Source organism: Haliotis rubra, unplaced genomic scaffold (assembly GCF_003918875.1).
Source record: "Haliotis rubra isolate DU_JTF1 unplaced genomic scaffold, ASM391887v1 Scf19, whole genome shotgun sequence".
Taxonomy (NCBI): Eukaryota; Metazoa; Mollusca; class Gastropoda; order Lepetellida; family Haliotidae; genus Haliotis; species Haliotis rubra.
This window is the reverse complement of record NW_025765891.1, coordinates 1,505,905-1,632,832: the sequence shown is the minus strand read 5'-3', so window position 1 is coordinate 1,632,832 and position 126,928 is coordinate 1,505,905. Positions and strand designations below refer to the sequence as shown.

General features: G+C 41.5%; 6 protein-coding genes and 1 pseudogene across 6 annotated transcripts in view; 4 read left to right on the top strand and 3 right to left on the bottom strand.

The window, feature by feature from the left end:
- The first annotated feature begins 5,456 nt into the window (after positions 1-5,456).
- Positions 5,457-32,735, top strand: LOC124274354 (annotated as a pseudogene).
- Positions 32,736-37,621: 4,886 nt separating this feature from the next.
- LOC124274353 lies at positions 37,622-50,366 on the top strand. The gene is made up of 9 exons (XM_046709717.1): positions 37,622-37,702; positions 39,010-39,124; positions 39,785-39,859; positions 40,275-40,391; positions 42,485-42,569; positions 43,112-43,201; positions 43,879-44,023; positions 45,067-47,619; positions 49,366-50,366. The coding sequence occupies exons 1-9, from the start codon at positions 37,635-37,637 to the stop codon at positions 50,312-50,314; spliced, it is 4,197 nt and encodes a 1,398-aa protein (XP_046565673.1). The 5' UTR covers positions 37,622-37,634; the 3' UTR covers positions 50,315-50,366.
- A 598-nt stretch (positions 50,367-50,964) lies between these two features.
- Positions 50,965-52,716, top strand: LOC124274295 (glutaredoxin 3-like). Its single transcript, XM_046709637.1, has 4 exons — positions 50,965-51,035; positions 51,315-51,425; positions 52,176-52,308; positions 52,705-52,716. Exons 1-4 carry the CDS (start codon positions 50,965-50,967, stop codon positions 52,714-52,716), a joined length of 327 nt encoding a protein of 108 aa, XP_046565593.1.
- A 17,069-nt stretch (positions 52,717-69,785) lies between these two features.
- Positions 69,786-70,991, top strand: LOC124274294 (pollen-specific leucine-rich repeat extensin-like protein 2). The gene has a single exon (XM_046709636.1). The coding sequence runs from the start codon at positions 69,786-69,788 to the stop codon at positions 70,989-70,991; it is 1,206 nt and encodes a 401-aa protein (XP_046565592.1).
- Positions 70,992-108,723: 37,732 nt separating this feature from the next.
- Positions 108,724-109,926, bottom strand: LOC124274292 (keratinocyte proline-rich protein-like). The gene has a single exon (XM_046709635.1). It carries the CDS (start codon positions 109,924-109,926, stop codon positions 108,724-108,726), a length of 1,203 nt encoding a protein of 400 aa, XP_046565591.1.
- Positions 109,927-120,288: 10,362 nt separating this feature from the next.
- Positions 120,289-123,020, bottom strand: LOC124274352 (glycine, alanine and asparagine-rich protein-like). The gene is made up of 3 exons (XM_046709716.1): positions 122,909-123,020; positions 121,789-121,854; positions 120,289-121,531 (listed from the first exon to the last, which is right to left on the bottom strand). The coding sequence occupies exons 2-3, from the start codon at positions 121,847-121,849 to the stop codon at positions 120,345-120,347; spliced, it is 1,248 nt and encodes a 415-aa protein (XP_046565672.1). The 5' UTR covers positions 121,850-121,854; positions 122,909-123,020; the 3' UTR covers positions 120,289-120,344.
- A 3,114-nt stretch (positions 123,021-126,134) lies between these two features.
- LOC124274351 (mucin-5AC-like) overlaps positions 126,135-126,928 on the bottom strand; it is a 7,145-nt gene continuing 6,351 nt past the window's right edge. Inside the window, exon 3 of the mRNA XM_046709714.1 lies at positions 126,135-126,928. This exon is cut by the window's right edge and continues 400 nt beyond it. The gene's annotated coding sequence lies outside the window, so the exon portion shown is untranslated.

Here is a 126,928-nt window from a genome sequence, read left to right as displayed (position 1 = left end):
TATCTGCTTGTTTGGTAATTGAAACATAATCTGTAAAACAGTGTTTAAAGTCAGTGTCATTACACCAAGTTTCAGTAAAGCCAACAAAGTCAAATGTTTTAATGTATTCCATGAAGTCATTATCAATTAGGTTTTGTTTCAAGCCGGATACATTCCAAAATATTAAATTAGCAGACTTGTCCAAGTATGTATGATTGTCATTTTTGTCATTTGAGTTCGTTTTTGTTGATGCGTCCTAAAATCATTTAGACCCTGGCCACGCCCTTATCTGCGCTGAGTCCTGCTGGAGCGACGAAGGCCTGATCTGAGTTCACGTCTCTGGTCCCGACTCGGTCGAGAGTTGGTCTGTGCATTGTCGGTCTCCGAGGGTCTCTCTGAATCTTGCTCGGTGCTGGCCTCACTAATGGCCTGTTTAGGCTCATTCATCAGCTTGTTCCCCTTGTAAAAGAATCTCCTGTCAGGATGCTCTGTGCGTTGTCTGTGCAACTCTTGTCTCTGTGTTGCTGTCAAATCGTTGGCAATACCAACTCCCTGGTCCCTGAGAATATATTCCTGTATTGTATTCTATGACCACACGTTATTTTAAGAATGAACTGTAAACTAACTACCATCGAGTAAGTGATTCAGTATACATACGTTAGTATATATTTGGTCAAGTGGCCAGTCTATTAGTCGGGATTATCTACTGACACAACATGCGTACACTTTCTGCGAACACTCGGTTTCATGGCTGAGTTTCAGTGAGTTTCATATGTTTTACGCCCAATTGGTTCTAGATGTCCAGACTGGTTATTACAGTGCGTTAACGTGTATATTTTAGAAACAGACCTCCCTCATCATCATCAGGTTAGGATTAAGGGTACGTGGTTACTGGAGGGGGTTAAAAATATGTAGTATTACATCCATTGATTGCTCGAATCAACTGGATTTTGTTCAGATCTCACAATGGCAGCTGACAAAGGTGACATATGAGGGTTCTTTTAGAAAACTGATTTATCAATGTTCAAACATTTGTACATACCGATATTTATTGAATTAACAGAATTAAGTCCTCGCGTTGAGAACACTCATAAGAACCTTTCACAGACTACTTCTCACTGTAATAAGGTTTTTACTAAAGAAACAAATTTATCGGGGAAAAGTAATATGTGTTCCCTCCTCCCAAAGAAGCAGTGACTATAACTATTCTGTACCTGACCAGAAAACCCAGGTTCAAAGGTGGGTACATAATTAGTATTAACTTTACACTTAATGGGGATTAAACATTTCCCTTTAAAGACATTTAAGGCTTAAGCAGTCAATCCCCCTTCAGTATGATCATACAGCTTCATACAAACAGCTGAGTGAAGGTTCAGATTGTAGTCAGCAGTCCAGGACTCAACACTGAATGGTATAGTCGCTGTTATCTTGCCCCTGATTGTGCTGTAAATCAGTTTGCTATGTGATCAAATTAAGTGTAACTAACTGCTACATATAAATTGTATCTTTGACAGCATGGATATACTTTCATTGTTTTGTTACGTAGTGGGCATATTTGATAACGTTTATAGTCAGATCTGATTCCCTGGAAAAGTTGCATTTGAGTCTAAATAATAATCAAAGTAGTCGAAGGAAGCATAAAACCCGATACACGTGGCCAGTGCCAGGAAGCACTTAATTTAACACAAACACGTCAGTTGTCAGTTGGGTGGTAGGAGTATCAGTCTTGTCAGTTGGGTGGTAGGAGTATCAGTTTTGTCAGTTGGGTGGTAGGAGTATCAGTCTTGTCAGTTGGGTGGTAGGAGTATCAGTTTTGTCAGTTGGGTGGTAGGAGTATCAGTCTTGTCAGTTGTCAGTTGGGTGGTAGGAGTATCAGTTTTGTCAGTTGGGTGGTAGGAGTATCAGTCTTGTCAGTTGTCAGTTGGGTGGTAGGAGTATCAGTTTTGTCAGTTAGGTGGTAGCAGTATCAGTCTTGTCAGTTGTCAGTTGGGTGGTAGGAGTATCAGTTTTGTCAGTTGGGTGGTAGGAGTATCAGTCTTGTCAGTTGTCAGTAGGGTGAATTGGGTGGTGGGTGGATCGCTATTCTGTCAATTGTGAGTTGTGTCTTGTCAGTTGTGAACTCAGTGGTGGGATAGTTCGTCTGTAACTTATGAGTTCGTTGTACCCTAGGTGTAGGTTTAGTGCTCTTTGTGTACTTCCCTGACCCATCAACGTTTCCAGAACACACAGCTCAGTCGTACCTTGTTTGCCTCTGGCTTACATGCCACTACAATCCCCCACGTCATAAATGATGATTTCTGATTGGTCCTGTAAATCAAACAAGCAAGTGTCTGGGTGTCGGGATGAAAACCACTGCACTCGAAGTGTTGAAATATTGAAGTTATAATTGCACTAATCACTCCAGGAAGATTCCCTCCCTGGCTCGAATGACAGGACAATTACATGCGTGATAACATATCTCCCGCGAATACCCAGTCTCAGGTTGACTCAGGGGTAAAGGGGGACGCTGTGCATGTCTCCAGGAGATTGTAGCAGTCTAGAGGAGATCACGGACATTCTGAGGACCTGTCAACATCCTGCAGGGTGAATATGAAATACTGATGACAAAGTTATTCTCCATTATTATTTTAATATAATCAGAAAGAAAATAACATGACAAGACGAGCAGCTGTGGAATTTTGGTTCGGTTGGTTGTTGTTTTACGCCGCAATATTCCAGCTATATCACGGCGGACTGTAAATAATCGAGTCTGGACCAGACAATCCAGTGATCAACAACACGAGCATCGTTCTACGCAATTAGGTTACGATGACATGTGTCAACCAAGTCAGCTAGCCTGACCACTCGATCCCGTTAGTCGGCTCTTACTACAAGCATGGGTTGTTGAAGATCAATTCTAACCCGGATCTTCACGGCTCAGCTGAGGAATTATTCGTGGTGATTACATATGATGAATACAGTTTTAAATCTTTGAAGGGCATTTAGTAGTGGAATGCATAAAAAAACAAGATTTATGAATGTCAACTTCTTTATTGTGAATAACACGACGTTTCGGAGCGTATGCTTGCTCCTTCATCGGTTTTAGACCATCAGTTGCGAGAGGTTTTTTAGGGAATATATGTAATATCTGATTCACTCAGCTAATATATTTAATTACTAAAACATTCAGTTTTTCCCTAATTTAACAACATGTTTTAGATATATTGCCTGAAACTGCTTCATGCATGGAAGATTCAAGAATTTTTCTCTCTATTATCATAAAGCAATGTTAATGACAAACGGTAACATACATGAGTTAATTTCACAAAGAGTGTTATTATCAAAGGAAGAAACACTAGAAACATTTGAGGGGATAATGATGGTTGTGTTATTGATAAAGTTGATAGGAAAATGTGTTGGAATCGACTGGCTGATCGCTTTGTACAACGGTACCATGGACATTACTGACATCTCAGTTTTGTATTGTAAACTCAAACAGGAAAGCAGTTGCTAGAATAATAATGCCGATGTGACGTTAAATTTAACTCACTCACTGGACTCAAAGGATAGAAAACTGAAAACAACTGTACCACAAACATGTAGAAATAGCATTGAACATAGAATACTTGGTCACAATGCTCAAGGTACTGATACATACAGTATTCATTGAATACTTGGTCACAATGCTCAAGGTACTGATACATACAGTATTCATTGAATACTTGGTCACAATGCTCAAGGTACTGATACATACAGTATTGCCTTGAGCATTAAACACTAAGGGCCTGTTCGATTCTTGCAAAACTGGTTTTGGTTTCTGAAACTGGTTTCTCCTGTTATAAACGAGTGTCTAGTTTCGGAGACATGGTTTCAAATTGAAACTAGTTTCTAGCTTTATAAACGAGTGGATGGTTTCACCATCCGGTTTCAAAATCGATACAAACTAAATGTCTCAGCTATTATATATGAGGAACGAATTGAATGACAGCATTGCCAAAGGTAATATATTCCTAGTTCTCAGTTGATTTTTATCATTTTGGTTACAGAAACTGCTGCTCTATTTTGTCACCAAGATCGTTTCCGCCATGTTTGTTGTGAGAGAACGCGAAACCGAAACTGCGAAACCTGCCTCGGAGATGGTTTCGAAGTTTCAGAACCCAGTGTTAGGTTTCGACATAAACGAGTGCATGGTTTTCCAGAAACCAAAACCGGTTTAGCATAATCGAATAGGCCCTTACACGTGTGTATATGCATGCATCTAAACCAGTGGTTTCTCCAAGTGCATAAGCATTATGTATATGTACACGCACGCACGCACGCACGCACGCACACACACATTTCGGTTTTTGTAGGGTACAGTCTGTCAAATCATCTCACCATGAGCATCCTCATATCCGAAGGCGTAACGTGAAACGTTCTCAGATATGGGAGATAAATAACATCTTGTTGTCCCTGTAGTAGAAAATGAACACCTTGTTTCTCCTATTCATCTCTTTCATGAAAGTATCAGACAACATTAAACCATCTCTCTAAAATCCCCGGGGAGCAAAGTTTATCCCAAAGTCAAGTTCAGCAAACATTCGTGTCATCTCTGTCTGTTTTCCTAACTTTATAAAGTGCAACCAGCTCCTGCTGGTGAGAGACGTTGAGAACTGCAATGCCTAGTGAAAGAAGTATTACCCTAATGCTTTGACCGTACCCCGTAGGGTGGGATGTAATACTGTAATTGTGCAATGAGTCAAAAGTCCCTTTCTTTAACAACACATTCATTAATTAACGACCTAATCTTCAAGAAACCAGGAACAGGAGGATCTACATGCGTTCTTTCTTATCTTAGCAACAAACACTACCGTGTGGTGATAACCTCAAGTCTGATAATATCGTAGGTCAGTATATGACCAGGCAAGATTACATTAACCGGGACATAACTCCGTGGCCACTCCGAAACAATAAACACAACAGTCTTCTTTCAAACTTCCTGTATATAGTTAATGGTTTCCAATTCATGTTAAATGGTTTATGAAGTCATACACGGAACTGGCCAGCTGTTGAGACTAGGGCCATGAAACGTCGTTACACCTCTGAAGAATCCGTCACGATTATCTGATGAATAGATTCCATTTGGTCGTTAAAGAAAAAAGGGGAAAATTCCATGATTATTCAGAATCAGTGATGACACTAGGTGCTTATCTAAAAGGATAAGGATGTCCTGTCCTACAGGTGGGGAAGTTGATGCTAGTTCCCAGTTTTATACCTTGGTGCTCTTCCAGCTTTGAATACCTGCCAAAGACCTTAGAAATACTTAAGTTCTAAAACTGATATAACGGACTTACATGCATGCATAATGTAACAAGTGGCCCGGTTGTAAAACTATTAAAAAAGACCATTATTTGACCCAACCGAATTCGTTGACATGTTGTAATATTTGACAAGTTCATATCTCGCCTGCTGTCGGTTATCGCGAACTCTGATCCTTTGGATAAAACATATTTCAGGAAGTTACGTCACAATGTCTGGAGGCTTTCTGACACCGCAGATGGGCATGCGCAACCCGCTAGGCCGACGAGGAACAAGGTAGGTGCCAGAAACTAGGTGGTCACCTGGTAGTGGTCTGTCGTAAAATTGTTTGTTGTTTTCCATTTCTTCTGATGTTACCATGATGTTTTTGCAGAGTGCTGTATTAGTTGTGGAAATTCGTGTGCTGTTTAGATAGAAAACGAACATTTATTTTCAACTCGAGTATGATATGTGCTGCGTCTGCTTGTACGTTTAGAAATTGTCATTTTATGCCCCAAAGTTAACAAAAATAATCAAAGCACGATTAGTGGGGCAACATTATGTCAAACTGCAACAATGTTCTATGAGTCTGTGCTAAGTAACCTGTGTTTAGACACTAGTCTCTGAAATGAACATATTTTACAAAAACAAACAAGCCCGGTACCTAAATTTACAATCATATAATGTAATGAATGAAAGATTTTTTCTTAGTTTTCAGAACTGTGGTAATCTAGATTTGTCACATAGTCTAGACTTGAATGGGCTTTGTTGATTTTGTTTCAGGATCATTTTTTCTAAATTGCTATACACCCATGTTTGATAGGGCCTAGTAAGAACCGACAAATTAGTTGTTTGATGTCAATATTTGAAGCGGGTATCATGGTCACGTTTTCTGTTTTCGGCTTGTGTTTTAACCATAGTAACATGACGTTTATCTACGGTTCAGTTATGTTATTTGGGGTTCAAATCCAGTTGCCACGTAGGTACTTTCTTTTGTAGTGTAGTATTCTTTATATGGTCGAATAAGGTGAACGTGAACGTTACATTGGAAAATCATGACATTGTATTTACTTACAAACATAAGGAGTGGAAATGTAGAACTGGTTCGTCAACTGTTTTTGTAAGCTATACTTTTCATTTACATGTGGTACATGCCATAGCCTGTACATGTATTCCCATTACATGCGTGTGTTGTACATGGGAGTAAACGTTTCGTAGAAATCTAAACTTAGATATGACAAAATATTTACAGGATAGGTGTTTGTTATCCTAAACACCCCACTGTACTTGAAGTTGAAAACTATCGTAATAATCATAATTGTGTATGTTCACGAGCTCATGTCTTTGACATGATCTTTTTACGTTCCTTGTACATAAGGGGCGGTGGGGTAGCCTCATGGTTAAAGCGTTGGCTCGTCACGCCGAAGACCTGGGTTCGATTCCCCACATGGGCACAATGTGTGAAGCCCATTTCTGGAATATTGCTAAAAGCGGCGTAAAACTAAACTCAGCCAGTCAGTCCTTGTACATAAATACGACTTTGTTAATATAATTGACAAGACAGCGAGCCACCATACCTTCATATTGATGCACTAAAAGACATTGTGTACACTTTTCAAAAAGTAGCTCAGAAAATACGTTTTCTTAATTCAGCTGACGTCTGAATAAATTACGCAATGGTAATACATAAACGTTATCGGCCTTTCCTATTTTGCTTCACTAATGTATAGTTTTAAAGGAGATTACTCTTGAAATATCTGTACTATATGTAGTTTGATGAAATTAAGCTCAACTTCAACAATTACAAAATGTAAGGTACATTTAGCAAGTATTTTACAAATTGAGTGTTGCAAGAGAAAGCAAACGAATGTTGTTTCGCTGTCGACGAAGGCATCACAGTTTACGTCTTATCGGTTCAGCAAAATAAATTATTAGGTTTTCATTCGTTCTGTAAAGTGAGCTTCAGTACTCTGGTCGTAGCCTAAGGGAGGGTAAGCTATTCTTATTTTTAAGCTAATGAAATTGAAACATTTGTTGTCACGTTTCCAACACAAATAACAGGATTTTTGTCCTAAAACGCAGTTGGTTTTCAGAATGAACTGTTTGTTTTCATTAGGTATGATTTTATTCTGAGGGCGCCCTCTTACCGTTTTAAGAGGTGGCATTAACTCATCAAGGATACAGTGACAGGCACCATGCATCATTAATGTGGATCAGGCGAGCGGGTGATCAGCCGATCGTGTATCACAGTGTTCCCCACGGCATTAGCCGTTGCTCATGTAGTCAACCACTGGCTTAAGGATCCTTGATTCGATCATTTGCAGACCCATTCACCGACGGTCTATTGCTAAATACGCGAAAGACCCACATCCATTCATTATTATACCATTGCAGCCCTGCTATCATTGACACTCTGAGAAGTATTCCATCCTCGCAACCGGATCTATCCAAGTTTTTTAAGGGAGAGGAAATCCAGATGGCAGAACAGCCTGGCAGATACAGGAGGTAAGGTTGATCCAAGGTAGAACCAAAGTCGAAATTGTATTAAGGCTTAAGGATGCCAAGTCGTAAACTATTGTGGATGTCCACTGTCTAGCGAAGGCTAACATAAACAGAACCCTCCACACCCATTCCGAATCTCAGTCAAAAGCAGAGTTGACTGTACAGGATAGGATACAGTTCTTCAGAACACAGATTCACAGAAGTTTTCAATGACTTTAGTATTGAAGTACCGTCAGGAAGTAGAGAGAAGTATATTCAAATTTAGGGTAGTTGTACTTGATATTGTACACGCATTCTCACTAATCATATGCATTTGAATGGTTACCCCTGATAAAGGCTAGCTAGATTGGCTTGACATAATTTACAAGATAAAAGCTACTGACGAATCACGGGAGGTTCTTCAGATTGCAGCAGAGAAACAACGAGGTCAGACAATGGCCGGGTGAGTCGCTATCAACACCCGGAAATACATAGTATAATGTGACAGCAGCATGTTCAGTTTCCGGACGTATAGGATTCACACTTTGCTAAGCATCAAATCATGGGTTCAACAGAAAACTATGATGTGGGGTCTAATTTGGTTTAAAGATCTAAGCTTATTGTAAGCATGAATCCCAGGTTTCAGTTTGTCATTTCATCTTGCGGATCCCATACCTGCTACTGACAGGTGTTGTGTACTTGTCAGTTGTCACTGACTCGTTCCATGATTTGCAAAATGGTTGATTGGTACCATGAAAACCATTTTTTATGGTTACTCATGTATCAAGTGCATAAGGTTAGATTAAAGTGACTGTTTGCCTAAAGATGGGTTACCATATGGTTATTTATCCAGTTTTAAATGGATACAATTTCAAATTAAGAATCTACTTTAAGAAAAGTTGTGAATTTTTTTGATCCTTAGCAAAGTGTGAGTAGTATATATTAATATGTTGTGAAGATGTTAGTATCAGTATCTAGAAACAACGTATGCTGTGAAGGTGTTAGTGTCAGTACCTGGAAATACATAGTATGCTGTGAAGGTGTTAGTGTCAGTACCTGGAAATACATAGTATGCTGTAAAGGTGTTAGTGTCAGTACCTGGAAATACATAGTATGCTGTAAAGGTGTTAGTGTCAGTACCTGGAAATACATAGTATGCTGTGAAGGTGTTAGTGTCAGTACCTGGAAATACATAGTATGCTGTGAAGGTGTTAGTGTCAGTACCTGGAAATACATAGTAAAAGGTGTTAGTGTCATACCTGAAAATACATAGTATGCTGTGAAGGTGTTAGTGTCAGTACCTGGAAATACATAGTATGCTGTGAAGGTGTTAGTGTCAGTACCTGGAAATACACAAGGTGTTAGTGTCAGTACCTGGAAATACATAGTATGCTGTGAAGGTGTTAGTGTCAGTACCTGGAAATACATAGTATGCTGTGAAGGTGTTAGTGTCAGTGGACATACCTATGCTGTGAAGTGTCAGTAGTACATAGTGCTGTGAAGGTGTTAGTGTCAGTACCTGGAAATACACAGTATGCTGTGAAGGTGTTAGTGTCAGTACCTGGAAATACACAGTATGCTGTGAAGGTGTTAGTATCAGTACCTGAAAATACACAGTATGCTGTGAAGGTGTTAGTGTCAGTACCTGAAAATACATAGTATGCTGTGAAGGTGTTAGTGTCAGTACCTGAAAATACATGCCGTGAAGGTGTTAGTGTCACAGTAGGTGCTTGCATAGTATGCTGTGAAGGTGGAAGTAGTACCTGGAAATACATAGAATTAGTGTCAGTACCTGGAAATACATAGTATGCTGTAAAGGTGTTAGTGTCAGCACCCTGGAAATACATAGTATGCTGTAAAGGTGTTAGTGTTAGTGCCATCAGTACCTGGAAATACATAGTATGCTGTGAAGGTGTTAGTATCAGTACCTGAAAATACATAGTATGCTGTGAAGGTGTTAGTGTCAGTACCTGAAAATACATAGTATGCTGTGAAGGTGTTAGTGTCAGTACCTGGAAATACATAGTATGCTGTGAAGGTGTTAGTGTCAGTACCTGGAAAATACACAGTATGCTGTGAAGGTGTTAGTGTCAGTACCTGGAAATACATAGTATGCTGTGAAGGTGTTAGTGTCAGTACCTGAAAATACATAGTATGCTGTGAAGGTGTTAGTGTCAGTACCTGAAAATACATAGTAAGCTGTGAAGGTGTTAGTGTCAGTACCTTAAAATACACAGTTTGCTGTAAAGGTGTTAGTGTCAGTACCTGGAAATACACAGTATGCTGTGAAGGTGTTAGTATGAGTAGCTGGACATACATAGTATGCTGTGAAGGTGTTAGTATCAGTACCTGAAAATATATAGTAAGCTGTGAAGGTGTTAGTGTCAGTACCTTAAAATACATAGTATGCTGTAAAGGTGTTAGTGTCAGTACCTGGAAATACACAGTATGCTGTAAAGGTGTTAGTGTCAGTAACTGGGAATACATAGTATGCTGTGAAGGTGTTAGTATGAGTAGCTCGACATACATAGTACGCTGTGAGTGTTAGTATCAGTACCTGAAAATACATAGTATGCTGTGAAGGTGTTAGTGTCAGTACCTGGAAAATACATAGTATGCTGTGAAGGTGTTAGTGTCAGTACCTGGAAATACATAGTATGATGTGAAGGTGTTAGTGTCAGTACCTGGAAATACATAGTATGCTGTGAAGGTGTTAGTGTCAGTACCTGGAAATACATAGTATGCATGTGGTGTTAGTGTCAGTACCTGGAAATACATAGTATGCTGTGAAGGTGTTAGCATCAGTACCTGGAAATACAGCATGAAGGTGTTAGTGTCAGTTAGTATCAGTACCTGGAAATACATAGTATGCTGTGAAAGGTGTTAGTGTCAGTACCTGGAAAGGTACATAGTATATGCTGTGAAGGTGTTAGTGTCAGTACCTGAAGAAGCACCTACATAGTATGCTGTGAAGGTGTTAGTGTCAGTACCCGGAAATACATAGTATGCTGTGAAGGTGTTAGTGTCAGTACCTGGAAATACATAGTATGTATGTGAAGGTGTTAGTGTCAGTATCACACCCGGAAATACATAGTATGCTGGTCAAAAAATACACAGTATGTTGTTAGTGTCAGTACCTGGAATACATAGTATGCTGTGAAGGTGTTAGTATCAGTACCTGGAAATACATAGTATGCTGTGAAGGTGTTAGTACCTGTCAGTACCCGGAAATACATAGTATGCTGTGAAGGTGTTAGTATCAGTACCTGGAAATACATAGTATGCTGTGAAGGTGTTAGTATCAGTACCTGGAAATACATAGTATGCTGTGAAGGTGTTAGTATCAGTACCTGGAAATACATAGTATGCTGTGAAGGTGTTAGTGTCAGTACCTGGAAATACATAGTATGCTGTGAAGGTGTTAGTATCAGTACCTGGAAAAACATAGTATGCTGTGAAGGTGTTAGTATCAGTACCTGGAAATACATAGTATGCTGTGAAGGTGTTAGTGTCAGTACCTGGAAATACATAGTATGCTGTGAAGGTGTTAGTGTCAGTACCTGGAAATACATAGTATGATGTGAAGGTGTTAGTGTCAGTACCTGGAAATACATAGTATGATGTGAAGATGTTAGTGTCAGTACCTGGAAATACATAGTATGATGTGAAGATGTTAGTGTCAGTACCTGGAAATACATAGTATGCTGTGAAGGTGTTAGTGTCAGTACCTGGAAATACATAGTATGCTGTGAAGGTGTTAGTGTCAGTACCTGGAAATACATAGTATGCTGTAAAAGGTGTTAGTGTCAGTACCTGGAAATACACAGTATGTTGTGAAGGTGTAAGTGTCAGTACCTGGAAATACATAGTATGCTGTGAAGATGTTAATATCAGTACCTGGAAATACATAGTATGCTTTGAAGGTGTTAGTATCAGTACCTGGAAAAACATAGTATGCTGCGAAGGTGTTAGTATCAGTACCTGGAAATACATAGTATGCTGTGAAGGTGTTAGTATCATTACCTGGAAATGCATAGTATCACGGTATGCTGTGACAGGCAAATTGATGTGTCTACAATTTTCCAAATGCATAAATAATTAGAAAGTAAACAGGGTGCCATATTAACCGATATATAACAGGCGTTTACTATACTCTTAAACTTTAGCATGTGCATTTCTTCTTTGTTTGATTTTAGTTCAGTGGGTTTGAACCCTGAGTAAAGTCTTCCTGTTCTCCTTATCTAAGGAGCACTGCTTTCCATCTTGACAACAAAAACTGCTGCTGAAATTTTCAAACTGACAACCATTTATCAACAACCACGTGAAATCTGTTTCGTCGAGACACATCACCTCCACCGTAGTGAATGAGGCGAAGGCTTGTAAATATGCGTGTTTGTGTACAGTGTGTATTGTATATACATGCTCCATATAGAAGATAATGGCAGAGACACGAACACGACCTCTAGACACACGAGCACGCACGTACGCACACACGCACACGCTACGACTGTCGTAACTCCTGTACTGTAACTTACGACTGTCGTAACTCCTGTACTGTAACTTACGACAGTCGTAGCGCTGCCATAGCTTTGTGAAACGGGTCATCTGTGTTTTGATCCAGACGCAAGGTCTCCGGCAACAACAGTTGGACCAGCATCCCAATGAATGAGATCAACAATGGAAGAGTTCCTTCCCAGCGGCCTCAAGGGTATGTCTCCACTCTACACTCAATAGACACCACTGGTTGTGTGTGACACCGCTAGTGAAAAATACAACTGTAAAGCACTACTTGCATCTTGGTGTGTAGAGGATGTACTTGCATTTGTTTGTAGAGAAGTTCTACTGTACTTTCATTTTGTTGCTAAGAAGACGTAAGCATTAGTTTGAAGAGAAAATCTACACTATTTGCATTTTGTTGTATAGTGAGTGAGTGAGTTTATTTGTACGCCGCACTCAACTATATTCCAGCTACATGGCGGCAGTCTATAAATAATCGAATCTGGACCAGACAATCCAGTGATGAGTATCAGGAGTTTCGATCTATGCATTTGGGAACCGATGACATGTGTCAACCAAGTCAGATAGCCTGACCACCCGATTCCTTTATAGAAGTTGTAAATTTCTAGCATTGGTCTGTAGAGAATATATACACTACTTGCATTTTCTCGCCAACATGCACGTTGAATATTATAAGGAAGAATATTTGTGCATCAACAGGGGCTACAGCAACCCCATGTTCCACGGTGACGGAGTACAAGCCCCTCCCTTCCCGTCACAGCACAATTCCCCCTTGCCCAGGTGTGTACCGTTCTCAATACAATAACTGAATACGACTGGTTCCCCAACTGTCTGGTTTGAGACTTGGTTGTGTCAGGGTGATTGGATATCATTGTATATGTGCATGAATGTACGAGAGCGTGGGTGAATGTACGCGCGTGTGGGGGTCAATGTACGAGTATGTGAATGTAGGTTGTGTATGAATGTTCGAGAGTGTGGGTGAGTGTACGCGCGTGTGGGGGTCAACGTACGAGCATATGGGTGAATGTACGAGTATTTGAATGTACGAGTATGTGAATGTAGGTTGTGTATGAATGTAAGAATGCGTGAGCGAATATACGAGTGTATGGATGAATGTACATCTTTGTGAGTGAATGTACGAGTGTGTGAATGTACGAGCGTACGGGTGACTGTACGAGTATGTGAATGTAGGTTGTGCATGAATGTAAGAGTGCGTGAGCGAATATACGAGTGTATGAATGAATGTACGTCTTTGTGAGTAAATGCACGAGAGTATGAATGCACGAGTGTGTGGGTGAATGTACGAGTATGTGAATCTAGGTTGTGTATGAATGTTAGAGTGCGTGAGCGAATATACGAGTGTATCGATGAATGTACGTCTTTGTGAGTGAATGTACGAGAGTGTGTGAATGTACGAGTGTATGGGTGAATGCACGAGTATATGAATGTACGAGTATTAGAATGTACGAGAGTGTGTGAATGTAGGAGGGTATGGGTGAATGTAGGAGGGTATGGGTGACTGTAGATTGTGCATGAATGTTAGAGTGCCTGACCGAATATACGAGTGTATGGATGTACGAGTATGTGAATGTACGCGTGTGTGTGAATGTACGCGTGTATGAGTTAACATGAGTAATTGTACGCGTGTGTGAGTGAAGGTACGCATGTGTGAGTGAAGGTACGCGTGTGTGAGTGAAGGTACGCGTGTGTGAGTGAAGGTACGCGTGTGTGAGTGAAGGTACGCGTGTGTGAGTGAAGGTACGCGTGTGTGAGTGAAGGTACGCATGTGTGAATAAATGTGTGAATGTGTGGGTGAATTTACGAGCTTGGGGATGTTTAGTTTAATGTGTGATTCAGTCAAATAGTGGGTCATTTTGTCGGGCTGACTAAGAGGGAGCGTGTGATAGAATCAAATCGTTCAACATCCACTTTCTGGCTGATAGGGGATCACGCGCCTAACGCTCGCTTTGAGTAGTGTAGCACCCTGCAAACCCCGCCCACTTGAGCCGCCCGGAGAAATGTTTGGATCATTCATTTCCAAGCAGGTAACTATTGCGGTTGCTAAGAAGTCCCAGTGTGTCTTATTACTCCTGGGTTGAGTTGTTAGCGAGCTGAGATCTCCCATTTATTTACTGCGGAGTCAGTTAGTGATTGCGGAGACATGGATGTTGTCATGACCTCAGACACAACTACTCGTGATGTAGAAATTTAGAAGAATTCACTTTAACATCACATGCCGATAGGAGTGGTAATTATCTATACACTTGAAATTTAAGCACGCAGATTTGATTTTATAAAAAACACCCCTTAAGCTCTTTATTTTCTTAACAAGTTCGTGTTTGCCATGGTATGCCAGAAGGGTGTATATGGTCATAGGACTTCACCTGTTAACATACACTGACTCATCTCTGGAGGTGCGTGCGGCTAACTACGCCTGGCAGGATGAGTCTTTAATCAACATATGCATATGCCTAATTTACTGCAGTTGTGATTAATTTCACAAAGGCTAATAATTCAATAATTTGCCTTCATTCTGTCGTAAAAATCGTCAGGGCATATGGCACGTTTCGGATTTACTTTTTCTGACCACTTTACGCCCGAATGTGTTTCGGCAGATAATCGAGATAATTATTTTTTGGCTTTGACGTTTTATTTTACAGAGGAGTGTGAACGTGTTTGCCGACATCGCGGTGATGTTTTTCTGTGATTGTGATCTATATTTTGTTTGGCGATGTTTTTCTATGATTGTGATCTATATTTTGTTTGGTGATGTTTTTCTATGATTGTGATCTATATTTTGTTTGGTGATGTTTTTCTATGATTGTGATATATGTTTTTTTTGGTGTTGTTATTTTGTGTCTGACAAAGTCTATTATTTGAACGTAGTCCATCGTCAAGTACTCGTCACTATGACAACGCATCACGACGTGGTAGTTCCCAGCCCTCTTCATCCTACTATCCCCCTCCCAATGACTACCCTCCAGACTACCCACACACGGGACACGCAGCCAACGACATGGAACCAGACTACGATAATTACAAGCCCGAAAGACGGTAACGTATAGCATTTGACTATTCGATGGTCATGGTGAACTCTATAAACCTTTCTACATCAACTTGTTCAGTGATCATTACTGTACCACAACAGGTAATCGTCACCTGGTGGATGGCACAGTGCTGTAGGGTGCTGGTGGATGGCACTGTAATCCTCTGTAACACTGATAGAGGCCAAGAGTATGGTCCTTATCAGAATCTGATCATTAATGAGGCGATTCCAGGATTCGAACCCATGCTCTGCGGATCCGGAAATGGAAACTTTTGCTAAACGAGTTCCGTGTTACCACATGAGTTGTGACGCGTTATATATTGTTCCTAGGGATATCCCCCATGTAGAGATCGTCCCCCCACCAGACACAGCGAACAGTGGTCGGACATCTCGACGAAGCTCTCCCACCGCCAGGTCAGTACCAGATTATAGCAGCGAATCATCAGCCATCTCACTATTGCACCACCGTGTGGATTTCAGGGCTGAAAGATCCACAGTATGCCACGCATGCCGTATTGTGGATCGACTGGTTAAAATGAGATCCATAACTACCGATGACGTGGGTCGTAAATCGTATTGTCAGCAGATGGTTTGTCAAGACTCTGGTATTAAGAGGATAGTGGTGGTGGCGTAGCCTAGTGGTTAAAGCGTCCGCTCGTCACGCTGAAGACCCGGGGTTCGATTCCCCACATGGGTACAATGTGTGAAGCCTAAAGAAGGTAGTGTTTTGAGAGGAAGGTAGTGTATTAATGGAAGAAGGTGTATTGGTGAAGAAAGTAGTGTATTGATGGAAGATGGTAGTGTACTGATGGAAGGTGGTAGTGTATTGATGGAAGATGGTAGTGTATTGATGGAAGATGGTAGTGTATTGATGGCAGATGGTAGTGTTGCAATAAAGAAAAGAAAGTAGTGTGTTGGTGGTTGATAGAAGTGTACTGATTACGAACCGGGGAGGTAGGGTAGCCTAGTGTCCGCTCGACACGCCGAAGACCCGGGTTCGATTCCCCACCTGGGTACAATGTGTGAAGCCTATTTCAGGTGACCCCCGCCGTGATGTTGCTGGAATATTGCATAAACCGGAGTAACACCATACCGTGCCCATATACCGTGCCCATATACACAAAGAAATCTAGACTACCAGTTTTCAGACTTCCATTCAGAAAGAAGCCACTGCGGCTGAGTTCGTTAGACCGCTGACTTAGTGGTTTGACGATTTGGAGCCTCACCCTGACAGTATGTGTCCTATGCTGGATGGGACTCAACCCCCAAAAGTACTTTAATATAGTCTTGACTGAGAATGATCCAGCTTTGCTGTGTCGGCTGCGTGTTGCTGCGTATACATATGTCACTAACGAACCACATATACAAAAACGAACCCAAATGTCACCAAATTGAGACTCACGAAGAGGCAGGCACCTCCGGGCCCGACATCTGAATGTGGGTAACACCCAAATCAGTGGCGGTATAGGATATGAGCATAGATATAACACTCATACAGAAAACCGATGCATGTGTAACATGTTGTATGTCCGTCCTTCATACACTCACACCAGCCAAAGAACGGAGAAGACGGATCTGGCACATGACGAAATCGATAGCGGAGCCGGGAGTCTCGGCCGGTCCTCGGTTGCAGACGCGTCAAAAAAGGACGAGTAAGTGGTGCTTTTGCATACCTACGTCATATACGTACCGTGTAAAGTAATTTGACAACACTGCTGTGTCCGACTCTGAACCACAAGACATATTTTGATCAGAGGTAATTTAACCCTGGATGTATTTTCACGTAAAATCCAACATTAATTCTTAGACAGAATTGTTGTTAACTGTAAGATATCTATCGCGGGAAAAAGATCTTTCCACCGATATGGGTTAACTTTCTGGACTTGGAGTTAGTTGTGTTTGGAGTCGTAAACCCATTGCCTTAAGACTGAGGGTAAATATGGCAGATTTATGTCAATGACTATGAGTATCATCCTTACCAAGGCTATAACAGTAAACATTGTTTTGCATACAAGCCATTTCTCATTGCTTCATTTTCAGGAACGAGGCGTTGCTAGGAGACAGATGGGATATATTCAGGGACCGGCCCCTCACTACTGGGGATTCCTGTTTGAAAGGCCTTGGGACTAAGGCCATCAAGGTCAGCAAGGTGCTCGTGGTGATATTGCTGGTGATAGGGGTGATGGGATGTGCAGTCCTCAGCAAGCTCAATTTCTTCTTCATCTCCACGCAAATTGGCAAACTTCGAATCCCCACGGTCAAGGTACCACAGTTATCACTGATCATTCTGAGATATATCTCTTTGTTCTTGTTGACTCCACGGTAAAGTATCGGGTACCTATGTAACGCCATTTCACCGTTCGTTTCACTGGCGTTGAAGTTAGGTCTTTCTGTTGCCGCTTGTTATCATATTAATGTATGGGTAGGATAGCCCAGCTTTAACTCGCATCACGTCGAGGACCGGGTTCGATTTCCCCCACAAGGGTACAATGTACGGGTCCACTCCAGCTGACACCCGAAGTGATGTCGCTTGAATAAATACACATTGGCTATGCCTTTTCATTGCAACCGATATAGCATTATTTACGTAGATGTTGAAAAGCTTTTAGACTGTGGACCTAATACTCTTCCATAACATAGGAACCGGTGAAGATCCCGGTCAGAATTGATCTCCAACAACCCATGCTTGTCGTAAGAGGCGACTAACGGAATAGGGTGGTCAGGGTCGCTGACTTGGTTGACACATGTCATCGTAGCCCATTTAAGTAGATCGATGCTCATGCTGTTGATCACTGGATTGTCTTGTCCAGACTCGATTATTTACAGACCGCCACCCAACCAGCCATAACAGAGGAAATGGTTACATGGATGTGAAGTATGGTTCCTTTAAGCCAAACACCTCAAACAAGTGCCCGTACGTTCTCACTGTTGTTTCCGTGCAGGAGACATTGCTGCTGAACCACTACGCATGGTTGTTGATGATCTGCCTCAGTCTGCCGGATGTCCTGAAGATCTTTCAGACCTCCTGGAGGATCATGTTTGGCACGAAGGAGACGTCAGACACACCTGTATTCGTATTTGTAAGTGTCATACTATCATGGCTCGCATAAAGTCACATTCAAGCAATAAAGTCACATTCAAGCAACCGATTTATGTGTCGACATTGTTAATATATTCGATTATGTTGTAAGTTGGCCATATTTCATATTTATTCCTAATTTGTCTTCAGATTTGTGTGACGGAGGTTCTTCATGGTACTGCTTTGTATGGATTAGCATTTAAAGTGTTTCCCTTCCTCACCATATCGGAATCTTTAACCATCACCATGGCAACAGGGATATTGCCAGCCCTTACAGGGACTGTGGTGTCAGGGAAGAACAAGGAGTGGTTTCGGTTTGGAATGCGTTTGGTGGCTCTTGTCCTACAGTGCGGAGCAGCAGGTCTGTGCTCCATGTATATTATCTTTTCCGAGGTCAAGGTCGAGGGTGTGAAGGTGAAGGACACAGATGTTTTGGAACTGCGTATATGGGGGGTTGCTGGTCTAGTAATGCTGTCAATGAGGTGGTTGAGCAATTATTTCCCTGAACAGATTGGGAGCATCAAACTTGATCTTGAGAGACGAACGAAAGGAAGTAACAAGGCGTGTTTGATGTCGTCCATACTTCGTATTATTATTGCTGGGGCATTGCTGAAGTCATACTTGGTGCCTGAATTGACTGACCCTATACCAGCAATGTATGTATCACCCAAGACGATCAAAATACCACAGACTCCTGTAACAACAACTACAACAGCAACAACAATAACTACAACAGCAAAGTACAACAACAACCGTGCCAACATCAATGAGTCAATCAACGAATGTATTCAGCGTTACAACTGCTTCATTAACATCTAAAATGTCAGCAGCACCTACCGTACCAACATACACCAAATCCAGCACGTCATCCCCTACCAGCAATGTGACGTCATCAAAACCGATCCCCAAAGGTGCAGGTCCACATGCGATCAAGAAAGATCCCAGTCACAAGTCTATACTGATGACCCCGGTGCTGGAGTCGTTCTTCATCCACATCGGCACCACGTGGCTTTGTTTCTACTTCGCTATCACCGCGTGTAAGTTGTGCCTCCAGAGAATCGCCTTCTCCCTCCCACTCACCCTCGCGTCCCCAGTCCTCTTTCTGATTCTCCAGTTCGTGCCGGATATCGCCACCATTTTCTTCCTGGGAGGGGATCACAGGATCAAGGTGGACATCGCAGATATGGACATGAATTACGGTCTCTTGGTAGGAGCGTTCATTCTGGGCTGGGTCTCCCAGGTTATGATGTGTGTTCATGTATGGACAGTGACCCCGGTCAAGAGGCTTGCCTTCACTCCGCAGTAAGTATGGTCTCTATAAAGAATTAGTATGCTTAGGTTTCTGCAATTTTAAACTCCGTCTATAACGCCCAATACTCCATGTTATGATTCATCGCCAGTACCCAATGCTCGTCGTAGTTTCAACAAAATTGAGAATCGTTTCCCGAAGTTCCAACATGTACTGATGTAATGATGAAATATCATTATTAGTTTATCCTTGAAACACAGATATGATGTAATTTGTGTAAGGTCAATTTGGGAAACTGGGGCCTATTTGCAATGTGTCAATTTCTTACATAGGTCAGCGCATTTTGTTTCGTCTTCGTGCAAGGTACATATGTCATAGTCAATGCATAACACATGCATAGTCCATGCATACATCCATAGGATCTCCTGTTGAGCTGGGCTGTGCTGATACGTCATATTGTGTGCATTTGTTGAAATAACCAAAACAAGGTACCCTTAATGAACACGTTCGTTGTCATGTGCCACAAAACAACATGTGACCAGTAATCAGTCAGATCAACTGTCAAAATGAGAGTACTTATCCGTCAACAAAATCACGGAAACAAATGCTTTGTCAAAACAAAAGCTCAGAACATCGTACTTGCAGCGATCACAGCCTGACATCGTGATCTCATGCTGCTAAGTGGCTGCCAAGGCAACATTGTCCCACTCAATAGTAAGAACCTTACCAAGTTCCTGTAGTAATGCCGAAAGTAAATGGTGTCGCAAGAGGGCTATCTGCAGCTCCTTCAACATGTGTATTATAGGGTGAGGTTTGGTGATCGGACTGGCCAGTCCATGCGGACAATGGTCACCAGCTCTGAGCAGGCCTTGTAACGATGATGAGTGAGTGAGTGAGTTTGGTTTTATGCCGCGTTTAGCAATATTCCAGCAATATCCCGACACTAGAAATGGGCTTCTTCACATTGAACCAATGTGAGGAATCGAAACCGGGTCTTCGGCGTGACGAGCGAACGCTTTGACCACTAGTTTACCCCACCGCCCCTGTAACAATGATGCATACGCAGGTAAGGATGACGTCCAGTCCTACTGCACCAGCATACAACCTCGTGTACACAGCCGTGTTCCACTATGAAATCCTGAAATGGTCCTCCTTGTCTACACAACCGTTGGTCACGACGATATGTTAAACCGTGAAGATCCGGGTTAGACTTGGTCTTCAGTAACCCATGCTTGTCGTAAGAGGCGACTAACTGGATCAGTTGACACATATGCTGTGAGTGAGGCCTTAAATGACAGTGAGTGAGTGAGTTTAGTTGTACACCGCACTCAACAATATTCCATATAGAAGGCATCAGACTAGCCGTTAAGACGTTTACGCCTTGTCTGCACAGAAATGATAAAGGAAGCCACTGGCGTTCCGCAGGTCATTTCTGAGTGTGAATCACACGTTACAGTTAGGAAGGACAAACCTGAAGGCCTCCTGCCAGCTACTGGGTAGCTGATTTAAATGTCTAGTATCCACGCTCCGCTGATAACACTTTGAGGGAAACCAATGACGTTGAACGTTGTGTTGACCCGGTTTCAAGCATACATTTTGGTCGTCAAACGACGTCTTTCACGCTCAGTGGGTATTATTGGGTTCAGTCATTTCAAATCGCTGGAGCAAATATTGTGTCTTCTGATAATAATGTGCAACCAATCTGTCACAATAAATCCAAACAAAGGCTTCCAAGCACCTCGTGCCCATGACATCATGCCTCTGTCCGTTCATAAAAAGCGGAGGTACCATAGAAGCTATCCAATCATTATGTTCCCCGATATTTCAATCTACATAAACCCAATAATCATCTGGTCTAGACTAGATTAGACACACCCAACTGGAATACTGTCTATATTGTTTCTGTCACCAAGCAGATTGTACGACGACCCCGACACCTGCTAGTCATCATTATATGATGTCATTTCTTTGTCATACGCACTCATCGCATATTTGTCTTCTGATTTACTCGAGCAATGTTTGTGTATGAGATAGGAAGGGACAATACTTGTGACAACCATTTTTCATATGTTTTCATTCACTTAACTGTTTCCTTCAGTGACCAATGTCTACTGTACTGCTTGCCTAATTATCTGGGGCACTTAATATTTTATATAATACTGGCGAGTTTATGCTTGTTCATGTTGTTTCCTGAATTGAAACAGTAAATGTAATAAAATAATCCTTGTTTACAATAACCTTCACTGCATTACTATGAAGCGTACTCTTTCGCGAACACCCGGTGTCACCATTGATTTTCAGTGATCTAGTCGTATAATTCTCACCTATACACCTAATGGTATTCTTTCGGTAAGCGAGACTGGTTATTCTCTGGTATTGACCGAGCAATGGCAACAAGCTCCTGTATAGCCTTGTGGTACAGTTCCTTGGTTACCAGTCCACGTGTGTTGCAGGTTGTTTATACTGCCCCACTACTGCAGCCCCGTCGTCGACCTCGCCCTGCTCCACAGTCGCCGGCAACTGAAGGACGTGGTCGACACACCAGACTCCCAGAGTCACCCTATGATCTATATTTGTGCGACGATGTGGCACGAGAATGAGCAGGAGATGATGCAGATCCTGACGTCGCTGTTCAGGTAGGGTGCGATAGTGTATACAGCTGAGCCGACCCAAAGGTCCTGAAGTCCTGTTATCGTGCTTTGTATGGGTCCCTTCCATAGAGATTCTGCAGTATCAGATTTGCGATAGACGGCACTCTTTGGTCGCTTTACGGAGCGCCAAGTTCGTCATTTGTCATCCGCTTAGCAGGTTTTAACACTTTCCTCTATAATATCTGCCCCGAAATGCACTTAGAACTACGTGGACGTGTAACAACCTTGCGTCATTTTAACAATCGAGATCTTAGCACTATACAAAGGCCCCACCCTCACCCCACCCCCAATGAACGGGAATTCCAATTCCCCTGAGTAAGCCATGTTGGTCATAGAAAGATCGGGTGGTGGGCCGACTTGGATCGTTGTTCACGATATATGTTGGTCATAGAAAGATCGGGTGGTGGGCCGACTTGGATCGTTGTTCAATATATCAATCAGTGGAATGTCGTACGTATGTGTGATACTAAACTTATGAAGATACTCGCCGCCATGATGGTTCCCCTCTGTGTTTAGGTTAGACGCGGACCAGTGCGCCAAGAGGATTGCAAAGGACAAACTGAATGCGGATGTGGATTACTACGAGTTTGAAGGTCAGTAGTGGGTGAGTGAGTATGGTTTTACGCCGCTTTTAGCAATATTTCAGCAATATCACGGCGGGGGCTTCACACATTGTTCCCATGTGAGGAATCGAACCCGGGTCTTCAGCGAGCGAACGTTTCAACCTCTAGGCTACCCCACCGACCCTGATTTTCCAATTGCATCTTTCTGCATACTGCACCGCCTTCCTTATCTAGAGAGAAGCGGAAGTTCGGTAGTTCGAACCCTGACGACGTTTTATCGACGCCAAACGATGGTACTTGTTGTTACCCTGGCTGCTGCTCGGCGTGAAGGGCATAAAAAAGGGACTGATCGGCTTGCAGTCTTTGTGATGTGTCTCAATGGGAGATCCATGTTAAACTGTGTATGTAAGTGAGTGAGTTTAATTTTACGCCGCGATCAGCAATATTCCAGCTATATGGCGGCGGTCTGTAAATGATCGAGTCTGGACCAGACAATCCAGTGATCAACAACATGAGCATCGATCTGCGCCATTGGGAACCGATGATATGTCTCAACCAAGTCAGCGAGCCTGACCACCCGACCCCTTTACGACAGGCATGGGTTACGGAAGGCCAATATTCTAACCCGGACCTTCACCGGTCAAACTGTGTACGTGTGAATGTAAAGTATATTTTGTTCACGAATGAATTTTTGATTGATAGTATGGATTTGTTTGTTGTCTTACCCCGCACCCAGCAATATTCCAGCTATATGGCAGCGGTCTGTAAATAATCGGGACTGGACCAGGGCCCCGTTCCTCAAAGCGATCGTAGCGCTACGACAGTCGTAAGTCTATGTTAAAGTATGGGAGTTACGACTGTCGTAGCGCTACGATCGCTCTGAAGAACGGGTCCCAGACCAGACAATCCAGTGATCAGCATCATGAGTATCGATCTACGCAACTGGAATACGATGACATGTGTTTGTCAGTATGTGTGATAATGTATCTCTCACTATGTGAGTTGATTAGGATAGGTAGTTTTTCCACAACTGTTTCCACTGATTAATGATCACATCCTAATGAAAATGTAACCGACTTCGCGCAGTGCATATCCTGTTTGATGACGCCTTGTGTGATGAGATGGTGGAGGACGGACCGGAGAAGAAGAAGAAGAAAACAGGAAGACGAGCACCAAATGACTTTGTTCTTCTCCTCAACAGACTCCTGGACGAAGCAGCAAGGTAAGGAAAGCATGATGACACGACAGGATGTTGATAGGGGGCGTTACAGCGTTACAGTGAGGACATTAGGCATGCTGTCGTGTTGCCACTTAAGTTAAAATACTTTAATCTTGTATGATAAATCAGGGAAAGGAGAGTGTGTGAGTGAGTCTGGTTTGTTGACGCAGTTAACAATATTCCCTCAATATCACGATGGCGGACGCCAAAAATAGGCTTCACTTGCTACATGTGTGAGGAATCGAATCGGGGCGTTTGGTGTGAAGGGCAAGGACTACCTCGCCGGCCCTTGGTATTTTGTGAATGTCCGAGAATGTTGAAGACATATATACGTTCATGCATGAGTTGATATACAGTTTGTAGAAGCGTGTCTGACCTGACTGTGTAATGAACAATTACGTGAATGAGTGAGTTTAGTGTTACGGCACATTCAGCAATATTAGAGCTATGTGGCGGCGGTCTGTAAAAAAATCGAGTCCGGACCAGACAATCCAGTGTTCAACATCATGAGAATCGATGTGTGCAATTGGGAACCGATGCCATGTGTCAACCAAGTCAGCAAGTCTGACCACCCGATCCCGTTAGTCGCCTCTTTTGACAAGCATGGGTAACTGAAGATCAATTCTAGCCCGGATCTTCACGGGTGAACAATTACGATGTCCATACAGTGGGTACTCTATGAACCTTAAACATCTCAACACATGTATCCCGGGTTTGACCTGGTTCAAATCGATCTTGGTCCGTAGCCTTTAGAGATATATGAATAGTGACACCAGATTGCCATCTGAAGACGCCGCTGTTTTTTTTTCCCATAAGGTTATTCTCTGGATTGTCTGTCCATATTCGATTTATTACAGCCAGCTTCATATACCCGCTATATGGCAAAATGAGGCGTTTAACTTGAAACACACGGTCGCTTCTCGGTATAAGTCTGACAGTCTGAAAAGTCCACCTTGACAGTTCAATCGGACTTATACATATGCAAGCGTTTCAAAGCCACAGGACGGGGACACAAAAAAACATTATTTACTTTGATTTTGTGGATGTAAAGGTGAACCTTGATGTAGTTGTGGAGGCAGATGTTGCAACAATGAGTGTCGTTACAGGTGATGTACATGTACAACAACGTCATCTGTATGTGATAATGGAAGCTTGAAGTACCCACTTCAGCGTTACTCACAACGTTATCTGTATGTGATAATGGAAGCTTGAAGTACCAACTTCAGCATTACTCACAACGTGATCTGTATGTGATAATGGCAGTTTGAAAAACCCACTTCAGCGTTACTGAATACATCCGCGTGGCCGTTACAAAGGAAAATAAGATAACCCAAGCCGATTAAACACTATCTGCTAGAACGACAAGAACATATTTGTCCCTGATTGTGTCGTGTCCTTCAAATATCAAATTAGGAGGTGATAAATATCGACAGTGTTACATAACATCCTCATAACAATCGTCTCTGAAGAAGGATTTCACATCCCATTCGTAACAGCTATTGCTGAGTATGGGATTCGAACGAAATAATTAGACATTAAAGCCTTTTACCCTGAAGGTCCGTGTTTTAAATATTCTGGCCTCATCCTTACTGTAATATGAATACCGTAATCTTCCGATAAAACGACCTGCAACATATCTGTTGAATAACTTTGTGTCGGTTGATGTTCAGCATCAGCAAGAAATAGACGTTGATATCAAATATCATATCGATTCACCCAATGTCTTTATATCAGGACTTGACAGTGCATCATCGTTATAAGTATTTCTATATGGGAGATAGATTTATGTGACGATCCACAAGAATTATGAATATAGTAGAGCAGATATTCAATAGATATTAACGCAAACGGATAATATGTCTGAGTTTTGGTGCCACCGCCGTGATATCCCTGGCAAAATTGCAAAACGTACAGTAAATCTCCAATAAGAGGCCAATGAATTAATTTGCAAATTCTATGTTTACATATAGGTGAGCTACAAGACAATTATACACAAATATACTTGTTCTGTGTCCATCACACCCGATTCATTAGTTGCCCCTTTCAGCGAGTACCTCAACCGGCCTGTAAAGTTGAAGAAGGCGGTGAAGTGCAAGACGCCCTATGGTGCTCGGATAGAATGGATCTTCCCAGGGCAAAACAAGTTCATTGTCCACCTCAAAGACAAAGACAAGATCAGACACCGGAAGAGATGGTCACAGGTAACTCAGATTTGATCCTATCATCCACATCACTGCCTTGGATTCAGGAGTGAGTGAGGACTTATACATATGCAAGCGTTTCAAAGCCACATGACGGGGACACAAGAAAAGATTATTTACTTTGATCTGTGGATATAAAGGGGAATCTTGATGTAGTTGTGGAGGCAGATGTTGCAACAATGAGTGTCGTTACAGGTGATGTACATGTACTACCTCCTGGGCTTCAAGCTGACGGAGAGTCACGCCAAGACCATCAATCTGAATGAGGTGTCCTCGACTGGGGACTTCCTCCATGCCCTGCCAGACAACATGGCCCAAACTGTAAGTCGACACCCCTTATTCCCTGCCCGGCAACATGGCCCAAACTGTAAGTCGACACCCCTTATTCCCTTCCCGGCAACATGGTCCAAACTGTAAGTCGACACCACCTCTTCCCTGCCCGGCAACATGGCCCAAACTGTAAGTCGACACCCATTATTCCCTGCCAGACAAAAGGTCCAAACAAGTCGACACCCCCGAGAATGTTTCCGTCACTTTTCCCAAGGTAATATTAATAGTCTGCATTACGTGTCTCTGCTTGACATGATGATGTTGAAATTAAGGTGTCTCTTCGTGTGAGTGTAATATTCTCCGTACGTACATTGTCTCCTCGCGCGAGGGTAATATTCTCCGTACGTTGTCTCCTCGTGTGAGGGTAATATTCTCAGTACGGTATCTTCTCGTGTCAGTGTACTGCTCTCCGTCTGCACAGGCTAACAGCACCTTCTTGCTGGCCCTGGATGGCGATGTCGACTTCGAACCCGAGGCTGTCCATCTCCTGGTTGACCGGATGAAGAAGAACCCGGATGTAGCTGCAGCCTGTGGGAGAATTAAACCAAAAGGGTCAGGTGCGAATGACAATCATTTTAATAGATATTTACAAAACGGTCGATAGTCTCGCTTGATTCTTTTCTTTGTTTAAATACCGGACCATGGCGTAGCCTTGTGGTGTAAGTGTTCGTTCGTCACGTCGACAGCCTGGGTATCGATTTCCAACATGGGTACAAATACTACAATATGTGGAGAGTATATCTGGTTTCGCCATGATAATGCGGAAATATTGCCAACAGCGACAAAACTCAAACTCACTCCCTCCTTGGAGATCCGAATGAAACAGGAATCAGGTAACGATACTTAAAGTGGAAATTTTCCAGAAATATCCTCCGTCATGACCGGTACAACAATATGTCAGCCTGATCTCACAACCGACCATGTGGTGAGCGCTTTATCCTGAAGTTCGCTGCTCTAAACCCTGAAGATACGGGTTAGAATTTATCTTCAATAACCCATGGTTGTCTACGAGACGACTAACGGGATTGCGTGGTCAGGTTCGCTGACTTGGATGACATATGTCATCGAATCCCAATTGCGTAGATCGATGCGCATGCTGCTGATTACTGGATTGTCTGGTCAAGAATCGGTTATTTACAGACCGCCGCTATATAGTTGGCGTAAAACTAAACTCACTCACTCGCTCGCTCGCTGCACTAACTTGCATCGGTGAGACACACCAGAAACCTATGTGTAACGGTCGACGGGGTGGCTGGAGAGGTATTTACTACGACAATATGGGTATGTGGATCACTCTCTTCCAGCCACGGCAACACAACAGTTTTAACTAGTAAATGATTTCACAAGTCAAAAAAGTTACCAACAGCAAAATTTATTATAAACAATAGCAAACTTCTAACAGTAAAGACAATATGCAATCACGCCGCCCAAAGCGTTACTCTACAAGTTATAAGGTCCAGTACAATTATATATAGTTACAACAGTAGAAAGATTTTACATGCGCTTCATTGAGTAGAGTGCCTCCGGCAAGCCGGGTGTAAACTTACAGGTTATTCATGGTTTTCTTCCCTACGATGGAGATGCAACCATCCAACTCTCAGTGATTCGTCTATCTCTTTCAACCGTTAATCGAAGAATCCCTCGTCTCCGTTATTTCTATTGTGACGTAAAATCCTAGATACGAAACCTTCTAAAACACCTCGCTATAACGTCACAACATGGCGGCGCCCATGTCGAGACGTAGCTTACCTGAGGCAGCACAAGTCAACACCAAAGTCGCTACATACATTACGCCACATCAGGTAGACTGATGGAACGAGGTGAAGAGAAGGCTTGGATCTGTTTTACATACTAATTCCAACGGTATGAGCTCTCGTAATCTAAAGATCACGGTAAACTATATGTTGCAGTGCACTGGCACGGAACAACACTACATGGACAGTGTAACTGATACCGCGGGAATTAGTATACCCAAAATACGTCATAAGTAGTAAAGATATCTATATAGGGTAATTATTATTGATTACCCTGTACATTACACTATGGTTGTGGGTTCGAACGCCCTGATTGTGTTTCTAGGTTTTAGCACCATACCCGTGCTCCGTGATTTCATCAAAGAGGTTAAGATCTGAGACCGGCATCACTTCGGGCTTTCCTCACACACATTAAGTTGACAGGCCGTCATATATCGGGATCATTTCAAAATGTTCTCCGTTAAACCCCACTCACTTACTCACTCACTCGACCGTGGGTTGAATCCATCTCAACTATCCACTCCTTAGTACTTTCATTACTTTGTTTTGGAATCAGTTTCTAATCTCAAATAATGATCCACTTTCACTCAGGTCCAGTGGTGTGGTACCAGAAGTTCGAGTACGCCATTGGTCACTGGCTCCAGAAGTCTGCGGAGCACGTGTTCGGGTGTGTGCTGTGCAGTCCAGGCTGTTTTAGCCTGTTCCGAGCCCGCTGTGTCATGGACGACAACGTCATGAAGACGTACACCAAGAAGCCCGTGACGGCCAGACACCATCTCCAGTATGACCAGGGTATGTTGAGCTACCGTCACGTGCAATAGGAACACCTTTCCAGATCAGTCGAGTTCGTGTCCATGTATTCAGGCTCCACCTAATTACCTCCAAGAAGGCAGAGTTATAGGTCTTCTAGAAGAAATGTGTAGATTTGTAAGGGAGTATATATAAGCTTATAGAAGTTTGAAAAAAAAATTCCAAATTATTTGTCTTCCCAAAATGAACACGAAAGGAAACTGGACGTAATCATTGATTTTTAAGGCTTTTACGCTGTTTGCAACGCCAATATTTTCTGACTGACTGACTGACTGACTGACTGAGTTTGGTTTTACGCCGCTTTTAGCAATATTCCAGGTACATCACGGCGGGGAACACCAGAAATTGGCTTCACACATTGTACCCATGTGGGGATTCGAACCCGGGTCTTCGGCGTGACGAGCCAACGCTTTAACCACTAAGCTACCCCACCGCCCCACCAATATTCTGAAATGTGATAAGTCGACATATAGCGTTCTGGTGTGTTATGTATGTGTGTATGTTCATAGGCAACTCGCTACAATCTTGTAAAGCTTTGGTTTGTTTATTAAAAACACTTTGACGTTATATATGAGTTCAGAGTGATTCATCTGCTGTTTGGGAAGGGGGTAGCTTAGATAGTGAACAGGCTTGAATTCGCATAGCTACAACGTGTGATTTTTCTTTCGCTGACTGCAGAGTAGTCCGTAAGAACTCACTCATCCATGACTAAACGTATCCGAGATAGCACCAGTTACGTGTTTTGTTTCAGGGGAGGACCGATGGCTGTGCACCCTATTGCTCCAGCAGGGTTACAGAGTGGAGTACTGTGCTGCCAGCGAAGCCCTCACCTTTGCGCCTGAGGGGTTCAAGGAGTTCTTCAACCAGAGACGCCGGTGGCTTCCCTCAACCATGGCCAACGTCCTGGACCTCCTGCAGAGCCGCGGCACCACTGTCATGAAGAACAAGAACATCTCCAATCTGTACATCTTCTACCAAACAGTGCTCTTCGCGTCTTCTATACTTGGACCTGCAACTGTTCTCCTCGCCATCGAGTCCTCTGTGGAGGCTGTGTTCACCATCCCAAGCTGGGCTGCCTACTTGTGTTGCTACGGACCCAACATCCTATTTTCCTACGCCTGTCTTCGGTTCAAGGCCGACACTCAGCTGAACATAGCTATTGTTCTGAGTACTTTATTCGCTTTGGTGATGATGGCAGTAATGGTTGGAACTGTGGTGAACGTTGTCCAAGAAGGATGGCTCACTCCCAATGCCTTCTTCATATATGTGTTGATTGGTTCGTTCGTCCTCCCAGGTATAATGCATCCACACGAGTTCACTGATCTTATCTGGGGTGTGCTGTATTTTCTGTGTATTCCAGCTGGTTACCTGTTTCTTATTATATACAGCATTTGCAACCTCAACGTCATCTCTTGGGGAACCCGAGAGGTGAAGTCCATCAACGAGCAGCAAGACGAACATACAGTGAAGAATGAGACTGGGGACCAGGCTGTGGTGTATCTCGGAGAAGCCGCAAAACACCTCCGAAACCAGATTGCACAAGATGGCGAAGACAGCGGATGCTGTAGCTGCTTCACGGCATTGTTTCGACGCATGCGCAGTCAGCTGACAGTCAACGCCACGCTTCTGTTCATCCTTGAGGCTCTAACACGGATGGAACGAGGAAGTACGGATTCTATTGAAGCAAGGGAACAAGCCAAACCAAAAATATCACGTCAAAGAAAGATTTCAAGGAACAATCAGATTATTACAATTACAGAAACGATGTCCGTTGCTTCCAACGACGCAGATCCTACGTCAGACTGGATCCTGACTGACGACTACATCGAAGGTGAACTGACGACTCTGGACAAGAAAGAAGGCCAGTTCTGGACAAAGTTCATCCCTAAATACCTCGAACCGATCGACAAGAACCCCGCTGCGGAAGCTAAAATCAAAGATGACATGTTAGAACTGAGGAACAACTCAGCTTTTGCGTTTTTCTTCCTGAACGTACTTTGGCTGGTAATAATGACAGCTCTCCAACAGGTGAAACAGGAACTCAACATCGTCATCCACCAGGAACATGGCCCGCCGATCACAGTCCAACCTCTGGGGATGCTCTTCTTGGCTATCTTCGCTCTTCTCCTCGTGATGCAGATGATGGCGATGATGAAGCATCGTTACGGAACCTTTCTCCATGTTCTCGCATTCACCAATCTGAGATCAAAGAACCAGGAACGAGATAAGGTGGACGCTGCTTCCTACCTCCAGAACCCACATAGCATGCCTGAGGCGCCGGATGTTGTAATACAAGACTCACATGGCCAAGAAGATGATGAATTCCAAGCTGATTATTCCGATGAGGAAGAAACTCCATCCCCAGTCCAGATATCTTCAGACGATTCCTACAGACATACTCGTCGTGCTGGAAATCCGCCAGCTCGGGAGGATTCTTTTATGCTGCGGAGATATATTCAAAATCCCCCCGGTTCACGTCCGCCTGTTCGGTACAGGCGTGACATACACGTGTCACGTGATCAGCGGGAGGTCGTGGATTATCAAAGTACATTTAACCGCATGTACAGCACGATACGACAGGCTTCCAGGGGGAGACAACCGGCTTCAAACGTGTTTCCTAATCACGGAACAATTTACGAGTATTGATATTGCATCGTATTAATACGGCGCCGTTTTCTCAATATTCCAAAACGATGGAATGAAAATGTGCAATCTTGTACATACTATATAATCTTTATTTATGATTTCATTTTTTAAAGGAGCATGATACACTATTGCAGGTTACCTTCCAGTGGGGAAAAGGGTATGTGTGCACTCAAAGAGGATTTTTGTATGGAATCCACGTACCGCCTTTACACTGCTCCACAGACATTAAAAATTCCCTGAAGTGCACGTGAAACATATTTGCCCTGTGATCAGGGATATACATAGCCAATGAAGATCCTGACAGTAGCGTACCTGCCATTAGGCACTGTAGGCACGCGCCTACACTTAATTTTTTCGGCAATTTATTTTACATGTTGTACGTTATGGATTTATCTCCCTTTCTATGAAAGGGGGATAACTCCCATGCTACATTGATGCCGACATGGCGTGACATCAGCACCAAGCGAGAGATCGTTTAGTACAATGAGGAGGATCAAGAGGTAACATACCCCAAAACCACCCAAGAAGTCTCGCACTTCCAGTTGTGCCTACACTTCATTTCTTTCCTGGGTACGCCCTTGCCTGACATTCACTCACTCTTTGGAATTGGTACAAAATGTGCTGCAATACATGAACAACTGCAATGCTTATCGTGTACTTATGAAGCAGTTTACAACAGTATCCTCTACGGTTATGTGAGCTTATTAACGATGACATAATTCATGATGAATTGCTGGGAATGGATGAAAAAAGGAAAAAGTCTGAATTTGTGTGCGTATTTCTTGTGGTCTCATCATTAACACAATATGCACCTTGGTTGAAAAAAGGAATGTTTTGACTCAATATGATGCATTATTTTCGGTTTATTATATTGTCGTAATATTTTGTACCTGTTCAATGCCACTGGGTTCAATTACTTTGAAATGTAATTAATTAAATTACAATAACTTTGATTTTCCTCAATTACAATTACAAATACAATTACACCTTAAATTAAAATGTAATTAATTAAATTACAATTACATTACCAATGTAATTAATTACAATTACAAATTACTTTGTTAAAAAAAAAAAAACAAAAACAAATATATTTCTGTATTCCTTTAATCAACAAGATATCGATGTTGGTAAACAGTGGTCACTAAATCCAATTCATATTTTTGTCATCAAAAAGTGAAATGCAAAGTTAGATTTTATCTACAATGTACACTATTTGATCAAATTTGTATTTTGCATATTTCTTTGGGCTTATTATCAAATACACACCTCTATCATCTCTTGTTGCAAAAAACACTTTGTCCACCACTGTTACCTTAGGTGTACTGTATCATGACATCATTACAGGCCTACATTACAATATATAATCAGCCGGTCTCTCTATCTGACATAATCCACATTAACATACTAAAGGATTTGTCAACTTGGATTTATGGCTTATTACCTTTCATGATTATAAAAAAAGGACTACAGTTCAGTAAGATTTTGATTATCATATCCTATGAGAAATAAACAAAGAGGCCATTTTGATAGGAACTTGACTAATAGTACTGTTAATCCCCCATTTCCTCAAATACCAACCTACATTCAGTCATGCGTTACTGATTACCTTTGTTTCACAAATATGCAGATGGTGATAGTTACAAAGGCTTAGACATTCAAATCTCTTTCAAAACTTAACACCTGCTAGAGTATATACCGACAACAAGCATCTTATTGAAAAACACTCCTTTGTCCTCCTTTTTGTACAGAACATAATTGCAAGGGTTGCCTGATGACCACCAAAATAAAAAAGTGAGATGTAATTTGATGTAATTGAAAAATTCAATTACATTGAGATTTTAATTAATTAAATTACAATTTACATTTTAAACATTCAATTACAAAATACATGCAATTACATAGATTTTTGTAATTAATTACATTCAATTACAATTACAAATTACAATTACCCCATGTCTGCCTACAGGGGGGTATTGGCCCCCAAATCATACTGAAAACAACAAGTTATTAACTTTCAAGCCCATTACCATAGCACTACTATACAGAGGTAATGCTGTGGGAGATCATAGTTTTGTGGGGCGGTTGGGTAGCCTAGTGGTTAAAGCGTTCGCTCGTCTCGCCGAATGCCCGCGTTCGATTACCCACATGGGCACAATGTGTGAAGTCCATTTCTGGTGACCCCGCCGTGATATTGCTGGAATATTGCTAAAAGCGGCGTGAAACTAAACTCACTCACCATAGTTTTGTATTGTTGAACTGTAGAGAATCCGTCTGTGTTGATCTACTCGTTCACGAAGCTTGGAACTCTGTGAGTGTACCATTAGGCGTGTCAGAACCATGCACTATAGAGGATGTCACAAAGTTGCAAGATTCAGCACTAATCCTACGGTTAATGACACAATATCCGTAACACTGTTCAGAGCATCGTTACACTGTACACACCCGCTCACTCTAGAAGGTTCGTTCGTTATTCATAGCTGTGATAGTAAATTATGTTGGTTTTATTGTGAATAGTACTGTAACGAGGCACATACAAGATGTGGTGTAAGACAGACTGAACTTTTACCTGTTTACTTATATTTACAAGTGACGGTGGAACAAGATATAGAGTTACTTTCTTACCTTGTATATTCTACTTCATATTACTCCAACTCTTATTGGGGCGGTGGGGTAGCCTAGTGGTTAAAGCGATGGCTCGTCACGCCGAAGACCAGGGTTCGATTCCCGACATGGGTACAATGTGTGAAGCCCATTTCTGGTGTCCCCCGCCGTGATATTGCTGGAATATTGCTAAAAGCGGCGTAAAACCATACTCACTTACTCACTCCAACGCTTATTACATGCGTTTCAAACAGCCATCCTGAAAATAGACTGCGTTAATATCATAAAATTCTGTTATGCGTAAATGTGTCAAATAATCACAAGTCACCAACGTCCGAACGTGCGGTTTCGAATCTTTTTCCATGACAACCCAAACACGACAATGTCATGTAAATTATGAAGCCGGAGCCAAGGCCACGTTGATAACGAACAAAGAATGAGAATAACATCGTGTGCCGCGTCTTATCTCACATCCAGCTGAACAAAGCCAGCTAGTCTTCTCTGCCGGTAATATATATTTAAGAGTTGCGATACATAGTTATGCCAACATCCAGGGATCACAGGTTCGTCTGTGTTCCCCATGAATGCGTGTGGCAGCATACCCGTGATGCACTATATGCGAAACGCGTTAAACACAGCTCCTTCTTAGACTCGTATTACAAAGGTCTGTGTAAAGGTGTTATGTATGTTTTAGATACGTGTTTTGCGTGCCCCTCATTACAGTCTATTTGTTTCACCATTAATGCACTTATATATGTGACCGTGCCCCTTAAACTGACGTGGAAAAGAAAGTTTACACCTAAACATTGGAACACACAATGCAATGAAAATTGGAGTTACACAAAACGTAAGGTGATAGCGTTCAAGTCTGAAAACAATCGCCAAAACGCTGCAAACTAAAGGTCCAAAACTCAGGTATAATACAGGTTAATATTACAGTCCATGTTTGTTTCTTTTTTACCAGCATGATAAGGTATATTTTCTTACATGTCAATGTCAGTTTTGTATTTATATACTTTCACCCTCATCGATCTTGTCTAACAAGCGTACTGGTGATTGTTGTACACAAGTAGCCGTAGTGTTGTTACTCGTGTATGTTTGCAATGTATATTTGTCAAAAGGTTTTGGGATTAAAATGTTTTTAGAACTATGTTTCTTTCATCGTGACATAGATATTCTAATTGCCGTCCCGGATATATAGAGTGTAGACTTCGTCAGAGTGGTTTCAGTAGTGGAGGCAGTTGGAGGCTCTGAGTATCGCAGATGACTGACGATTCCACACGTTTGTTGCTTACAATATCAACGACGCAACCCAAACTATCAACGACGCAGCCCACACTGTCGAGGACGTTGCTCACACTGTCAGCGACAAAAATAATTACTTACACCTACAACGACGTTACTGTCACTTTCAACCACGTTGCATAACTTTATCAACGGCGCAATCCACACAAATCAACAACGCCGCTTACACTATCAAGGTGAGTGAGTGAGTTCAGTTTTACGCCGCACTCAGCAATATTCCAGCTATATGGCGGCGGTCTGTAATAATTGAGTCTGGACCAGACAACCCAGTGATCAACAGCATAAGCATTGATCTACGCAATTGGGAACCGATGACATGTGTCAACCAAGTCAGCGAGCCTGACCACCCGATCCCGTTAGTTGCCTCTAACGACAAGCATGGGTTACTGAGAGCCAATATTCTAACCCGGACCTTCACGGATATACACTATCAAGGACACCGCTAACACTGTTAACGTTTTCACTCACAATATCTACCATTTACACTACAATTCACTGACTGACGTTACGTGAGGTGAGGTGAAATTGGGTTTATCGTCGTGCTTGAGAATATTTCGCTCATATGACGACGTGCATGCGTATGTATGTGTATGTGCGGCTGCTTGTACTAGCCCAGACTTAAGCTGGTTTTATAGTGCTAGCCCACTGAGATACCATGCCGCAGTGAAGCATGAGTAACCCACTCAGACACATCATACTGACTCCGAGCCGACCAGTCCTTGTTGTACCAATTAATGCCGAGCGCCAGACAGGGACCAACAAGTACCATATTTTAACGTCTTTTGGTATGACGCGATCGGGGATCGAACCCGCGACCTTCCGCTCTCCGGGTGGACGCTCTAACCACTACACCACGGAGGCGGTCGACTGACGTTACGAGCGTTGATTCTACGACGACAGGCTCGCTGACCTGACTGAGCCATGTCATCGTATCCCAAATGTGTGGGTCGCTGCTCATGATTTCAGTCACAAGATTGTCTGGTCCAGACTAGATTATTTACAGAGCGCCGTCAAATAGCTGTAAAATTGCTGAATTTCGGCGTTAAACAACAAGCAAACAAACCATTACGATGCGGCTCCAATTATCAACAACACCGTGTTCACCATCAACTACAAGTTACGTGGACGCTCTCACTTTCTTATATGTAGCTAACGCCTTCATAGACGATACCCACACTATCAATGACAATTATTTCGCTATCAACGACGGCATTTACACCATTAACGACTTCGTTCGCATTATCAAAGCTTGGTTCACTCTCCCTGTCGCTATCGAATATATGTTTCCTTTCCTAAGCAGGAATCGTCTGCAAGCCAATCTCTCACTCGTGAGTAAATATTGTTTGCCCTTAGATGTTCCAGCCTCTTCATCTCTGCCGACGGAAAAGGATATAAAACTATAATTTGACAAGAAAGCTGCCCTACTTAGTTAGAGTACCTCAAGTCATGCAGCTCTGAAGCATAATAGTATCAAGTCAATAGATATTTTATATTGAGCAAAGTGTAATCCCAATAACAATATGTTGGCCACTTTCAGTGTCATTGTATATTCGTCGATACTTACTGTTCATTTCAAAGATGCGATTACGTGGTTGAACTCCTTCAAATGTAACAAAACTGGTTGTGTTAAATCAACATATTGAATCGACAATAGCGACATTCCCCAATAAGGAGAGGTATAACAAAACAACACAACGTCGTTCCCAGTTAAAGAATTCTTGCTTTTAACGATTTGTTCATAAATACCAAGAATTAGCATGTGGATCAAATATATCAGATGTGAACATGATGAATTAAAAGTTACTTCAGGTTATGTTTGTTTCAACTTAATGAGCACCAAGGAAGAAAAAAGATACAGAAAAATGCAAAACAGATAAACAGAGATAGTTGGAAAATCAGTATAGGGGAAGTAACTCCGACATGCCCACAGGAAGTGTATATTCAACATGGCCGCCGGTGTGAAAGAAGTAGATACGGTGGAAGATTTCAATAAATTGCTGACTGATGCCGGCGGGTAATTATATTTTTGAGTATCCATCGATAAACGTTTAGTTTCTAGTTCCTAGTGTCTGTTTACAGCGATCAAATCGAGGTGTGTAGCAGATGTTAGTGATGTGTGAAATCATTTTTTATGTCGGCTGGGCATTTTCACTGCATAATCAAACAGCTCACGTACAACAATAAATAAACAATAAACAGTGTCAGTAGGTTCATTCTTGAACAAGCGTCGCGGAAATCAAATGTGTAGACAACTTTTGTTGTTGGTATGCATTATTTCTTTGGGTTATGATCGATTTGTGAACTCACAAATATACCCGCATACTGATCGTGACATTCGGATTTTTGCTGATTCATATGATGCGGTTGTACATGGTTCAGGTTGTACTTGAAAATTATTCACGGGAATACAACCTGACTCAAAGGGTGCAAAAGTTTCATGATGATCAGTAACGAGATACTACTGCAGTTTACTGTGTTAGGAGTGGATCGTCATGGACATAACAACGTGGTGAAGCTCCTCATCACCAGCAGATCATGTGACATATCACAACTAATCATACTAATCAGTCCTCGTTTACATACATCAGCAAGTTCAGCTTGTTTATGATGGTAGTCATGCTTTATGGTCTCGGTCTCTTCTAAACTCACAATCTAAAATTAAAAAAATAGATAGATGTAAGCTTTCCTTGATTAACATTGCTCAAAGAGTTAGGATAGCTGACCCAGTCTCAGAACTAACCCAAATAAGACTGTGAATTAGAATGTTGTACCTGACCCTTGTGAAGATGTTTGAGTTGGAGGTAACCCAAAAATTAAAGAGCATGGTTTTCTTGTGAGCATGAACAAAAGACATTATAAACAACTCCCTTTGGTCATTATATTTCAGTCTAAATTACAACAAGTATATTAATCAATTGAATCTTTACATTCCCCATTCTAATTTTGACTGTTGACGCATATAGAGCATAGTTTCTGCACAAGATGAGCGATAAAGTGTTTGAGTACAGATACACTGGTGAAATAATGCACCAGAATTCTCCATGACACATTTTGTCCCATTTTGGACCACACCCTAGTAGTTGGTTTCATTCCCGTTGATTTGAATCCTGAGTGCAGTTATAGAGAGTAGCATTGACGTTTAGACAGACAGTGATAAACAAATAGTTAGCTTGCTTGTTGTGGCAAAGACCTTGTTCTGTTCCTGACATGAAGTGTTTACTTTCACTGCTGGTCAATATACTGCTGAAATACTGCTAAAACATGAGTTAGTCCAAATGTTTTACAAGTTGTGGTTAAGTCGACCCTTTTTTAACTTGACAGCAACCTGGTGGTGGTGCACTTCGCTGCCCCCTGGGCTCCGCAGTGCCAGCAGATGACGGATGTGATGGGGGTGCTGGCCAAAGACAACCAGCTCAGTCAAGTCAGGTTTGTGCAGGTGTGTATGGATGAGTACAATGACTGATGTATTGAGTGTTTGGGTTTAGGATAACATGCTCAAGTCAGGCTCAGGTAGCTGTGTGCAGATAAAAGTACATGATCATGCAGGAGAAGCACTGATGTAACAATGTGTAAGTGAGAGAAGAGGTAAGCATTGATTTACAGTTTTGGACCATTGGTTGATTTTGAGGTTGATTAAGTCAGTTGATTTCCATTCAGCTGACCTAATAAGACATTCATGATCTATTGAGCCAAACAGCATACAAGGAGTTTGTACAAAAAGATAACAATTTATATTTAGTATTTAGTATATTTATAAGCCACGGTGGCTGAGCAGTCTAGGCGTCTGACTTTGTGTGCTGGTGATTAGGTGCCTGACTCTGAGGGTGTCAGTTCGAATCCCCGAGGGGACTCAACCCAACAAAAGTACTAGAATCTGTACTTTACTAAGAAAGTGTAATCCCAAATATAACATATGTTACATTTGACCACTTTCTAAATGGCATTGTGTATTTCATATCAAGGTTGATTTAGTAATTATGGTAATAATAAAAGTTGTTGTCAGAACACAGTATCCTTTTACAATAGTCATTATATTCAAACTGCTTACCAGGAATGTATAAATATCCAAGCTGAAATTGTTATCGTTTCTTTCCAGCTTGAGGCAGAGAAATTAGCTGAAATTTCTGAAAAGAACAACATCATTGCTGTTCCAACATTCATATTTTTCAAGGTAGGCTTCAAAGATGTCAAATATTGTTTTCATTTATTATATGTTAGGAAGTTCTTACTCAGCAAGCATAATTCAGCTTTGTGGTTGTAAGTAGACATTAAGTTATGGTTGTTGTTTAGAGGACCAGTGATCCTAACATGTGATTTGGCTGATAGCTTGTTAATTCACGCTTTGTCCACCTTTCAGGTAGCCATGACTCAGTGGTCTTGTGCACCGCAGCTCATTTTGCAGAGTCGCCTCCCTTAGCAATGCCAGCCTCCCTGGCTCATTCTAGTAGCTCAACAACTATGCTCGTAATCTTCATTAAAAGTGTTAAATAAATTTTTTGTCTTCCAACTGACATACTGTGATAGAGAAGAGGTACTGTACGTTCATTGTGGCATGAGATCTAGTTCATTCTCTGTTTATTTTACAGGGTGGCAAATCGGTAGATAGGTTAGATGGTGCCAATACTGGAGATCTCACAAAGAAAGTACAGAGTTTATCAAAAGGTGGCGCTGTTGCCGCGCCTCCACCACAGCCACAGAAACAGGTGGGAATGTGGAACTGAGATGATGTTATTACCATGCTGTAAACTGGTTGTTGTTTTGACTGAAGTGTTGAGTGTGTAATCAATGTTAACATGGCTTGTAAAGCCTGGACTCCATGTACACCCTGCTGATAATAAGCATGTCTGAGTACTGGGATGAGGATGTAACAATATTTTCATGCACTTCTTCGTGGAAAAAATCTCGATGTTCCAATCTATAATACCGGTAGCATGAACTTGAAATTGTTTAAAAACATTTATAAAAAAAACTAGACAACTACAAAAATGAAATACCGATACTCAAACTCGATGAAGTGAATATCTCATTAGCTATACAGATTTAGACAGTTTGTCAACAGTGAACAATGCTTGTTGAAAGAGGCAGGATCTGGATCTGGTCGTCAGAATCGCTGACTTGGTTATTTCATGTCATCATGAAAACCCATGCATCAAGTGATGCTCCATTCTCTTCCCACAGAGGTTACTTGTCATATATTCCTACTAACCTCTGTTCTAATACGGCTATAATTCCCGGTTCTCGTAAAATCCCCTAGCGGCCAAAAATCGCAACACAAATTATCTCCCTTCTTTTTATCCAATCAGAACACGTGTTACATCGACTTAGATCAAACTTGACTAATGCAAGCAAATGTGGGGCCACACATATTCCTCCTCTGCCGGAGACTTGTGTTGATGTGACACACAAGACATTTAATGGCTAGCTTGTCCGTTTTCAACGAGGGTGATGGAGACGCCATTGATCCGCTATTACATGACTGAGTTCTGTCTAGAAGAAATGTTTGCGGGGGAAGAGATTCTAGTTTTCCCCGAAGCATACGGAAATTACCGAGTCCTTGCGAATGATCACTTTTGAAACAACGTTGCTGATTGCACAACTAAATCTGATTGCAACCAATCACGAATCCTGAACACTCGCACCATGAAAGGGTCGTATTAGAACAGAGGTTCGTTGGAAGATATGACAAGTAACCTCTGTGGGAAGAGAATCGTGTGATGCTCATGATGCCAGTCACTGAACTGTTTTATTGTGATTTGGTATTTACGGACTACTATCAGAAATCTGAAATATTGCTGATCACTGGATTGTCTGATCCAGACTCAATTATTTACAGACCGCCACCATATAGCTGGAATATTGCTGAGTGCAGCGTAAAACTAAAGTCACTCACTCCCTCACTCACTGAAATATTGCAGTGCATAACCAAGCCATCAGACTAGATTAGAATGAGTGCCCAGCAACCTATGATTGTCTTTGTATCAAGATTTATTATGAATTACTATTGGTTTATATTTTATGATGGATAATGATAAATTTGCTCAGAAAATTGTGATACAGAATCTAGCTGCACTGCCTCACTGCTTCAAGGTCAGCAGTTTCATAACGCCCAATACTATGCAGTGTCAGTAATATGCATGCATCATCATCATATCATATATACATTTGTATAGCGCCGATATCCAGCTCCGCTCAGCTGCTCAAAGGCGCTTTGTTTTTCCCTCGTTCACTGGATGTCAATCTCAACGGCACATCGTATTGTCAATCTCAACTCCCTGGGGAGCATACAAACTCTTGCAGCCACTAGGCGCACCGAGTTATTGTGGCATTCCCATCCTTACGAGGTACCCATTCACAGCTGGGTGCACTGGGACACATAGTCACAGTACTTTGTCCAAGTTCACTGCACGTTGCTGTACCCGCAACTGGGTGTTTGCACGTATTCATGTGGCCACCATCTGGTCATATACCTACGGATTCGTGGGTTCTTTTAAGTGCACAGGGTTGTGTACTGTACACTAGGGGTTGTGACAACACTGAAAGAGTCTGCACACAAAGTTGACTCCAAGGTTTTTACACCCGGTCACAGGTGGGCTCGATCCCGTCACCTCAAGCTCGCTGGATCACTAGCCTGGCGCTTTAGCCAGTTCGCCCACCGCGCATAACCGTGATAGTATGTATTTAATGCTTTATTGGTAGAAACTTCAGAGTTTCAAGGGTTTTATGTATTTAGCAAAGCATTAATTTAACCATCATTATTACTTTGTTCATGTAGAATACAATTTGTTGTTCTCTACAGGATCTAAACACACGTTTAAAGCAGTTGATCAACTCCGCCCCTGTCATGTTGTTTATGAAAGGGAATCGCCAGGAACCTCGATGTGGTAGGTCATCAAAATCTCACTTACATCTCAACCTATGTTAAGTACATTAACTTACGTTACACACTAGTCCTCTAGCCTGAGACAGCTATATTGTGCTGGACAAGCAGTGTTTGCCCTTAACCCTGCGCTGGACAAATGCAAGTCCATTAATGGCTGTCTTTCTTGACTTATAGCATTTGAGAGCTGTCATTCTGTTTGCATGATGGTTTTGCTACATATTGGAAGTGAATAAAACTGTCAGAAAGTGTCAACATGGAAAACATGTTCGTGCATGTGGCGGTTAGGTAGCCTAGTAGTTAAAGCATTCGCTCGTCAGGTCGAAGACCCGGGTTTGAATCCCCACATGGGTACAATGTGTGAAGCCCATTTCTAGGGTCCCTGACGTGATATTGCTGGAATATTGCTAAGAGCAGTGTAAAACTAAGTTCACTTTCTCAAACAGCTGCAAATGCTGAGGACTAGTGAATATGATTTGCATTATCTTAGACTGGATGCAGGAGCCGGTGTTGCCAGTGTATGATGCTAGCTTTCTGGTATTCCAGGGTTTAGTCGGCATATAGTCGGCATATTACAGGAGAAGAACATCAGTTTCAGCACCTTTGATATTCTATCAGATGAAGAAGTTAGACAAGGTATGTATGTCTTGTATTTCTGTTGCTGAAATGCTGGTCGTAAGAGAAAACTAAATGGGTTGGATGACTGATTGCATGTTGTTAGACAGTAAAGACATCTATCATGACTCATACAATTAATCATGGGATTGTCTGGTCCAGTCTTGGTCATTTACAGGATGCCACTATGTACCTGGATTGTTTTTTAGGGGTGCATTAAACAACAGACAAACCTGCAAATTTTCTCCTATTTTCATGGTTTTTTGTTTGGCTGAATTGATATCCAGTATTATATCTTTTCTACCTGTCTGTTCTGGGGGCTGAGTAGACTCCAGTAGACTTCCTGTGGACTCCTGGGTATTACCCCAGTAACTCATTCCCAACATTGTGGGAGATTCCCAGGCAGGCCTCAATACCACATGCTTGTCTTCAGGTGGGTTTTAGAGTCTATTCAGTGATTGATATTATGACCAACGATCCATGCCAGGAGGGTACAATAACACACAGTGAAGGTTGTCGTGTCTAATTAGCAGATTCATTTAGTCATACTATTTCAACTGTCATAAGTTTTTGGGGATCAGTGCACAGAAGGAACCCTCTATAGTGAGTTGGAAATATGACTGATATTGAAAGTAGGGTGTTTGTTACAGATGGTGATTTCAACTCACTCACTAGCATTTTGTCTTGTAATTCTTAAGGCCTGAAGACGTTCTCGAACTGGCCAACCTATCCCCAACTGTATGCCAATGGAGAGCTTCTGGGTGGCCTTGACATTGTGAAAGAACTGGTTGAATCAGGAGAGCTTGAATCTCAGCTGCCGGTTCAGGTCAAACTGGAAGACAGGTGAGTCACATGTTCTGACACAGAATTGCTGATGTGCTTGGTGGGGGGGTATATCCACAAGAAGGCTGTGTTGAACATTGCCAATACATCACAAATGTTCTACCCAATGGCTCTTGATCAGTACACTGCTATCAACCACCAATACACTACTTTTCTATATTGCTACACTACCATCTTCCATCAATACACTACCTTCTTCACCAAAACACCTTCTTCGAATAATACACTACCTTCCTCTATCAATACACTACTATCCTACACTTCTTCAATCTCCTACTAAGGCTGAACATGTATTTGACAGTCCATCATTTCTATTGCAGAAAACAGAAGTGATAAAGTATAACAGCCTGTTAATTGTTAAAACAGTTTAGTTTCATCAAACTTTGTGCTGTATGTTCACTAACACTAGATATCTGAAAACAAATTTGACTTAATGTATATGGTTTGATAGTCAATTTTCTCAGCTCCCAGAGATCTAATTGCAGCAAATATACAATGTCAAATTGAATAAAAAATATTCATCCAATGTTTTGATCTCTGTAGTAATTGCATTCTACCAAATTTCAGGGATGGTGAATGTAACAACTGAATTCAGAGAACGCCTTAAGCACCAAAAACATGTTATATAACACAACACAGTCTAAACTGTATTATACAAAAGTTCAGGTATTTGCATATTACGTAATGCTGTATGACATGTGGTATAGGCTTCAGGACCATGAAGATTTGAGGTATATCATGTATATCCACCATGTATCTATGTATTAAGCAGGCAATGGGAAACAAGTGCAATAAGTTCTTATAATTCCTGCTTTATTACTGCCACTGGCAGAGCTGCATGTAGAGTGGTAATTGTTAACTGAGACAACATATTTTTGTTCTAGATACGAACACAATAGGGTTTTGTCATATTGTGATACAAAAAAGTATCCCCCCAAAATATCCATAGTCCCACCATACTGTGTCAGTATAAGTAATGCATGCAATAAATGATGCAGTGCAACGTGAGATAAGTGAGCTTATTGCCTTGTTTCCCATTCCAGGTTGTCCCTACATGTGGACAAGTCCACCCAACCCCTTGCTCAGAGCACCTGTCAAAAACCCTCTCCCATGTGCTGTGAAAGTGTCAGCCCATCAGAAAGTTCGTCACAAAGACTCTCGTGTTCAGATGAGGACAGTTTCGGGGAATTTTACAGTGACATAAACAAAAAAAGTGATCTGAATGATGAAAACCTTAATGAAAGAGATTCTTCTGAGGACTCCTGTGAGGAGGAAGATGAAGAGGAGGATCAGTCTCTCCCTCTGTGGCTTCAGGATGAACTGAATGATACTAACACAACTGAAACGCCATCTAACCGGAGGGGGAGGGGAAAGAGAGGTAGAACTGCTGCTGCTCGGAGAAAGATCCAGAAACTGCACCAGAGAGAACGGAGAGCTCTGATCAGAAGTGATCCTTCTCTATTATCTGCACAAAGAGAGAAAGAACGTTTCCGACAAATGATGATTAGGCGTAGAGATTCGCTCATTTTGTCCCTACCTGTCGACCCAAGTATGTCCATTCATGAAGCTAACAAGATGTTGATGGAACAACAAAGGGCAGCTGGTGTTCCGGAAGAGGATATCACCTCCCTTCAGATTGGACGGGAAAATTTCCACACCATCGGTGAGCTGAAACGCAAGATCGAGGGAAAGAGGGCAGTAGATAGAGAGAGGACTCGAATGAAACGTGCTCAGCTGGATGAGAATATGAAAGAGGGCATGAAGAAGGCATGCAGAGAAAGGATGCGAGAGAAACGAGCACGTCTGAGAGAGTGTGACCCAGCTGCTGCAGCTGCTTATAGAGAAAGAGAGAAAATACGCAAAAGAATAGAAAGGCGGAGGAACGCCATGTTGCTGTCACTGCCAGATGAGAGTCTTCTGAACCCTGCCCAGGAAACCATGGAAGAATCTAGTGAACTCCCACCTGCTCTGCCCTTGCCACTGGCACCAGAGTTCTCATCAGCTTTGTTGGTTCTAAGAGGAAACCTAATGCGAAAGAGGCAGGAGCAGAAGGAGAGAGTCCGGCAGAGGAGAGCAGAGCTACGGGAGAAACATCCAGACCTTGCTGCTGCTTTGAGAGAGAAGGAGAGGATCAGGAAGAGAATAGAGAGGAGGAGGAACAATCTGTTGCTAAATCTTTCCCCTAATGCTCTCCTTCAGGCAACCCACTCCATTTTAGGGCAGACGGAGAATGGATGCATGGACAGATTACACTCTGTAATGAATTCTGGATTGGATGTTCCACAGTCTTCTCAGCAGACCTTGGAGCAGCACTCAACTCCTGGGTTGAAGGAAGCTTCAGAGAAGGACCTGCAATCAAGGTTGTCTGCAGATCCAACATCGCCTACATCTTCAGATGGCTCTTTCAATTCTTCTTTACAAGATTCTGTTTCCCCTGATGCAGGCAATATGAACTGGATATCAAACATAGAGAAACTGAAGAAGAATGCAGAACATAAGAAAGAATATAACAAAGAGAGAATGCGCCTGAAAAGGGCCAGAATAAAGGAAGATCCTGAAGCATTTGAAGCAATGAAAGAAAGAGAACGAATTAGAAAAAAACATGAAAGGTTAAAAAAGAGAGGCTTGCTCTCTGATATTAATGAACCCTTAACATTTAGCTATGATGTTCCCCAGTCTATGCCATTATCCACCGCAACAGTCTCCAGCTGCACAGACAATGAAGGGTGCCAGTCCGAGCAAGCAGCAGGAGAAGATGGTAGCTCTGATAGGCTGACAATCAAATTGGAGCCTTCAGATGTGTGGACCGACTCAAGCCCTGCTTTACAACAAAAACCAACCAGTCAGTGGCAGCAACATTCTTTGACCTTAAAACCCCCTGAGGACATTAGTATGATGAAGGAGGGTTATGTTGATAGGGAAACCCTCTCTGCTGATGGTGTGAAGGATGAAGTGGGTGCATGTCAGACAGATGAAGATGTCCAGCGGGTTGTATGTGATATGCCTCTAGCATCTGGATGTGATAATGTTCTGTCTTGTGAAAAGGGAGGTAATGACTGTGATAATGTTGTTGATACTGGTGTCATTTGTGATGAAAGACTCGTGAAAGTGGAGGCAGATTTAAGCTCTGAGATGAATCAAACTACCAGATCAGGTTCAAACCAAACGAGCAACTCCAACAGGATGGAAAGTCTAAAAGGCCATGCAAAAGCATTGGCACCTGCTGATCAAGGTGGAATCAATATGAAAGAGGATGAAATTGATGCAGCTCTTTCGAAAGAAACTCTAGGGACCAACAATGTCCTCCATCATACAGATCCTCCAAAGGAGCTGAACATACTATTTCAAAGATCTCAACAGCGTAAAAGTTGCACCCCTGTTAAGACTGATCAGAGCCCACTTTCCAACATTACCTGTACATCACAGACAGCTGACGATTGTGTGAGAGCTGAGGATTGTTTGGACCCTCATGGCAACAATGTGAAGTCCCATGGTGTCAGTGTCAGGCAGGATGGCACCATTGCCACACGAGAAGAGGTCATCAAGACAGAAGAGCATCAGATGGGACCAGCATCTGGTGAAGGAGCTCATTTGAGGTGAGATATAGTTAATCATTTGTGTTTCAAAGGTGATGTCATAACAGTTGATGCATGTCAAGTCTAATGATGGAACAGTATACACCTTTGCATTCTTAGATTATGAAAAATCTGTTTTTATAGTATGACCAGAAATTATTGAGAATTTTAGGAATATGTTTAATTGGATTTCTAGTATAAACAACCTTGACCAGCTATCAAGTGCTTGGTTTCATTCAAGGGAGACAACTCCGTTCATACTTTTTCATTAGTTTGTGAAGAGTTATCCCCCTTTGTTTACTTGCTAGCTGACGACATTTTCAGTGATCCTCAGTATGGATGATTTAGGGAAGAGGAAGTTGATTTTAGAGTATTATAACAAGGACATCAGATCAGCTAAAGTGATTTCAAGTAGAACAGGCATCCCTTTGTCCACTGTTTATCGTGTTTTGAAAAATATTGCAAATGGATATAGCATTGAGCAACAGGGAGGCGCAGGTAGGCCCAGAAAATTGACTGTTGGTGACAGGAGGTGGCTTGGTATTCTTGTTTCTAAAAACAAACGAAGGAGTTTAGAAAACTTAAGGCTGGATATGATTGATAGAGGAACTGTGGCTGTCTGTAAGGAGATAATTAAAACTGAGCTGGATGCAATGGGTTGGCAGAAAAGTCGAGGAATTCCATCCCCGATCATGAAACTTGAACAAAAGGAGCGAAGGTTGAACTGGTGCTTACAGCATAGAAATTTTAACTGGGACAATGTGATTTTCTCAGATGAAAGTTCTGTGTAGCTGTTTCCTAATACACTGAAATTCTGGACCAAACAAACTGAAAAACCTTTGTATCAGCGCCCAAAGTATAGTCCGAAATTTAACGTGGGGTGGCATATCTGTGTTAGGGGCAATGCCCCTCTGTGTATTTGAAGGGAATATGAACAGTGAGCGGTACACTGATATTCTCGAGGGACATTTACTTCCATCTGCTCACATGTTCTATGGAAATGTTTGGATTTTCCAGCAGGACAACGACCCAAAACATTGTTCAAAGCATTCACAGGCCTGGTTTTGGACCCAAAATATGACATTATTAGATTGGCCAAGCTATAGCCCTGACCTAACTTCAATAGAAAATGTTTGGGGACTTATGAAGGAAAGTGTCAATAAGAAAAATCTGACAAATATTGCTGAAATGAAAGAAGAGGTGGTCCGATATTGGGACAGCATGGACCACAACTTCTTTGATCAGTAGTATGCCCCTCCGCATTGAAGCCTGCATTGTTGCCCATGGTGACTTGACAAAAAATACTAACTGTTCACTTGTCTTTGAATCTGTAGTTATGTTCTGCTAATATTCACATTTAATATGTGAGTAATGAGTGAATTTTTTTTTTTTAAATACAATCTTTAAATTCTCAGTAATTTCTGGTTGTACTATAATATTGAATTAAGCTGTCTTTGATTATCATAATGATGAAATGAGGTGTGATCATGCAACTCTGGTTTGTTCTGATAAGTATGAGTATAAGTGAGTATGGTTTAACCTTGCTTTTAGCAATATGCCAACAATATCAGTGCAGGGGACACCAAAAATTAGCAGAGAATCAAACCAGGACCTTCAGTGTGACAAACAAACAGTTTAGTACCTTGGCTACACCACCAGTTGAACTGCATTCACTTACACACTCAAACCTATCAGCTTGACATTTTAAACAAGTCTTGATTGTCAGAGAATACATGTGCATTAACTGCAAGCTTTGCTTCTTTTCAGAACCAGTGGATCTGGTATCCCATCATTCTCCAGTGTGGAGGAGGAACGAGACTGGTTCCAGACTCAACTGTGCAGACTTCAGACTCGAGTTGCAGACACAGATTCTCAAGCACAAGTAAACCCTTCACCCATGCAAGGTCCACGAGGAATCAGTAACACCAGCAGTATACCTTTCGACTCTCCATCCATGGCATCCTACAACTTCTACAACAGTAACCTGGCCAGCTTTCCTACAAATCTTATACCCGATGTCCCGAAGGTGCCAGCTACGACTCCTCGATCCTTGGTACCCATGGATGACCACCTCTCGGGTATTGCTGAGGTGACTCTTAGAAGCTCCCTGGAACAAGTCACGGCTCTGGCAGGGCCAGAAGTGATGCAGGAAAGGCTTCAGCAGATGGTGTTCTCAGCCAAGCAGGCCAGAGAAAAGGCCAATGAACAAGCCAGGAGGAGGCGTGAGAAGCTGAGGAACGACCCGGCAATGAAACAGAAGTATGAACAGATTAAAGCCAGAGACATGGAACTCAAGAGACAACAACGTGCTAAAGAAGCTGAAATAAGAACAGTGTTCCCAAATTACAATGAAGAGAAGAGAATTAAAGATAGGGAAAGGAAGAAAGTGCTTCGAATGAGAAAAACTTCAGATGTCACAAACAATTCCGGCGACATACCGGTTGTGTCTCCATTTCCAGGGGAACCATACCCCAGAGAAGGATATCAAATATCTACCCAAGTGTCTGCACCATCTCTAGCAGGTATTGGGGACCCAGCACAGAAATGTGTGGCATCCATGTATGCCAGTTACGGGGTCAACTCTCAATATCCTCCCTCACTGCCCCACATCCGACCACACCAATACCTGTCTCTCCCTGATGGCGTCGAGTCAAGTCCAGATATCAAACCTGTCACAGAGAACCATAAACTTTCCAGCCAATGGGATTCTGTGTAAAACCATTCATACACTGATGTTAATAAATCTAATAAAGGAATATTTTACTTTACTGATGCATTTTGCTGATGTTTACTAGACCATTGTTTGAAATTAAGTCAAAGTGTTCTGAAATAAAGTTTTTGGTCCAGAGTTAAGATGCCTGAAGAACCCCTGGACCATCGTTGCTTGTGTACAAAGCTGACACATTGATCAGTCCTTGTGAATATGATACCACAGATACTTTCACTATCGTTCACAGGATTCCTGCTTGGATTGAGGGTGTTTGGACAGAAATATGATAGTTGAATTGTCACATTCAGAATACTTACACTGTCATTGACAGGCTTCCTGCTCGGATTGAGGGTGTTGGGACAGTCATGACGGTTGAATTGTTACATCTTTAGTACATACATACAAAGCATCCCTTTGTGCTTTTCTCCCACCTTCACCTGCTACACTCAGATAAACATTCAAATAGGCATCAATTTGCCTAAATGATTAAAGACCAAATCACACACTTTATGGCAAGGTTGTTCCAAATGACTGGATGCCATCAAAAAATAATAACTTCATGCATTTATCACACATGAAAATAATAAAGATGTCAGTTTATGATATCATATCAAACCATTCATTAGGACCGGCACTGAGAAGCGACAGGCATCACCATGCTGAGTTTGAGCAGAAGCTTTACGTGGCTGAGAGATCCTGAACATGTTCATAATATCATAAAGCTTTTGTATGTTCCACTGCCACCAAACTGCTGCACAGATTCTTAGATATAACGTCATGTTGTTGTTCCTGAATATGACACCACCAGAAATTCAAGATGGCCACCAAGAAGCCATGCTTAATTTTTCTACCAAGCTTCTCAAAAAAAACAAATGTCTTTGAGATTGACATATTCAGCCTACAGATATATTATTCTTAATTTGTTCAGGAATATCTAGTGTAAAACTACAGCAAGGGTGAGCTATGTGTGTTAGAGTGTTGGCCTTTACAGTATGTGATGTTGCAGACTGAAGCAGCTTGTCAGCAAGGCGCCGGTGATGCTGTTCATGAAGGGTCATCCAGATGCTCCACGCTGCGGCTTCAGCAAGAAGACAGTTGCCATTCTTGGAGAAACCGGGTAAGCTCTTCCAGCCCAGAACAACCTGTCCTGTTTATCGTCTGATCATATCATATAGGGGGCGGTGGGGTAGCCTAGTGGTTAAAGCATTCGCTCATCACTTCTAGGACACAGGTTCGATTCCCCACATGGGTACAATGTGTAAAGTCCATTTCTGGTGTCACCTCCAGGTGATATTGCTGGAATATTTTAAAAGCGGCGGAAAACTAAATTCGTAATCGCTCATTACACCTTTCATTTTGTTTTAGGTGAAGATTATGTGTGTCTGTATGTCCTGTTATCATATGATCATTTCATATATATGAATATCAAGTCATTGTAGGTGCCACAGTTCATGGTACAGAGAAATGTTTCTAGGTTTGTAGGAAGCATGACTGTTTCACCAAGGTAGTATACAAGTCCATCCAACATCTGTACCAGCTGATGTCCAGCTGATGTACATTGGGAAGATCAGCTGTTGCATGTGGTCAGGATGACATTATTTGTCTGTGTCTCCATCAACCACTTGTTTGTTACTTCTGGGATGCTGCACGTTACATTGCAAGGCTGTTAATAAAACATATTGCACAAAGTCCAAATTCTTTTATACTGCGTTTATCCCAGATGTTACAGATTCTATCCTTGTCATTAATTATATGCTCGTCATTACTCATATTAGAACAGTGCCATGCTGGTGTCACTCTTGTGAGTCTGAGCTGTTGTACGGTGATAGTTCTATCCTTTGTTTCGCATGTGGTGGTTGTGTTTCAGGGTGAAGTATGACACGTTCGATATCCTGTCAGATGACGAGGTGAGACAGGGGTTGAAGACATTCTCCAACTGGCCGACTTATCCCCAGTTGTATGTTAAGGGAGAACTTGTTGGGGGACTTGACATTATCAAGGTACAGTATGTTTTTTAAAGATATCTTCACTTTCTAATGTCATGTGCTTGTATGTTAGGTTCTGTCATTCACGTATGGAGTCTCACATTTTTAAACGAACAATGCTTGAATGGCTAAACTTTTTCCCTTTTATGAGGGCCTACTCTGTGTACATTTTTGAGGATTTATGTACGAATATCATGAATGAAGTTGTGTTGTTGTTTTTTATTTTATTAATAGAAAATGAATTTGGATAGGCTCTGCTTTTACCATTATAGCTATCAAGTATGAATTAACAGTTGACAATCATTAGTGTACAGTGAAGTGAAGTCTTATGCACTAAAGAAAATGTTTTTCGTAATGTTCCAGATGCAGTGTGCTTCGTACTTACTGTTGTGCACCTGTATATTATTTCAGATATTCGGATAAAGTAGACATGATTTTATCAAAAGACTTTATATTTCCATAGGAACTGCAAGAATCTGGCGAACTGGAAAGCACACTAAAGGGAGATAACTAAGACGATTATCTCCCTTCCTACATCCCAAGCAAGAGCCATCTTTGATCTGATAATAACCCTTTGAGGGTGTAAGTTACTTGTCAGTGAATATCAATGAGGATTATAACCTATTAGATTTTACACTTTTTTTATCACTTCATCACTAATTACATGTTTGTCTTTCATAAGCACGTTTAACTTTGTGCTCCAAATCTCTCACAACAAACTGGGCTATTGGTAAGACAAAGAAAGAAACATTTTGTGTTTTGAAAATTGGATCTGTTTATTATGATTTAACTACAGTTGTGGAATTTTCTCTACAGGTATGTATGAAAATAAAAGTGTGTACGTGTTAACAGTAGGGCAAATTACCATATACATATTCTCATCTGTGTGTCTTCTGATATCAGATATATTGACAAATGCTGATTATAGTTCATGTCAACACATGCAATGGTGAGAATTCTTTTATCTTCCAAAACACTTTTTGAAAGTTGTTTCTGTTGTTCAATAAGAACCATACCTTCAACAAGCTTATGTGGGAGCGAGATTAGTCACATAATTTGATTGAGATGTTATCATAATAGATGATGTCACAATGGTCTGCAAAGCATTGTGATGCAATTTGCTTTCTCTCCCAACTGACATTGTCTATAGAAGTTGCTTCTGGATGAGTAATTACTTTACTGCTAAATAGGCAGGTCGGGGAATGGGCACTGGTTATGAGTGTTGAGATAGTAAGGACAAGCAGCTTATAAATCAATCAAATGTTCGAAATGGTTGTTACCAGTCCAGTTATATGTGTTGTACACAAATCGTCTAGGGGGCATAAACAGACCAGCGGACACCAACATAGAAAACTGCTTGGCAGAGGCTTTAACTTTGACATGTCTGGTTATTCAGTGCATATTAAGATCAGGTTATCCTTGAATGAGAAAACTGTATTATCGGAACTTGTGCATGTATTTGTATATGACCAGAAGATGCCAGTTGTCCTGTACAGTTATTGATTCCATGTACCACAGGGCACCTGTAACCCATGTGTCCCTTCAACATGCCCCATTGTTGGAAACTGATTGGAGAATGGAAATAAACAGGGAAACAAACTGTGGTGATGTCTTTTTCTTGCAAAGATATGGCAACCAGCATCTATCTGAAGAGCTGTTTAGGGATTGGGTAGGTAAGAACCTGTTTTGTCCCACAGGACCGGAATAATATAATAACTGAGCAGACTTTCAGATGTTGTTTGAACGGTTTGAGATGTTCTGATAGGAATAAGATCTATAACTTTATTCATTTGAACTACTACAAGTTATAGATATTTAGGGCAACATATAATCCGGATTTGCTAAGTATGAGTATATTATCCAATAAAGGAAAAAACAGTGAAGTCGGTTCTTAAATAGAAAAATAAGCGGTTGTGTACATGTAAATTCCCTTTAATCAAGTGTAGGCATAGCTTTTTCGAAGTCAATTCATCTCAATAAATATGTTAATCATAATAACTTCACGGACTGTTTATTTAATCCCAGACACAAAAATGAAGACAATGATACCAACGACAGTTCAGCCTAATTCCCGCCCATCCAAGTATCAGCTATTCAGAAAACACAAGTGTGTAGGGGCGTGGCCTAATTAATAATTGATTGCTGAGCCAATATCTGTAAATGTTGACAGAAGCAAGCTGACCATGTGAATATTTGGATGACGAAAGTAAGTTGAATGAATAGAGACGTGTTTGTTCCCATGCTTTGCACACAAGTAATTTATCTTCACATGACACCAAATTCCATAGAACTGTCTCTTTTAAATTTCCTTCCAGCCTTACTGTTCACTTCTGTAAACTACATCAAAACTGAACAAGGCATGTATGAATGCTCGGAGCGTCTGTCCTGAGTCTGTGGTTCGATCCCCGGCTGCATCATACCAAAAGGCGTTAAAAAAATTGTATTTGTTGTTTCCCAGCCTTGCGCTCAGCGTTTAGACGTGAAAATAGGGAACGGCCACTCGGGGCCTGTATGCTATGTCTGACTGGGCCTGTATGCTATGTCTGACTGGGGTACATCCATTTAAACTGCGCCATGGTATCTAAGTGGGATAGTACTATAAAACAAAGTTCCTACAAGTACATGCAGGCTCACAACTAGACGTGCGTTCACTTCCATATGTGTTATTCTTAAACGTGACCTTAAACCCCATTTCACATCAGACCCCCGTTCCAACTTTATACATATTTTTGCATTTTGTTGGTTAATGATTGAGTTAAGACCTTTGACCTTTACTCATCCGTTTCGCTGGTGGTGTTGCATTTTCACCATTTCCTTTGACACAACGAGCTACCTTGACTGACAATAGGACCTCACCGTGACCCTCGGCAAGAACCCAGTCCGTGTCTCTGAACATTGGACACACGATTCCAATCTGACTTTTAATTATTGTTATGTCTTCCAGGTTTAGGTGAGCTACAGAGCCTTTGTGGTTCAATTGCATTGATCTAGTGTTTAGCAACCACCAAACGCTGATATACGGTCTGACTCCCACGTGACTGCTCATTATTCACATTGCTAAACCCAGAACACTTGGCACGTAACTGTCAACCCGACCTCTTCGTTGCCTTTCAAATGTAATACTGGATGAGATCTGGTTCATTTAGAAAAACTACAGACACTAATATGGTTCTGCGGGTGAGTATGCGATCGTTAGTGTGGCAGGAGGGCAATGGATTACGTGGACGATGCAAGGAGTGACACAACATTAATGTGTGCAGTAATAACGATGCCAGAGGGCGCTATCTCTCAACCACTGCCCCAGGACACACGGATGTCACGTGACACTAACAGACACAATGACAGGTGCGCGCCCTGGGGCTTACACGATGTCTGTGCGACAGAATGGATGACCCATCAGTGATGGTGCAATGTTAAGCATTGTCGACACTGGGACCTTTCACTACTGCTCTAGAGTTGGGTATTTTATGCTTTAAAGTCATTTTATTAGTTTGCATAGAGGGTAATAAGTACACTGTGGCCTTGATCTATATTCACTTAGAAGCTGCCAATAGCAATTAACGTCATTACGTGCCTATTTTTTCTCTAATAAACGCCGTTCCTTAATCCTTTGAAAGTTTTTTTAATATCACAATGTTTCTTTGTTAGAGTTAATTTAGGAGATTTCTGCTTGTTACAATTAACAGAGTCGGAGATGAAAGAATGAAGGAATCGAGTATCATAACATGGAACGGGGAGTGAGCATCCAAGGAGTCATGTCTGGCAGCCGTCTCCAGATTATCGCCAAATATTGTGGCAGCGGAAAGGCTTTGAAGCATGAGTTTTTAAATGTTGTGATCTCGATTTAAAGCTAATCCCAAACATTAAGCATATCAAGTTGATTGTTGTGCGTGGATAGGAAGTGGTGCATAGTGTTATAAGGCTCGTTCGGGGCGGCGGGGTAACCTACTGGTTAAAGCGTTCGCTCGTCACACCAAAGACCCGGGTTCGATTCCCCACATGGGTACAATGTGTGAAGCCCATTTCTGGTGTCCCCCGCCGTGATATTGCTGCAACATTGCTAAAAGCGGAGTAAAACCAAACTCACTCACTCACTCACTATAAGGCTCGTTCAGTCAGTTGGGTTTTCATCATAGATTAAAGGGGTCGGCTACATTCTCAAGTAATATTAAAAAATAATAAAAGAGATGTAAGGGAGATCAAAACTTGCTCATGTGACGCGATTCACCATGCACTTGGCTTGTCGCCTGTAAATTTAAAATACCAGGCAATCCCCCCAAACTGACGTGGAGTAACTGAAATACTATTCCAAGCGGTGTTCTTTCTTATCCAGGTACTATTCCTGAAACTAGCATAGCAATGTCACGAGGAAGAATCTAACAATATCACACATCAACCACGACCTGTCGTGTTTCACGAGGTATGTGATTTTTAAAAAAACACCAATTCAACACCCAACTCAGTAATATTCCAGTTATACGGCGGCGATCTGTAAATAATCAAGTTTGGACCAGAAAACCCAGTGATCAACCGCATGCGCATCGATCTACGTGACTGGAATACGATCACATGTGTCATCCAAGTCAGCGAGCCATCTTACGACAAGCTTAGTTGCTGAAGATTTTCACCTGGATTTTCACGGGTCTAGACTATTGTGACGTGACAGTGGTCACTGTCGTGTAAATCAGTCCAACAATGTCATGTAAATCGGTCCAACAATGTCATGTAAATCAGTTCATGTAAATCGGTCCAACAATGTCATGTAAATCGGTCCAACAATGTCATGTAAATCAGTCCAACAATGTCATGTAAATCGGCCCAACAATGTCATGTAAATCAGTCCAACAATGTCATGTAAATCGGTCCAACAATGTCATGTAAATCGGTCTAACAATGTCATGTAAATCAGTCCAACAATGTCATGTAAATCGGTCCAACAATGTCATGTAAATCAGTCCAACAATGTCATGTAAAAACAATGTCATGTAAATCAGTCCAACAATGTCATGTAAATCGGTCCAACAATGTCATGTAAATCAGTCCAACAATGTCATGTAAATCAGACCAACAATGTCACGTATGTGTTGGAAACAGAACATGTGATGCGATTAAGTTGAACGGATTATTAAAACAATGTTGCAAGCCCTTCACTCATTGTTAGCGATCATTCATTACGTCAGAACAGGCCATCATGCATATCCGTCATGACGTTCAAACAGGACCGGGAGGTAAATTAAATAAAGCCATCTATCTCAAATACAAAACGAAAATGTCACTCTGAATATGACATAATTTCCGGGCTGGATTGAACTGGTGGGACAAAAAAAAATCTAGTTCAGCAGCGTTTCATCTATCATTGACATTTCCAGACATGATTGAATCGAAGCAAGGATTAGAAACTACTCTCTGACTCTCTAATGTAGGACGATTCTGTAGGCTGGTTTCCCAGTGATATAACACAAGCTGTGTATAAAATAACACTCTCTTAAGAACATGGAATATATACATATGAGCATTAATCAAGCATCGATCGGGTTATTTTCATATGATAAGTACGAGAACTCTTGTTTATGCTTTGAAAAAAGGAATTCCGAACATTAAAATGTTAACTGCAACATATTTTATTGTGATTAAAACAACCCTTAAAGAGCCGGGTAAGAATTGGTCTTCAGTAACCCATGCTTGTCGTAAGAGGCGACTAACGGGATTGGGTGGTCAGGCTCGCTGACTTGGTTGACACATGTCATCGTATCCCAGTTGCCTAGATCGATGTTCATGATGTTGATCACTGGATCGTCTGGTCCAGAGTGCGGCGTTAAACAACAAACCAACCAACCAATCTGATTAACACGAAAACAAAATTGAAATTTGGCGACAATTAACTTGCACTCTGAAAAGAATACACAAAAACGTGAATGTCAGCAATGCCGGAAAGTATGGTCACCATGATTACGCCACCAATATGAGCGTCACACAAATCAAGATTGTAGTGATTACATGAAGCAGCACTGTAGACTACGTCAGTACCTGGTGTAGCCACTCCTCGCATGGGCACCATCTGCCAGTCTCCTTGTCTGCAGTTGCCCATGGGTACCAATGCTATCCCAAACATGATCAATTGGGTTCATACTGGGGCTTCTTGCGGGTCATGGTAATGTTTCGATGGTGTTACCCTGCACATGGGCGATAAGGTCTCGAGAACGATGGGGTCTATAGTTTGGCATGAAATGCATGTGGACCCGGTTTTTTGTAAATATCTCTTCATCCAATGACCCAATCGATCTCAAACTGTGCAAGTGGATGTTTTGTCAGACAACCTAATCACATTGTAAATCACCGATTTTATGCATTTGTATTAAAGAATCTGTCTATGTAACTGTCAACAAAATAAACAGCAGAACGCAGACTGCTTGCAGAGGGAGGGAGCCAATGACCTGTAACAGCGGCAGTGTTGGGTCATAAAGGTAAATGTACGTGCAGTTCATGATAGTTACCTGTGCACTGCACAGTGATAGACCGTTTGGATCATTCACATTGACTACTTCTAGCTGTCATCATGAAAGCCTTTTCAGATGATGCTAAACGTTTATTTAGAAATGTGTTGATTTTTTTTTTAAAAGAGAGCAAACGTAGCAAACCGATTTATAAGGTGTCGGATTACATGAAACGTACAACTTTTGTTCTTGGCATGAAAAAGAACATCGTGCTAAAAATTGTGAAAAATAGACCAACAACAAATAAACAAAACCTTGTACAAAAAGGTAGGCATCCAAAGTTAGATTCTTTTGACATCAGGGTCATCAGAGATGTCATTCGCCGGCTAGGTGTCAACCAAGTCAGCGAGCCTGATCACCCGATCCTGGTAGCCGCCTCTTACGACAAGCATGATCTTTGCATGGGTTACTGAAGATCAATACTAACCCGGATCTTCACGAGTCTTGACGGTAGAATGTAGAAGAAAGTTACTTTCATCAGATGAATGAACCCTACGCCGTGTCCTCCGGCTGCGATTATCCCACACCACGACATACGTTCCTCCCTGTGTGTGTATCTGTGAGGAAAGGACGTCAAATCGGACGACGATCCCACTGACCAGCAGCCCACAGCCTCCTTCGGGTGGGGTGCGGTGGGGTAGCCTTATGGTTAAAGCGTTGGCTCGTCACGCCGAAGACCCGGGTTCGAATCCCCACATGGGTACATTGTGTGAAGCCCGTTTCTGGTGTCCCCCGCCGTGATGTTGCTGGAATATTGCTAAAAAGCGGCGTAAAACCAAACTCAGTCAGTGAGTCAGTCCTTCGGGTGGTACTGGTTGAGAGTCCCACTCTCCATTACCGGCGCAGTTCTTCGGCATGGGTCATGGGATTGCGTCTTGCCAGACGAGTTAGAACCTCACGACCAAATATCATGTGAATAATGTTCAAGTTAGCACCGATTTGACTACAAGACATGAGTCATATATGCCAATAACTATCCATCGTGTATTTACTGAAAATATACATTTTCCCATGATAAAGTTTATACCCTGATGTGCTAGTGCCCTCGCAGCCCGGGAACATGCTTTCCGTAGCTTTTGCGATATTGTGTGAAGCACTTGCCTTAGTAGACTAACGCTTAAACTAATTATTATATATAATTTTGATAGTAACAAACAAACCCATATAAATTGAAAAGGAGCCCCAGGGAGACCAGTGATTCAGAACCTGAACCTGAGGAAAGCTAGACTTGCTTTATTTAGGGCTTTAGTGTTGCAGAGGGGGTTTGGCAGTAAGGAAAACAATGTGGTTCAGGGATTGTGAGACTAATGCTTTACCTGTGCTTCCTGTATAATAAGGTATAATAGCCTGTGTGGACCAAAATCTACAAAACGCTCTTGGTTTCCGTTGTGCTTAATTAATGCTGACGTGTAGATGTCACACTTATCAGACTTAACACATTGGACAAACAATGATAATATTAGCCATGACATAATCATGTTAAGGTGACGTTGAGATTGTTACCGCCAAAAAGAAACACCATATAGTCCTCGGGTTCGAACCCGAACTTATTCATATCAGGAATGCCTAGTCTACCACTTTCACAAGGACGGGGCAGATTACAGTTACTACAAAGTACCTCATTGTACCATACGTCCGGGGTGTTTGTGCTGTGTGCAATGTTACTCAGATGCATTAAGCATGGTACTTAAATACTAATATACACCCAGATATACCTACATATACACTCATCTGTACCTGATATTTGCATCTGTAATAGGATACTCTCATTAGGCCCGTGTTGCCCCTTTGTCTCATGTGCCTCTATTCCCTGTGCAGAGTTGGGTCAACTGGCACGTCAGAAACTCGTCAACCTGAGTTCGGATCTGGGTTTGCCCCTCACTCGTAGTCACGGGTTTTACCAGAGTGCTATACCGCTGAGATGACGTCACTTCCTCCCACAGTGAGCTGGAAGGCCGTCACATGACTGGATTGCTGTTAAAAGAAACTCAAAGCACTATTTCAGTTAATCTTTCTGAAAGGTTATAGTAAATATATCGAGGACATTTCCAAATCAGTAATCGAAATTATGTCCGATGCAGTTCACTATTTTGGTGGTATTTTCTGTAATCAAGGAATTACACTACTGACACATTTTCTATTATATATATTCTTACATTTTCAGTCATATTTTGTATGATGGACTGGTACAGTTTACCTTCTTATTGAAGACACTTGGGGCATTTTTACTGTGTCACAAGTATGATTCATTTTATATTGTATATTGTACAATGTTAAGGCAGTGTGTTGCTGGTTTCTTACAGGTCCCTTTGTCTTATCTCCAGTAGGCAGACATCTACGAAAAATACAATAATAGTGCATTTTGATTTAGTTTTGTTTAAATTCAGGTGAATTCAGTCCCCCGATTAAGCATATCATAGATGTGTACTATACGGTCTTTCCTTTAAGTATGCCTTTTGTATCAAATGTTGACTTTTCCCATTTTGCACATAGCGTAAAATTGTGATTTTATTCTATTCCGGAATTTTTACTAAATATGACACTTTTTTGGTAGACAATGAGAGGAATTTACTAAAGATGTCGCTTTTATGGAAGACAGTCAGAGGAATTTACTAAAGATGTCGCTTTTATGGTAGGCAATCAGAGGAAATTAATAAAGATGTCGCTTTTAAGGTAGACAATCAGAGGAAATTAATTAAGATATCGCTTTTATGGTAGACAATCAGAGGACATTAATAAAGATGTCGCATTTATGGTAGACAATGAGAGGAATTTACTAAAGAAGTCGTTTTTATGGAAGACAATGAGAGGAATTTACTAAATATGTCACTTTTATGGTAGACAGTCAGAGGAATTGACTAAAGATGTCGTTTTTATGGTAGACAATGATAGGAATTTACTAAAGATATCACTTTTATGGTAGACAGTCAGAGGAATTTACTAAAGATGTCGCTTTTATGGTAGGCAATCAGAGGAATTTACGAAATATGTCACTTTTGTGGTAGACAATCACAGGAATTTACTTAAGATATCACTTTTATGGTAGACAATGAGAGGAATTTACTAAAGATGTCGCTTTTTTGGTAGACAATGAGAGGAATTTACTAAAGATGTCTCTTTTTTGGTAGACAATGAGAGGAATTTACTAAATATGTCACTTTTATGGTAGACAATGAGAGGAATTTACTAAATATGTCACTTTTATGGTAGACAATCAGAGGAATTATTAAATATGTCACTTTTATGGTAGACAGTCAGAGGAATTTACTAAAGATGTCGCTTTTTTGGTAGACAATGAGAGGAATTTACTAAAGATGTCTCTTTTTTGGTAGACAATGAGAGGAATTTACTAAAGATGTCGCTTTTATGGAAGACAGTCAGAGGAATTTACTAAAGATGTCGCTTTTATGGTAGGCAATCAGAGGAAATTAATAAAGATGTCGCTTTTATGGTAGGCAATCAGAGGAAATTAATAAAGATGTCTCTTTTATGGTAGACAGTCAGAGGAATTTACTAAATATGTCACTTTTATGGTAGACAGTCAGAGGAATTTACTAAAGATGTCGCTTGTAAGGTAAACAATGATAGGAATTTACTTAAGTTGTCGCTTTTGTGGTAGACAATCAGAAGAATTTACTAAATATGTCACTTTTATGGTAGACAGTCAGAGGAATTTACTAAAGATGTCGCTTTTTTTGGTAGACAATCTGAGGAATTTACTAAATATGTCACTTTTATGGTAGACAGTCAGAGGAATTTACTAAAGATGTCGCTTGTAAGGTAAACAATCAGAGGAATTTACTAAAGTTGTCGCTTTTGTGGTAGACAATCAGAAGAATTTACTAAATATGTCGCTTTTGTGGTAGACAATCAGAAGAATTTACTTAATATGTCGCTTTTGTGGTAGACAATCAGAGGAATTTACTAAATATGTCGCTTTTCTTGTCTGCATGCTATCCCATACTATTGGCACCTAACTCACTCAGTGGATCAGGTAGTCATGCTCGGTGGCTGGGGCGACAGCATCAACAATACTACGAATCACTGGATTATCTATCTGGTCCAGACTGGCAGTATGGCAGGAGTGTTGCTTTGTTCGGCATTTGGCAAAAAACAAACACTTACTATTTTATGTAAACGGTGTGAGTGTCGATGAAGTCCTTCACGTTGACCATTTTTGCGAACACCTGATGTCATTTTTAACAGTGTGTATATACATTCACCACTATAATGCCGTTTACGCCCAGTGGGCTCTGTATCGGTAGATATTCGAATCTATTAGAACTGTTCTTAGTCCCTGGCGTTTCTAATTTAAGAAACCCCGAGGTTCAAATGAAACCTGAATCAAATGCAAAAGCCCCAAGCACAGACCATAAAGCACACCTGGAAGAATATAACACAAGTGACAACAATACACACCTGTTATACCTGGCACTCAGATCAAACCCGACGTAATGGAACATGATTACTCTGGCAATGCATCACCAGGACGTGTAAACGCTTCTCGGGGCATTTCTTACCGACCTGCAGGTACTCTGGTGTCTTGGGAAAAAACTTGAACTTAGCATTCAGATGGGTTGAGATCTGGGTCAGTGTCCATCAAATAGCCAAATGTGCCATGTACCCAACTGAACCTGGCCTAGAAATACAGGAGACCAGAGAGACCAGAGAGACCAGGGAGACCAGGGAGACCACCTCGTCTGTTATATATTTAGATCTTTGCATAAAGATGACAAAACACTTTCCATAAGAGGGGCGGCGGTCTCGTGGTTAAAGCGTTTGCTCGTCATGCCAAAGACCCGGGTTCGATTCCCCACATGGGTACAATGTGTGAAGCCCATTTCAGGTGTCTCCATCTATGATATTGCTGGAATATTGCTAAAAGCGGCGTAAAACTAAACTCACTCACTCATTTTCCATACGATTGTATGACAAGAGGGACGACTTTCCATTATTTTCCATCCCTGCAGTCCCAGCCTTTGGAGTCTATATTTCACAACATTTCACGCAGATGTCATGAATGTCATATAGCTGTTACTCTATAGTCTGTGAACAGTTGACTAGTCGGGATACTTATATCATGATAGTCTATCTGTACAAAAATAATTAAAAACCTTTTCCTTTACCGTTAAAAAAAAATGTTTTCACAGATTTGCTATGAACATACAGAACTCCATTAATAAAAAATGTATGTATCCGATTTCATTTTTGTATATTTTGCACATCTTAATCCCATTCACAGCAATGTACTCTGCATTTGGAGAGTTCTCTGAGTGAGTGAAGTACCGCGGGTTTTGTCAGGTTGTTCACGCACCTGCTGATGAACGGACATGGTGTCTCCTGGGCTGAAGGGACATAACTGTCAGTGTTCAAGTGCACCGTCATGTGACATATGCCAGCATGTAAGCCCTGGGGACTCAGGCAATGGGATTAGGTTCTAACAATGGGCAAATTAACATTGCAACATATTAACTGTATTTAAACAATGCCCCGATTAATACTTTTTTACTAACATTGCTAACTCATATATTGTACGTCTGAATATGTGTGGAATTATTTTGTGTTATAGCTTTATTGTTGCATATTTAAAGACCGACGCCATATAGCTGGAATGCTTCTGAGTGCGGCGTTAAACAACCAACCAACCAACATTCCTTTACATCATAGAAGGATAAAACAACCCTGGCATTTGTTACACTGTTCAAGGAATTCAACAGAGAGCAATTTAATGATGGATTTTGATTTATGCATATTTCATAAAGATGTATCTGTTGAACGTACAAGAAGAACATTATTCTCATCCCATACAGTGTATAAGTTATATAACACTTTCCTTCTTCGCTTCATGTGTTTCATCCATTTTCAACCAGACGCTTTATCGAAAACAATCGAAATCCAGTTAATGGTATGCGAAAATCTTTCACATTTACATCGATAAATAATGTTCAATGTATGCATACAATGTTTTAATTACTTTGATTGTATGTTGGAGTAATGTGTAATTGTGACCAACAAGTGAACTATATCCTCAAACTCTACCCCACAATACAGGAATAATCCACTACTCGAATACATGAAAAACGTTCGCAGGGAATTCTGTTTGATGAAATTGTAACGTTTTTTACTATATGTTATTATATGATTCCGAAACATGAATTTAATGATATTATCAATAGTTGCACATGTGTTACATTATTCCCAGTTAAGTGTGTCAGTACAGAAAGTACCAGCGTGTTTGACCTGAGCATGACACAGTGTGGGCGACAGGAGGGAGAGGAACACACATGACATTGCTGATATACTGTTAGTACTGGCTAAAATGATCGAAATATCGTCGAAATAGTGACATCGATAATATCGTACATGAACGATAATGGTAAGACCAGTTGTAACTGGGTTTCAAATGTCAGATCTTTGCTGTTTACTTTGGGTATTCTTTTGTTTGGATTGCGCAAGACTTTGGTGATGAAGAGTTATTTCTATTTTCATTAAAACAAAGATTACAAGATATGTATTATCAAACCTGGCACAATAGTATTTCATCTTCATCCTTTTTATGTCATTATAATTCGATTAAGTCAGCTATAGAACCAGAGAAGTATCATTAGAAAATAAGGATTTGATAAGAGCCATGTGTAAATTTAGACTTTCCCTACACAATTTTAATGTCAATTTTTCCCGAAGGTATAAACAAGACGATATAGACCTAATTAAATGTGCAAACTGTAAATTGGGTTTTATTGAAGATGAATTCCATGTATTATTAGTTTGTGATAAATATAAAAATCTGAGAGATAAATATTTTCCACATATTAAACATGTCCATAAAAACAATATGTTAATGGTAATTTATTAAACTCTCGAAATCCTCGTGTTACACATGCAGTTGCAACATTGTTAAAACATATATTTATTGCTAGATAACTATTTCAATTAGTGCTCACGTGACATTAAAACAATACATTATATATTAACTGTAAAATGGGCCATAAGGCCGTATATTACCGAATAGAGTGTCTGTCTGTCTGTACATAAACTGTGACAGAATCAAGATGTGATCTTTTCACACAATACACGAAGTTAGGTTTTTATTCATGGACTTCTTCCTAAATTATGTTAAGGATGCTATTTTGTCAGTAACCCATGCATAAGCGTGTCACCACTCACCAGTCATGTGAAATATATTCATTTCATTTAGATAGTTTTGCTCAAAGTTAGTTCTACGATATTTGTCGATAATCGATCGATATCCAGATAGCGATTATCAATCTCTATAAAATATATCGATAGCCAGCCCTATATAATATATTTGCATAAACTACTTTATGAAAGTGTTGACAACATGTGTACTTACGCAGAGGACATAGAGAAGTATTTCGTTTTAAATAACTGATTTGCGGATCTCTTGACATGTAATGTAATGTTTAGACATGTAATGTAATGTTTAGACATGTAATGTAATGTTTAGACATGTAATGTTTAGACATGTAATGTAACGTTTAGACATGTAATGTAATGTTTAGACATGTACTGTAATGTTTAGACATGTAATGTAATGTAATGTAATGTTTAGACATGTAATGTGATGTTCAGACATGTAATGTGATGTTTAGACATGTAATGTAATGTTTAGACATGTAATGTTTAGACATGTAATGTAATGTTTAGACATGTAATGTAATGTTTAGACATGTAATGTAATGTTTAGACATGTAATGTAATGTTTAGACATGTAATGTTTAGACATGCAATGTAATGTTTAGACATGTAATGTTTAGACATGTTATGTAACGTTTAGACATGTAAATGTAATGTTTAGACATGTAATGTAATGTTTAGACATGTAATGTTTAGACATGTAATGTGATGTTGAGACATGTAAAGAAACGTTTAGACATGTTATGTAATGTTTAGACATGTAATGTAATGTTTAGACATGTAATGTGATGTTCAGACATGTAATGTGATGTTTAGACATGTAATGTAATGTTTAGACATGTAATGTTTAGACATTTGATGTAACGTTTAGACATGTAATGTAATGTTTAGACATGTAATGTAATGTTTAGACATGTAATGTGATGTTCAGACATGTAATGTGATGTTCAGACATGTAATGTGATGTTTAGACATGTAATGTTTAGACATGTAATGTAACGTTTAGACATGTAATGTAATGTTTAAACATGTAATGTAATGTTTAGACATGTAATGTAATGTTTAGACATGTAATGTTTAGACATGTAATGTAATGTTTAGACATGTAATGTTTAGACATGTAATGTAACGTTTAGACATGTAAATGTAATGTTTAGACATGTAATGTAATGTTTAGACATGTAATGTTTAGACATGTAATGTGATGTTGAGACATGTAATGAAACGTTTAGACATGTTATGTAATGTTTAGACATGTAATGTAACGTTTAGACATGTAATGTGATGTTCAGACATGTAATGTGATGTTTAGACATGTAATGTAATGTTTAGACATGTAATGTTTAGACATGTAATGTAACGTTTAGACATGTAATGTAATGTTTAGACATGTAATGTAATGTTTAGACATGTAATGTAATGTTTAGACATGTAATGTGATGTTTAGACATGTAATGTTTAGACATGTAATGTTTAGACATGTAATGTAACGTTTAGACATGTAATGTAATGTTTAGACATGTAATGTAATGTTTAGACATGTAATGTTTAGACATGTAATGTGATGCTCAGACATGTAATGTGATGTTTAGACATGTAATGTAATGTTTAGACATGTAATGTAATGTTTAGACATGTAATGTTTAGACATGTAATGTGATGCTCAGACATGTAATGTGATGTTTAGACATGTAATGTTATGTTTAGACATGTAATGTTTAGACATGTAATGTGATGTTTAGACATGTAATGTTTAGACATGTAATGTGATGTTTAGACATGTAATGTAATGTTTAGACATGTAATGTAATGTTTAGACATGTAATGTAATGTTTAGACATGTAATGTAATGTTTAGACATGTAATGTTTAGACATGTAATGTAATGTTTAGACATGTAATGTTTAGACATGTAATGTAATGTTTAGACATGTAATGTTTAGACATGTAATGTAATGTTTAGACATGTAATGTCAAGATTAAAAGCTTAAGACAATGGTAATCATACAAGGATGTTTTTGTTTTGACTGAAACATAAAGAAATGAAAACTTTCTATAGCCTAGACTAAAACAAATTAGTTACATTTCAATTCAGATGACCACATCGACATAAAACTCGGAAAACGGCGACGAACGGGAATTTAACAGAACGATTGACTCCTGGTGATGTTTCACATTATTCTCTATATATTAAACACTTGAAAAACACAATTCCTTGGATCAATTTGTTTAAAAAAGATAGTGGTGATGGTGGACATTGGTGGAACAGTAGATGAAGATGACCAGTCAAGATACCAAGAATGGTAATTAAAGATGATATATTATATTTCAGCAACATGCTCCACATCATACACATAACTTGATAACAATGCTTGCATTGAAACGGGCATTACGTCACAGTGGTCAGTCTGATTTCTCAGCATGTGACGGCTGATCGATGCCCCTCCCTCTTCCTTTGTCCCGTCCATCACGATGGCCGTTGACGGGGGGACGGGAGGTTTATTAACCCCGACGGTCGTCATCAGTACCATACCTTCTCCACCTTCGTCGACAGCAGACAAACAGCAACTGGTGAGTTCAATGTTTGGTTATAGCCGCTTATCGCAATTACAGTTCAACAACATATGTTAGGTATTAGGATATCAATCACTTTGTACATATGGCCTTCTGAAATGCAAGACCGATTATACACAGAGAGAAGATACACGCAGAGAAAACTTATAAATTAGCGTTTCCTGGTTTGTAGCACCATATACATGCCCGAGAGTTTCCCTAAGGTGGTGAACATTGATGTTCCCTCCTCGGGGTGATAACACACTGAACGTGATGTAACTTACATCCTTGTCCCTCACATGTGGTGCAGAGTTGCGTCCCCTTGGGCTCACAAGGAACATAAGTTTGCTGCTTCCAAACACATTTCTTCCCGATTACGTTCCTGTGTTTGTCAGCATCTCAGGCTCTTGGTTTTCACCAGTGGTAAAGTCTGAGACATGACGTAAAGCCCACTCGTCACCATAACGACGATCGATCACCGATAAGTAATGTTTTAATTTGCTTGTATGTTGTTTTCAGAAAGTAGATTGGACGACGTAAAGGGGCGATGAGAACTACCACCATCTTGGCCATGGCCGTACTAGGCTGTTGCTGTCTTGTGACCGACGCTTTCGTAATTGGTATGTATATGCAGATATAGATAACATATTCCAGAGTGAGATAATATGTATCTTCAACAGCATACTGTTCCCCAAGATGCCTACATCTCCAAATGGCATGTCACGAAATAGCTTAATGATGCCGCCATAATACTAAGTCCTCAAGTCGTCTGAGGCTGTGCAAGGCAACATTAAACCCATTTCTGTCTCGCTGCCTCAGCAGCATATCTTCGGTGTGCACGAAGCATATGGTCGTGGGTTGTCATCTGTGGATCACCCTCAATAACATTCTAGGTCTAACATCAGCAGGTGCCACGTGTGTGCCTAGTATCTACATCACTTTGGCATCTCTTTCATCCTTAAATCAGCACTTACCTACCTAATCTCGATTACTGAAATCCTTTCAACCACTCTTACTCACTCCATACGACCAATTACATATTTTCAAGTGTTTAAATATCCTGCGATTTGTACTATTAGCCAAAGAATAAATTAACAAAATAAATCAACAAAACTTCAAATTTGTTTTCATTGATTTATGTGCAAGCTCCACCCGGTATGTGCAAACAGGTTACAAGCATAATTGGATGTTCTCTGCTTATTCAATACTTTTAACATTTGCGCTTTTTTTGCAAAGAACATGGTATGTTGAAATTGAATTTATTTTTCTTGCAGGTTCCCCATATAGAATGAATCCCTACAATCCTCTGATAGCTCGAAGGCGCCAAATTCCAGGGTTTGGACGTGCGATCATCTACAATCCCACTAATGCACTCCGGGGAAGAGCCACTCAAGTCACTCCAGAAGCTCCACGAGCTCAACCAACTCAAAAAGTCGATCCTCCTGCACCACAAGCTATGAAAGTCAGCCCCCGAGCACAATCTCAAACCGTCCATCCCCAAGCTCCAACTAGACGCCAACCCTTCCAAGGGAATACTATCATCATCATCAGGGAGGACGCTCCTAAACCCCGTGGTGCCCCCTCCTCTGCTCAGGCTCAAGGCACAGTCGGATCAGTCCCAGCTTCAAGCGCAATTAATTCCCCTACCTCTGTGTATGGCCATGCCTCTTCCCAAACCTCTTTTGACCCTTACTCTGCCCCTCTCCCCACTGACGCCTTTCCTGCCGCTGACCTACACTTTGCTGATCCTTTCTCTGCCCCTTTCCCAGCTGACCCTTTCTTTGATCTCTCCATGGACTCCGCAGACCCTTTCTCCTACTCAAGGTATGCAGATCCTTTCGCTGTCCCCACATCTGAGCCCAACCCTGCTCCAGCAGCCCAAACAGGAGTCTCCCCACAGGTACACACCCCAGAACCAAACTCTCACGCAGATGCTGCTCCTGGCCCCTTCTATGGTGGTTCCCAACATGGATACGACGCCTTTGACAACATGATTAGACTGCAAATGCTGGCTGAAATGGACCTTCCCAACTACGGCGAACCTCACAGCGTGAATCGTCCGGCTCAAACCCATGGAACACCTGCCAGCCAGGGAACAGCTCAGCCCCCAACTCCCAAGTCCCCTACCCAAGCTCCTTCCTCTCAGATGAGTGCCCAAGACAAGTTTGATCAACTATACTCCCAGCACCTCGCTGAGGCACTAGACCTTCCTATCCTACCAGGACAACAGATGTCTGGTGCTACCAACAATGCCAATGCATCCCCCGCTGACATCCCCAAACCATTTACATCACAAGCAGCAGTAGCACTGGCAGCGGAATCAGCACCACAGTCAGCAGCTGAACTGACAGCATTCCCAGCAGCCTCACCAGTGGACAAAGCAGCTGCAACACCTGCTGGAGGCTCCAGTGGTTACCACCCCTATGATCTCTACTCTCTTCATCTCCGAGAGGCTCTTGACCTACCCCCTATGCACCCTATGACCCACGCTTGATGGGAACCGTGCCTCCTCGTGACTGGCAGGTGGTTGAGCTCCAGATCATCTCCGGACGACGGGTTCAGATCCATGGCAGGCGAATGCGTCTGTCGCAATGGTTGGTGTGTGAATGGTGTTATGTCAAAGAAAAAGTACCTGTTTCGAGGTAGATTTGTCTGTTGGTCATCTTTGGTGTTTAGTATGACAATAAACATTGAGAACGTAACCATCTTTGCGTATTATTACATAATGTTGTTTGTTCATTATTACACTTCAAGATTGATTTTTCTGTTTAGTTCTTAAGTTCTTGACATGCAATTAATGTTTTTTCAAACATTGGAAAGCCTACAAAATGTGAGCAAATGCCATCTTCTTCTACCGTACATATATTGTTGAATCAGAAAAGATCTGTAAAGATCTTTTCAATATGCACGCGAAGCTGAGTTTTTACCATTTAAAGGTCTCAATTTTCACTTGAAAATTTTGTGACTTGAAGCGAACCTACAACATCACATGACTTTTTTACTTTTGTATTGAAACACCTGTTGTCACCCTGAGTTACAGGGATAAGAGAACAACGGGTTCAATAGGACGCCACCGACTTCAGTGGTCTTCTTGCTGCACGTAGTCTTGTAAGTGTAGTATTCCCGGTAGGTCCTGCATTTAGCCGGTTCGTAAATGAGTTAAACCCCTCTTCCTCAGTCCTGGTTGAAAACTTAAAAACCTCGCTCGCTGGTGTTGGATGCCAGGGTGATAGTGTCATGTCTCCATCTACACTGTACATATATACTCCAGCAGACAAAGGGGTAGCCACGGGGATAACGCTGTGAACCGCTGGATTGTAACACACATCGTCAAGGATCTATAACCGACTGAACGGTCTTGGTGCTATCAGTACACTACAAGTGCCTACACAGGTCTATGTGTTATCAGTACACTACAAGTGCGTACACAGGTCTTGGTGCTATTAGTACACTACAGGTGCGTACACAGGTCTAGGTGTTATCAGTACACTACAAGAGCCTACACAGGTCTATGTGCTATTAGTACACTACAAGTGCGTACACAGGTGTAGGTGTTATCAGTACAGTACAAATGCACACACAGGTCTAGGTGCTATTAATACTATACAAGTGCATACACAGGTCTAGGTGCTATTAGTACACTGCAAGTGCGTACACAGGTCTATGTGTTATCAGTACACTACAAGTGCGTACACAGGTCTATGTGTTATCAGTACACTACAAGAGCGTACACAGGTCTTGGTGCTATTAGTACACTACAGGTGCGTACACAGGTCTAAGTGTTATCAGTACACTACAAGTGCGTACACAGGTTTATGTGTTATCAGTACACTACAAGAGCGTACACAGGTCTAGGTGTTATCAGTACACCAAGGTGCGAACACAGGTCTATGTGTCATTAGTCAACTACAGGTGCGTACACAGGTCTAGGTGTTATCAGTACACTACAGGTGCACACACAGGTCTAGGTGTTATCAGTACACTACAAGTGCGTACAAAGGTCTAGGTGTTATCAGTACACTACAAGAGCGTACACAGGTCTATGGTGCTATTAGTACACTACAAGTGCGTACACAGGTCTATGTGTTATCAGTACACTACAAGTGCATACACAGGTCTATGTGTTATCAGTACACTACAGGTGCCTACACAGGTCTATGTGTTATCAGTACACTACAATAGCGTACACAGGTCTTGGTGCTATTAGTACACTACAGGTGCGTACACAGGTCTAAATGTTATCAGTACACTACAAGTGCGTACACAGGTTTATGTGTTATCAGTACACTACAGGAGCGTACAGAGGTTTATGTGTTATCAGTACACAACAAGAGCGTACACAGGTCTAGGTGTTATCAGTACACCAAGGTGCGTACACAGGTCTATGTGTCATTAGTCCACTAAAGGTGCGTATACAGGTCTAGGTGTTATCAGTACACTACAGGTGCGTACACAGGTCTAGGTGTTATCAGTACACTAAAGGTGCGTACGCAGGTCTAGGTGTTATCAGTACACTACAGGTGCACACACAGGTCTAGGTGTTATCAGTACACTACAAGTGCGTACACAGGTCTATGTGTTATCAGTACACTCCATGTGCGTGCACAGGTCTAGGTGTTATCAGGACACTTCCGGTGCGTACACAGGTCTAGGTGCTATCGGTACACTACAGGTGCGTACACAGGTCTATGTGTTATCAGTACACTACAAAAGCCTACACAGGTCTATGTGTTATCAGTACACTACAAGTGCGTACACAGGTCTATGTGTTATCAGTACACTACAGGTGCGTACAAAGGTCTATGTGTTATCAGTACACTACAGGTGCGTACAAAGGTCTATGTGTTATCAGTACACTACAGGTGCGTGCACAGGTCTAGGTGTTATCAGGACACTTCCGGTGCGTACACAGGTCTAGGTGCTATCGGTACACTACAAGAGCCTACACAGGTCTAGGTGTTATCAGTACACTACAAGTGCGTACACAGGTCTATGTGTTATCAGTACACTACAAGAGCCTACACAGGTCTATGTGTTATCAGTACACTACAGGTGCGTACACAGGTCTAGGTGTTATCAGTACACCAAAGGTGCGTACGCAGGTCTAGGTGTTATCAGTACACTACAAGTGCGTACACAGGTCTATGTGTTATCAGTACACTACCAGGTGCGTGCACAGGTCTAGGTGTTATCAGGACACTTCCGGTGCGTACACAGGTCTAGGTGCTATCGGTACACTACAGGTGCGTACACAGGTCTAGGTGTTATCAGTACACTACAAAAGCCTACACAGGTCTATGTGTTATCAGTACACTACAAGTGCGTACACAGGTCTATGTGTTATCAGTACACTACAGGTGCGTACAAAGGTCTATGTGTTATCAGTACACTACAAGTGCGTACACAGGTCTATGTGTTATCAGTACACTACAAGAGCCTACACAGGTCTATGTGTTATCAGTACACTACAAGTGCGTACACAGGTCTAGGTGTTATCAGTACACTACAGGTGCTTACACAGGTCTAAGTGTTATCAATACACTACAGGTGCGTACACAGGTCTAGGTGTCATTAGTCCACTAAAGGTGCGTACACAGGTATTGGTGTTATCAGTATGCTACAGGTGCGTACACAGGTCTAGTCGTCATTAGTCCACTAAAGGTGCGTACACAGGTCTAGGTGTCATTAGTCCACTAAAGGTGCGTACACAGGTCTAGGTGTTATCAGTACACTACAGGTGCATACACAGGTCTAGGTGTTATCAATACACTACAGGTGCGTACACAGGTCTAGGTGTCATTAGTCAACTACAGGTGCGTACACAGGTCTAGGTGTTATCAGTATACTACCGGTGCGTACACAGGTCTAGGTGTCATTAGTCCACTAAAGGTGCGTACACAGGTCTAGGTGTCATTAGTCCACTAAAGGTACGTACACAGGTCTAGGTGTCATTAGTCCACTAAAGGTGCGTACACAGGTCTAGGTGTTATCAGTACACTACAGGTGCATACACAGGTCTAGGTGTTATCAGTACACTACAGGTGCGTACACAGGTCTAGGTGTCATTAGTCCACTAAAGGTGCGTACACAGGTCTAGGTGTTATCAGTACACTACAGGTGCGTACACAGGTCTAGGTGTCATTAGTCCACTAAAGGTGCGTACACAGGTCTAGCTGACTTATTGCATGAGGTACATATCAATTCACTCGGTAATTTAACAGCTGTAACATATGTTATATGTTGGGTTGAGTCCCATCCGGGATTCGAACCCACGATTCGCTGGCGATTAGGTGCCTGACTCTGAGGGTGTGGGTTCGAATCCCGGGTGGGACTCAACCAAACAAAAACACTAGAATCTGTACTTTACTAAGAAAGTATAATCCAAAATATAATATATGTTACATTTGACCACTCTCTAAATGGCACAGTGTAATAGTAACACCTGTCTCGTCCACAGCACCAGAGTCTGAATATTTGGAAAGGTCGTGATCTAAAATCCACGTTTTCAAGTAGCTCCGTGTTTTCAGATTCTGCTTTCACGTATTCTGTCTTGGATTAAGTGCACCACAGTTCCCACTCATAAAGGCTCATGGAACTTCACACATATCTACCATACGGTCAGACAACAGTCTGGATTCAGACCGCCTCCTCGTAGTCCATTTATCTCTCAGGCAATTCAACTTCTGTCTTTGTAAATCATGACTGAATGTGATGGCCTCGATCCAAGGGTGAACACGGGTGAGAGTGACTGTTGAACATTGTTCACTACAATAGTACAGCAATATTACAACAATATTACAGCAATATTACAGCAATATTACAACAATATTACAGCAATATTACAACAATAAATGGGCCTCACACATTTGGCTCATCTGGACAATTGAGCACAGACCAAGGTTACGAATAAATGCAAAACCCCAAGTGATGAATTCACACTAGACGTTCTTGTGACGTACAGATGCCCAACACCAAGTGATACACGTCCTGTGCCTCCACATCACATGAAGTGCGCTAGTTATACGTGGCTCCTAAGGCATCATACGCGTGGACGAAACACTATATCAATGCAGTTATCCCTTTAGTTGCCCAGTTATCCGTTGAAGTATATTTGTAGTTGAAAGCATGAAATCTTCACCTCACCCTGACCTCGAACCACCGGTTGTACGTTTTCAACCATACCGAAGGAGGGCTGATTCGACTGATTCGACTGATGTCTAGGGGAAGTGGGAAATTAGCTCTTAAGGAAAACTGGCTTTATAACGGGAGAAACATTGAAACGGTAAACAGCTACAAATATCTAGGGTTTGTGTCACTTGTAATTGTAGTCTTAGACAAGCGGTCTCAAAACGTGCAGCTCGTCGTAAGAAGGTTTTAATGGAACTATAAACCTAAGCAAATTAGGATCAATCAATACCCATGGAAGTATTTTTGTAAATATTTGACAGCCAAATTCAGCCAAAATATTTGTACGGGTCAGAAGTTTGGAGGCTAAAAGACATGATAACATTGAACATTTTCACTTACTAGCATGTAGAATATGTTTAAATGTCGATCCACAAAGAATAGTATATGAGGAATGTGGACGGTTTCCAGTTTATATTAATTCCTACGTTCGAACGATGAAATATTGGCTTAAGTTCACGACAATGCATAACAAACTACGAATGGACGAATTCCGAAAAAGGCATATTATAATGTTGTATTACCTAGATACTGCTGGGTACCACACGTGGGTGTCTGAGATCCGCCATATACTTTGCTCACTCGGTTTTGGATTTGTCTGGCTTTCACAAGCTGTCGGTGATCCGTCCGTTTTTATTCACATTTTTAATGAACGCTTGTTCAATATCTACTCTTGAAAACAGTTCACGTTATAAGTTATATACAGAACATAAGAGTCTTCTAGAGCCAGAGGGGTGTCTATCTTTCAATTTGGAACATAAATTCCGTAAACTATTGGTCAAGTTCAGAGCTGGTGTCTTACGTTTAAAGGAAAACGTAGGAAGGTGGCAAAATATTGATATATCTCAAAGAAATTGTGCTGAATGTAAAGCAGATTTTGAAGATGAATATCACTTTTTGTTGAAATGCCAAGCTTATAAAGAGCTTCGGGTAGATTCTTCGGTTAATATGATATCGTTTAGCAATATCAAAACAAAACTGAAGCCATAAACAATCTAGCTAGGTTCATCTGTTATTCATACAAAATGAGAGAAATGTTAGAAAAATAGAAACTAGGTATTAAAATTCTAAAACATTCCAGTAAAGTTATGCATATATATGTTACTGATATAATCTATGCAGGTTGACAGGTAAATGCTATGAATTTTGGAGAAATTGTTTCCTCTTTTCGTTCACTCCTTCATACCTGTTTAGAATATGTGGTCTTCACACGTAATAAAGGTTTTGATGATGATGATGATGATGATGATGATGATGACTAGCCAATGAAAGTTCAAATGCAAGCAGTACCTGGACGAATTTCACAAAACTCGCAATAATGAAACAATGCAGTGATTAATTATAAGGTATAAATGAAATCAATTACAGTCGGATGACCACAGGCATCGTGCAGACAGCTGAAGTCATAAATGAAGACTTTAATCACATGCTTCGATGGCTCAGTGTGAAAATAGTGGGTTCAAATTGTCTGTCGTGTTAAAGGTTCGATTCCCTATCACAAATCGTGGCGTAAAGCCTTCTTTTTCTTTGATAATGTAACACTAGTTAGTCAAGGTAGAAGGGCGTGAGCAAAGAGTTTAGGTACTTACAACTGTTTCAAAATAGCTCAAGAACAATAGAATGACGTCACTAAAGGCTTATAAACACAATTCGCCAAACACCTCAACAGAAGGTCGATGTTCAGATGTAATGATAAGCAACCATGGTTACATTCTAAATGTTTATTGACATTCAAAATCACCAACTATGATGAACTGACAAATCTACCACTACAAGTACTTGTCTTTGACATAACACCATTCACACAGTAACCATTCCGACAGACGCATTCGCCTGTCATGGATCTGAACCCATCGTCCGGAGATGATCTGGAGCTCAACCACCTGCCAGTCACGAGGAGGCACGGTCCCCATCAAGCGTGGGTCATAGGGTGCATAGGGGGTAGGTCAAGAGCCTCTCGGAGATGAAGAGAGTAGAGATCATAGGGGTGGTAACCACTGGAGCCTCCAGCAGGTGTTGCAGCTGCTTTGTCCACTGGTGAGGCTGCTGGGAATGCTGTCAGTTCAGCTGCTGACTGTGGTGCTGATTCCGCTGCCAGTGCTGCTGCTGCTGCTTGTGATGTAAATGGTTTGGGGATGTCAGCGGGGGATGCATTGGCATTGTTGGTAGCACCTGACATCTGTTGTCCTGGTAGGATAGGAAGGTCTAGTGCCTCAGCGAGGTGCTGGGAATATAGTTGATCAAACTTGTCCTGGGCACTCATCTGAGAGGAAGGAGCTTGGGTAGGGGACTTGGGAGTTGGGGGCTGAGCTGTTCCCTGGCTGGCAGGTGTTCCATGGGTTTGAGCCGGACGGGGTTCGCCGTAGTTGGGAAGGTCCATTTCAGCCAGCATTTGCAGTCTAATCATGTTGTCAAAGGCGTCGTATCCATGTTGGGAACCAACTCCTGTTTGGGCTGCTGGAGCAGGGTTGGGCTCAGATGTGGGGACAGCGAAAGGATCTGCATACCTTGAGTAGGAGAAAGGGTCCGCGGAGGCCATGGAGTGATCAAAGAAAGGGTCAGCTGGGAAAGGGGCAGAGAAAGGATCAGCAAAGTGTAGGTCAGCGGCAGGAAAGGCGTCAGTGGGGAGAGGGGCAGAGTAAGGATCAAAAGAGGTTTGGGAAGAGGCATGGCCATACACAGAGGTAGGGGAATTAATTGCGCTTGAAGCTGGGACTGATCCGACTGTGCCTTGAGCCTGAGCAGAGGAGGGGGCACCACGGGGTTTAGGGGCGTCCTCTCTGATGATGATGATAGTATTCCCTTGGAAGGGTTGGCGTCTAGTTGGAGCTTGGGGATGGACGGTTTGAGATTGTGCTCGGGGGCTGACTTTCATAGCTTGTGGTGCAGGAGGATCGACTTTTTGAGTTGGTTGAGCTCGTGGAGCTTGTGGAGTAGGTGCAACTTGTTTGACTTGAGTGGCTCTTCCCCGGAGTGCATTAGTGGGATTGTAGATGATCGCACGTCCAAACCCTGGAATCGGGCGCCAAGGATTGTGGGGATTCATTCTATATGGGGAACCTGCAAGAAAAACAAATTCAATTTCAACATACCAAATTCTTTGCAAAAAAAGCGCAAATGTTAAAAGTATCGAAAAAGAGAACATCCAATTATGCTCGTAACCTGTTTGCACATACCGGGTGGAGCTTGCACATAAATCAATGAAAACCAGTTTGAAGTTTTGTTGATTTATTTTGTTAATTTATTCTTTGGCTAACAGTGCAAATCGCAGGATATTTAAACACTTGAAAATATGTAATTGGTCGTATGGAGTGAGTAAGAGTGGTTGAAAGGATTTCAGTAATCGAGATTAGGTAGGTAAGTGCTGATTTAAGGATGAAAGAGATGCCAAAGTGATGTAGATACTAGGCACACACGTGGCACCTGCTGATGTTAGACCTAGAATGTTATTGAGGGTGATCCACAGATGACAACCCACGACCATATGCTTCGTGCACACCGAAGATATGCTGCTGAGGCAGCGAGACAGAAATGGGTTTAATGTTGCCTTGCACAGCAGCAGACGACTTGAGGATTTAGTATTATGGCGGCATCATTAAGCTATTTCGTGACATGCCATTTGGAGATGTAGGCATCTTGGGGAACAGTATGCTGTTGAAGATACATATTATCTCACTCTGGAATATGTTATCTATATCTGCATATACATACCAATTACGAAAGCGTCGGTCACAAGACAGCAACAGCCTAGTACGGCCATGGCCAAGATGGTGGTAGTTCTCATCGCCCCTTTACGTCGTCCAATCTACTTTCTGAAAACAACATACAAGCAAATTAAAACATTACTTATCGGTGATCGATCGTCGTTATGGTGACGAGAGGGGTTTACGTCATGTTAGCTGGGAGTAGGTCATGTCTCAGACTTTACCACTGGTGAAAACCAAGAGCTTGAGATGCTGACAAACACAGGAACGTAATCGGGGAGAAATATGTTTGGAAGCAGCAAACTTAGGTTCCTTGTGAGCCCAAGGGGACGCAGCTCTGCACCACATGTGAGGGACTAAGATGTTAGTTACATCACGTTCAGTGTGTTACATAAAGGGAACATAAATGTTCACCACCTTGGGGAAACTCTCGAGTATGTATATGGTGCTACAAACCAGGAAACGCTAATTTATAAGTCTCCTCTGAGTGTATCTTCTCTCTGTACATAATCGGTCTTGCATTTCAGAAGGCCATATGTACAAAGTGATTGATATCCAAATATCTCACATAAGTAGTTGAACTGTAATTGCGATAAGCGGCTGTAACCAAACATTGAACTCACCAGTTGCTGTTGTTTGTCTGCTGTAGACGAAGGTGGAGAAGGTATGGTACTGATGACGACCGTCGGGGTTAATAAACCTCCCGTCCCTCGTCAACGGCCATCGTGATGGACGGGACAAAGGAAGAGGGAGGGGCATCGATCAGCCGTCACACGCTGAGAAATCAGACTGACCACTGTGACGTAATGCCCGTTTCAATGCAAGCATTGTTATCAAGTTATGTGTATGATGTTTGGCAAGGCGGACCATGTTTGCTTAAATATTATACTATATCATCATTTGACCACCAGTTTTCTATCTTTACGGGTCATCTTCACCTACTTTTCCAAAATAATGTCCATCATGACAGTTTAAAGAAAAATTATCCGGGGGTGGTGGGGTAGTTGTTAAAGCGTTGCCTCGTCACTCCGAAGACCCGGGTTCGATTCCCCACATGAGTACATTGTGTGAAGCTCATTTCTGGTGTCCGCCGTGATATTGCTATAATATTGCTAAAAGCGGCGTAAAACTAAACCCACTCTCTAAAAAATTGATCCAAGGAGAGGAAATTGTATCCTAACCCACAAGACCACCATATGTCTGGTGCAGCAGCACCAGCTGCAAAAGCAGCGCCAGAGCCAACAGCTGATTTGACAGCATTCCCAGCAGCTTCCCCAGTGGACAAGGCAGCTGCAACACCTGCAGGAGGCTCCAGTGGTTACCACCCCTATGATCTCTACTCTCTTCATCCCCATCTATGCCCCACTGTGGAAGTGTGTACAGACAGGATAAAACAAGATTAATTCTGCCTTGCGGATCTCTAACCACATGCAAACGTTTTACATAAACAATTGACCTTCCTTTCAATGCTAAAAGATTTAAATGTTTGTTACGCTTTGGACGCAAGCTTGGATAGTACATAGAACACTATCTTCAATTTGATATCAACTCATTTTCATTTTGTTAAGGAGGTAACAGAAGTATTTGTTCGTAAACGATGTTCACTCGAGTTTATTACTTGCTGAAATCTGAATATGTTAGTAAACAGTACTCCTTTTCATTCTAACGTTTCGATTAATAATACAACACGAGGGCATCTTAATCATCCGTAAAACGCTTCTGAAACGTACTATAACAAACACAGGTATAACCCATATTGCGTCAAACATTAGTTATCCAATACACATTCAATAACGGGACAGGTATCACCCATATTGCGTCAAACATTAGTTATCCAATACACATTCAATAACGGGACAGGTATCACCCATATTGCGTCAAACATTAGTTATCCCATACACACCCTATAACGGGACAGGTATCACCAATATTATGTCAAACATTAGTTATCCCATACACACCCAATGACGGGACAGGTATCACCCATATTGCGTCAAACATTAGTTATCCAATACACATTCAATAACGAGGCAGGTATCACCAATATTAAACATGTCAAACATTAGTTATCACCAATATTATGTCAAACATTAGTTATCCAATACACACCCTATAACGGGACAGGTATCACCAATATTATGTCAAACATTAGTTATCCCATACACACCCTATAACGGGACAGGTATCACCAATATTGTGTCAAACATTAGTTATCCCATACACACCCTATAACGGGACAGGTATCACCAATATTATGTCAAACATTAGTTATCCAATACACACCCTATAACGGGACAGGTATCACCAATATTATGTCAAACATTAGTTATCCCATACACACCCTATAACGGGACAGGTATCACCAATATTATGTCAAACATTAGTTATCCCATACACATCCTATAACGGGACAGGTATCACCAATATTGTGTCAAACATTAGTTATCCCATACACACCATATAACGGGACAGGTATCACCAATATTATGTCAAACATTAGTTATCCCATACACACCCTATAACGGGACAGGTATCACCAATATTATGTCAAACATTAGTTATCCCATTCACACCCTATAACGGGACAGGTATCACCAATATTATGTCAAACATTAGTTATCCCATACACACCCTATAACGGGACAGGTATCGCCAATATTGTGTCAAACATAAGTTATCCCATACACATCCTATAACGGGACAGGTATCACCAATATTATGTCAAACATTAGTTATCCCATACACACCATATAACGGGACAGGTATCACCAATATTGTGTCAAACATTAGTTATCCCATATAACGGGACAGGTATCACCAATATTATGTCAAACACCCATTCACACCATATAACGGGACAGGTATCACCAATATTGACATTAGTATCCCATGCCAATACAGGTATCACCAATATTGTGTCAAACATTAGTTATCCCATACACACCATATAACGGGACAGGTATCACCAATATTATGTCAAACATTAGTTATCCCATACACACCCTGTAACGGGACATGTATCACCAATACTATGTCAAACATTAGTTATCCCATACACACCCTATAACGGGGCAGGTATCACATCAAACTCTTTTTCCCCACTGACATGGCAACAGGACTGTAGTACATGGATCTTATATCCCTTAAAAAATAGATTTCCTATCCCTCATAGCAGGATAAAATACCATTGACATTTTCCTCACTGTAAGATTAATTCAACAAAGAGTGCAATTTAATGATGAATTTTGATACATGCAATTTTACTAAATATGCATTCATTGAACGTACAAGAAGAACATTACATAAGACTCCTCTGTGTGTGCGTGTGTGCGTGTGTGCGTGTTTGTGTATGTGTGTGTGTGCGTGTGCGTGCGTGTGTGTGTATATGCTGTAAGCTTCTTTTGTGTGTGTGTGTGTGCGTGCGTGCGTGTGTGTGTGCGTGCGTGCGTGTGTGTGTGTGTGTGTGTGTGTGTGTGTGTGTGTGTGTGTGTGTGTGTGTGTGTGTGTATTTGTTTGATACAGATTCAGCCCTTCTTATACATATTCTTTAATAGATGACCATGCCATGTTGTTAGTCACGATGTAAATACAGGAATGGATTCTACTGATACTTCCACATCCAAACTTATGCAATTATATTTTCTTCTATGACAAACTTCAGTCATATCAATATCATATTATATCATTTCTGGAAACCTTTGTCTGAATGGCCGTCTATTGATCTAAACTGATACATCATAACGTTGATGTGGGAGATATATGTATATATACCAATCATACAGAAACGTCTCAGTGGGCATTGAGACATCACACTGGACATTGTGACATCAGAGTGGATATTACAGTGGACAGGTGATGGACGGCCAGTCTATCACTATAGCCACTGGCGTCTGACGAGGAAGCTTTATTAAGCCCAACGATCCTCCCAGACAGCATTTCTTTTACGTTTTGGACAGCTTCAGACAACAACAGTCATTGGTGAGTTCCATGTTTCTGTCTACGTCCATGGTGCCATATTGTGTTTGTTATACAATGAAACATTATTATTACGTTATTGGGTAAAGAAAGACATCGATAAGTTTAGTTAAATATTAAATAATAGACGTTGAAAGATGCAGCTAGTACATCACCTGTGTACTACCTCCAGCTGTATATACCACTGACTACATGTACACTACAGCTGTATACGCCACTGACTACATGTACACTACAGCTGTATACACCACTGACTACATGTACACTACAGCTGTATATACCACTGACTACATGTACACTACAGCTGTATACACCACTCACTACATGTACACTACAGCTGTATATACCACTCACTACATGTACACTACAGCTGTATACGCCACTGACTACATGTACACTACAGCTGTATACACCACTGACTACATGTACACTACAGCTGTATATACCACTGACTACATGTACACTACAGCTGTATACACCACTGACTACATGTACACTACAGCTGTATCCACCACTGACTACATGTCCACTACAGCTGTTTATACCACTGACTACATGGACACTACAGCTGTATACACAACTGACTACATCTACACTACAGCTGTATATACCACTGACTACATGTACACTACAGCTGTATATACCACTGACTACATGCTGTATATACCACTGACTACATGTACACTACAGCTGTATACACCACTGACTACATGTCCACTACAGCTGTTTATACCACTGACTACATGGACACTACAGCTGTATACACAACTGACTACATCTACACTACAGCTGTATATACCACTGACTACATGTACACTACAGCTGTTTATACCACTGACTACATGGACACTACAGCTGTATATACCACTCACTACATGTACACTACAGCTGTATATACCACTCACTACATGTAAACTACAGCTGTATATACCACTCACTACATGTACACTACAGCTGTATATACCACTCACTACATGTACACTACAGCTGTATATACCACTCACTACATGTACACTACAGCTGTATATACAACTGACTACATGTACACTACAGCTGTATATACCACTGACTACATGTCCACTACAGCTGTATATACCACTCACTACATGTACACATTTTACACTATAGCTGTATATACCGCTCATTATATGTTCACTACATCTGTATATGTCACTGACTACATGTACACTACAGCTGTATATACCACTGACTACATGTACACCACCTACACCTGTACATACCACTCACGACATGTAGACTACCTACAGCTGTAGCAGCATAAATAACAGTAGTAGTGACAAAGGTATGTTTGGCTCTATGGGAATGGCAACGGGATACAGATGAAGAATTGTCCAGTGCACTTTTAAGGATTCCTTAACGTAAATATCTAACTCAACAATTGTTCATACAGAGTACATGTCTAGGTATTTGTGTCATGTTGATTGGAGAATTCTATATATTTATAAGTTTTTTCTTTTCAGAAAGTTTGTTCGACAACACACTTACACTATGACAGCCACCACGTTCTTGGTCGTGGCCGCGCTAGGTTGCTGTTGTCTTCTGAGTGACGCATTCGTAATTCGTAAGTACATTAATGTATAATTTCTTAGGTTTTCTTAGGGCTATTTTCTGTTCTACTGCTCCCATAAAATCCATGCATTTTCAGCAGTTTGTGTGCCAACTGTTCTAGGTTGTTGTGTGCAAAGAGATGACAAGCGCACGCCGGTGGAAACTAAGTGTTCTCATTGGATTCAGTAGTATAAACATTTGCATTCAGTTCTCTGTCAAAAATAAGCAATTTATTCAAGTTTATACCTTTTACACGAAAACATCGCATCACTACTATTTGACAGTGATTCCTAAACTCATGCTTTTTTAAGCAGCAATTTGGTTTCCTTTCAGGTTCCGAATCAGGAAATAATAATTACAATCAAGTAAATCTAAGGAGGCAAAATGTACGTCAGATTATCTACAATCCCACTCAAGCACCCCAAAGAAATGTCGTGGAGCCCACTCAAGTTAAACTCGTTGCCCCTACTCGCCAAGCACCACGAGCTCCGTCAACTCGAAACGTCATTCGACAAGCTCCAAGATCTCGGAACATCTATCCACCAGCTCCTAGAGCTCCGTCCGTCTATCAACCAGCTCCAAGAGCTCAAAACGTCTATCAACCAGCTCCAAGAGCTCAAAACGTCTATCAACCAGCTCCAAGAGCTCAAAACGTCTATCAACCAGCTCCAAGAGACCAGAACGTCTATCCACCAGCTCCAAGAGCTCAGAACGTCTATCCACCAGCTCCAAGAGAACATCAAAACCAGTCTATCCAAACGTCTCAACCAGCTCCAGATCAGAATCCACCAGTCTATCACGTCCAGCTCCAAGAGCTCAAAACGTCTATCAACCAGCTCCAAGAGATCCGAACGTGTACCCACCAGCTCCAAGAGCTCCAAACGTCTATCAACCAGCTCCAAGAGATCAGAACGTCTACCCACCAGCCCCAAGAGCTCAAAATGTTTATCCTCCAGCTCAACGGGCTCAAAATGTCTATCCCCCACCCTCACGAGCTATCAAGGTCTCTCCCCAAGCTCAGCAAGCTCCGATATATCCCCCCAAACTAAGATCATCTGGTCCCCATCAGGGCCTACCGACAGTGTATGAGAAGAGTCCAAACACGCAGCCCCAATATACTGCTGTCAATCGACAATCTGATTACTACAGGTCCCAGATCGACCAAGAATATGATGCTCAGCCTTTCCGCGCTTCCAGAAGGAATATAATTAGACTTCAGCCCTTTCCCCAGAGTACTATCATTATCATCAAAGATGACTCCCCTAAATCCCGTGGTGTTTCCGCCCCTCCCGGGTTCATGGACCAGTCACCTCCGTCCCTGCTTCCAGCTCTGCCAGCAGTTCTTCCCAAGTTCTGGCTCCAGAAGTCTCCCCTCAGGTACCCAACCCAGAGCCAAACTCCCAAAAAGCTACACCTGGTCTCTCAGTTAGTGAATCGCAGGACAGATACTATGAGAACATGGTGAGACTCAGCATGCTTGCTGAAATGGAGCTTCCCCACTATGGTGGACATAACAACTTGTATCAGCTCGCTCAAAGCCTCGGGGCACCTGAAAGCCAGGCTGCAGCTCAGTCTCAGGCTTCCAAGCCTGCTATGCCAACACCCTCCTCTCCCCTGGGTGCTCGAGGTACAAATCACAAAAACCAGCTCGATCATTTATACTCCCTGCATCTCGCTGAGGCACTGGATCTTCCAGACCGTCGAGCGCCAGGTGCCCCCAGTGCCCCCAGAGCCTCCAGTAATCCAAACAAACCCAACAAAGCAGCAGCAGCGGAACCGCTAGACTCACCGGCTGCAGAACCACCAGCAGGATCAGCTTGGACAGAGCCAGGATCAACACCAACATCAGAACCACCAGCAACTCTGACAGAACCAGCAGCATACCCTGCAGGTAAACCAGTTGCAGCACCTGGGGTTCACAGCAATACCATCCCTTTGACCTCTATCTCCGCGAGGCTCTGGATCTTCCTGTTGCCTGATAGACACTCGTACATCTCCGGATCTGTTTTAGGTGGATGTTCTCCATGAAACAGAAATTATAACGTCCATGTTTTTGTGATGGAATTGTGTGTGGGTTTTTATCGTGCATGCATGTGTCAATAATAAACACTGCATTATGAATGGTTTTATGTTTTTGTGGGGACTTTAGGCTTTGCATTTTGTAAACAGTTATTTTTGCATCAGATAGTCATTCTGACGGATTTATTCAGAGCAGTATTCAACTGGACTCTACAACGCCTACTTATCATAATTACTCACAACGCATGCACCTTAAAACTGTATTGTGAACATACCATCTCTTACATCAATACTTCTAATACATCAAGCAATAAACACTGTACAAACAGTGTCTATCATCTTCACAGACATTTCAGCTTGTATTATGCAGACAGGTATAAAAAACTTTGACTGTAGTTCAAAGCAACACTGATAAAAAAAGTCGAAGGATTAACATAACATTCTTCTTACAACAGGTCTACTTAAGACCTTGAATTTTGGTAAATGAGAGTAGCGCCGCATTGGCTACAGACGCCAGTCGTTAAGAATGTCTTCCTCTTTTCAACAGATGTAGTGTTGCTTTGTGGATCTTTTGTGCACGAATGTGGTCTAATTGTGTAACATGACGACAATTATAACAAATGTCATAACACACGTGCCATCTACGACCATACCGTGCCTTATAGAAAGTGGGCTGATGTGTAACTTACATGTGATATATTTGGCATTACATCTTCTCAGAAAAGCACACATGCTAGTAACATGATTTGTAATTTGTGTTCCCACCAAGTGTAAATTGGCATGGTTCCATTAGGCGAAAGCTATAAATACACGATGCCCTTTGGGAAAATGTACCATGTGTTAAATTTTGGATGGTGCTTTCTGACCAAAACAATTCCAGTATATGTACATTACTAAGAATGGTAAACCCAAATTTTATCGTCTAGTGGGCTCCACTCACCAACACTGATTCGAGGTTTCTAACTTATGTTTCAACTGGAGTTGTTTGTGTATATGAATGCCGTCATGAAAAACATGTTTAGACCCTTATTTATTTTTATAACAAAACTGGGCTCTTTTGGGCAACTCGAAAACTCATGTCTGAATGCAACTATCATTTTTGTTCAGTGGATGTTAACATAAAAACGGCAATCTACTACTTACTCTTCCTTCATACGGGCACCTACCCATACACAAGCATCTTTTATTCTTTTTACTGGCTCATACAAACACGTTCGTCTGCTGCCCATTTTACATACATGCACATACTCACAGTCAGCTTGTACGCTTCTCACATACAGGCACATACACGCACCATCATCTGTTACCCTTCTCATACACAATACACACAATCACCTGCTACACGTCTTACATACAATGCACACATACAATCATCTGCTACACTTCTTACATGCAGGCACACACACAATCATGTTTTTCTCTTCTTACACACAACACACACACACACACACACACACACACACAATCGTCTGCTACTCTTCTTACATACAATATTGGCACAATCATCTGCTACTCTTCTTACATACAATATGCACACAATCATCTGATACTTTTCTTACATACAATATACACACAATCATCTGCTACTCTTCTTACATACAATATACACACAATCATCTGCTACTCTTCTTACATACAATATGCACACAATCATCTGCTACTCTTCTTAGATACAATATGCACACAATCATCTGCTACTCTTCTTACATACAATATGCACACAATCATCTGCTACTCTTCTTACATACAATATGCACAAAATCGTCTGCTACTCTTTTTACATACAATATACACACAATCATCTGCTACTCTTCTTACATACAATATGCACACAATCATCTGATACTCTTCTTAGATACAATATGCACACAATAATCTGCCACTCTTCTTACATACAATACACACACTCACAATCATCTGCTTCTTTTCTTACATACAATATGCACAAAATCGTCTGCTACTCTTTTTACATACAATATACACACAATCATCTGCTACTCTTCTTACATACAATATGCACACAATCATCTGCTACTCTTCTTAGATACAATATGCACACAATCATCTGCTACTCTTCTTACATACAATATGCACACACTCATCTGCTACTCTTCTTACATACAATATACACACAATCATCTGCTACTCTTCTTACATACAATATACACACAATCATCTGCTACTCTTCTTACATACAATATGCACAAAATCATCTGCTACTCTTCTTACATACAATCGGATACTCACAATCATCTGCTACTCTTCTTACATACAATATACACACTCACAATCATCTGTTACTTTTCTCACATACAATATACACACAATCATCTGCTACTCTTCTTACATACAATATGCACACAATCATCTGCTACCCTTCTTACATACAATATACACACAATCATCTGCTACTCTACTTACATACAATATGCACATAATCATCTGCTACTCTTCTTACATACAATATACACAAAATCATCTGTTACATTTTCAACAATACAATATATACACAATCATCTGCTACTCTTCTTACATACAATATGCACACAATCATCTGGCCTCAGACCACAGTTACCCCCCTTTACTTTTACCATGAACCGGAAGCAAAATAGGAGAATATAGTGCCTTGTTTAAATGGGCTGTTCTGTCTGTGCTAATTGTCTCAGGGTGATTTGTGGTAGCTTAAATGAAAGGTGAGACATTGTACTTTATTGCAAAATTTTTTTGGTCCACAATCTGCACATGGTATTGGCACCAGCCTTCCATGATTTGACCCCAAGTTCAAGGTTGTTCAGTGTGTTTCCGGCTCGAAACCTCCGGTGACCATAGTTGACAGTGGATACAGCAAAATTGAGGTGGTCGACCCAGGCCGATATTTTGCTGGTTAAGTGACAAGTGGCAGGTTGGTCAGCATGCAACAGGAAAACAGCCTACGACCGATATTTATTATGGTAGACTGGCATGTAACTGTACATAGCCAATAGGGAAAATAATTGTGGCCTGAGGCCTGATATGCTACTCTTCTTACATACAATATGCACAAAATCATCTGCTACTCTTTTTACATACAATATGCACACAATCATCTGCTACTCTTCTTACATACAATATACACACAATCATCTGCTACTCTTCTTACATACAATATACACACAATCATCTGCTACTCTTCTTACATACAATACACACACTCACAATCATCTGCTTCTTTTCTTACATACAATATACACACAATCATCTGCTACTCTTCTTACATACAATATACACACAATCATCTGCTACTCTTCTTACATACAATATACACACAATCATCTGCTACTCTTCTTACATACAATATGCACAAAATCATCTGCTACTCTTCTTACATACAATCGGATACTCACAATCATCTGCTACTCTTCTTACATACAATATGCACACAATCATCTGCTACTCTTCTTACATACAATACAAACACTCACAATCATCTGCTTCTTTTCGTACATACAATATACACACAATCATCTGATACTCTTTTTACATACAATATACACACAATCATCTGCTACTCTTCTTACATACAATACACACACACAATCATCTGCTACTCTTCTTACATACAATATGCACTCACAGTCATCTGCTACTCTTCTTACATACAATATACACACAATCATCTGCTACTCTTCTTACATACAATATACACAAAGTCATCTGCTACTCTTCTTACATACAATACACACACTCACAATCATCTGCTTCTTTTCTTACATACAATATACACACAATCATCTGCTACTCTTTTTACATACAATATACTCAGAACCATCTGCTACTCTTCTTAGATACAATATGCACACAATCATCTGATACTCTTCTAACATACAATCGGACACTCACAATCATCTGCTACTCTTCTTACATACAAAACACACACTCACAATCATCTGCTACTTTTCTTACATACAATACACACACTCATCTGCTACTCTTCTTACATACAATATACACAAAATCATCTGCTACTCTTCTTACATACAATACACACACTCACAATCATCTGCTACTTTTCTTACATACAATATACACACAATCATCTGCTACTCTTCTTACATACAATATACACACAATCACCTGCTACTCTTCTTACATACAATATACACATAATCATCTGCTACTCTTCTTACATACAATATACACACAATCATCTGCTACTCTTCTTACATACAATATACATACAATCATCTGCTACTCTTCTTACATACAATATGCACAAAATCATATGCTACTCTTCTTATATACAATATGCACACAATCATCTGCTACTCTTCTTACATACAATATACAAAAAATCATCTGCTACTCTTCTTACATACAATACACACACTCACAATCATCTACTACTTTTCTTACATACAATATACACAATCATCTGCTACTCTTCTTACATACAATACACACACACAATCATCTGCTACTCTTCTTACATACAATATGCACACAATCACCTGCTACTCCTGTTACATACAATACACACTCACTAACGAACTTGATTTGAAAATATTGATTTCATCGGCAGTCGTACTTCTTTCAATTTATCTTTGTTGTTTCTCCTCACCATTTCTGCCAAAGTGTATATAAAGATGATGCCAAGGAGAATAAAATCAGTTTCATTCCAATTCAATTCACATTTTTTGGAAAAGATTTCTTTAGAATTTTTCAGGGATCCTGTTTTTACTACTTGCTCTTTGTTCGTGTTAATTTTTAAACCGGAAAATGATGCATAGTATCGTAGGATTTGCAGCGTGTACTTAAGGAAAATTTCTGTACCATCAGTGTTGTGTCTTCTGCAAACTGAGATACAAGAAATTCCTATTTCCAATGGGTATTCCTTTTATTTGGGGGGTTAAACCTGAGCATGTTTGCTAGTATTTCCGCACATAACAGAAATATATACGGGTATAAGGGATCTCCTTGTCACCAGCCTCTCGTCAGACTAAAATAGTCCGTTGCAAAAACATTTACAAATGCGCTTGTTTTAATGTCTTTATAGAATGTATATATCTAATGTTTGAATGAGTTTCCGAAATAAAATCCAGTACTTTCAAAATATAGTCCCATTCAACGGAGTCAAATGCCTTTTCGAAATCAATTAAAAGTAAGATTCTTGGTATTTTCAGGCATTCTGTGTAGTCCATGATGTCGTATATAAGACGTGTACATTCACCAATATATCTATTTGGCCCTTTTGATCTTCATTGATAATAACCTGTAGCATTGGTTTAATTCTATTTGCGATCAATTTAATATGAAACATTTAACAGAGCTATTGGTCTCCAGTTTTTTAAATATTCGTTATATTTACCTGGTTTTGGGAAACATGTAATTATTCTTTGCTTTTGGCTGGATGAAAGCTTTCATCTGGAATACTCTAAATTCGGTGATCAGCCCAGAAGAATTTATACTTCTGCTGTGAAGCAGGAAGGGTCAGGCAAAGCATTTACTACTTCATCGTACGTCCATTCCTTGTTTGTTATGGTGTAACTATACAAACCTTTATATTGTTACGAAATATTGTAAAGGATTCTGGCTCAGTTTCTTTCTTTGCAGCTCCTCTAAAAAATGGGGTAGCCTAGTGGTTAAAACGTTCGACCGTCACACCGAAGAGCCGGGTTCGATTCCCCACATAGGTACAATATGTGAAGCCCATCGCTGGTGTGCCCCGCCGTAAAATTGCTGGAATATTGCTAAAAAGGCGACGTTAAACCATACTCATTCATTTACTCACTCACTCACTCGCTACTCAATCAGTTTCCATTTTATCTTGAACAATTTCTTGAAACAGGTTCAGTTTCTTCGAAGGTGTATGGGGATCCAAAGGAATGTTGATAAGGATTTGTTAAGGCTATTTCTTATATATTGTCAAGTTAAAACATCAGTCGTCTTCACTACCCATTTCAGCTGTCATGTGTCATGAAACAGAAAGTAATGAAAGAGTAATACGCAATTTATACTTACATCTTTAAACACGTATTCTGCAAGTATGTATGTCGCCTTAACAGGTTTGAAATCACATGAAATGATATTCGGGTACCTCATATTGGCTGCGCACGAAGTAAACTGTGAAATAATTCATTTTATCTCACTTAGTCACGACATGACTTGACTGTAAATTTCAACTCACTCGCTACCATTTTTATCATGAAGCTAAATTCAGAGGTATTTTATACACATATGTCTACATTGAAGGGATTTATTATTTGTCGTTGATCTATGACTAACGGCTGAAAAATCACAACATATTTAATATACGTATTTCCAAGCAACTGTGAACATTATTGTGTGTGTATCAATGATATATGAATGGAACTTTACACTACGGTACGAACGGTTGCCCAAAAGTATCCATTTCAAGTTGGAAATCATATACAATTCTATTCAGATGCCATACATAAGTTGTATATGATATCAACATAAAAATAATTATAGTCACAAAGTTATTTTTTACATATGTTACATATAAATAAAAGAACTTGAAAACAATTTCAAGGAGAAACATCAATGTTGTATCAACATAAAATAATATTTTCTTGTTTTAAAACATGACACTATTTTTGAAGGTTTCTCTAAGGTAATATCAGTATATTACAAACGTTTGTAAAGGAACGTTTGTATGACAGGCAGTCATGTAAGTCAATGAATATGTCATTGTAACCATATCTTTTGATGAACCTGTAATTGTTGTAATCCTGCCTCGGGGTACTACAGTCCCATTGATGCGGGGAAGGACGCATGATTCATGATCGACATCGTGTCTCAGACTTGAACATACCTACACTTCATTATTACGTCACAAACGAACCAATACAGGCATGGTATTGTCAGGGTAGTTACATGACAGTGACCATTGTTACGTCACAGTGTCACGATGCTCCATGGAGGATAACTGGCTGGTGTATAAAACCATTCCGTCTTTCCCTGGACAACATCAGTCTCCAACAGAAGCCACAGAGCAGCAGCAGGTGAGTGTACTATTTGTTATATACAATTTTCAATGTGCCTTTTCTTATTCATCTACTGTGGAGTCTCGTGGTGCTTCGAGATTTCATAAGTCCACATCTGTTGCTCCTAAGCAGGTAACTACCTCATTGCTAGACGTAAAGCATCATGAGTTAGAAGGTTTTATAAAACTACCTGTTAGCTGGATGTAAAGAAGTGTGTGAAAGCATCATTAGTTAGTAGGTTTTATTAAATCTCAAACTCTCAGTCAATGCAAATAGTCACCAACTTGTTAACCAAAGTACATACATGGACCGGACAACACCGTGTACGACCAGAATATTAAAGCCAACGTTTTTCTTGACACAACTTGAATTAGATTTCACCAAACACTATGACATACCATCTTGATTCTAACTTTATTGTTCTGTTATAACCTCACAGAAATTGGAACAACCCGAATCATGAAGACAGCAGTAATTCTTTCTGCTGCCACCCTGGCCTGTTTCTGTGTCATGAGTGAAGCCCGTTACATTGGTAAGTATTGGAGACTACCAATCTCATGTTCATACTCTTAACCAGAAACAAAACATGTAATTTATGAAGGTCCCTTTGTGTCGTTTACCACACATTGGCTGTGGCAAATGTTTGGTCTAATTACTAAATTAAGACATGTTGACCCAGTATCTTGATTGGGATCTAACAATGATTTGTTATTTGAAAGTGTTTTGACGTCATTGTTTGTGTGGGACCGTGGTAGTAATGCTTCAATGGATACTTGAACGTTTTAATTCCAGGTCCTTTCATCCGTCAAGGATTGCAAGTGCAGCCAAGAACTGTCAAGGCCGGTCTCAACCAACAACCCAGAGTCATTATCATCAGAGAAAACAGACCGAAGCCGGCTACCAATCGGCAAGCACCTGTTGTTACACGACCTGCATCCACAGTTGGACACGGCAACGGGTACAACAACTTCCTCAACAACTACCTCATGGCTGATGCCCTTGATATCAACCATCCCGGTCTCGAGTACGACCTCAACAAGTATAACTCTCCGTTCTCTCCCGCCACCCGAGGAGGTATAAACAGCTACGACCCCTACTACGCTGAGCATGTCATGGACCTATTTGACGCTCAGCCAGTTGGAAGGGGCCCCGTCATTGTAATTTAGACGATGTTTTCTCGAAGGGAAATGAGAGCATTTTTCAGATTACAAGGTTTCTGTTTAATTAAATAAACTGTCAAATTACTACCCTGTATTCATTGTCATTGCTTGTGCTCCAAACCTAACCAGGGTCGGTGGAGTAGCCTAGTGGTTGAAGCCCGTCACGCCGAAGACACGGGTTCGATTTCCCACATGGGCACAATGTGTGAAGCCCATTTCTGGTGTCCCCCGCCATGATATTGCTGGAATATTGCTAAAAGCGGCGTAAACCTAAACTCGTTTACTCACCCAAACCGATCTATGTGCATATTCTTTTGAATGTGAATGTATACATATCTCTGTGTGTGTCCCAATACCTGCAAATATGAGAACACGTACTAGTATATCAAAATGAAATCAGTCTTCACGTTGAAGAAATCTTGTGAAATCCTTATACTGTGTAACAAATTCAGTGTTATGCATGCTTCACATCATGTCATGCATTACACACCACGCATGAAACAAGGTTCTTCACGCCAAGCACTACACACCATGAATTACACGTGGTTCTTATCATGCCATGCATTAGACAGATTTCTTATCACACCATGCACTACACACCATGCAATATATATAATATACATATCATACATGCATTACAGGCCATATCATACGCTACACGTGATGCATTACACTTCACTACGAATCACAGACTACCATGGCCACTTATGCGTTAAAGGCCAAGCGGTAAATATGTATGACTAAGCCATGCATTACACTGCTTATATTAAACATTGTGCTTTCTGTACTTCACACCATGTATAACACATCATACACAATGCACACTACATCGTATGCTATAAACTATTTAATAAACATTATGCACACTGCATCGTATGCTATATATACTATATATTTCACATCATGCACACTGCACCGTATGCTATATGCCATATATTTCACATTATGCACACTACACCGTATGCTATATACTATATATTTCACATTATGCACACTACACCGTATGCTATATACTATATATTTCACATCATGCACACTACACCGTATGCTATATACTACATATTTCACATTAACACAACCCGTGAAGGTCCTGGTTGGAATATTGATCTTCAGTAACCCATGCTTGTCGTAAGACGCGACTAACGGGATCTGGTGGTCAGGCTCGCTGACTTGGTTGACACATGTCATCGGTTCCCAATTGCGCAGATCGATGCTCATGTAGCTGATAACTGGATTGTCTGGTCCAGACTCGATTATTTACAGACCGCCGCCACATAGCTGGAATATTGCTGAGTGCGGCATAAAACTAAACTCACTCACTCACATTAACACCACGTACACCATGTACGATGTGTGAAGTATTGGTGTGTAATGTATGTTTTGTAATGTACTTTCTGTGAAGTATTGAGTGTAATGCATTACTTTCTATGTAAGATGTGTGAAGTATGGTGCTAAATGCATGTTAGTGTAATGTGAAGTTGAGTGTTAGTTGTGCATATGTAAAACTGACCAGTAGCGAGTGACCTGGCTAGACGGAACTTCACCAACGCAACCCTCGTTTCCCGATGAATGTCAATGTTACACATGATTATAGAACTGCATTTGGGGGAACTCGTCAGTATTTAAAAATAACGTCAAACAGGGAAGGTATAATCATACCATTCCATTTCGACATATTATAGGGGCGGTGGGGTAGCCTAGTGGTTAAAGCGTTTGTTCGTCACGCCGAAGACCCGGGTTCGAATCCCCACAGGGGTACAATGTGTGAAGCCCATTTCTGGTGTTCTCCGCCGTGATGTTGCTGGAATATTGCTAAAAGCGGCGTAAAACCAAACTCAGTCAGTCAGTCAGTCGACAGATTATAGCATATGGCGTGCCATCGACTGGAGCGTATTTACAACAGAGACTGATGTACTTAAACACAGCACGATACAGGCCGCTGAACACAGGCATTTATGACATGGGGAAATTCTACCGATCCGCCTCAAGCGGTAGCCCCCGACATCATACAAAATTCATATGTACACCATCAGCTTGGTATGGGTTTCTTTCCAGTACAACAAGGGTGCGAGTACTATATGAAGTGGATGAAGACACTATTTTATGATGTTTGTAAGCTGGAGGGAAGTTACTTCGAACTTCTTTTGAGGGAGGGGGTGAGGAGGGGATAGGGGAAGGGGAAGGGAGTGGTGCTGGTGTTACGACAGAAGCCACTAAATGTGGTTGTGTTTACATGGATTGTTTCTCACATGATGTATTCATCTGTCAAAAATGGATTGTATTGAATTTGTTGACGTTGAAGACCGTGTAGTACGTGAGCAAATAGTGAATTCGTTAAACCGGTTATCTGATGTAAACACTGCCTCAAAGTCAAACTTACCACAAGCGCTTCGTACATAACACATTTTGTTCACGTGAGACACTCTCTTCAAGAGAGACGCCGGGCTGGTTGAGGCAGACAGACACAGACATAATTAGTTTATTATAGTCTCACATGTTAAACATAAAATTATGATGCAACGGTATAAGCAATTAAAATAATGTTTAACATTCGGCCATATCCTGGCTTATGAGACACTAGAATTTAAAACATATTTGCAACACAGAGGTAAAAATAAAGGTGTGGTATAAAATAGGTAAAATAATGCATGGGACAGGGGTGTGCCGGGAGTTAAATGAATATTTGGCGTCTAAAAAACATATCTCGCACATTAACGGCAGGCTCCTTATTACCATCTGTTACGTATCGACTTGATGGTGAACGAGTATCTGAACAGTTTAAGAGAGAAGCAATCGAAACCAAATTGCCGGATTTTATGGCGCTGATTGAACTAAACGTCCATGAAGCCGTACAATGCCTACCTGAACTATGTACTATGTGTACAACAATTCGTTCGCTACATACTGTTGTAAACGTAAACCCCAACAACCGCCTTGGTTTGATCATGAGTGTTCACTGTTGGTTTGATCATGAGTGTTCACTGTTGAAAGCAGAGAAATATAGATTGTTGAATGTGTTTCACAAAATATTAATGTGATGAAAATTGAGCTGGATATTTTGCTGCCAAAAGACAGTTTAAGTTGTGTTCTGAAACGAAGAAGAGACTCCATGATATAAATATGGTGGAGGAGCTGAATGAAGCAGCAAACGATACAAACCATACGAAATTCTGGAATACGGTCAAGCGATATCCCTCAAGCACCAACAAAACTTCATCAATTTCGCCGGAAAAATGGCACCGATACTTTGAGCAATTATCAAATCCTGTTGGTTCCTCTCAACCTACGGAATTTGATAAGCGTGTACTGGATTTTATTGAAATCCACTTGTGTGATAAGTGAGAAGGAAATGTACTGATGGAAGATATACTATCTGGTGAAATAACAAATGAGAAAATCCAACATCTACTGATAAACTAAATCCGGTAAATCCCCAGGGACAGATGGAATACCTGCTGAGTTCAACAAAGCCCTGATGGATTTATTCATTCCTTATCTAACCAGACTGTTTAATACAGTGTTGGACAGTGGTATGTTTCCAGAGGCCTGGAACAGTGGCGTAATAATCCCGCTGTACACATCTGGTTCTGTCAGCGATCCAAATAGCTCCCGAGGCATCACCCTACTCAATGTGCAAGGCAAGATTTTCACCTGTATTCTAGAGAATCGTCTCTGGATGGATATGAATAATCTGTTATCAGAATATCAAGCCGGATTCCGACCTATTTACTCGACAAGAGACCATATCTTTACTCTTCAAGCCGTAGCTACAAAGTACCTGTCAAAAGCTAAAGGTCGTTTCTATTGCGCGTTCATTGATTTCTGGAAAGCCTTTGACTTTGTTGATAGACAAAAACTCTTGTATATGCTGTATAACAAGGGATGTGGATATAAACTATTCACTATCCTTAAAAACATGTATGGATCTGTTAAAGCTTTTGTGTGAAAGGTGAGGGTGGTCTAACGTCTTCTTTCACATGTACACGTGGCGTCAGACAGGGCTGTGTCCTGAGTCCAGTATTATTCATTTTCTTCATTAATGAACGTGTCACGGAAATGTACGCAAATTGTGAAAGTGGTATTTTCGTTTCTCAGTACATGGAAGACATTCTCTTATTACTGTTAGCTGATGATGTTTCAACGTTTGCCTACACTGTGGTTGGGTTGCAAAAACAGCTTGATGTGGTCTATGTATTCTGTCAGAAGTGGGGACATGAAATCATGAAGAAAATGAATGTTATTGTATTCCAAAACGGTGGAATTGTGAGCAGAAAGGAGAAGTGGTACACTGGGAGCTCACATGTTAAAACTGTAACCTATTATAGCTAACTTGGTGTTCAGTTTTCATCATCATTGAAGTGGTCAAAAGCATGTAAAACCATCTCCCTCAAAGCTGGTAAAGTAATTTTCTCCTTGTATAGATTATTTTGTAAGAATAAGCATATTTCCTCCACAGTTGCTTGTAAAATTTTTGATAGTAAAATCATGCCTGTATTACTATGTGGTTCAGAAATCTGGGGGCTAGGTATTATGAATGCATAGAAAAGTCCGTGATTATAATCCCAGGTCTGGCATGACTCGCTTTGCACATGCACATTTTTAAAGAACTACTCGACGAAATCATCATTACAGCCTGAACTATACCTTACAGCACTAAGTGATAAGACCTTGATTCGTGCATTCTGTAAATTTCGTATTGCATTGCATTCGTTTAAAGTAAATCTACTGAAACAAAAAAAATGTACTAGTGAAAACATTGCTGTATGCACAAGTTGTAATCTAGGAGTTCTCGAAGATGAGTACCATGTGTCATTTGTATGTGACTGACTGACTGACTGAGTTTGGTTTTACGCCGCTTTTAGAAATATTCCAGCAACATCACGGCGGGGGACACCAGAAATGGGCTTCACACATTGTACCCATGTGGGGATTCGAACCCGGGTCTTCGGCGTGACGAGCCAACGCTTTAACCACTAGGCAACCCCACCGCCCCATTTGTATGTGAAAGGTATGCGGATCTCCAAACAAAATATTTACATAGTATCAGTTACAAAAGTCTATCTGCTCTCAAAACAAAAAATATCCAAACCATAACTTCTATCGCAATTTTCATGAAACATGTGTTTTCCTTATCATGAAGATGTACATATGTTCTTCCTGTTGCGGCTATGTCGTCATAATCAATTGTACTTTAGGCCACATGACCAAAATACCAAATAGAATGAATTGAATTGAAATGAATTGGCAGTGCGTTTGATATTTTTGGGTTTTTGTCACTTATGGTTTTAACAAAGCGGTCTGTGGGATTGCTGTAAATATAAGTTTGTTTGATGTCTATGTGTTGTCTTCATTTAGTGAACATTCGGAGAGGAAGTGAATTTCGTTTTCAATTTTATTTGGGCAGAAGTTGCAAACTCTGTGTTCCAATGGGGTGGGGATGGGGGGTCTGTTGTTTGTTTCAATATGGAGGGGGAGGTTTCCACAACGCAATCTGGAGAAATATTTCCTGGGGTTTCTTGACATTATAGTTCTGGCGTATGTTTCATGGATGAGATCCTTTTCAAAAAGTCTATATCAACGAAGATTGTTTCCATTTGATTTATCGTCCCAAAGCTCCTTCAACAATAAAAAGTCATCTTGTAATTTCATTTCTTTCTTCAGCTTTGACATGACCCAGTGTATGGATTCTGGTATGTTAGGTATGTTGACGATATCAACATCAAGATATCAAGTTGCTTGCCGATTTTCAAAACAGTGTTAATTTCTTTCTTCTTTTTGTAACATCTAAAATCCTGCGTGGTAATCCGTTAGTCTCATTTCTGTTCATCTTCAGAAACCATCTAAAAGCTTCCAGTCTCTGTTTAGTGAGGTAGGATTGCCATCCCATTTCTCCCCCAACAGCGCAGTTTGATGTACAACGTAAAACTCCCAGGAAGAATCTGCAAGCTCTGTTCTGTATATTGTTTATTTCTCGGTGGCTCTAAAGACCCCACATTTGAGCTCCATAGAATAGAATGGGCTGTACAGTAGTTTCATAAAGTTTTGTAAAAACGTCATAAGCCATGTCCCCACATCTGTAATACTTAGCTATCATACGGATACGGATAGTGCAAGTCAAGGGCATCAGCAATGAAGTAGTCGTTGAGGCACTGTCTTCACCAGAGACAAATGAAACTTATTCATCGCTATATGAATCATAGGTTTGATGTGCGCGCATCCGTATGATGTGTGGGACATGTTTAACCCACCATGCATAACACATGTTTTAGCAACTAAAGGGATCGGTTTGACGCATGTCATCGTACCCCAATTGCTTAGATCAATGTTCATGCTGTCTAGTCCATGTTCGGTTATTTACAGACCACCGCCATATAAACAGAGCAAAAGAAAGTACACAGGTGTAATTGTTGTTGTAATCCCAAATATGCGTTCTAACTAATAAAATTATTGAAAAACATTGATTGTATAGAACGCAACCATCATGTTTCATTTGCCAAAATGCAACCAAAAACTTTTGTACGTGTTTTGCACGAATTTTTGAAAAATTGTGATTATTGTCCCATGCACCAGCACTTTTCTGACAGAGAGTATAAAACCTGTTTGTCGTGAAGACTGAACAATCACTTGACAGAAATCTCACGAGGAAATGCCAAGATTGACGTCGGCGCAACGAGAACGTGCCAAAGGAATGACACAAATGGGTGCTTTCAACAGCGATATTGCAAGGACATTGGGTTGCACAAGACAAACCATAATTCGGCTGTTTAACCGTTTCAGTACGACAGGCCAGACATGTGATCGACCCAGAAGTGGACGTTCCAGAGTCACAACACCCCAAGAGGATCGCTATCTGGGTTATTCACCTACGCAACTGGATGTTGACGGTGACGTCATCAGCAGCCACATCATTGGGTCATCGCGTAAGCCGATTCACAGTGACAAGACGACTTCGTCCTGCTGGCATGTATGGGCCTACCGACCGCTGCGTGGAATTGCCTTGACCTTCCAGCATCGTAGGAACCGTCTGCAGTGGTCATCACTACATCGCTGTTTATTGTTACAATGTCATTTTGCTGATAAAACACGTGTATTGTAGTGTGCTTCGACATACATTTTCCATTTCATCAAAAAGTTTTGTTATTTTTATCTTATTGGAAGAAACACAACCTGTGTACTTTCTTTTGCGCATCAGTTGAGTTGGAATATTGCTGAGTGCAGCGTCAACAACAAACCAACGAACTACACTGTATAAGGCTGCAGAATTTCTGCAACGTGTCGATTAACTTCTCTTTGATATCCTAACACTGGGATGTACACAAAGATTTGTATACATGTACACTGCAAACCATGGGTCTACTTTGGCATGGTTGATTAATTGATAACAATGAAAGCAAGATACCCAATAAAACATTTTATTTCATTACCAGAAACCTTGACACAAAAAACAACAACTCATGTTCCTTCGAGAATACGGGGCGGTGGGGTAGCCTAATGGTTAAAGCGTTGGCTCGTCACGTCGAAGACCCGGGTTCGAATCCCCACATGGGAACAATGTGTGAAGCCCATTTCTGGTGTCCCCCGCCGTGATGTTGCTGGAATATTTCTAAAAGCGGCGTAAAACCAAACTCAGTCAGTCAGTCCTTCGAGAATACAATCATACTTCACAAGATTCACATGGTCTAAACTACAATGACGGGGCCCCTTCCAACTGGCTGAGCGTCAAATAGGTCCATGACATGCTCAGCGTAGTAGGGGTCGTAGCTGTTTATACCTCCTCGGGTGGCGGGAGAGAACGGAGAGTCATACTGGTTGAGGTCGTACTCGAGACCGGGATGGTTGATATCAAGGGCATCAGCCATGAGGTAGTTGTTGAGGAAGTTGTTGTACCCGTTGCCGTGTCCAACTGTGGATGCAGGTCGTGTAACAACAGGTGCTTGCCGAGTGGTAGCCGGCTTCGGTCTGTTTTCTCTGATGATAATGACTCTGGGTTGTTGGTTGAGACCGGCCTTGACAGTTCTTGGCTGCACTTGCAATCCTTGACGGATGAAAGGACCTGGAATTAAAACGATTAGGTATCAATACCATTGCAGTATTACTACCACGGTCCCACATAAAGAATGACGTCAAAACACTTTCCACTAACGAATCATTGTTAGATCAAGATACTGGGTCAACATGTATTAATTAGGAAATAGCCCAAAATTTGCAAGAGGCAATGTGTGGTAAACGGCACGAAGGTTAAGGTTAAGAGTATGAACATGAGATTGGTATTCTCCGATACTTACCAGTGAAACGGGCTTCACTCATGACACAGAAACAGGCCATGATGGCAGCAGATAAAATTACAGCTGTCTTCATGATTCGGGTTGTTCCAATTTCTGTAAGGTTATAATAAAACAATAAAGTTAGAATCGAGATGGTATGTCACATTGTTAGGCAAAATCTAATTCAAGTTGTGCCAAGAAACACGTTGGCTTTAATATTCAGGTCGTACGCGTTCGCACACAGATCTTTACATCCAGCTAACAGGTAGTTTTATAAAACCTTCTAACTCATGATGCTTTACGTCTAGCAATGAGGTAGTTACCTGCTTAGGAACAACAGATGTGGACTTACGGAATCTCGAAGCACCATGAGACTCCACAGTAGATGGATAAGAAAAGGCACATTTAAAATTGTATATAACAAATAGTACACTCACCTGCTGCTGCTCTGTGGCTTCTGTTGGAGACTGATGTTGTCCAGGGAAAGACGGAATGGTTTTATACACCAGCCAGTTATCCTCCATGGAGCATCGTGACACTGTGACGTAACAATGGTCACTGTCATGTAACTACCCTGACAATACCATGCCTGTATTGGTTCGTTTGTGACGTAATAATGAAGTGTAGGTATGTTCAAGTCTGAGACACGATGTCCATCATGAATCATGCGTCCTTCCCCGCATCAATGGGACTGTAGTACCCCGAGGCAGGATTTAGACAAAACAATTACAGGTTCATCAACAGATATGGTTACAATGACATATTCATTGACTTACATGACTGCCTGTCATACAAACGTTCCTTAGAAATTTTGTAATATAATGATAATACAAGCCTTCAAAATATAGTGTAAAAAAGTTTTAAAACTGGAAAACATAATTTTATGATATATGTATAAACTAAACAATAAATCAGTGGCCCAAGACACAATAAATAATGATACCGTTGATTGTAGATATTCGTGCACACACATATCTCTGTATTTTGTATTATGATGAAAAATATAGCCAGAGGCTTGAAATTAAAAGCAACCTGGTCAGTATTTTAGTCACTTTGTGACTATAGCTATTTTGATGTCATACACAGCTTATGCATGGTAGCTGAATAGAATTGTATATGATTCCCAACCTGAAATGGATGCTTCAATGATTATAGAAACGTGTTTATACCTATAAATATAGGTATAGTATATAAGTATAAGTATAGGACATTGTTGGGGGATGGTGTGAGGTGTATAATATGTAGTTCATGGTGTGAGGTGTATAATATGTAGTTCATGGTGTGAGGTGTATAATATGTAGTTCATGGTGTGAGGTGTATAATATGTAGTTCATGGTGTGAGGTGTATAATATGTAGTTCATGGTGTGAGGTGTATAATATGTAGTTCATGGTGTGAGCTGTATAATATGTAGTTCATGGTGTGAGGTGTATAATATGTAGTTCATGGTGTGAGGTGTATAATATGTAGTTCATGGTGTGAGGTGTATAATATGTAGTTCATGGTGTGAGGTGTATAATATGTAGTTCATGGTGTGAGGTGTATGATGTGTAGTTCATGGTGTGAGGTGTATAATATGTAGTTCATGGTGTGAGGTGTATAATATGTAGTTCATGGTGTGAGGTGTATAATATGTAGTTCATGGTGTGAGGTGTATAATATGTAGTTCATGGTGTGAGGTGTATAATATGTAGTTCATGGTGTGAGGTGTATAATATGTAGTTCATGGTGTGAGGTGTATAATATGTAGTTCATGGTGTGAGGTGTATAATATGTAGTTCATGGTGTGAGGTGTATAATATGTAGTTCATGGTGTGAGCTTTATGATATGTAGTTCATGGTGTGAGCTGTATGATGTGTACTTCATGGTGTGAGCTGTATGATGTGTACTTCATGGTGTGAGCTTTATGATATGTAGTTCATGGTGTGAGCTGTATGATGTGTACTTAATGGTGTGAGCTTTATGATGTGTACTTCATGGTGTGAACTTTATGATGTGTACTTCATGGTGTGAGCTGTATGATGTGTACTTAATGGTGTGAGCTTTATGATGTGTACTTCATGGTGTGAACTTTATGATGTGTACTTCATGGTGTGAGGTGTATAATATGTAGTTCATGGTGTGAGCTGTATGATGTGTACTTCATGGTGTGAGCTGTATGATGTGTACTTCATGGTGTGAGGTGTATAATATGTAGTTCATGGTGTGAGCTGTATGATGTGTACTTCATGGTGTGAGCTGTATGATGTGTACTTCATGGTGTGAGCTTTATGATATGTACTTCATGGTGTGAGCTGTATGATGTGTACTTCATGGTGTGAGCTGTATGATGTGTACTTCATGGTGTGAGCTGTATGATATGTACTTCATGGTGTGAGCTGTATGATGTGTACTTCATGGTGTGAGGTGTATGATGTGTACTTCATGGTGTGAGCTGTATAATATGTAGTTCATGGTGTGAGTTGTATGATGTGTACTTCATGGTGTGAGCTGTATAATATGTAGTTCATGGTGTGAGCTGTATGATGTGTACTTCATGGTGTGAGCTGTATAATATGTAGTTCATGGTGTGAGCTGTATGATGTGTAGTTCATGGTGTGAGCTGTATGATGTGTACTTCATGGTGTGAGTTGAATGATGTGTACTTCATGGTGTGAGCTGTATGATATGTACTTCATGGTGTGAGCTTTATGATGTGTAGTTCATGGTGTGAGCTGTATGATGTGTAGTTCATGGTGTGAGTTGTATGATGTGTACTTCACGGTGTGAGCTGTATGATGTGTACTTCATGGTGTGAGCTGTATAATATGTACTTCATGGTGTGAGGTGTATGATGTGTACTTCATGGTGTGAGGTGTATAATATATAGTTCATGGTGTGAGCTGTATAATATGTAGTTCATGGTGTGAGGTGTATAATATGTAGTTCATGGTGTGAGCTGTATGATGTGTACTTCATGGTGTGAGCTGTATAATATGTAGTTCATGGTGTGAGGTGTATGATGTGTACTTCATGGTGTGAGGTGTATAATATGTAGTTCATGGTGTGAGCTGTATGATGTGTACTTCATGGTGTGAGGTGTATAATATGTAGTTCATGGTGTGAGCTGTATAATATGTAGTTCATGGTGTGAGGTGTATGATATAAAACAGACAGTTACGTTTAACACTTAGGATGTTGAAACGGGTGGGTAAATTAGATTGTATCACACTAATCAAACTAGTCATACTCGAGATGGGAAGTTGTGAGTGAGTGAGTGTTTTACGCCACAACAGTTGTACCATAGACTTTCAACTGTGTATGTAAGTAGGTTTAAAATCATTCACGTCGTAGGCGTTTTCAGTTTTGCTAACTGAACTTTAATGAACACTGACACTGACGTGTGACGAAGATGGTAGGGAGATCTACACAGTGATGACGATGATGTACTGGCAAATACACTGTATTGCAATATATTGCGATTCAGGTACCCGATACGAATTGCGATAGATTGGGAGGCTTAAGTGTTTAACAGTGAGTGACACTAATTGTGCATGTCAGTCCTACCGTCATAATTTAATTTAAATCATAAAGATAACAACAACAAAAACTTCATATATGTTCTATACCCACTATACTGGTTCTCAAGAATTGCAAGACGTATCATTTGAAAAGCATATTCCGATGTACCGATATACCGGTAATTCCTTGCAGTCCAAAGCAACATGTGCTGCAATAGTGAGTGAGTGAGTGAGTGAGTTATTTGTAGTGTCACATCGGCAATGGATCAGTCATATCGTGACCAGAACAATTTATATATTAATACTAAAATTAATATATTTAGAACGTAAAAATACTGCCATCAAAGAACAGTAAAACCACTAGAGTATCACAGCTCTAAACTTAAAACTAGTATAATGTCATAAAAAAAGATATCACCATAGACAACATTACAAAAAGAAACAGACTATAGATCACCAGCACCTGAAAACTGATCACCATTCTAAGGAACATTATTAAAAAGTTCCTGAACTGTTTTTACATTGAAATACTTATCCCTTGTGACGGAAAAACGAACACAGTCAAGCAGGACATGATCTATTCATCACAAGGGATGCAAGTTGGAGGATCTCCACCTTTTAACAAATACTGATGAGCATGTCTTGTGTGGCCAATGTTGCCAAGAGCCGTTGATATGGTGTTTGCTTCTGCTGGAAATATAGAGCTGTTATCCGGTTTTCTAAAAGATATTGCTCTGGATCCAACGACAGTGGCACAAGCAACTGCGCCACCATCCTTGGATCCATTAGAAAATAAAGATTTGTATGTATTATATTTACTTTTTAATTGATTACATTCTTGTTTTTATTGTCATTCCTTAGTTTTATATTTTGTAAATGTTGTCAGTGTTGGGTTAATTCGTGTCCTCACTAATTGTCAAGGAGAAAAAAGAAGGCGGCAAGGAGATATAATTTCTAGCTCAAAACCAGCAGCAGAAAAGGAAGCTTTTATTCTTACTCCTAGGAGCGGAATAAGAGACGAGTTCTTGTTGTACAAATCCTCATAAAGAGGATTAAAAACACAGTTAAATGCAGGGTTAGACTCGTTAAAATATAGTTTTGTTATATACTGCAAGATAATTTTATACGGCGTTGATTAAGCGATGGCTCATCGGCCTCGACGTAAAGACTGTCAACAGGAGACGTTCTAAAGGATCTAAGACAAAGTCATCGACCTTGGTGGTGGACAGAATCTAACAGTTTCAGGCTGCTTTCGCAGGTTCCACTATGGAGCCAAAGTCTAGTTTCGAGCGGACTAATGATCTATAAAAGTGAAGGAGTGTAGCTTGATCCCCTCTCACTTCGAATTAGAAACGACTTTCAATAAATCAAGTGCCTTCAGGCATTTAGTATTTAGGCATTTGATATGCGGAAGAAAAGCTAAATGGGAGTCGAAAACTCAGCCCAAGAACTTGGCCTCCTTGACCTCCTTGTAACTGCCTCTCTATTGCATGCATATTTTCACTACCACAAGAAACATTAAATTCATCCACAAAACGTGAACCAACATCTGAATCACTTAAAACCTTTGAAAGACATTTTTATCTTAATGCTAAATAAAGTGACAGATAAAATACTGCCTTGAGGAACACCCTGATCATGATTGTAATGATCAGACAGGTTTGACCCCACTCGGACTTAAAAAATTGTCTGTCTGTTAAAAACTGTGATGCCAAAGACGGTTAACGACCTCTCAAACCAAAACCAGGTAAATCCTTTAAAATGCCGTGCTTGCATGTAGTTTCATAGACTTTCTCTTGATCGATGAAAATTGATACTACGTGTTGTTTAGTTGTAATAGCATATTAGACAAAGGATTTTAACCGTACTAATCGTTGCAGGGGTTTGGACGGTAACATGGGTGTATGTCGTAGCAGGGGTTTGGACGGTAACATGGGTGTATGTCGTAGCAGGGGTTTGGACGGTAACATGGGTGTAGGCCGTAGCAGTGGTTAGGGCCGCTGCAGGGGTTTGGGCGGTAACATGGGTGTAGGCCGTAGCAGTGGTTTGGGCGATAACATGGGTGTAGGCCGTAGCAGTGGTTAGGGCCGCTGCAGTGGTTTGGGCGATAACATGGGTGTAGGCCGTAGCAGTGGTTAGGGCCGCTGCAGGGGTTTGGGCGGTAACATGGGTGTAGGTCGAAGCAGTGGTTAGGGCCGCTGCAGTGGTTTGGACGATAACATGGGTGTAGGCCGTAGCAGTGGTTAGGGCCGCTGCAGGGGTTTGGGCGGTAACATGGGTGTTGGTCGTAGCAGCGGTTAGGGCCGCTGCAGGGGTTTGGGCGGTAACATGGGTGTAGGCCGAAGCAGTGGTTAGGCAGCCGCTGCAGTGGTTTGGGCTGAAACATGGGTGTAGGCCGCTGCAGGTGTTTGGGCGGTAACATGGGTGTAGGCCGTAGCAGGTGTTTGGGCGATAACATGGGTGTAGGCCGCTGCAGGTGTTTGGGCGGTAACATGGGTGTAGGCCGTAGCAGGTGTTTGGGCGATAACATGGGTGTAGGCCGTAGCAGGGGTTTGGGCGATAACATGGGTGAAGGCCGCTGCAGGTGTTTGGGCGGTAACATGGGTGTAGGCCGTAGCAGGGGTTTGGGCGATAACATGGGTGTAGGCCGTAGCAGTGGTTTGGGCGGTAACATGAGTGTAGGCCGCTGCAGGTGTTTGGGCGGTAACATTGGTGTAGGCCATAGCAGGGGTTTGGGCGGTAACATGGTTGTTAGCCGTGGCAGTGGTTTGGGCCGCTGCAGGGGTTTGGGCGGTAACGTGGGTGTAGGCCGTAGCAGGGGTTTGGGCAGTAACATGGTTGTTAGCCGTGGCAGTGGTTTGGGCCGCTGCAGGGATTTGGGCGGTAACATGGGTGTAGGCCGTAGCAGTGGTTTGGGCGATAACATGGGTGTAGGCCGCTGCAGGTGTTTGGGCTGTAACGTGGGTGTAGGCCGTAGCAGTGGTTTGGGCGATAACATGGGTGTAGGCCGCTGCAGGTGTTTGGGCTGTAACGTGGGTGTTGGACGTAGCAGTGGTTTGGGCGGTAGCATGGTTGTTATCCGTAGCAGTGGTTTGGGCGGTAACATGGGTGTAGGCCGTAGCAGGTGTTTGGGCGGTAACATGGGTGTAGGCCGTAGCAGGGGTTTGGGCGGTAACATGGGTGTTGGCCGTAGCAGTGGTTAGGGCCGCTGCAGGGGTTTGGGCTGAAACATGGTGTAGGCCGCAGCAGTGGTTTGGGCCGCTGCAGATATATTTCCAATATCCGAGTTATAGGGAAAAGTTATTCACTGTAGGAAAGACGTGGTGAAGGTAGTATACGCTTAATACTTTAGATAGTACCAGGCATTGCTCATGGCGAGGAGACATCTGGTAATAAGAAGACGGTCTTCATTTTCAGGGACGGTTTGGTGGCCTAGTGGTTACAGCGTCACGCCAAAGACCCGGGTTCGATTCCCGACATGTGTGAAGCCTATTTCTGGATCTCCTGTCCTGATATTGCTGGAATATTGCTGGAATATTGCTTAACGGGGCGTAAAAAACATCCTTACTCACACGTTTTTTAGGGGAACGCACTTCAGGAAATTATACGGGATTATATGGCATAACAGTAGATCGAGATATGTGATATTAGTTCACATTAAAACATTACTCGTTGATGACCAGTTGCTGGAATAGTCAGATGCTGAGTGTGTGCGCTCGAGGCGTGAAAAGTCGACTGTTCGTCATCTTGCTGACTGTGACATAACAATGGTCATGCATCTAACCAGTTAAATAAAAAATGTTACACTCACGGGTTATTGTTTATCTTTTTGGGCGTTGCTTAAAACTAGACATCATTATTTTGCAAAATATCGCAAGTTTCCTAATTGTTCCTAGTTTATAAGTAAAATGCTGGTTCATGTTGTGCATACTCGGGTTTCTATGGTAATAGTTGTTGATGTATTGTTAACTTTCATTTCTTGGGCCAAGGTAGGGCAAATAAACAAAAAGAGGAATTCGTCTCTAATATCGTTTGAATTACAAAGAGAATCTTTCATTTATGGGGTGTTTTAATCCATCGTCCTGTTTCAACTGGAAGGTAATGGTTTGAGGTTCTGAAATTATATAACGCCCTCCGATTATTATAATGTAATGAATTCAGTTAGGTTTCGTATTTTAATTCAGAATTTTATAAATATCATAAACAGCTCCTCTTGACACAGTCAACAGTGTTGTGTTGGTTGAAGAACATGTGATGCGATACAAACAATGTTGCAAGCCCTTCACTCATCGTTACCGATCATTCATTACGTCAGAACAGGCCATCATGCATATGCGTCATGATGTTTTATTACATAACGCCATCAATCATACAACAGCGTTCAAACAGGACCGGGAGGTAAATTAAATAAAGCCATCTATCTCAAATACAAAACGAAATGTCACTCTTAATATGACACAATTTCCGGGCTAGATTGAACTGGTTGGACCAAAATCTAGTTCAGCAGCGTTTCATCTATCATAGACATTTTCAGACAGGATTGAATCCAAGCAAGGATTAGAAACTACTCTCTGACTCTCTAATGCAGGACGATTCTGTTGGCTGGTTTTTCCAGTGATATAACACAAGCTGTGTAGAAAATAACACTCTCTTAAGAACATGGAATGTATAGATACATGAGCATTAAACACCAACCACTTTTTCTATGATCAGTACGAAAACATAACATTTTTGCTTGGAAAACCACATTCCGCACATCATAATGAAATGAAAACAAAAACAAAACTGAAATTGTGATTTGGTGACAGTAAACATGCAACCTGCCCAAGAATATCCCCAAACGAGAATATCCCCAAGCGAGAATATCCCCAAACGAGTATATCCCCAAACGAGAATATCCCCAAACAAGAATATCCGAAAAAAACAAGAATATCCCCAAACGAGAATATCAACGATACCAGATTAGCTCCGTGTCCGATTGTCACACAGTTCTCAAATCAATTACAGGAGTGACTGGATGAACCACCATTGGCGACCACATCTGTTCCTGGTGTAACCACCCCTCGCACGGTAAACACCTGCCAGTCTCTTCCTCCTCATACGGACAATCAGGCATTGGATTCTCAGTATTGAAATCCTCGATGCCGTTCCTCATTGGATGCCTGCGTCAGTGCCTGCAAATTGTAAACAGGAGAATCTCTAACTCGAACTTGAAGTCCAAAACAGCTCCGAAGATGCTTGACTCGGTTCACACCCGGACTCATTGCGAGTCATGGTGATGTTGCGATGGCGATGTCCTGCAAATGGGCGATGACGGCTCGAGGTCTACCGTTGTCACCCCTAAATTTCCCACGGTGTCCCACTCTCGGGGCTGTTCTTCTAACTGGGTAATAAATTAGAACATCACGTTTATTGTCTTCAAGGTCTTGGACGATCCTTTACTTTACGCGCTTCCTCACATGTCGACTAGTAATTGTGTGGGTAATGTTAAAATTAGCGCCGATGTTGTGACGGGACATCTCTGCGACATGCATGCCTGTAACCTGCTATCGTGTATTTTCCGAACGCCTACGTCAAGTTAATGTTTAGTACTGTCGTCTTCAGAAACCTGTGGTCCGCATACTGCAGCTGTGCAACTTATCCCTCAATGGACTTGGGGCCTCCAGAGTACATCTTATGAGATATTGTGTGAAGCACGTGTTTTACAATATGGCCTGTTTCGACCAACATTATCAAACATCTACAACACTCCTTAGTCCAGGGGGAACTTCAACAACACCCCTTAGTCCAGGGGGAACATCAACAGCAATACTTAGTCCTTGGGGAACATCAACAGCACCCCTTAGTTCATGGGGAACATCAACAATACTCCTTAGTTCACAGGAACATCAACAACATCCCTTAGTTCACGGGGAACATCAACAACATCCCTTAGTTCACGGGGAACATCAACAGCACCATTTAGTTCACGGGAAACATCAGCAACGCTACTTATTTCACGGGAAACATCAACAGCACCATTTAGTTCACGGGAAACATCATCAACACTCCTTAGTTCTCGGGGAACATCAACAATACTTCTTAGTTCACGGGGAACAACAACAACACTCCTTAGTTCACGGGGAACAACAACAACACCCCTTAGTCCACGGGAAACATCAGCAACACTCCTTAGTTCACACGAAACATCAACAACACCCCTTAGTCCACGGAGAACATCAGCAGCACTCCTTAGTCCACGGAGAACATCAACAACACTCCTTAGTTCACGGGGAACATCAACAACACTCCTAAGTTCACGGGGAACATCATAAACACTCCTTAGTTCACGGGGAACATCAACAACACTCCTTAGTTCACGGGAAACATCATCAACACTTCTTAGTCCAAGGGAAACATCAACAACACTCCTTAGTTCACAGGAAACATCAACAACACTCCTTAGTTCACGGGAAACATCATCAACACTTCTTAGTCCAAGGGAAACATCAACAACACTCCTTAGTTCACAGGAAACATCAACAACACTCCTTAGTTCACGGGAAACATCATCAACACTTCTTAGTCCAAGGGAAACATCAACAACACTCCTTAGTTCACAGGAAACATCAACAACACTCCTTAGTTCACGGGAAACATCATCAACACTCCTTGGTCCACGGGAAACATCAACAACACCCCTTAGTTCACAGGAAACTTCAACAACACCCCTTAGTCCAGGGGGAACATCAACAGCAATACTTAGTCCATCGGGAACATCAACAGCACCCCTTAGTTCATGGGGAACATCAACAACACTCCTTAGTTCACGAGGAACATCAACAACATCCATCAGTTCACGGGGAACATCAACAACATCCCTTAGTTCACGGAGAACATCAACAGCACCATTTAGTTCACGGGAAACATCATCAACGCTACTTAGTTCACGGGGAACATCAACAACACTCCTTAGTTCACGGGGAACATCATCAACACTCCTTAGTTCACGAGGAACATCAACAACATCCATTAGTTCACGGGGAACATCAACAACATCCCTTAGTTCACGGGAAACATCATCAACATCCCTTAGTTCACGGGAAACATCATCAACACTCCTTAGTTCACGGGAACATCAACAACACTCCTTAGTTCACGGGAACATCAACAACACTCTTAGTTCACGGGGAACATCAACAACACTCCTTAGTTCACGGGGAACATCAACAACACTCCTTAGTTCACGGGAAACATCAACAACACTCCTTAGTTCACGGGAACATCAACAACACTCCTTAGTTCACAGGGAACATCAACAACACTCCTTAGTTCACGGGAAACATCAACAACACTCCTTAGTTCACGGGAAACATCAACAACACTCCTTAGTTCACGGGAAACATCAACAACACTCCTTAGTTCACTTTAGTTCAACAACACTGGTTCAAACATCAACAACACTCCTTCAGTTCACGGGGAACATCAACAACACTCCTTAGTTCACGGGAGCATCATAAACACTCCTAGTTCACGGGTTCAAAACACATCAACAACGCTTTAGTCCACAGGAAACATCCAACACTCAACAAACATCAACAACAACACTCCTTAGTTCACGGGGAACATCAACAACATCCCTTAGTTCACGGGGAACATCAACAACACCATTTAGTTCACGGGAAACATCAACAACACTCCTTAGTTCACGGGAAACATCAACAACACTCCTTAGTTCACGGGAAACATCAACAACACTCCTTAGTTCACGGGGAACATCAACAACACTCCTTAGTTCACGGGGAACATCAACAACACCCCTTAGTTCACGGGAAACATCAACAACACTCCTTAGTTCACGGGAAACATCAACAACACTCCTTAGTTCACGGGAAACATCAACAACACTCCTTAGTTCACGGGGAACATCAACAACACTCCTTAGTTCACGGGAAACATCAACAACACTCCTTAGTTCACGGGAACATCAACAACACTCCTTAGTTCACGGGAAACATCAACAACACTCCTTAGTTCACGGGAAACATCAACAACACTCCTTAGTTCACGGGAAACATCAACAACACTCCTTAGTTCACGGGAAACATCAACAACACTCCTTAGTTCACGGGAAACATCAACAACACTCCTTAGTTCACGGGAACATCAACAACACTCCTTAGTTCACGGGAACAACACCTTAGTTCACGGGAAACATCAACACAATCTTAGTTCACGGGGAACATCAACAACACTCCTTAGTTCACACGGGGAACATCAACAACACTCCTTAGTTCAACGGGGAACATCAACAACACTGTTCACGGGAAACATCAACAACACTCCTAGTTCACGGGAAACATCAACAACACTCCTTAGTTCACGGGGAACATCAACAACACTCCTTAGTTCACGGGAGAACATCAACAACACTCCTTAGTTCACGGGAAACATCAACAACACTCCTTAGTTCACGGGGAACATCAACAACACCTTAGTTCACGGGAAACATCAACAACACTCCTTAGTTCACGGAAACATCAACAACATCTTATCAACATCAACACTCCTTAGTTCACGGGAACATCAACAACACTCCTTAGTTCACGGGAACATCAACACTCCTTAGTTCAACAACAACACTCCTTAGTTCACGGGGAACATCAACAACACTCCCTTAGTTCACGGGAACATCAACAACACTCCTTAGTTCACGGGGAAACATCAACAACACTCCTTAGTTCACGGGGAACATCAACAACAACACCCCTTAGTTCACGGGAAACATCAACAACACTCCTTAGTTCACGGGGAACATCAACAACACTCCTTAGTTCACGGAGAACATCAACAACATGCCCTTAGTTCACGGGAACAACATCAACACAACACCCATCAACAACACTCCTTAGTTCACGGGAAACATCAACAACACTTCACTTAGTTCACGGGGAACATCATCAACACTCCCTTAGTTCACGGGGAACATCAACAACACTCCCTGAGTTCACGGGAACATCAACAACACTCCTTAGTTCACGGAGAACATCATCAACAACACCTTAGTTCACGGAGAACATCAACAACAACACCCTTAGTTCACGGGGAACATCAACAACACTCCTAAGTCGACGGGGAACATCAACAACACTTTAGTCCACGGGGAAACATCAACAACACTCCTTAGTTCACGGAGAACATCAACAACACTCCTTAGTTCACGGGAACATCAACAACACTCCTTAGTTCACGGGGAACATCAACAACACTCCTTAGTTCACGGGAAACATCAACAACACTCCTTAGTTCACGGAAACATCAACAACACTCCTTAGTTCACGGGGAACATCAACAACACCCCTTAGTTCACGGGGAACATCAACAACACTGCTTAGTCGATGGGGAACATCAACAACACTCCTTAGTTCACGGGGAACATCAACAATACTCCTAAGTTCAAGGAGAACATCAACAACACTCCTTAGTTCACGGGAGAACATCAACAACACTCCTTAGTTCACGGGGAACATCAACAACACCCCTTAGTTCACGGGGAACATCAACAACACCCCTTAGTTCACGGGAACATCAACAACACTGCTAAGTCGATGGGGAACATCAACCACACTCCTTAGTTCACTCGAAACATCAACAACACTCCTTAGTTCACGGAGAACACCAACAACGCTCCTTAGTTCACGGAGAACATCAACAACACTCCTAAGTTCAAGGAGAACATCAACAACATTCCTTAGTTCACGGGGAACATCAACAACACCCCTTAGTTCACGGGGAACATCAACAACACTCCTTAGTTCCCGGGAAACATCATTAACACTCCTTATTCAAGAGAACCATTAACAACATGCCCTTGGTTCACGGGGAACATCAACAACACCCCTTAGTTCACGGGGAACATCAACAACACTCCTTAGTTCACGGGGAACATCAACAACACTCCTTAGTTCACGGGAGAACATCAACAACACTCCTTAGTTCAAGGAGAACATCAACAACACCCCTTAGTTCTCGGGGAACATCAACAACACTGCTAAGTCGATGGGGAACATCAACAACACTCTAAGTCCACGGGGAACATCAACAACACTCCTTAGTTCACGGAGAACATCAACAACACTCCTTAGTTCACGGGAACATCAACAACACTCCTTAGTTCACGGGGAACATCAACAACACTCCTTAGTTCACGGGAAACATCAACAACACTCCTTAGTTCACGGGAAACATCATTAACACTCCTTAGTTCACGGGAAACATCAACAACAACAACCTCCTTAGTTCACGGGGAACATCAACAACGCTGCTAAGTCGATGGGGAACATCAACAACACTCCTTAGTTCACGGGAACATCAACAACACAACCCTTAGTCCACGGAGAACATCAACAACACGCCTTAGTCAGTGGAGAACATCAACAACACCCCTTAGTCCACGGAGAACATCAACAACACCCCTTAGTTCAAGGAGAACATCAACAACACCCTTAGTTCTCGGGGAACATCAACAACACTGCTAAGTCGATGGGGAACATCAACCACCCTCCTTAGTTCACTCGAAACATCAACAACACTCCTTAGTTCACGGAGAACACCAACAACGCTCCTTAGTTCACGGAGAACATCAACAACACTCCTTAGTTCACGGGGAACATCAACAACACTCCTTAGTTCAACAACACTCCTTAGTTCACGGGAACATCAACAACACTCCTTAGTTCACGGGGAACATCAACAACACTCCTTAGTTCACGGGGAACATCAACAACACTCCTTAGTTCACGGGAAACATCATCAACACTGCTAAGTCGATGGAGAACATCAACAACACTCCTTAGTCCATGGAGAACATCAACAACACCCCTTAGTTCAAGGAGAACATCAACAACACCCCTTAGTTCTCGGGGAACATCAACAACACTGCTAAGTCGATGGGGAACATCAACAACACTCCTTAGTTCACGGAGAACATCAACAACACTCCTTAGTTCCCGGGAAACATCAACAACACCCCTTAGTTCTCGGGGAACATCAACAAAACTCCTTAGTTCACGGGAAACATCAACAACACTCCTTAGTTCCCGGGAAACATCATTAACACTCCTTATTCAAGAGAACCATTAACAACATGCCCTTGGTTCACGGGGAACATCAACAACACCCCTTAGTTCACGGGGAACATCAACAACGCTGCTAAGTCGATGGGGAACATCAACAATACTCCTTAGTTCACGGGGAACATCAACAACACCCCTTAGTCCACGGAGAACATCAACAACACGCCTTAGTCAGTGGAGAACATCAACAACACCCCTTAGTCCACGGAGAACATCAACAACACCCCTTAGTTCAAGGAGAACATCAACAACACCCCTTAGTTCTCGGGGAACATCAACAACACTGCTAAGTCGATGGGGAACATCAACCACCCTCCTTCGTTCACGGGAAACATCAACAACACCCCTTAGTTCACGGAGAACACCAACAACGCTCCTTAGTTCACGGAGAACATCAACAACACTCCTAAGTCGATGGGGAACATCAACAACACTCCTTAGTTCACGGGGAACATCAACAACACTCCTTAGTTTACGGGGAACATCAACAACACTGCTAAGTCGATGGGGAACATCAACAACACTCCTTAGTTCACGGGGAACATCAACAACACTCCTTAGTTTACGGGGAACATCAACAACACTCCTTAGTTCACGGGGAACATCAGCAACACTGCTAAGTCGATGGAGAACATCAACAACACTCCTTAGTTCACGGGGAACATCAACAACACTCCTTAGTTTACGGGGAACATCAACAACACCCCTTAGTTCACGGGGAGCATCAAAAACACTCCTTAGTTCACGGGGAAGATCAACAACACTCTTAAGTCGATGGGGAACATCAACAACACTCCTTAGGTCATGGGGAACATCAAAAACACTCCTTATTCCACGGGGAACATCAACAACACCCCTTATTCCACGGGGTACACCTACCACACCCTTCAATCCATTTGGAACATCAACTACATCCCTGGATCCACGGGGAACATCTACATCATCTACATAACCCCATTTTCCACAGCCCATTTGTTGTGTCCCCAAAAGCTGGATACCTGGAACATTCCTAAACGCATTTTCGACTATCCCACGAAAGAGATTCCATTCGTCGCAGCGGCAGAAATTCTATGAATGGGTCACTGAATGCCAATGATGAAACAAGCTGTTCTGGAAAAGGATAAGCACGTTCTCGCCTACCGGTAGCACAATCACTCACCGTATCCACATACTCACACGCCTATAAAAAGACATATATGTTGTTTTTTTTGCTTTTCTTTAGTGTGACCGATATATCACCTCGAAACAGGAATTTCGATGGTTCCAAATAACATAACGCTATAACTGATTGAACAAGCGATCATACTGGTACAATGTGTAAAATCTGTTCTCGAGTTTTCACAAAGATGTATGATCGTGAATACCATATCGCTGGCTTCATGCCAGCTCTGTTTAAACCATGGTTATTCAAAGCTGGCATCCCTCAGGGAGCAGTGTTTGTGCAATCTCTATTCATTTTTAGAATTGGTCTTCAGTAACCCATGCTTGTCGTACGAGGGGACTGACGGGGTCCCAAATGCGTAGATCGATGCTCATGCTGTTGATCACTTGATTCCATTATTTACTTACCGCCGCCATTTTGCTGGAATATTGCAACACCTGGAACCCCTTGCTGATTGCCCACTCGCTGTACAAGCCTATGATAATGATAAGCAATTGCTATCAAAACACTTTAAATACTTCTTCTGATTGACCCTAAAGGTAGCATCTCTCGCAAGAAAAGCTAATATATGCTCAGTACTACTAAATTGGTGGGCGGTGGCGTAGCCTAGTGGTTAAAGCGTTGGCTCGTCATGCCGAAAACCCGGGTTCGAGTCCCCACATGGGTACAATGTGTGAAGCCCATTTCTGGTGTCCCCCGCCGTGATGTTGCTGGAATATTGCTAAAAGCGGCGTAAAACCAAACTCAGTCAGTCAGTCAATCATGTTGTTTGTTGATTTGTTGTCCATTGTCGCATATTACAGAATTCGGTTTAAAGTACACTCTTCCTAAAACAGCAATACGCTGGTGCCATTGTGATCGTTGATGATAGATGATCATGCCATAAATATAAATGGGGTCAGTTTTTCTTGTACCATAGCTCAGTCACTGTCTGCCAACCTGATGTAATGTGCAAAGTGATAAACTGTCTGATACACAATTACACCTAGGTTTCCAACTGCTTCACAATTTAGGTCTTCAACATGGAACTATAACGCATCAATGAGACTAAAATGCATCTTTCAATTCTTTTTCATACTCCACTGAGTTTATTTACAAGCGTTCGATACATGGATGATGAACCGTGAAAATCTGTTCTAGTGAAACACACAAGTGCTACAAATTCAAGAATTTATTTGAGTAAAGTGAGGACAGGTGACGCACAGATGAGAGTTAATAATAGTAATCACTGGAACCGTAGTAGTATCTTCCTCCTCTTCCTCCACTGCCGCCACTGCCACCATTTCCACTTCCTCCACTGCCACCATTTCCGCTTCCTCCATTTCCATTTCCACTTCCGCCACCTCCTGAACCACCGCCGCTTGAACTTCCGAAAGCTTGTGCGAAAGCATTGGCAACAGCATTAGCTGAGGCCCCAAAACTACCGAATCCACCATTACCAGACCCACCAGCACCACCAGAGCCGAAACTGGATCCACTGGCGCTTGAACTGGCGCTCGCGCTCGCAGCAGCAGAGGCAGCAGCCCTAGCAGCAGCTGCAGCAGCTACCTGTACACGAGCATAGGCTGAAGCACGCGCGCTAGCTGCGGCGGAAGCTGAGGCTCTTGCACTTGCAGAAGCTGAAGCACGGGCACTGGCACGAGCACGGGCGACAGCCTGAGCGCGAGCGCTTGCAACTGCTCTTCCGGCTGCTGAGACTGAAGCCCTTGCTCTAGCTGTAGCAGAAGCAACAGCACGTCCAGATGATCTTACTCCCGCAATGGCTGCTCTTGCAGAAGCACGTGCCCTTGCAACAGCTGAAGCGAAAGATCTTGCTCTTCCCTCAGATGAACGCACCGCTGAGACAGATGCTTCAGCACTGGCTCGAGCATTTGCGAAAGACCTTCGAGCTGCTCTAACGGAGGCCTCTGCTCGTGCACGTGCCCTGGCAATGATGGAACCTCCACGAGCAGAAACAGAAGCTTCGGCACTGGCAATGGCAGTAGCAAGGGCGCTGGAATCAAGGCTTCCTCCATTTGCAGCAGCCTGAGCTGTGGCCTCAGCATAAGCACTGGCTTGATCGTAAGCATCCTGAGCCGACTGAAGTTCGGCAGTGGCTGATGCAAGCGCTTGGGCGCTTGCGCTTGCACTGGCACCTCCGAACCCACTTCCTCCAGATCCACCGTTTCCTCCTGATCCACCACCTCCAGAACCTCCAGAACCACCAAAGCCTCTTGCATTAGCATTGGCGCTGGCACGAGCACTTGCACTGGCATCAACTAGAGATGACAGCCGTCCAGCGAGGTTATTGATACTGTTTGCCCGAGCACTTGCAGAGGCGGAAGCGGAGGCACTGGCGCTACCGGATCCACCACCACCACCTCCTCCTCCACCTCCTCCATTGCGACCCCAGCCGTAGCCTGAAATGCATAAAAATAGTAGTTCAGAATCTTTGTATTTGCATGACATGTTAGAAAATGGTTAAAAAAGTTGGACCTGCCGAATACACCTTCACATGAATGACTGATACTATGTATGTCGACTTTGTAGATAACTGTGTAACTGTGAGAGATGGAGCTGTAAAAGCCCACAGCCAGTCCCCTTCCTTATCTAGCCTGCCTCTACCATTGCTCACGTTTAGATTTCCCTAAGGGACTTCTACTTCCTCTTTTCTTACCGTAATAGTCTGCACCCACGCTGAGAGCTAGGCAGAGAACCAAAAGTGGGACTCTCAACATTTTGGCTGAAATGAAAAGAGCTTCTGTCAAATGGAGATATTTGTCATGATTGCAAGGCATGAAAATAATCTCAGATCCCAAAGATATAGTTAACCTTTTAAAAACAATTTAAGGTGTCAAAGAGACGCTATATTCAATAGTTTAATGTCCTTGTAAGGACGTGGAATATAAGCAATAAATGCTCTCCATGAAGTCGACTATAATGCGAGCATATGTGTATGAATCACGTTGACATGGTGATGACAGAAGGTAATTGTGTATTGTGTACTTGTGTACTTGTGTACTTGTGTACTCGTGTAATGTGTAGTGTGTAGTAGTAGTAGTAGTAGTAGAAGTAGTAGTAGTAGTATAAGTAGTCATTAAGTACTTCCCAGATACACATTATACACCAGTATTTAGTGGATACGTCACTATTAGGAGAATAAACCGGATAGAATTTGCTCCCTGAAAAAGGTTTTATACATACGCTTACAAAGAGTTTTACTTTTTATCCACCCTCGAATATTTCAATTGGGAAGAAATTCAGAATATGTTACACGACCTCAGTAGTACTGATCAGTGTAAATCAGAATTAAATTAATGGAATGGTCGTCCTCACATTCCGTATGTAACATCGACTTTCCAATGTGACGACCGTGACTTATATATGCCTCTTCCCGCATTGGTTAGGTTGAATGTACAATTGAATGTAAAATCAAATTATTATCAAGCATATATAATTACACACTCAAACTCACACACGCGCGCGCGCACGCACGCACACACATACTGATATTTTCAGACAGGGGCACATGTAACTGGCGGTTTTAGAAACAAATTCGTGATGGAGCTTGTTTAAGAATATATGATTATTTACCTAAAACTGTTATAAAATAACCAACTGTAAGGAATAGTAAGGTAGTTCCATATAATGCCACGTAGCTATATAAGTGTAATGTTCATTAAGACGACGTTGAGCCATGCTTTACCTCCCTGGCCATGCTTAACCTCCCTTTCTGGCTGGACGATGTGTGTAACATTGTGTCCAGATATGAGTCAACTCGTCCTAACGACACCTACCTGGTAGTGAATCCTCCCCTCTTGGCTACTGGCTGTTACGGTGACTCCTACACCGTCACTTATATACCCCCGTGTTGCGACGGCACGGGAACGTTGATCCTGGGTTCGCGTCCACCCGAATCACGTGACATCTCCGATTGACATCTTCCGTCGGTTACAGTGTGGGTCTTGTGACACGCTGACAGCAGCAGAAGTGCCACGTGTGGCACAAGACAACACCAGTTGCTTGACATTTTTATGTCTGACTTGCCATGTGTAGTCGGCTCTAAGGAATATGTTTAAGGTTAAAGCCATTCAAAACAAGCGATGAAAAAATGATTAAATCAGACAATATTGTCATATTTGAAATTGTTGTGACGACTTGTTACATTTGTGTCAAAACTTCGCATTTGTAATAAGAAGTTGAGATATACATATTTCGGATAGGACAGCTAGATGTATACCTTCAGGTAACCAATACATGTACATGTTCTGGGATATTCAGGCACACTATTGTGTTACATTCATACCGTCTGCTGATTCCCTAACAGTTTCTGACAATGGATATAGAAAGTATTACATTCCTCATCCCATATAGCATATGGAAGAGTTCACAAGTTCTTTTCAAGAACGCGCAGTCTTCAATATTAAATCATGGTACAGATTTTAGGGTCATCTCTCACTGCGATCACAGTGGTCAACCAGTTCACCAACTACAGGTGGAAAGACAGGGTGACATGTATGGACTGATAAGGTATCATCTCCACATTCTATGAGACCAGGATGGTGAAGGAAGTATCCCAAGCTTCAACTAAAGGACAACTTCACCCGAGACATATGATCATATTGATCAGTGGGAATGGAACCCGGTCGCTCGGATAGTGGTTCTATTTTTTGTGTCCAACCATTTTGGTTGAGAGATGATGGATTGATTAACGGCTCCATCATGACATCACAGCCGTCACACCGAACATATTTCAAACTTCTGAACTAAACATGGCCGATGTTTGTATCCTAGATCCAGGCTGTTGTACATTTTATAATATACTGAATAACCACACGCCCTTGTTCCAGATTATCTTACTAATCAGAAAGGTAAGATTTTATTTATGACTTATTTTCCAGAAATATATTTGATGAAAGTAGAGGCAAACATTTGCACGTGCTGTGCAGTATGGGACTTTAACGTTATGGGATGTCATTCAACTTCAGTGATAAGGATTGGACACAAATTGATCCGTTTAATATATCAACAATAATTTTTACCTACATGTGTATGTTTATCAAAAGTGAGAAAGGAGAAAAATGAACTATGTATTTTTGTAAGGCTCAAACTTTTGAATCTAGATGTCTTTTCGATGTGTAATATACCACTTTCACGTACATACAAGCTCTAGGTTTTCATGTATTAGGTTCACATCTGTTATTATATAGGATATTTATAGGATATTTATTTACATTTGGATACATTTGACAGACTGTTCTGTGTTCAGGGCAGGGGCTGTATTATTCTTTTGAGAGATAGTTGTAAGTACAGTATAAAAAACACGAAACATATAATTATCACTATAAGTCCATTCTTTTAAATAATACACATTTTGCAAAAATGTATTGTTTTGTGACTGAATATTCCAATTTGGACGCGAAAATGGCGAGTTGGAGGAGAACGCCCTTCACAGTGAATACAAACTGACCAGTACTGAATCATTAGTATTGGTATTAGTACTGGACTGCTAGTACTGGGTCACAAGTACTTGACCACTAGGACTCGACCAGTCGTTTTGCCATGTGCCAATAAATGATTTTTGGCGATATTAGCTGTCTCGTGTTTCTTTCCTTAGTCTTGTCCTGATCGGATGATCGTGGGTTTGAATACCCGAATTGTCCTGATTATAATCCTTGGTTTGTCTGGGACATACTGGCTGCATCACTTTGAACTGGGGCCGCATGTAATTGTCACGCAATTATATAACAAGCGTCCCATTGCCCATCCATTCCGTCTTGTTCGACCAAAGGGATTTTCTAACTGTTCAACTCACTATCTTTTACTGTATATACATTGTTATTTCATTTCCAGTCTTCAACTCCACGACACTAGCTGCCAGTTATGGTAAAAAAGATCGCCGTGTGGAGAGTCGCATTTCCCCACTGTCAGTATGGATTGAGTTATTATGGATTCTTTCCTTGAGATATGTCACGTCTATCTAATATGTCCGTGTTACATGCGTGTTAACACCTTATGACTAAACACTCGAAGGTGATCTCGGAAGGTTTAGCGTATCCTGCAGCAACGGTTGTACACGTCATAAACCCATGCAATGGCAAGTCATTTCCTCATCTGAAAACATGTCTACAGTATAACGTTTTTCATGGCTCTCGTTAAAAACATACGTCTGAAGTGCATGCTCAGTTGTTCCCGAAATTGTGATGAAATGTTGAAAGGCTGGACTGTTATTGGTGGGCATAAAATGGGAAGTTAACTGTTGTAAATTGACCCCTCTTGGTGGTATTTTGACATTTTAGAATCTTAATGCATGGATCAAAATATGAGGTAAGGCCGTTTCTAGTTTGTGGGTAATTCAAGGGAACATATTCCACTTATCGTTTTCTCTTTGGCATTTAGGGGCGGTGGGGTAGCCTAGTGGTTAAAGCGTTGGCTCGTCACGCCGAAGACCCGGGTTCGATTCCCCACATGGGCACAATGTGTTAAGCCCATTTCTGGTGTCCCCCACCGTGATATTGCTGGAATATTGCTAAAAGCGGCGTAAAACTAAACTCAGGCAGTCAGTCAGTCTTTGGCATTTACTATCATTTTCGAGCCTTTGAAGAGGGACTCATTATTTTTCTGTCTGTCTGTCTGTCTGTCTGTCTCTTTCTGTGTCTTTGTTTCTCTCTCTCTCTCTCTCTCTCTCTCTCTCTGTGTCTCTCTCTCACTGTCTCTCTCTGTCTCTCTATCTCTCTGTCTATCTGTCTCTCTCTTTCTCTCTCTCTCTCTCAAATATTTCATAACAGACTATTTTAAGTGAGGATATTTAATTGAATTGTGTTTTCCTATGTATCCATCACCTTAAGAAAGATCTAGTAGTATTTTCAAACACAACGTTCCCATGTTTCACGGGGAGATTCACATCAATTTCTCTACACTTTACGTTGTCTTACTCAGACAACCGCGTTCACCGAACACAGGCTGTCTTGGGGTCAACAGGTCGACAGTGACGTCCTTGGCAGATCAATAACAACAAATGTCTTGACTGGTGTTGCCTTTTATTGTATCATCTGTAATGTATTTATACTCAGATATGAACCTTCGGACACTATTCCAAAGCTTATTTACAATGTATAATTTTGTCCATGAGCATACTTGCAGGTTCCTGTTATTTTATATTGATAATGGAAGACATCTGCTATTATCCTTAAATTACTACATAAAGCGATATAAATTTCAAACCAAAGAGATACGAAGTTAAAATGCACATATTCAAAACTACATTTAACAGTGTATCTTACCCCCACACGTGTGGAGATGTGACTGAAATACCCCTCTCATAATGCACTTCCTTCTCTCGCACTCCACTACCCAGAACTATTGTCTGCCTGCAGGACCTCCAACCCATACCCAAGGTGAGATGAACACGACCAGATAGCCAATCAGGGAATCGCTACCATGAAATGATAACTGGCAAGCCCGGATCATCACCACCATCCTCCTGGTTCCGGTAAATTACAACTTGGTAACATTCAAATAGGTAGATATGTCTTTGAATATAGGCTTTGTTAATGAGTAAAAATTTTAAACTTGACGAACCGCTTGGCACACTACTTTCAGGAATGTTGGAATTTCAAGGCAAAAAGGTTTCCTCCCTGAATATTCTTCAGAAGTGATGAACACAAATGTTGATTACACAGTATAAGGTTGTTTGAATCTGCGTATTCTTTAAGATATGTTTGAGGTTCTGTGTTCAGATCCCAAGGGAAAAGACTGGACTGACCCGGACATACAAACAGGGTAAAGCGATCAATATGTCTACGTCTTCCTGCCTT

What these genes read in the sequence shown, in the direction of transcription:
- LOC124274295 (XM_046709637.1), top strand. Translation starts at nt 50,965, where the DNA reads ATGCTGAGTTTGAGCAGAAGCTTTACGTGGCTGAGAGATCCTGAACAT. An exon ending in CATAATATCATAAAGCTTTT is followed by an intron (nt 51,036 to 51,314) that starts GTATGTTCCACT and finishes GTGATGTTGCAG; the next exon opens with ACTGAAGCAGCTTGTCAGCA. An exon ending in GCCATTCTTGGAGAAACCGG is followed by an intron (nt 51,426 to 52,175) that starts GTAAGCTCTTCC and finishes GTTGTGTTTCAG; the next exon opens with GGTGAAGTATGACACGTTCG.
- LOC124274292 (XM_046709635.1), bottom strand. Translation starts at nt 109,926, where the DNA reads ATGCTACCGCCCAAACCACTGCTACGTCCAACACCCACGTTACAGCCC.
- LOC124274352 (XM_046709716.1), bottom strand. Translation starts at nt 121,849, where the DNA reads ATGTTGAGAGTCCCACTTTTGGTTCTCTGCCTAGCTCTCAGCGTGGGT. An exon ending in CGTGGGTGCAGACTATTACG is followed by an intron (nt 121,532 to 121,788) that starts GTAAGAAAAGAG and finishes TATGCATTTCAG; the next exon opens with GCTACGGCTGGGGTCGCAAT.
- LOC124274353 (XM_046709717.1), top strand. Translation starts at nt 37,635, where the DNA reads ATGGCCGCCGGTGTGAAAGAAGTAGATACGGTGGAAGATTTCAATAAA. An exon ending in TTGCTGACTGATGCCGGCGG is followed by an intron (nt 37,703 to 39,009) that starts GTAATTATATTT and finishes TTAACTTGACAG; the next exon opens with CAACCTGGTGGTGGTGCACT. An exon ending in TCGCCAGGAACCTCGATGTG is followed by an intron (nt 42,570 to 43,111) that starts GTAGGTCATCAA and finishes CTGGTATTCCAG; the next exon opens with GGTTTAGTCGGCATATAGTC.
- LOC124274294 (XM_046709636.1), top strand. Translation starts at nt 69,786, where the DNA reads ATGAATCCCTACAATCCTCTGATAGCTCGAAGGCGCCAAATTCCAGGG.